This window comes from Mus musculus, chromosome 2, assembly GCF_000001635.26.
Source record: "Mus musculus strain C57BL/6J chromosome 2, GRCm38.p6 C57BL/6J".
Taxonomy (NCBI): Eukaryota; Metazoa; Chordata; class Mammalia; order Rodentia; family Muridae; genus Mus; species Mus musculus.
The window spans coordinates 121,952,691-122,076,849 of NC_000068.7; the positions used below are offsets into that span (position 1 = coordinate 121,952,691).

At 40.4% G+C, this 124,159-nt stretch overlaps 4 protein-coding genes across 16 annotated transcripts in view; 2 read left to right on the forward strand and 2 right to left on the reverse strand.

Annotated features, from left to right (window-relative positions):
* Positions 1–1,080: 1,080 nt before the first annotated feature.
* Mageb3 (melanoma antigen, family B, 3) lies at positions 1,081–3,402 on the reverse strand. Its single transcript, NM_008545.2, has one exon. It carries the CDS (start codon positions 2,527–2,529, stop codon positions 1,537–1,539), a length of 993 nt encoding a protein of 330 aa, NP_032571.2. The 5' UTR covers positions 2,530–3,402; the 3' UTR covers positions 1,081–1,536.
* Ctdspl2 (CTD (carboxy-terminal domain, RNA polymerase II, polypeptide A) small phosphatase like 2) lies at positions 2,708–62,636 on the forward strand. Of its 8 annotated transcripts, none has more exons than XR_001783138.2 (14): positions 2,708–3,927; positions 16,380–16,589; positions 24,641–24,779; positions 26,202–26,351; positions 28,462–28,674; positions 34,259–34,337; positions 36,100–36,211; positions 40,656–40,742; positions 44,742–45,166; positions 51,211–51,273; positions 51,378–51,457; positions 54,173–54,299; positions 55,031–55,126; positions 57,873–62,631. XR_001783138.2 is itself a non-coding variant. In NM_212450.4 (13 exons), the coding sequence occupies exons 2-13, from the start codon at positions 16,404–16,406 to the stop codon at positions 57,936–57,938; spliced, it is 1,398 nt and encodes a 465-aa protein (NP_997615.1). In that variant the 5' UTR covers positions 3,311–3,927; positions 16,380–16,403; the 3' UTR covers positions 57,939–62,636. The 8 variants fall into 8 exon arrangements, 5 of the variants coding, with proteins under 5 accessions (XP_017174542.1, XP_011237929.1, NP_997615.1 ...); XR_003953663.1 differs by having other exon boundaries at positions 44,757–45,166; NM_212450.4 differs by lacking the exon at positions 44,742–45,166 and having other exon boundaries at positions 3,311–3,927; positions 57,873–62,636.
* A 13,253-nt stretch (positions 62,637–75,889) lies between these two features.
* Eif3j1 (eukaryotic translation initiation factor 3, subunit J1) lies at positions 75,890–100,942 on the forward strand. The gene is made up of 8 exons (NM_144545.4): positions 75,890–76,034; positions 76,118–76,221; positions 88,466–88,520; positions 88,892–88,983; positions 94,746–94,860; positions 97,797–97,958; positions 99,052–99,125; positions 99,277–100,942. The coding sequence occupies exons 1-8, from the start codon at positions 75,983–75,985 to the stop codon at positions 99,406–99,408; spliced, it is 786 nt and encodes a 261-aa protein (NP_653128.2). The 5' UTR covers positions 75,890–75,982; the 3' UTR covers positions 99,409–100,942.
* Positions 100,836–124,159, reverse strand: part of Spg11 (SPG11, spatacsin vesicle trafficking associated) — a 65,909-nt gene continuing 42,585 nt past the window's right edge. Inside the window, exons 22-40 of one of the 6 annotated variants that reach the window (XR_374438.4) lie at positions 122,605–122,810; positions 121,814–121,922; positions 120,156–120,315; positions 119,365–119,619; positions 118,175–118,375; positions 117,179–117,286; positions 116,049–116,211; positions 113,555–113,769; positions 112,219–112,966; positions 108,232–108,371; positions 107,518–107,679; positions 107,010–107,147; positions 106,732–106,865; positions 105,653–105,760; positions 103,376–103,544; positions 103,007–103,095; positions 102,676–102,831; positions 101,690–101,841; positions 100,836–101,370 (exon numbers count right to left, since the gene is read on the reverse strand). Coding sequence is in view for 4 of the 6 variants with exons in the window: in NM_145531.2 (NP_663506.2) it covers positions 101,190–101,370; positions 101,690–101,841; positions 102,676–102,831; positions 103,007–103,095; positions 103,376–103,544; positions 105,653–105,760; positions 106,732–106,865; positions 107,010–107,147; positions 107,481–107,679; positions 108,232–108,371; positions 112,219–112,966; positions 113,555–113,769; positions 116,049–116,211; positions 117,179–117,286; positions 118,175–118,375; positions 119,365–119,619; positions 120,156–120,315; positions 121,814–121,922; positions 122,605–122,810 (3,631 nt within the window). In the remaining 2 variants the exon portion in view is untranslated. The other 5 variants (XR_003951843.1, NM_145531.2, XM_011239422.3 and 2 more) reach the window with 5 other exon arrangements.

A 124,159-nucleotide genomic window follows, 5' to 3' on the forward strand; every position in this document is an offset into this window, starting at 1 on the left:
AAGTGAAATTCATATTTAGACTTAATTCACTTTGCTAATGAGGGTGTGGAGGTAGTAGAAGTAGCCCAGAGAATAAAGAAGTGATTAGGTGAACAGCACACATTTAGTCTTCTTTGGTGGAAATGGGTTTTGAGGGTAATCCAGCACTTGGAAGGTGAGGCTGGAGGCAGTCTTGTATTTGTAGTGAGTTTGAGGCCAGTCTTGGAAACAAAACATTGCCTCAAACCAAAAAAACACCCCCTTCCAAAACCCCAAAACAGAACCAAAAAAAAAAAAAAAAAACACTGAAAAAGGAGAAAGTTCATAAATTGCAAAAACATTTTGTAATTTCTGGGTTTACTTCTATAACTTTCCATTATACGCACTAGATAACTTTTTATTTTCAGTTAGCCTTTCAGAAACCTATGATTATATGGACTCTCAATTTGTTCTGTGCTCGGTATACCATCGGCTCTCATTGTTTTATTCCAAGATTTCTTTACCCTTTCTTTTTGTCTTTTCTTTTGGAGCCAGGTTCTTGTTGCACAGCCTAGGCTGTTTGGAACGTTTCAATCCCCTGCCTCGGTAATCCTGAGCCTTATGATCACCATGCCCAGTCTGAAACCAATTTTGTGCTGGTAAGATTTAAATGGCAAAAGGACTCAGCTCTGACAGGATCTTGACAACCCACCTGCACCACATTTGAAGGAGAAACAATATTTACAAGAGCACTCTACGCTTCTACGTCTACCTTTCTGCCTCACCTGCTATTATCTGGCCATCCCCCCTCCCTCTTTTTCTACAGATAGTGGCTCAACATGATTCTGTCTTGGGATTTTCCTTTGTTTCCTTTTTGTAAGAACACTTTTACAAAATCAACTCCCCATCTATGTCTCACTTAGGGAAGTCTTATGAAAACTCCCCAGACCCCGTCGCTGGCATAATCACATGCTATCCTACTACGCGTATTACTTCACGTCTATAATGCAGTCTTACCCCTGTCTTCTTTGGTGGAGTGTCAACTGGGAACGCAGTGGCTATTTTTCCTAATTCAGTTATATCCTTTTAAAAACGGCACGTTTTCAATCAGCATTTTTTTTTGAGTAAAGTCATCAAATCCAACTTTATTTCACTTAGCATTATACAAAAAAGAAAAAAGTATACAGCAATCACACTCATAAAATTTTCAAAACTAACAATATAAACTTTCCCACTTCACTGTTGTTTCACCACTGTATGATATCACATTGCCATGACAATCCCTTCTCCAATGCAATGTTACACAATGTTTTAGTAAAAACTAATGTTTTCCAGTTTGTTGCAAATAACAAAACAAGTCCTAACCTGACAAGTGACAGTTACTTCTGTATGCAGTTAACAAAAAGCATGGCACAAAGCACTGTTTAGTTAAACAAACATTAGAAAAGTAACAAAAATAGCCTCCATTCTACTAATGTATAACAGGCCAAGAATGGATGCATGCTGGTTCTGGTAGGCTATGAACTCTCTACTGATTAGGACCCTGACTGTTTTTCAAACACAACAGAACAGACTCAACTACACATTAGAGGACTTTTGGGATGGGGCCTTGGAATGAACACCCTTGCCTTGAACTCTACTTCTTGGCACCCCTCCTGCCTGATCTCTAAGAGCCAACTGGTAGAGATTAGGGAAGGCACTAGGGACTGTGCCATTGACTTTAGCTAAAACTTTCAGGACTTTCATCTTGGTTGTTTCAGCATGGGCTCTGGGTCCCCACAGGAACTCATAGCTTGGGGGATCACTGCCAGGTACCTGGCGGTACTCCAGGTAATTTTCCTGCACTACATCTCTTATAAACTCCTCAGGCTCGCCAAAGATCAAGTGCTTCTTCCCAGCATATACCCCCACTCCATGCAGAAATTGCCAGACCTCTTGCTCAGTGGCACGGTTACCCTTCATGAAGATCACACCTAGGACAGACATTAGGAGACCTGTCCTAGGCAACCCCCAGTTACTACTCAAACTTCCCTCAGTGGAAAGACCCAGTTTGCCCACCAGCAAATAGGAATGAGTGCTGGGATCAATTTCCTTCAACTCAAGACCAAAGACCAATTCTAGGCGTGCAGAAGTTCTCCTGAGGATCTCAGGGAATTGCTCCTTATACTTCTTGTTAACTACTGCCAGCATTTCACTTCTTGTAACTGCTTCTTTCATCTTAAATTTATCTAGCAGGAATTCTATCAGCACACTAGCCTTCCTCATGATAGGATCTTTCAGTGTGTGCTGAATGGAAGTCCCTGCCTGGGTGCCATCTGAACTTTTTGTATCAGGCAGGACAGTAGCATTTCTACCACCTATACCAGAGCCTGTGCAGGATACACCTGCACCAAAAGATCCAGGGTTTTTCACACCCTGAGGAGCAGAACCACCAGGGAAGCTGGACCCAGCACTCAGGTCAACAGGAGAAGACCCTGCTTCCTCTGCAGTGGGCTGAACTACTTGAACCTCCCTGCGTGACTGCTGTCGTTTAGCACGGGAGCGGCTCTTACTCTTTTGACCCCTAGGCATGTTGACTGTGCTCAGGACTGAAGTAGAAGAGCTGACAGGCAGGAATCAGGACTTCCGAACTCGTGGATCAAGCTCTTTTCTGCAAACCCTAGGATTGTTCTCTTCAGACTGGCGTCCAAGCCTCTCCTGTCTCAATCAGCATTTCTTATAGAATAATGAGATCAGCTTGGAATTTCAGTCAAAAGTGCTATCTAGACCAGTGTTTCTCAACTTGTGGGTTGCAACCCTTAAGAGGTCAAACCACAGGTTGAATAAGATCATGGGAAAACATATTTGCATTCCGATTCATGACACTAGCAAAATTACAGCCATGAAGTAACAACAAAGATAATTTTATGGTTGGTGGGGTCATCATACATGAGGAACTCTATTAAAAGCGTTTCAGCATCAAGAAGATTAAGAATCATCCAGATTCTAGATGGAGCCCACAGTCGTGTGTGAAAACCCATTTGAAAGACTCGAGTTTTAAGCGTACAGGATCACTGCCCACATCGCGAGGAAGGGAAGGGTTAAGAGTCTCCTTCATAGGTCCAAGGGCAACAGGGGCTCCCGCTAGCAAAGTGACCTAGGAAGAGAACCTCGGGGACACTCCGCGAACCTCCGAAAGCACCGGGACCAGGCTGGGTCTGGCCATCGGGAGCGCAAGGCACTGGCTCCCGCTCCAGCGCGCCAAGCCGTTAGCACCGCCCCTTCCCGCCGGCTCCACCCACCGCCGCCTAGTCGCTAACCCTGGCCGCTGGGTGCGCGGCGCGTTCTTAAACCCCGCCTCCCAGGCCAGGGCGCGCTCTCCTTGTCGCCCGGCTCTAGGCGGTTCCGTTAGCGGCGGGAGGGAAAACCGCCCCCGGCGTCCCCGCCTCCGCTGCTAACGCTTTCCTCCCTACTCCCCCTGCGACCACCCCGCAGCCCGCTACGGAGGCCCCCGAAGTACAAACGTCCCCCACGCTCCGAGCCCCATCGGAGGCTGAGTCCAGTCTAACTCCTCGGGCCCTAAGCTCATTTTTTTTTCATTGTTTTTTGTTGTTGTTGTTTCTTGTTTTTCTTTTGGTCAGGAATTCGCTCTGGTGAGTTCCCTAAGGCGGCAGAAACTTCAGCCTCTTCACGGTAGTAAAAGTTGGTTTCCCCTCCCCCGCTGCCGCCCAGGCCTCCCGCATTCCTTCCCTCCCGCCTCTCCGGATCGGGGCGGGCGGGGGAGGAGGGAGCCAGAGCGCCTGCGCAGGGAGGCCGCTTTCCATCCGGGTCCCTGTCCGTGCGGTGCAGCAGGTCGGTAGGCGGGAAATGGCGACTGGCTGAAGGAGCTGGTTCTGTTGCTGCTGAGGGATAAGCGGGAAAGACACCACCTATTGCGCAGTCGGGACCATCGCCGGAGCCCGAAGACACTTTTCTGTCGTCACAGTGAAGGTAATTCCCTTGGTCCAGACGCTGCCGTTGCTCCGAAGCTCAGTCCTCTCTCAGGGCCGTCTGCCGGGATCTCCTCCCCTTCTCTAGCCGAGCCCTCAGCGGTTCCAGCAACGTCCGTAGGCATGCACTGTTGGCGCCTTGTACGTCCACTGTCGTGGAAGCTGCTCTGGCTTGGACTTTCCCCAGGGAACGGCCAGGGAGCTCACTTCCCGCCAGCTTCAGCTCTTAGGCTGCGGCCTGTGTTGTGATTTCTGGGGTTAGATTTCACTTTGCTACCCACCCCCAACCCCATCTCACGTTCCCAGTCTCTGACCCCGTGGACCCGATAGCTAATTAAGTTAGATTGCCTTTTCGAACCTTCTTGTGGGCCCACGTAATGTTTTTGGTATTTCATTCTTGTAGGGTGCATTAGGGGGGCGTTGCTCTCTCTACTTGAGCTCTTACAGACATCCTTTGAGAATCTGGAAAGAGGTTCTTGGAGCTTCTGTCGTTTTCTGTACTGCTAAAATGTTGAGTTGACATTACTACTTTTTAAAGTCAAGTGTGGTAGTAAAAACCAGCGTGTGTAGGAGGCCTCTGATTTCCGTAGTGGTTAGTTAAGGGTGAATCTTAATTCTATTTAGCATGTTGTTTACGTTGGGTAAGTCCGTATGAGTTTACCTTTGCGTTCTTGACCAGGATTCTGTGATAAATAATTGCATAAATAAATAGTGTTTATTTACTTCTCGCCCTAGTGGTAGCTGGATGTGTGAATGACGTTAGGCACTCTCAGAGTACCTCGGAGAAACCTACTGAGATACTGCCAGGAAACTACCCTAAGCTCCTGACATGAGTATTCTTAGATGCTACTCCAAGGCAAGGCAGGGAGTGTTATCTTTCTCATGCTACTAAGACAATACCAAGATTACGGTTACATCCATATACAAATTAGTGCCTTGAAATGATAGGCTTATCTACATGTTTTAGATTGTAGATTGCCTGTTACTTTGATTCATGAAATGCCAAGCTACACATTTGTGTTTGTGGTCCAGCAATTATCTCTATAAAAGCAGTGACATGGCATGTGGAAGCTAGTTTTTACTGGCTTTTGTTTTGATTTTTCTTTTTTTAATAGAGTTTCTCAATTTTTTTTCAATGGTTTGGTCATGTCGAGTTTGGGGCATTATAGGTGTTTTCTCCCCTGGAATAAAACGGAAGATTAAAACATGGCTTATATTACATATTAGTTAATGTTTCTCACTCAGTAGCCTTCTGCTTCATAGGTGCAGCCTAAAGTACTTCACTTGCTGTTCACATGTTAGGATTAAATTTCAGTAATAAGCAGGCACATGCAAACATTATAGTTTTTATTTGAAAGACTTAGCCCAAGGTCATAAAGAAAGTCAAGGTAAACATAGCTCTTATATGAAGTAGATTTAGGAGTGACCTGGGCCTCACTGCTCTTTCCTCACTGCTGCTTGATTTCGGGGTTTGGGGAGTGAAAGTTTAGACAGCCTGAGTCCTTGTTGAGTCATTTCATTTTAAAATGGGACCAATTATGTTACTCAGAAGAATTGGGATAAATTATGTCTGGTGCAGGCTTTCTCTGTGTTTTAACAATGTTTTAGGGGTAGGTTTTTTGATAAAATTTAGTTTATAGGTAGCAGAATCAGTATTGTACTACATTCAACTAGACCCTATATTCTTTTTTTGTTTAATTTTTGTTTTGTGAGACATGATTTTGTGTGTGTGTGTGTGTCACAGCTCTGTACTGGAACTCACTTTGTAGATCAAGGTGGCCTTGAACTCACAGAAATCCAACCTGCCTCTATCTCCAGAGGCCTGGGATTAAAGGCAAGCGCCACCACAGCCAGGCCAGTCCCTATATTCCTAATAGTCTCCTATGCATGATTTGAAAGGATGTGAAAACTGCCAAGTGCTATCTAGTCTTTTTCTCATGTGTGCTATAGTTGTATTGCAATAATAGGATTGTGTAGGAATACTAAATAGGATAGGTATATTTTAGAACATTCAGTTGTGCATAGTGCTGGTGCCTTACAGACATTTCATTTGAACTAGTGGTGCTATTTTTCCCCTGCTGTTAGAAAATTGATGATTGGGGGCTGGTGAGATGGCTCAGTGGGTAAGAGCACCCGACTGCTCTTCCGAAGGTCCAGAGTTCAAATCCCAGCAACCACATGGTGGCTCACAACCATCCGTAACAAGATCTGACTCCCTCTTCTGGTGTGTCTGAAGATAGCTACAGTGTACTTACTTTAATAATAAATAAAATCTTTAAAAAAAAAAAAGAAAATTGATGATTGATAAAGTTTTATCTTTTCCAGATTAATCTAGCCTATTCCAAGGTTGTATTTGATCAGATGGTTTCTTTGTAGGATGATTTGAGCAAAATCTGTCTGGATATGTAGTGCAGTGGTAAAGTGCTTGCCTGGCATTCAGGAAACCCTGGGTTGCTAAATCCCCATCGCCAGATGAGCTGGTTCTGGTGGTTCCTGCTGTAACTTACCTCAGGGAGGTGGAAGCAGAGAATCAGAAGTTCATCCACATCCCAGCTATAGTACACATTCGAGGCCAGCTTGGGCTACAGGAGGCCCTGCCTCTACAAGAAACTTGAACTTGCTCAGAAAGGATATACTGGACAGGCTTGTAACTAACTGCAGAATCAATTGCTGATTGATAAAGTAGTATTATGCTAACTTAATAATAATAATTCGCTATGCTTTTGATTGATAAATCAAAAATATATAAAGAATATAGTGGTTTGCCAGAATTTGAAAAGGGGCAGCATCTCATTTTTTTGTATTTGTAATTTATCAAGTTTTTATGAAAATATAAGGGAAGAAGAAAGGTACTTTAAGTCATGTATCAAGTGTGTGAAGAGGACCTCATACATGGTGCACTCGCTCTTAAGTTGTTTTTACTAGTTAGATTAAAGTTGCCAAACCATTTTACACTGGATTGGCTACAGGAAGTCATTTGTGCTACATTGAAAATGAAGTTGCTTATTTATATACTTGTTTGTTTTTTAGTGAGACAGGGTCTGGCTATATAGCCCAAGCTTACTCAAACTCCAGATCCTTCTGCCTCAGCCAGGAGTGCTGGGATAAAAGGTGAGTGCCACTACATCCCAGAATTAGGCTATTTAACAGGCATGGAACTTGCTAGAAGGAGCAATTTTGACTTCAGTTCTTGTTCACTTTTCTGACATCTTTATGCCCTAACCTAAGCTAGATGTATCCACTAATGTTTGTATGAGTATATATGCTTTTTCTTCCTTAAGAAAAAGTGCTGCTGCTATATAGCCCTTGCCAGCCTGAAACTTGCTATATACACTAAGCTGGCCTTGAACTCACAGAGATCCTCTTGTCTCTGCCTTCTAAGTCCTGGGATTAAAGGAGTAAGTACATCACGACAGCTATTCAATACATCCATTTTAAATTTAAACTGTATTAAAATTATTATTGAACCTACCCATAGGTAGACCTAGGTGGTTGAGATTTTCTTGAGAAATGTCTTGTTCGACTTCATTTATATATACCAAGTCTTGTGGAATTCTCTCTGAAATGCAGTGCTTAAAATTATAAATTCAGCTGGGCAGTGATGGCACACGCCTTTAATCTCAGCACTCGGGAGGCAGAGGCAGGTGGATTTCTGAGTTCGAGGCCAGCCTGGTCTACAGAGTGAGTTCCAGGACAGCCAGGGCTATACAGAGAAACCCTGTCTCAAAAACAAAGAGAAAGAAAAGAAAAATTTCAAATTCAGCTGGGTGTGGTGACAAGCATCTTCAGTTGCAGTTCTTGGGAGGAAGAGGCAGGTGGATTGATGTGAGTTTAAGGCCAGCCTAGACTATATAGCAGGTTCTAGGACAGCCAGGGATATATAAAGAGACCCTATGTAAAAACAAATTACAAATTCTTAGATAAAACATCGTTGTATTTTATTCATAAGTGTAGATTAGCTTGTTAAACTACACATAAGTGAGGGTGAGAGTTCAGAGACAGTGGAATTGAGGAAACGTAAATTTCCTTCTGTTTTTTTGTTTTTTGTTTTCTTTTGCTTTTGTTTTTTTTCCAGACAGGGTTTCTATGGCTGTCCTGGAACTTGCTCTGTAGACTAGGCTGGCCTCAAACTCAGAGATCCATCTGTTTCTGCTCCCCAAGTGCCGAGATTAAAGGTGTGTACTACTGCATTTTAAGGAAAGTTAAATTTTTATATGTTGGTTGTGATCAGGAGATAGATGGGATATAGGAGTGTTGGCTAGGTAAGACAAACGTGATGAAAGTAAAATTTATATAGTGAGAATCTTAGGCCTCCAGGGGCCCTTTGATAAGGAATGGTGAGATTTAAGGGTGGCTTCCAAGGTAAGACTTTATGGACAAATACTTTTTTATTTTGTTTGGTGACAGGGCAGGCAGGCTTTGAATCTTCCATGTAGCAGGGGCTGACCTTGAGGCCCCCCCCCATCCCTCTGCCTCCACCTCAAAAGTGCTTGGATCACAGGCATAAGTCACCATGTCCATCAACAAAATTTTGACATAAAATCATAGTAGAATAGTAGTCTAGGATCCCACATTTCATGATATGCATAGCTTTTCTATAATAGATTGAAAAAGAGAGAGATTGAACATTACTAACATGAGTAATAGTGCTTTGAGCTGGAGTTCCAACAAGTTAGGCTTTCATAATAGCTGCAATAATTGTAGGACAAGCACTTTTTAAAACAAACAAACATGAAACAGTATAGTAGAAAGTGGCACTTGAATACTTTAGAAATAATTAGGGTTAAACTTTAATAATAGCCATTTCTATAGGATCTCACTGTATCTCAGGCTGGCTTTAAACTATATAGATGTGCCCATTTATTTTTTTATTTTTATTAGGTAGTAGAGACGCCTTTTTATTTGAATTTCTTTAGTGACTTGGATAAGTAGGGGAGAGAAAATGGGCAAACTCAACAGTAGAGCATCCGTTTCAGTTTAGGTGTACTAGAGTGTAGATTACTTTTAGCTTTTTCTTTCATGGTTGTGTTAACGATTTTTAAGATAAGGTATGAGTTAGTTAATCATAGAATCTAGACTTAGTGGATAACAATTTTTTTTGTTTTTCCAAAATTCAGTTCATTGTTTTAAAACAGATTTTTTAAAAAATTAAAACAGTTTTACATTCATTTACTGTGTGTGTTGTGTGAACACCAAAGCTATAATTATTTTAAATACTGTGTGTGACTGAGTGTATGTATGAGTTGCTACATGCCACTGTGTACCTGTGGGGATCAGAAGACAACTTTCAGGAGCGCATTCTCTCCTTTCACCATGTTGGTTCACAGGCTCAAACTCAGGTGGTAAGTACACACCCTTACTCTCACCGACCCAAGCAATTCTTGAGGCAGACAGTTGCAATTGTAAATTGTCTTTGATTACCAGATTAATAGTCCAAGTATAGGACTGGCTTTATCTAGGGGGTTCCTTACAATACAGCAATTCACAATAATGGTACAAATATAAACTTAGTTGGAAATTTGTCACAGAGGTCTTCAGTGCACTAATTTCTACCAAACACAAGAAAGAAATGATGCCGGGAGTGGTGGTGCACACCTTTAATCCCAGCACTTGGGGGGAGGCAGAGGCAGGCGGATTTCTGAGTTTGAGGCCAGCCTGGTCTACAAAGTGAGTTCCAGGACAGCCATACAGAGAAACCTTGTCTTGAAAAACCAAAAGAAAAAGAAAAAGAAAAAAGAAAGAAATGATAAACTGCACATGAAGGTTTCTCAGAAAGTTATCAAGACTATATAATTTGTCCTCTTTCAAACAAATATGTTTGCTGAAAAAATCAGCATTACAGTGGCAAATTATACATTGAAGAAAAGAAGGGCAGCCAATAAAGCTGTAAAAAGATTTCAAATCAAGCTTTAAAGGCAAAAAAAGTCAAAGCCAGCCCAGATTGTCTATTATAAAGAATATTTGGGGAAATAAAAGGGCTAGAGGTGTAGATTCATGGCAAAGTAGTTCTTCGTGTACAGGGCCCTGTCTAGAGAGCATCCTGGAGAAAATGCTGTGCCAGTAAGATGGCTCGAACAGGTAGACCTGACAACCTCAGCGCAGTCCCCAAGTCCACATGGCACAGCATTATTGCATTTTACTACACATAAATTTTACCTTTTGGTAAAGTGCTGAGCCAGGCAAGAAGATCATGTGTAGCTCAGCACTGAAAGGGAGATCTCACCAAGTTTGAGATCAGCTTGGGCTACGCAGAGTGAGATTTTGTCTCAAAATACACATATACACATACATACTAAATTATTGTGAATTGCTGCATTGTAAGGAACCCCCTAGATAAAGTCAGTCCTATATTTGGACCCTTATTGTAATCTGGTAATCCAAGATGATTTACAATTTATAATTGCCTCAAAAATTGCTTGGGTCAGTGAGAGGGTGTGTGCTCTCCACCTGAGTTTGAGCCTATGAACCCACATGGTGGAGGGAGAGAAGGCACTCCTGAAAATTGTTTGCAGTGGCCTGAAGGCACTCATACGCACACTCAGTTACACACAAAATGATAAAGAAAATCTTAAAATAATTATAGCTTTGGTAGTAATTGGAAATGGCTGTGATAAAGAAAGGAAAGGAACTTTTTTTTTGCCCGTTTTGTAAGCAAACATTCTTACTGTACTGATGATTGTTCAGAGAGAGAATTTTCTCTTATCTGATCTGTTTGAAATAAATGAAAAACAAATTGGTTAAGTTCAGTAAAGAGCAAAGACTGAGTTGTAGAGTATCAGGTTCTTAAAGTGATGGATTAGATCACTGCCTTCAAGGGTTTTTAGTTCTTTGCAGTACTTCTGCATGCTTAGCAAGGGCTCAACTTCTGAGCTGCATCTCTTAGTCCTTGCCATGAGGACTTACTCTTGTCAAGTGTGATTGAATCTATTGAAGCAGATTATTTAGTGTTAATTTGGTAAGAGCTAAGTGAGAGAGGACCTCAGGGTTTACAAAAGTTTATGGGTGTGGAGGTGGATTTTATTGGTTATATGATACTTGGGCTGAGTTTTAAACAGTGAGGATAACTAGGTAATTAGTTGAAATAATAGTTGTGGTAAAAGCCGGGCGTGGTGGCACACGCCTTTAATCCCAGCACTTGGGAGGCAGAGGCAGGCGGATTTCTGAGTTCAAGGCCAGCCTGGTCTACAGAGTGAGTTCCAGGACAGCCAGGGCTATACAGAGAAACCCTGTCTCAAAAAAACCAAACCAAAACAAAACAAAAAAAAAGTTGTGGTAAAGAGGACAGAAACATAGGTAGAGAGCGCAGTGTGTCAGAGCTATGATTACTGCAGTACAGAGGATGACAGCAAATAACAGTGAAGAAAGACTGCACCTGGAAACCCTCTCTGGGGAATTAATGCAGGTGGATTGTTGGTGCTGACCGTGAGCTCCAGGTTCTGTAAGACCCAGTCTCAGCCAGGCAGAGAAAGACTGAGGAACATAACTGGTGTCCACCTTTGTCCTCCTCACAAGCTCATCAGCACACACGAACACCTACTCCATGTATTTGCAACACACTCTCTCTCCTTCTCTCTCCATATTATAGGGTGATGTATTTGCCAGTGATTTTTGAGTTTAGTTTTTATTGGAAAGAAGTTGATAAGAAACCTGGTAAGAGGAGTAGACAAGTGTGCAGATCAGAGGATGGTTTTAAAAGGAAAGACTGAAAAATTAATACTAGAGGTTAAAAACCGGAGTTTCATAGTTGATTATAGGGGGATAAGGCCAGTGTCACAACTAGGTGGTCGATGGAGTTTAGGGTTTTTTGGTTAGTTGATTACGTTGATGAATATAGGAGAAACAATAAAACAGGAAGAAGATATTTTGGGATGGAGTGAGAAAAATTAATTCAGTTTTGGGTAAGTTGAGTTTGAGGTGGTGAGCTTTAAGTCTGCAATTTTAGATAGTAGTCTAGAAAATCAAGCATTATTAATGTCGCAGTTTATGGTCAACCTTTGAAAGGCTCCTGCAGCAACAACACCTGTAACCTATTTACCTGTAACCTATTTACCTGGGCAGCAGGTAACTACAAAACAAATTTAAGTTGAAAAAAATAAATAAATGTTTTTTTTTTTTGTTTTTTTTTTGTTTTTTTTTTCCATTTTTTATTAGGTATTTAACTCATTTACATTTCCAATGCTATACCAAAAGTCCTCCATATCCACCCACCCCCACTCCCCTGCCCACCCACTCCCCCTTTTTGGCCCTGGTGTTCCCCTGTACTGGGGCATATAAAGTTTGCAAGTCCAATGGGCCTCTCTTTCCAGTGATGGCCGACTAGGCCATCTTTTGATATATATGCAGCTAGAGTCAAGAGCTCCGGGGTACTGGTTAGTTCATAATGTTGTTCCACCTATAGGGTTGCAGATCCCTTTAGCTCCTTGGCTACTTTCTCTAGCTCCTCCATTGGGAGCATAAATAAATGTTTTATGCTGTCTTTATGTCTCAAGTTCTTGGACTTAAAAGTACTATTTTCTTATTTTATCATTTTCGTTAGCTGGTACTAGATTTATTTTACTAAGCATGATCATTTCCCACTCTTCTGTTAAGGGGTGTGTGTGTGTGTGTTTTAAGTGTTATAAAGAGAAATTGTATAGCGGGCTGTAGAGATGGTTCAGGGTTTAGGTTGTTACTGCTCTTCTAGAATACCTCTGTTCCGTTCCAAGCACCCTCATTAGGCAGCTCACAAGGTGCCTGTAACTCAAGCCCCAGAGGCTCTGACATCATCGTTTCATACACATGAAGGCAGGCAAAATACATACACACATTTAATAAAAAGATCTTAAAAATATCTTGTGTTGATTGGTTTCTATAGTGAAGTGAACTGGGCCTTGTATTTTACATAGGGTTTTAACTACATACTCAATTTTAAATATGAGGTTAACCAGCCTATTTATCATTGTAAGGTTTTGTAATTTTTATTTCTTTTGAGACAAATTTTGCTATGTCTCAAACTGGCCCGGAAGTTCTAATCTTCCTATCTTGACCTTCTGAGGGCTGAGATTACAGGTATTTGTACACTATCCCTTGGTTGTGACTAATCTTTTGAGGAATTTGGCCATTTCATCTGAATTGGTTAATGTAAAGATGTTTGAAATTCTTCATAATTCTTTCTAAGTCTACACAGGCTCTGTTGTAATTTTCAAGTTTTCATTCCCAATATTGGTATTGTACCCCTCCCCTTATTCTTGCAGTAGCTTGTCAATTTACTGAGCTTTTCTTTAAAAAAAAAAAAAAAAAAAAGTCAGCTTCATTGATTTCCCCTCCATTTTACAGTTCTAGGACCTTATACTTGAGACAAATTTTGCTATGTCTCAGGCTGGCCTCCTACTCTTGACCTCCTGAGTGCTGGGATTACAGCTGTTTACCACACTGTCAGCTAGCTGTTTACCTGAGCTGAAACCCCACCCCCGTCTGAGTTTTTCCATCTTTGTGGAATTTCCTGACAGTTGCTTGTATTTGTTACTGGTGGTGGTGGTGGTGATGGTGGTGGTGTGTACACCTCTATATTGGGGGAGCATGACACAGTGTATGTGGAGGCCAGAGGACAACTTTATGGAGTCATTTCTTTCCTTCTACTTATATGTGGGCTCGGGCTTGAACTTAGGTTGCCAGACTTGTGTGGAAAGTGCTTTTACCCACCGAGTTTTGCTAACTCTTGGAGTATTTTACTGAATGCTGAATATTATGAACAGAAAGTAAACACTGGTATAATCTACTTGGAAAATTGGATTTTTGGAGCTGTGAATGAAGGTGTTTGGGTTAATCAGTTTTGCTGCAGAGGGTACCTTCTTCATGCATCACTGACTTAAATAAGTTTTCTTGTTGCTTTTGCTCAGAATCCTAGTTGGAATGTGGGGAAGTTTCTGCTTTCTGATCTGTTCTTGACTTTAGTTTATTCTCTCTGCCTCAGTGTAAGCACCTGGTGTGCAAAGCTGATGGCAGTTCAGAGCATCTTCTATCCTTCCCTGTTTAATGGTTTGGACTCTTGTTTCCCACAACTGAGGTTGCTCCAGCACCACAGATCTATAATGTATGCTCATGCTAGCCCATGTGCATCCAGTTTATTAATAATTTTAAGGACTGGAGAGATGGCTTAGTGGTCAAGAGCATTTGTTGCTCTTGCAAAGGACTTGGGTTTGGTTCCTTTACACCCATAGAGCGACTCATAATCACCCATAACTCCAGTTCTGGGGGACCCAGACTTCTCTTCTGACCAGGCATGCACTTGGTACATATACAGTACATAAAGGCAAAACACTTGTACACATAAAATAAATAAATCTAAAGAAAAATTAAAACCCTAAATAATTTTATATATTTCTAATTAAAAAAACAGTTTAAATTTATTTAAAAACTTGCAAATAAAAGATTAATTCTGATGTCTGAATAAAACAATTTTAGATTTTTCTCATGTTTTTGTTTTTTGTTTTTTTGTTTTTTTGTTTTTTTTCGAGACAGGGTTCTCTGTATAGCCCTGGCTGTCCTGGAACTCACTTTGTAGACCAGGCTGGCCTCAAAGTCAGAAATCCGCCTGCCTCTGCCTCCCGAGTGCTGGGATTAAAGGCGTGCGCCACCATACCCTCACTTTTTTTCTCACTTTTTTATGGCATAATTATTTCTTCATTTGTTCTAGAGAAGAACCCTTACTTGTTTCCTGTCTCTCCTAAGAAGGGCTTATCTTTTGTTGGATTTGAGATTGATTAGGTACTTCAGGTTCTTAGTGTTCTGTTGTTTTCAGGAAGGTCTTAATTCTTTGGTGATTCACCCAAGTTTTTTATTGTTGGTTTTGGGCTAGAGCAGCTTAATTATTATCAGCTTTCTGTAAGTGAGGCAGAACTCAGTAATAGCAGAATTGGCCATTTCCCTTTCTGGAACTACAGCTTTAAGTCCGACTTTTTTCCCCTTGCCTTCAAGTTGTCTTCTGATTTAGATCAAGGAAAGGGTTCAGGTTGGCCAGATTTATAGTAAAGAAAGAAAACAATGCCTCTTTTGGGCTTGCATGCATTTTCTTCTTAAGGACCTTAAAGTTGTGTGGTTCTGTAGAACAGTCTGGCCTCAGAGCTGCCTCTGTCTCCAGAGTGTTGGGGTTAAGAGATTGGCCACTTTGTCTGCTGCTGACATTTCTTTTTGAATTCAGTCAATTGTTGATCTCGGATGAGGGCCATTCTATATTCTGGATATCATTTGCTTTAGGCGAATAATTTGTACACATTTTCTTCATACGTGTGCATGACATGATATGCATATGGAGCTCAGAGGACAATTTAGGAGACTCATCTCCCACCATGTGGGTCCTGAAGATTGAACTCAGACTGTGTTTTTACTAATTGGCGCACCTTACTGGCCCTTGTACATAGGGTTCTTGGTATACAGATACTTTTAATTTTGATGTCTGATTTATTCTCTTTTGAGACAAGCTTTCATGTATCCCAGGCTGGCCTTCTGCTCACAGAGTTGTCTTCCTCTGCCTCCTGAGTAATGAGATTAAAGGTGTTAGAGTACAGTTAGGTCATTAGGCTTTGGGGGGAGGGGCAAGGGTTTGTTTGTTTGTTTTTTGTGTTTGGATTTTTCTGTGTAGTTATTTTATGGGCTAACTAGTCTCATAAGTGTGTTAATTTACAACGTTGTTTTCTTTTTTTTTCTAAAAATTTTTTTTGAATGTATGTTTTGTTTACATGTGTCTCAGCACCATGTTTGTGCTAATACTTAGGCCTGAAGAGGCCGTCACATCCCTTAGATGGAGTTCCAGATGGTTATGAGCCTCCATGTGAGTGATGGGAATTAAAACTCGGTTCTCTGGAAGAGCAATAAGTGCTTTTAGCTCTGAGCCAGCTCTCTGGCCATCCTTAAAATTTCTTTTTAAATATTTGTATTTGTGTATGTGTTACTGGAAGAAAGTGGGGCCTCTCATATGACCTAGCAGAGATCCACATCTCAGCCCATAAATCCAGTTTTATTATGTGTGGTGAGACTGAACTCTTATCAAAGTGATCAACCCTCTCTTGTTACTCTCACATGGTTATTGGTTTTTAGAATTGTGTTTGTGAAATTCATCAAGTGATGGGTTTTCCTCTTAAGGTCAAAAGGACAAAACCCTTACCCCAGGGCTTACCTAGCTTGTGGTCTCAGATGTGATTAACTGCTCAATAAATATTTGTACAGTAAATGAATGACTAAGTGTGATTTTGACATAGGTAGAGGTAGCACAGTTTTAGAAAGATCATGCACTGTGTTTGGCATTATTCAGTTTTCTAGGAGGCAATATCTCACATGTTGAAGTTATTTGGTAGATAACATATATAAAATAGAATGCCTTTCACTTACAAATATTAGTTTTTTATTTTAGTTCTCTTAGAGATCTGGACTCTTTTAAAGGAATAGATTAATAACTTGTGTTCATTTCTCCTGCAGGTTTACATGTGGCACCCGTAAAAGATGAAGCTGAGAACACGGAAGGCTTCTCAGCAGTCCAGTCCAATCCAGACACAGCGCACTGCCAGAGCAAAGAGGAAATACTCAGAGGTTGATGATAGCTTGCCTTCAGGAGGAGAAAAACCATCAAAGAATGAAACCGGCTTATTGTCTTCAATTAAAAAGTTCATTAAAGGAAGCACACCCAAGGTGATACTTTAACCTCACACCTATGTAAAACACATCATGCTTAGGTTGTTATATTAATAGAGCCCATTTTAAAGGATAATACACATTTTGGTTTTATTTTCAGGGGTATAACATGTGAGGTATTTAATGAAAGTCCAAAACAAACATAACATTGAACTAAAATCATTTAGCTTTCTGCCGTGGTTGTTGTTTTGGTTTTGTTTCTTGAGACAGGATCTCTCTGTGTGTTGTCTTGGCCGTCCTGGAACTAGCTCTGTAGACCAGCTGGCATTGAACTCTCAGAGATCCACCTGCCTCTGCTTCTAAGTGCGTTAGGGTTAAAGGTGTATGCTTCCACCTCCTGGTAGTTGTTTTGTGTTTTTGAGACAGGTTCTTGCTATATAGCCCAGGCTGGTCAAGTATTTGCTAACAAGTTAGCACAGGCTAACTTCCAGTCTTCCTGGCTTAACTTCTTGACAATTGGGGTTACAGGTGCATGCCATTGTACCAGTAGTCTTCTCTGGTTTTCAGCATGGTGTTATGGAAATCAGAAGAGGATTTTTTCATTGTTAATTTTTTTCATTGAGTTATTGAAGAAAGCATTTATTTAGTAGTGTAGTGCAGTGAGCAGTGGGTATAGTATAGCAACAATAGAATAACTACATGCAGCTGAAACAATATTAAAAGAAAGAATGTTTACATTGGTGTTATGGATTGTCATAAGTGATTTAGGAAGTCAGTTACTCTTCTGACCTTCAGGGAAATTGGAATTGGTGCCAAGTGCTTGGTCTCAAGACTTTTCAGACTACTACAAAGTGGAAAAGTAGTTTTAGAAATTTTCATGTATTCTGTAAATGTGCGTTGTTATTTCTGATGTTGACTTTTGGGTTTTTTTTTTTTTTTAAATTTATTTATTTATTATATGTAAGTACATTGTAGCTGTCTTCAGGCATTCCAGAAGAGGGTGTCAGATCTCGTTACGGATGGTTGTGAGCCACCATGTGGTTGCTGGGATTTGAACTCTGGACCTTCGGAAGAGCAGTCGGGTGCTCTAACCCACTGAGCCACCTCACCAGCCCAACTTTTGGTTTTTCAAGACAGGGTTTCTCTGCATAGCCCTGGCTGTCCTGGAACTCACTCTGTAGACCAGGCTGGCCTTGAACTCAGAAATCCGCCTGCCTCTGCCTCCCAAGTGCTGGGATTAAAGGCATGTGCCACCACTGCCAGGCAACAAATCTTTTTTAATTTAATTGTTTTTTGAGATTTGTATTTTATGTGTATGGGTGCTTTGCCTGTGTGTATGTGTGTGTGTGTATATATGTATATGTACATACATACATACACACACACACATACACACACACACACACACACACATACACACACACACACCCCACAGTATACCTATGGAGGTCAGAAGAGGCATTGGATGCCCTGGAATTGGAGTTATAGTTTTCAGCTACTATGTGGGTGCTGAAAATTGACCCAGCTCTTCTTTGGAAGAGCATTCACTGTTCTTAAACATAGCATGTCTTTGAAAGCCCCTTTCTCCAGTTATGATCTTATTTTAGAATAAAGCTTCAGCATATAAGTACTAGCTCCCTTCCTCATTTTTGTTTTTAGAGGTTTTTTTGAGTTACGGTCTCAGTATGTAGCTCTGACTGCCTGGAGCTCAGCTGTAGAGTAAGCTGCACTCTACAGAGACCCACCTGCCTCTGCATCCTGAGCTCTGGGTCTCACTATATAACCGTGGCTGGCATTCACAAGACATCTTCCAGTCTTGGGTGCTGGGACTAAAGGTTTATGCTGCCACTCTGAGCTCTCCTCCTCCATTGTTTACCTGTAACAAAGTACATGAAATTCTCAATCTGTTTCAAATCCATATTTTGGTCCAAAGATTCAATACTTCTCTGATTTCAAAATTTTAAAACTTAGCAAGAACACTCAGAAATTATTTTCATATAGCCTTTCTGCTTTTAGTTCAAAGAGATTTCTAATACTATATTAGAAGTAAAAGCTTCAGTTTTGAAATGAAATGTTGAAATATTTATATCACATTGAAAGCATATTTGTCAATCTCCTAATTATGATCTATAGAAAGAAAATTTTTTATATTATATATGCAAAATAAACCTGACTATAGATAAGACACACATTACTGAACATTGAGCCCAGGGCATCATGCAGTCTAGGTAAGCACTGTAACACAGTTATTCCCTCAGCCCCCATTTCTCCTTTTATTTTTTTAAAGACAAGTTCTCATGTCATAGCCCAAGCTCATCTGATACTCAAAGCAATCCTCCTGCTCCAACCTCCAGACTGCTGTGATTGTAAAGAACTACCATACCCAATTTTTAACTCTGAATATTGTAATGGACTGATTCTTTTCTTTTGTGTGTGTGTAATTTTTAAAAGATGATCATAAAACTTTAAATTGATTTTATGATGGATTTATGTCTCCTAATCTAGAAAAGCATTACTAGATTAATTTTGTTTGTTTTGCTTTGAAACAATCTCCAAAAGTTCTAGCTGGACTGGAACTTTATATAAACCAGGCTGACCTTAAACTCAGAGAGATCCACCTGTTTCTGCCTTCCAAGTGTTGAAATTCAAGGCATGCACTACCATGCATGGCATTGGATAGTAATACTGTAATCCTTAGAATGAAATAACCCATGATACCATAATAAATATTTTATTACACTTTATTTGTTTATTAATTGTATGCATATGTATATGTGTGGATGTATATGTGCTATAATACATGTGTGAAAGTCATAGGATAACTGTGAGAGTCAGTTCTCTTCTATCATGAGTCCCAAGGATCCAAGGCAGGTTGGCTGCAGGAACCTTTACCTGCTGAGGTATCTTACTGGTCCAGGAGTAATAAGCAGATAATCTTCTCTTTTTTTCTTTCTGTAACAGAGCCTCATGTAGCTTAGTTTCAACCCGGCCTCTGTGTATCAGAGGCTGACCATGAACTCCTGATTCTCCAGCCTCTACCTTCAGCTGCTGGGATTATCACCTGCCTTATGGGACACTGGGGATCAAAGCCAGGGCCTTGTTCATGCTAGATAAATACTGAGCCCCCAGTCACTTGTTGGTTTTTTTGAGACCATGCTTTAGCTTGGCTGAATTAGACTATACTATGTAAGCCAGGCTAGTCTTGAACTCTTAAGCAGTCTTTTTGATTCAGTCTCCAGAAGTGTGGGATTACAGGTATAGCTCACCACGCCAAGCTGAGTCAACAAATTAGTTAAGTAGAGATGGAAGAGTTCTCTCTCCTCATCTCCAACCACACATGGTTACTTCATGTTACAGAGATACCTCCCTTTGCATCAGCTTTTGTTTTGATTATGCCCTAAGTTCAGATTCATTACAAAATATTTATTTATCTTTATGCCTAAATTATGTTTTCTTTTATACTGTTCTTTTTTGTTTTTGTCTTTTTTGGTTTTTAGAGACAGGGTTTCTCTGTATAGCCCTGGCTGTCCTAGAACTCACTCTGTAGACCAGCCTGGCCTCGAACTCAGAAATCCACCTGCCTCTGCCTCCCGAGTGCTGGGATTAAAGGCGTGCGCCACCTCGCCCGGCCTTTTTTGCTTAATGTGTATATCAGGCTGACCTCAAACAGACAGTCTTCTGCTTTAGCCCCTCAAGTGCTGGTGGTTACAGGCCTGTCTACCAAGTCAGCCTTTCTGTTAACTGTGTTGTGTGAGGGATCTTGGGGGAAACAGAAGTACTGAACTTTGTTTTATTTCAAAACTTATTTTATGATTGTTTTTGAGTTTTTTTTTTTTTTTGGTAATTCAGTATATATTTTAGAATTAGTTTAGATTATTAAAAAGCTACCACTGCTATTTTAATAAATTTTGTACATCATTCACTTCATTGAATGTGTAGATTATTTACCAAGGATGGACATCTTAGTATGGAGTCTATCAATTCATAATGATGATAATTTGAGCCAGGAACAGTGTTGAGTACCTGTAGTCCCACTGCTTATAAGGCTGAGGTTGGAGGATGGCCTGGGAAATATGGTGAGACTTGTGTGTTTTCAGGAAATAAAAAAAAAAACGGAAGCATGGTGCTGCATTCTAATATTATCTAACCTGGGCTACATAGCAAGGCCTTATCTTAATAAAGAACAACACAGAAAAGACTTGGGTGATGAAGCTAGCCTCAGATACATAGCAAGCCAGCTTGGGCTACATGAGCCTGTTGTCTTCAGGAGGAAAAATAGAAGTATGTATAGTGGGTGATGTGTAAGTTTGTGTAATCCATGATACAGGAGGATTGTCACGAGTTCTAGACCCATACTTGGCTACAAAGTAAGTACCACGCTAGGTAGAGTTCAGTGGGAAAACTCACCAACTAACCAACTGCACAATTATAAGCAGAATTAAAAGTGCTCTGTTACTGAGTTACAGTCTAGCCCAGTGGAGTTAATCTTATTTTTTCTGAATAATAAGGAAGTCTTGCTCTATTTCTACCAATTCTTTTACTAGGTATTTGATGTTTCATAATGCTTTTTTTTTTTTTTTTTTTTTTTTTTTTGGGTTTTTCGAGACAGGGTTTCTCTGTATAGCCCTGGCTATCCTGGAACTCACTTTGTAGACCAGGCTGGCCTCGAACTCAGAGATTCACCTGCCTCTGCCTCCCGAGTGCTGGGATTAAAGGTGTGTGCCACCACGCCCGGTTTTTATAATGCTTTTAACTTTATTTTTAGTACTAACTTTGAGATAGGGTCTCACTGTATAGCTCTGACTGGCCAGGGACTTGCCATGTAGACTTGGGTGGTCTTGAACTCAGAGATTCACCTGCTTCTGTTTTTTTGAGTAATGTGAGTAAAGATGTACATCATGCTGCCCAGCAAATTCTTTTTATGTTTTTAAGATAGTCATGTAGTTACAGAATTCAAAATGTAGTCAGGGACGACCTTAAACTCCCGATCCTCTTGCCTCCCAGCTCCCAAGTCTGAAATTACAGGTGTGTGTTAATACTATGTCCAATGCCTTTTAGTATTCTAGAACGAATGTTTTATTCTTTATTTGTATGAATGTTTTATCTGCATGTTTTTCTGTACTACTTTCATGCAGTGCCTGCTAAATCTCATCTCCCTGGAACTGGAGTTAGTGATGGTTGTGAATCACCGTGTAGGTACTTGGAATTGGATGCTGGACCTCTGGAGAGCAACCAGTGCTCTTAACCACTGAGCCATCTGTCTAGCCACTTATAATTAATACAAATACTTTTAAAAACTCAACGGTGTAGTTGTTTGTTGCTAATACAAAATTCAGTTTATAGGGACTGGAAAGACAGCTGAATAGTTGAGAGCACATCATTTACCTTTATTGGGTACTGGGAATTGAACTCTGGTCATCAGGCTTAGCAGCAAGTATGTTTACTCTCTGAGCTACCTTGTCAGCCTGTTTTCTTTTTCTGTTTTGATGCAAAAAGGAAATTATAATTATTGCCATCTACAATACTAGGTTTTGTCTTTAAAATATAACAGGGTTGGAGATGGTTAGCAGTAAGAGCACTTGCTGGTTTTGGTTCCTACCATCCACATGGCAACTCACAACTGTCTTTAACTGTTGTTAAAGATAGTTTTTGGGTTTTTTGTTTGTTTGTTTTTTCTGCCTGCATGGATACTAGGCATACATGTCCAGACACACCTGTTATGTGCATGAAATAAAAATCAGTTTGGGGGATGGAGAGATGCTCAGTGGTTAAGAGCACTTATTGCTCTTGCAGAGAACCTCGGCTTGGTTCCTAGTATCCAAAACTCTTATCTATATATCCAAGGGATCTGACACCCTCTTGTGACCTCCTTAGGCTCCTGCATGCATATGATGCATTAAAACTCATGAAGGCCCACACACTTTTTATTTATTTATTGTTTGTTTGTTTGTTTTTATGTTTGTTTGTTTGTTTGTTTTTCCCGAGACAGGGTTTCTCTGTGTAGCCCTGGCTGTCCTGGAACTCACTTTGTAGACTAGGCTGGCCTCGAACTCAGAAATCCGCCTGCCTCTGCCTCCCGAGTGCTGGGATTAAAGGCGTGCGCCACCACGCCTGGCTCCTTTTATTTTAAAAGTTAAAATATTTATAGTCAGCCTTTAGGAAATTCATAGTGGTATATATTGTATTATATTTTGTGTATGTATGCCTATGTGGTGAGTGAGTACCACCAACCTACTCCCATACCAGTGTTCAGTGGACAGTTAGTTTTCTCTTTCCATCATATGGACTGTGGGGTTGAACTCTAGAACATCAGATTGGCTTGTTTCCGACTTTACCCGCCATGTCATCATAGTCATCATCATTACTGTTGTTTTATTTTGACTTTCTGTGTATGGGTACTTTACCTGCAAGTATGTCTGTGTGCCACTTGTGTACCTAGTGCCCGTGCAGGCCAGAAGAGGGTCTCAGATCCTCTGGAACTGGAGTTGCAGATGGTTGTGAGCTGTCATGTGGGTGCCTGGTCCTCTTTAAAAGCAGCCAGTTCTCTTAACCAATAAGCCCCTAATTACCGTAGGTTTTTAAAGAGTTACTTGTATTAATTTCCTTTATGTATATGCGTGTGAGTGTGCGTGTTTGTTATAGGTATATGGCATGCCTCCAGAGGATAGAGGAGGTGTCAGATCTTTCTCGAGTTGGATTTTTCAAGTGGTCATGAGCTGTCTGATATATGGGTGCTGGGAACCACAATCAGGTTCTTTGAAAGAGCAGCATATGCTCTTAACTGCTTAGTCATCTCTTCAGCCCCTTTGCTACTGTATTTTAAAAGTACCTCAAACTAGCTGATGAAATGGCTCAGTGTGTAGAGGTGCTTGCCACCAAGAGTCACTCCCAGTGCTGACCTTTGACCTCCAACCATACACATACTACCTACATGCACACATACACAATCATAAATTTTTTTAAAGTACCCAAAAGAAGAACAAAGTGAAGCAGTGAACCAAGGTAGATGAGAATATTGTGTATATAAATTAGGTATCACTTGTAATTTAAAAAATCTAATCTTTATCCAATGACTTTAGTTTGTCTTAACTAAACTAGAAACTATAATGTAGAGCATTATATAGTATTGCAGGAGATGACTCATGCAGTAATGACCCTGGAAATTTACAGATGAGAAAAGTAAGTCAGAGTAATGCTTGGAAGTATCTTTTATTATGTATATGAGTGTTTTACACACACACACACACACACACAGATATGTGTGTGTGTGTGTATGTGTCTGGTTCCTATGAAGGTCAGAAGGTGTTGGATCCACTGGAAATGGAGCTATATATTATATGGCTGTGAGCCAACATGTGGGTGCTGGGAATAGAAACTGGGTCCTCTCCAAGAGCAAAAACTGCTCCTCACTACTGAGTTATTCATCTTTCCAGCTCCCTTGGTAGTATATTTTCATCAGTCATACTTAAGGAGTAGTATAAACAGGCCATGTGCCCATACCTCAAGTAACACAATGAATAGAGTGCTAGGTATGGATTTGGGTGTTGCAGTTTTGGCAATCTGAATACCAGCAGATTCTGTGGGGTTTTCATTCTAGAGATCACAGAAAGGAGCTTTGTTGTTTAGAATAGTTTTTAAAATAAAGTTGGCTGAGCCGGTTGTGGTGGCACACGCCTTTAATCCTGGCACTTGGGAGGCAGAGGCAGGCAGATTTCTGAATTTGAGGCCAGCCTGGTCTACAAAGTGGGTTCCAGGACAGCCAGGGCTATACAGAGAAACCCTGTCTCGAAAAACCAAATAAATAAATAAATAAATAAATAAATAAATAAATAAATAAATAAATAAAATAAAGTTGGCTGAAAAGTCAGAGCATATTGTAAATTTCAGTTATTTCAGGAGCATGGGAAATTTAGGAGTCTTGAGAAATCTTGGATTATCATGTAGAGTAACTATATAAACACTTTAAAAACATTGTCAATCACTCTTCAATGTTAATTGCATTTTGTTTCTTCAGTATATGAAAAACAGGAGAAAGTATGTATTATTTCATTTAAAATGAGAAGCAGAACAATTATACTCAATGAATTTTTTTCCTATTATATCTTAAGGAAGAGAGAGAAAATCCTTCGAAGCGGAGTAGAATTGAACGTGATATAGATAATAATTTAATCACATCAACACCAAGAACCGGAGAAAAGCCTGACAAACAGTTGTCTCGAGTAAGACGGAAAAGTCCAGTCAATGGAGGTTTGTTTATGTTTTGATGCTATCTGTCCTTTGACTGCAAGCAGAAGGCCTCCTCACCTACTGTGGCCTTTGGGGGATACTGAGGGGGCCCCTACCACCTCAGAAGAGAAAGGAGGGGAGGATGGGGGAATGGGGCAAGGATTGTGGGAAGGAGTGACCAGAATGTAAAGTGAATAAGTAAAAAAGGTAAAAAAAAAATTTTTAAAACCTGCTTTAAGGTTGGTCATGGCAGGTCAGTGCCTGCATTCAAGAGGCAAAGGACAGAGAGTTCAAGGCCAGGCAACAAATCAAGATCCTATCTCAAAAAACTACAACAAAACATTTGGAGCTACTTTTCTCTTGTTTTTATAATCTTTGATACTTTAAATTAATATTTTTTGTGCTAAATATTAATTTAAAGTATCAAGTAAAATTAAAAATTATCTTCCTAAAATTTTTTACTTCTATGAATTAAAATGAGTCAAGGCAGAATACTAGATATACATTATTTATCATCCAGTGTAAATGGACTGGGCTAGGACTATGCCTCAGTGGTAGTGTACCTGCATAGCCTGCTCAGTTTCCTATACCAAGAAACGGGAAATGGGTCAACATTATGACAATTTATTTGAAATTATGTATACAACTTTGTGGATCAGATATATTCATTTACTTGACATTCATTAGAGATAGATATCAGGAAAAGTCTGAAATAGCCAATGTCCTAAAAATGTAGACAGCTGGAAGCTTGTATCTATGTATTGGAATTAGTAACTTGTTTGCTTACATGCATCTTCTTTTTTGGGGGGGAGGGGGTCCCAGACAGGGTTTACTGACTGTCCTGGAACTCACACTGTACACCAGGCTGGCCTCGAACTCAGAAATTCACCTGCCTTTTACCTCCTAAGTGCTGGGATCATAGGTGTGCTCCACCACTGCCCGGCTGCATTTTCTTTATTTTCTGTTGTTCTGTGCTGATTTGAAACCTCTCCAGCTTTTTAACTTTAGGTGTAAATCAATGTTGAAAAAAACTCAGTGAATGTTAGCATTTATAAACGTTGTAAATACATTAAAATCATTTGATGTATAAGAAATTGGCCTCAGGCAGGGCATGGTGGCGCACACGTTTAAGACCTTTAATCCCAGTGCGGGGGAGGCAGAGGCAGGCGGATTTCTGAGTTCAGGGCCAGCCTGGTCTACAAAGTGAGTTCCAGGACAGCAAGGGAAACACAGAGAAACCCTGTCTCGAAACTGCCCCCCGCCCCCTCCCCCCAAAACAAGAAATTGACCTCAGGATTCCTTTGCTAAGCACTCATGAATATTAATTATTGTAAGTCTACATGAAATAGTTTGAGAAGAAAGAATTTTAAAACAGATTATAGTACACACCTGAAATGCAGTGTTTTCTGGACATTACTTTTTTTTTCCCTCTTTCATTCTTAGAAGCTGGTAGTTATGAAATGACAAATCAACATATAAAGCAAAATGGAAAATTAGAAGATAACCCTTGCTCTGGTAGTCCTCCGAGGACTACATTGTTGGGGACCATATTTTCGCCTGTCTTCAACTTTTTTTCACCAGCAAATAAAAATGGTAAGTAAAACCCATTTTTTAGACAGTCAAACATTAACTACAATTACAGTTTTCTAGTTTTTAAAGATCTTTTTGAGCTGGGCATAGTGGCACATTTCTTGACTTTGAAGCCAGCCTATCTTTAAAAAAAGTAACCCTATCTTAGGAAAAGAAAAAGACCTTTTGGTTTTACTGGCATATTTTGTCAGAGAGGAGACAGAGACGAGCGTTAAAAAGACCTGACTGAGCATATAACTCTTGAATTTGGACGCTCAATACCATTGAGTTAGAAGAATAAAATGTATAGTTTGAAAGGTGACAACAAGTGTAGAGGTCTATGAAGACTTTAATGTGAAAGAAAAACCAAAGAAGTCACATAGCCTTGTATCTCTGAGACCAAGCATATTCTTATGTTTAAGAACAAGAAAGGTCTCCAGGCGTGGTGGCGCATTCCTTTAATCCCAACATTTGGGAGGCAGAGGCAGGCGGATTTCTGAGTTCCAGGACAGCCTGGTCTACAGAGTGAGTTCCAGGACAGCCAGGGCTATACAGAGAAACCCTGTCTCGAAAAAACAAAACAAACAAAACAAAAACAAAAACAAAAGAACAAGAAAGGTCTGGCAGTAAGAGATTGAAGAGAGACACGAAAACTAAGGGAGGCTATTGACTGAGCTGGAGTCAGAAGAGCAGGTGAGGTGGGGAACTCCCACAGAAGCACCATAGAGACATTTTTTACTGAGGCTGGAAGGAAGAAGCTCAAACGGAAAGTGAGTACAGATGTTGGCAAAGCATTGTATTCCACTGCATGGCAAACTAAGAGCTATGTGTTAGACTATGTAATTAAGAGGATGTTGGCAATAGTATATATTAGATGGATGCAAAGAACTACAGTCAAAAAACATTAAGCTCCAAAGAAGCTGTGTTTTTGCCTTTATTCTTTGTTTTGTCTATTAGTGAAAAATCAGTTAACTGGTGGCAGTGAATTTTAGATTGTGTATTAGAGTTGGGAGAATAAAAATGTTGGGATTGAGTTTCAGGTTAAGACATACTCTCTTAGCGGAGGGGTTAATATTAAAACACCAAGGGAAGAGGAGTGTTGTATAAGGAAATTGAGATACTGGAAGTTGATTTTGTTATTTTCGTTTAAAATTATACTTGAAGGAAGAAAGCAATAGCATTTCATAGTATGAGAAGACTTGGGTAATTCTTTATTCTCTGTTACTTAAAAGGAATCTCACTGAGAAATTAATCATGTCTTTAAAAATTAATATTATGTCTTTTAAAAATGATTTAGTAAGAGGATTCTGATGGTTAGTAAACCATTTAACCTGTTCTTGGACAACATTTCTCTGGTTGAAAATTGTGGTTGCCATCATGGCTTAATGTATTTAAACTGGAAGATGGAGAGCTAATGTTTATCAAATGACTCATACATGGTACTTGAATGGAAAGTTCTGAATTGTAGTTATTTGACATAGGAGGTGTTTGCAAACTATTTGAGAACTTAACAAAAACTTTGTTCATAACTATTATGTAGCTAGGCCTGGTGACACAGACCTGTCATCTGTAATCCCAAGCTACTGGGGAGGCGCAGGCAGGAGGATTGAATGAATTTTCAAGCCCTGACTGAACTACTTAATGATAACCTTGCTTTAAAAATTGAGTTGGAGGGGCTGGAGAGATGGCTCAGCGGTTAAGAGCACTGACTGCTCTTCCAGAGGTCCTGAGTTCAATTGCCAACAACCACATGGTGGCTCACAACCATCCGTAACAAGATCTGACGCCCTCTTCTGGTGTGTCTGAAGACAGCTACAGTGTACTTTCATATAATAATAAATAAATCTTTAAAAAAAATTGAGTGGAGACTGAGGGTACAGATCAGTGGCAGTGGGCTTGCCTAGTATATGTTAGTCTCTTTAAGTTCAATGCCTTCTATTGAAAGATAAAAAAATTCTTATTCCCCATTGATTACTGAGGTTTTTTATAGATAATTTCAAACAATGGTACCCTCAGTTTAACCTTTGTATGAGTAATCTAAAAATTAAATAAATCATAATGGTGTTTGTGTTTAGCTTTTTTTTTAATATTTGTGCTTTGAAGTGATTCATGGTTTGTTGATAAACAATTCCAGGAACGTCAGGCTCAGATTCCCCAGGACAGGCTGTGGAAGCTGAGGAGATAGTGAAACAACTTGACATGGAACAGGTGGATGAAATTACTACCAGCACCACGTCAGCTAATGGAGCGGCTTACTCAAATCAAGCAGTTCAAGTGAGGCCATCACTAAATAATGGTTTAGAAGAAGCAGAAGAAACAGTTACCCGGGATATCCCACCCCTTACAGGTGAAGAAAATACTCCCTTAACACATCTTATGAATGGTTATAAAAACACAATATTTAATATATTTTTTAATTAGGTATTTTCCTCATTTACATTTCCAATCCTATCCAAAAAGTCCCCAATACACTCCCCCCCCCCACTCCCCTACCCACCCACTCCCACTTTTTGTCCCTGGCGTTCCCCTGTACTGGGGCATATAAAGTTTGCAAGTCCAATGGGCCTCTCTTTCCAGTGATGGCTGATTAGGCCATCTTTTGATATATATGCAGCTAGAGTCAAGAGCTCCGGGGTACTGGTTAGTTCATAATGTTGTTCCACCTATAGGGTTGCAGATCCCTTTAGCTCCTTGGGTACTTTCTCTAGCTCCTCCATTGGGGGCCCTGTGCTCCATCCAATAGCTGACTGTGAGCATCCACTTCTGTGTTTGCTAGGCCCCTAATATTTTTTAAAATGGCTAGATTGATAGTTTTTCATACTTGAAGTTAAAAAGAAGACTGAATAAGATTTGTCCCTGAATCCTGTCATCATATGCAATAGCTTAGACCTTTAAGACTAAAGTGACAGAGGCAGATGGATTTCTGAGTTTGAGGCCAGCCTGGCCTACACAGTGAATTCCAGGACAGCCAGGGCTATACAGAGAAACCCTGTCTTGAAAAACAAACAAACAAACAAAATAAAAACAGGAGAAAAAAAAAAGAAAAGAAAAAAAAAAAAACGACTAACGTGACTGTAAAGAGAGGTAGTCTTATACCTTTAGAATAGTTTGATTTTTAAGTGGAGACCCCCTTGTCCAGAAGAGATTCTTCTACTATCCCAAGCTTTGCAGCTTACTTTGTTTGTTTGTTTGTTTTTTGAGACAGGGTTTCTCTGTATAGCCCTGGCTGTCCTGGAACTCACTTTGTAGACCAGGCTGGACTCAAACTCAGAAATCTGCCTGCTTCTGTCTCCTGAGTGCTGAGATTAAAGGCATGCACCACCACGCCCGCCTGCAGCTTACTCTTAGGTCTTTATGAGGTTCTAACTTAACTGTTACATTCCTGCAGTAGTTGACATTGAAATGTGGATGCAAGATCCGAATTTATTACTTTTAATTACTGTGGTACATGATCATAAAAAATATAAGATCTGATTGTGTTTGTCCTATTCATTATGTAGATCAAGCTGTTTTCAAACTCAGAAGATCCACTTACCTCTGCCTCCTGGGTGTTGGAATTAAAGGGGTGTGCTACCATGTCTTTCTGTGTTCAGATGTTTAAAAAGAAGTGTGGGACTGAGCACTTGGCTTGTTAGAGGGCCTGGTTAATTAACATGTGATGATGCCATGTGTTCCAGCCCCATTACTAAGTTTCAAATAAAATAAGTATAATTATGAAAGTTTTGTAAAGTATAACCTAGTAGTACTAGTATGAAATAAAAAAAAAACAGAAAATAGAGGAAAGATATGCTTTAAATTAATTAACTAAAAGTAACATGTCCCAAATTTTAATTAAGATTATTGAGATTATTAAGATTGTTTTTAATTATTGAGATTAACAAATGAATCACTAATATTGGGAACAGAAGCAAGATAAGGAGACAGAACCTTTGAATCTGAAGCTAGCCTGTTCTGCATAGCCAGCTTCATGCCAGCCAGGGCTACATAGAGACACCCTTTCAAAAGAGTAAAATTAAAAATTGTGGGTAGTTCTTTATGGTAATATGTGAGAATGACTTGTTTGTGGCTTTCTTTCTTTCTTTCTTTCTTTCTTTCTTTCTTTCTTTCTTTCTTTCTTTCTTTCTTTCTTTCTTAAATGCTGGTTACTTTTTTCTTTCCATTTTTTAAAAAAGAGTTATTTATTTATTTATTATATGTAAGTACACTGCAGCTGTCTTCAGACACACCAGAAGAGGGAGTCAGATATCCTTATGGATGATTGTGAGCCACCATGTGGTTGCTGGGACTTGAACTCAGGACCTCTGGAAGAGCAATCAGTGCTCTTAACTGCTGAGCCATCTCACCAGTCCTCTTTCCATTTTTTGAATTTTTTTTTTTTAATGTCATGTTTTTGAGACATGGTTTCTTTGTGTAGTCCTGGCTATTCTGGAACTGTTTCTATGGACCAGGCTGGCCTCTGACTTTGTCTCTTGAGTGCTGGGATCAAATGCATGAACCTTCATGCTTAGCCTAAGGCTAGGCTTAAAACATTAAATCCTCCTGCCTCAGCTTCCTGCTGCTTGTTACTACCCCTAGCTACAGTGATTTTTGTGATGTGAATATTTGACACAGATGATTAAAATAGGCTCCTTGACTATGAACTTTCTATGATTGAATTAAAGAGCCATTATGAGCTGTTTTTATACAGAAAAATTATGATAATGTAGCAAATGCACATTGTGGGTATTTTGGAACGATATGAAAAGACTGACAGAAGGTGACATTCATCTCTTATAGGAGGCTGAGGCAGATGGATCTCCATTGTGGGTTCAAGGTCAGTCTGATCTACATAAGTGAGTTCCAGAACCACAGAGAGACTTCATTTCAAAATCAAAATAAATAAAGTACATAAATAAGCAGATAAGTCAGTAATGTTAATAAAAAGATAATTAGGAATGATAAAAATGCTGCTTTTTATCACTTATTGTGAAGTTTTTTGGAGGTTGTGGTTTCAAGACAGGGTTTCTCTGTGTAGCCCTGATATCCTGGAACTCGCTCTGTAAACCAGGCTGGCCTCAAACTTACAGAAATCTATGTACTACTGTTTCTGAAGTGTCAGGACTTGAGCCTGAGGACTATAGAATTGCTTCTGGATTACTTTGAAGTGGCAAAGTTTGTTTAAAGCAATGATTGCTACACGCATCTTATAAATCATTTTCATTATTTTTGTTGTTTTATGTATATTTGTGTTTCACCTGCATGTGTCTTTGCACTGGTTCCTTCAAAGGCCAGAAGGGCATCAAACCCTTTGGAGCTGGTATTACAGACAGTCATAAACCACCACATGGAAGCTGCAAATTGACTCCAGGTCCTTTGCAGGAGTAGCAAGTTAACTGCTGAGCCATCTCTTAGCTTCCAAGCCTGTCAACTTTTTACAATCACTTAAAAAAAAAAAAAAAACTTGAAATTCTGGACAAATGTACATGTGTTTTCCGGGCTTGTTCTTGTGCTTAGGTTTCCTTTCCTGTGTGTTCTGTTCTATCTCATGCTTTGCTTCCTTCTCCCTCTCCAGTTACTTTTCTTCTTTCAGATTTAGGTGAGATCAGAAATATTACAAGTGTTGCCAACACTTGAAAGATCAAAAGTTTGAGGCCAACCTGATTTAATAGTGAAGACCCTTGTCTTCCCCCTCCCAACCTCCTCCCCCCAGGACTTGTCTGCCTTTATTTTATGCTTAAAATACATATATAAAGAGGGAATAGGGGGAGATCAGGTGAAAAGTAGACTATGCCAAAATGAATACTTGAAATCCTAACCCGAGCTAAGACCAACAGGAAGACACTTGTCTTACACACTAAGAGCTATTAGGGCTCAAAGAGATGACTCAGTAATTGTTATTAGGGACACTTGCTTCTCTTGTAGAGGACCCTGGGTTCAGGTTTACAACATTTATAGCTCCAGTTCTAGGGGATCAAACACCATTTGCCCCAGTCATTCACACGGTGCACATACATACATGCAGACAAAACTATCATACATATAATATAAAACATTTAAGCAAGAAAGAAAAGCCGGGAATGGTGGAGCATTCCTATAATTGGAGCACTTGGGAAGCTGAAGCAAGAAAATGAGCAATTGGAGGCCACCCCAGGCTACACACTGTCTCTAAGCTGATCTGGTCTACCTATTGAGACATCTCTAAACAAAAACAAGATAGTAACTTTCTGTCTATATACTGACAGGAATAGGGAGGGGAGGTATGTGCTATGTGATGTTTTATTGACATGTACATTTTAAAATATTTAAATTAAGCTAAAAAGAGATAGATATCTCCTTTTTTTTTTCCTGGCTCTTTGATACATAAAGTACATTTTTGTATCTACTGTCCTGGTACAAAAGCACGTGAGAACTTCTTGCTTGAAACTGCCTGGTGACCAGCCTCTCTCCTAACAGCCACAGAGTGAGCTTATGAGCTCTTTTTATCCGGCTCATTTGACTTAACGCTCAAGTTGCATCTCTGTTCAGGATTAGTGGACTACTTAAGGAATACTCATGAGTCTTAGATTTTATAACTGTATTTGGTTTGTCATCAGCATCTACTTATTGACTACATGTAAGCACTGTCAAATTAGAAATTGATTGCTCTGGCTTGCTTTTTTTTTTTTTTTTTTTTTTTTTTTTCTTGAGACAGGGTTTCTCCTGTAGCGCTGGCTGTCCTGAAACTTACTCTGTAGATCAGGCTGTCCTCGAACTCTTTGTCTCAAAGATTTACTATTATACAAAATAAACTGTAGCTGTCTTCAGAAACACCATAAGAGGGCATCAGATCTCATTACGGATGGTTGTGAGCCACCATGTGGTTGCTGGGATTTGAACTCAGGACCTTTGAAAGAGCAGTCAAGTGCTCTTACCTGCTGAGCCATCTCGTCAACCCCCCCAATTTTTTTTTTTTTAGTTTTTCTAGACAGGGTTTCTCTGTGTAGCCCTGGCTGTCCTGAAACACACTCTGTAGACCAGGCTGGCCTACAAACTCAGAAATCCGCCTACCTCTGCCTCCCAAGTGCTGGGATTAAAGGCATTCACCACCACTGCCCAGCGACCACTTTCTCAAGAGTGGCACCACCCATTGTGGGATAGACACTTGTACACTAACAGTTAATCAAGAAAGTCCCCACAGAGCTGGGCGGTGGTGGCGCGCGCCTTTAATCCCAGCACTTGGGAGGCAGAGGCAGGCAGATTTCTGAGTTCAAGGCCAGCCTGGTCTACAGAGTGAGTTCCAGGACAGCCAGGGCTACACAGAGAAACCCTGTCTCGGAAAAAAAAGAAAGTCCCCACAGACTTGCCTGTGGGCCAGTCTGATAGTCATTTTCTTGATTGAGGTTCCCTCTTCTAAAAGGACTTTAGGTCTTGTTAATAAAAAACTAACAAGTACACTATTTGGGTTTTTTTGTTTTGTTTTGTTTTTTGTTTTATTGCTGAACATTATCTTCAAATAATAATAGATTTCCTCTCAGTTCATAGACAGACATCTTAATTCTACTTTTTTTTTTTTTTTTAAAGATTTATTTATTTATTATATGTAAGTACATTGTAGCTGTCTTCAGACACTCCAGAAGAGGGAGTCAGATCTCTTTACGGATGGTTGTGAGCCACCATGTGGTTGCTGGGATTTGAACTCTGGACCTTCGGAAGAGCAGTCGGGTGCTCTAACCCACTGAGCCATCTCACCAGCCCATCTTAATTCTACTTAGCCATGTAGTTTGGCATGTTGATAGCAGTAATTTTCTTTGGATGTAGAGTTGTTTATTTTCTTAAATTTGCTTTTAAGTGATCTTTATGAATTATTTATGTGGTTAATCTAAAATACAGGAAGCTCCTTGTAGGAATAATAAAAATGTGTTTTTTGTGACAGATGAGTGAAAGTAATCTTTTCTTTTCTTCTTACTAAATAGCACCAGTAACTCCAGAGAGTGGGTACTCGTCAGCCCATGCAGAGGCCACCTATGAAGAAGACTGGGAAGTATTTGACCCGTGAGTTGTTTCCTGGTTATCAAATTTTCTTTCTTGAACAATTTTTAGTTTCATGATAAAACTGGAAATGTTATTTGTTTAGTAGAAAATCTTACTTTGGATATTGAGTTTCAACTTTTTCTCAAGTCAGCAGCACATAACAAGATACTCTCTCATGATGTTGGACATTGAACTCCACCTCTCATTCATCTGGCACTCCTAAGGCCTAACCAGTACTCTGCATTGTTTAACTTGGGCTTTATAGTTTCTTAATACTATGTTTGCTAGCCTAGGTATATTAGATGCATTTTTAATAGGATATTTCAACATAAAAGCGATAATCTCATGAATAGAGGCATCTGTTTTACAAAGAGCTTGTGATCTTGAGCTGTGGGTATCAGTACTTGGTGAGTTTTTGTAGACACTAATCTGTGTACTTTCTTACATGTTTTCTAAATTAGTTTACTGGGTTAAGTGTTGAATTATTCATGGCTTCATTGCTGTGACCAAATACCTTAGGGAGGGTAACTCAGTATGTTATAAGCAGTCAGTTAAGAATAGAAATAAATCAGAAAGGTGAAAAGACTTCGTAAGTGGGTGCCTTGTGAGCTAATGGCAAAGAAAAACAATATGTCATTTTGGACTTCCTTATTCTAAGCATCAAGGAACTTAATTGTGACATGCAAAGAAATATAAATACCAACCACGGTGTAGAGGATCAATCCGTGATCTTGAGAAGACGCTCCAGAGAATGTTTTACTCTTCTTAGAGCCAAACATGCACTGAAAAAAAAGTCACGTGGTTGGTGTTTGGTGGTCTGCTGCCAGGATGATCCACACAGATGTCTGTCTAGAGCAACGCATTATGTCTGTCTGTGTTCTGCAGTCTAGGAGATGGGTTGAAACAGTATAGTACTTCAAATGGGGGCTTTTTTTCAGACCCATGCAGAGGCCACTTTTTTTTTTTTTTTTTTAAAGATTAACTATATAAAAGTATGTAGCTGTCTTCAGACACTCCAGAAGAGGGAGTCAAATCTTGTTATGGGTGGTTGTGAGCCACCATGTGGTTGCTGGGATTTGAACTCAGGACCTCTGGAAGAGCAGTCAGTGCTCTTAACCGGTGAGCCATCTCTCCAGCCCAGGGAAAACTTTTATACTACCATCAGCATGCAAAAAAGGCTGTCTAAGAATTTGCTGAGTCCTGAGCAGTGGTTTTCAACCTTCCTAATGATGTGACCCTTAATACAGTTCCTCAAGGTGTAGTGACCCCAACTATAAATTTATCTTCATTTTACTACTTCATAACTGTAATTTTGCAATCATAACGATTCCTGTTATGAATCGTAATGTAAATATCTGACATGTAGAATATCTGATTTGTAACCCCTGTGATTTTACTCTTAAAGGGTTATGACCCACAGGTTGAGAACAGCTACACTACAGGAATAAACAAACTTTACTTCTTGTAGGTTAAAATGTGTCAGTTCTTCCTACTGGGGAGATGTATGTGTTTGAGTCTAGTTATGGCTTAAAATTCAGTCTGGCATAGCAGTTCCTTTTGTGCCAATGTAATAAATCTAGTGGGATAGACAATGAAAACTAGCCACCTCGAGTCTGCTTTTATTTTATTTTGTACTTGGAAGATTGAACCCAAGGCCTTGTACATTCTAGGAAAGTGCTTTATAGCTAATCATATGACAAGCTAATTAAAATTTAGAATTTAATACTATCTTCTATGTATAAAACATAGAAATGTTGAAATTTTCTTAAAATTTGATTTATAGCTATTATTTCATCAAACATGTTCCGCCTCTGACAGAAGAACAGCTAAATAGGAAACCTGCTCTTCCTTTGAAAACAAGAAGCACACCAGAGTTCTCCCTGGTCTTAGATCTGGTGAGTGTGATCTTTACAGGTATAAAGAATAAGAGCTAAAATCCAGAATACAAATGAACAAGCAGTCATAATATTTACTGTAAATATGTTCTGAGTATTTTGAATGGTTTTATTTAGGCACCCTAGCATTAGACCAGTTTGTTTGGGACCGGCACATTTTGAAAATATGTAAGACTTTTACTTTTGCATTTAAATAAAATTTTTTTTCTCTACATTTTTGAGACCCTGTGATTTGTTTTTGTTTATTTGATTTTGTTTTTGAGGTGTTGGGTATTATTCCAGGGTCTGGTTATGCAAGACAAGTGTTATTATTACTACATTATATCCTAAGCCTAAAGCAGTTGTATTTATTATATTTTGCCTGGATAGAAACAGCTCCCTGGAACCGGCGTTACTGAGTAGTTGTAACTAAACCCAGATCATCTGTAAGAGCACCAAATTTTCTTAGTCACTGAATCTCTCCACTTAATATATCTCCCTGTAAATTGGAATGCCTAGCATTAAGATTTCCTCTTATTTTTAGAATCTTGTTTTCCTGAAATACAATTTGACTTCAGTTAACTAGCCTGGGCTGGCCTCAAACTCTCCTTGTAGCTTAGGATGATTTTGAACTTCTGAACCTGCTACTTTGACCGAAGGTGGGCCATGTGGCACTATGCCTGTGTCTGGCGTTAGGGAGTAAACCTCGGGCTTTTACATACTGAACCCTTGCCAGCTGAGCTTTATCCCTGATCACCAAGCAACTTTCAAAATAGACTTGATTTTTTTTTCTTTGATGTGATTTAAAAATTTTTGCATACCTGGAATGGGGCTTTATATGCTTTTAGCCTGAATTGTGGAAGAGGCCGAGACACACACAGTAGCTTGTGAGGGTTTGGGCCCAGGCTAGGCAATTTAGAAAGACTTTTGTCTGAAAAAACTTACATTTATACTATTGGGTAGAAAAGAACTTTGAATTAAATATTTTATGTTTTGCTAACCCATTTTATTATTTGTGTGAATACCACATTTACTGTTTGCTTTTAGTTTTCCAATATCATCAAAAGATATATCTAATGAATTGTGCTGGAAAACATTTTATTGTTTAACACTTATCACTGATATCTCATTAATAGAAATGTGATTTAATTCTCAAAAATATCTTAAAGAAAAGCCAGTTCTTTAACTTTTTATTGTTTGTTTGTTTGTTTCTTTGGTTGGTTGGGTTTTTGAGACTGAGTTTCTCTGTGTGTCCCTGGCTGTCCTGGAACTCTCTGTGTAAACCAGGCTGGCCTCCCAAGTGCTGAGATAAAAGGCATATGTCACCACTCCCCTGCACATTTTTTAATTAGTGCACAATATTTATGTTTTTATACTTCATAATCATAGCCTTTACAATTCAGAGATGTAAAAGAAATAACAAATTCTAAAATATTTTTAGAGAATATATGTAAAGAAAAGAAAAAATTAAAAGTAAAACAGGTTGTGACTACTAGTTCAGGACAAAGAAATGGAAGAAGAAATTAAAGAGATTTTGTAGTTGGTTTAGACATAAAGAAATTTGTCCATATTTTGATTCTGAGGTGAAGGTTAAATGCAGAGGGGAAAAAAGAGAAATGTCTGAGAATGAATCATTTATTAAAGTAGGTGAAGAATTAATATAATTAAATATGACTTAGTTTAGAAAAAACCTAAGATGCTAGGTAGGAGTCTTTGAAAATGTAGTTTTATTCTCTCTCTCTCTCTCTCTCTCTCTCTCTCTCTCTCTCTCTCTCTCTCTCTCTCACACACACACACACACACACACTATATACACACACACACACACACACACACACACACACAAGTATGTGACACACACACACATAGAGACATGGATTTACACACATTTTGTCTTTGTTACAGGCCTCACTGTGTAACCTCTGTGGGCCTTGAACCATTATTCCTCTTTTAGTCTTATAAATACTGAGAGATACCTTGATCTATACCTTGACTTTCATTCTAAGGGTATGATATTTTGAGATAAGATCTTGCTGTGTAGCACAAGTTAGCCTAACATTTGCTTTATAGACAAGGCTTACCTCAGACCTTGACTTATTGCAGTCCTCCTACCTCAGCCTTCCAAGTGCTTGAGATTGTATGCTCCACACCTGACCTCTTTTTTTTTTTTCCTTTTTTGTTTCTTAAATATTTTATTTACATTTCAAATGCTATCCCGAAAGTTCCCTATACCCTCCTTCCACCCTGCTCCCCTACCCACCCACTTCCACTTCTTGGCCCTGGCATTCCCCTGTACTGGGGCATATAAAGTTAGCAAGACCAAGGGGCTTCTATTCCCAATGATGGCTGACTAGGCCATCCTCTGCTACATATGCAGCTAGAGACACGAGCTCCAGGGGGTACTGGTTAGTTCATATTGTTGTTCCTCCTATAGGGTTGCAGATCCCTTCAGCTCCTTGGGTACTTTCTCTAGCTCCTCCATTGGGGGCCCTGTGATCCATCCAACAGATGACTGTGAGCATCAACTTCTATATTTGCCAGGCACTGGCATAGCCTCACAAGAGACATATCAGTGTCCTTTCAACAAAATCTTGCTGGCATGTGCAATAGTGTCTGGGTGCACACCTGGCTTCTTGTTTTGGTTTAGTAGTGTAAGCAGGGAGCCAAGTGTATTAGCACTTACTCGGCAGTTGGAAGGCTCAGGCAAGGAGAGTTCAATCTAACTATAGGGAGAAAAAAGAAGTTGAGGAATATAGCTCAGTGGTGGCAGGGAAGTTACTTATTAGCATGGGCAAGGCTTTGGATTTGATTCCTGTGATCGCCCCAGATAAATACTTCACACATAGCCACATATCCACATGTTTATTTAGAGACGTAAAAAAAAAAAAAAAATCCAAGGGTGGTGGTACACACCTTTAATCCTGGTGTTCAGGAGGCAGATGTAAGCAGATGTCTTGAGGTCAGTCTGTCCTACAGAGTGAGTTCTAGGACAGCCAGGGTATACCAAGAAATTCTGTCTCAACAAAACAAAACAAAACATCCCCAAATAGTAGTGTGGAATTATAAGATATGGCCAATCTTTTTTTTTTTTTAATTTTTCGAGACAGGGTTTCTCTGTTCCCCTGGCTGTCCTGGAACTCACTCTGTAGACCAGGCTGGCCTCAAACTTAGAAATCCGCCTGCCTCTGCCCACCCCCACCCCCCTGCCTCCCAGTGCTGGGATTAATGGGATTAAATGTGTGCGCCACCACTGCCCGGCATCATTTTTCATTTTAGTTGATCTTTGTTGCTGTTTTGTAGCCTGCTGAGTGCCAGGATTAAGGGCGTGTACCAACATAACCCAACAATTTTAGTAGATCTTAACTAAGCCCTTTGAAAAATTTGAGGGTAGTTACTGGCAGCACATTTTACTTTTGAGATAGCCTAAGCTATCCTTGGGCTCATTATGTAGCCAAGGATGACCTTTTGGTTTTCCTGCCTCTCCCTTCTTAATTGCTGAGAATAATGGGCATGTGCCGCCTTCCCTGGTTATATGGTACTAGGAGTCAGTTTGAGAGCTTGATTCTTCCAACTCACCTGTATCCCCTGTCCTTTCTAACATTTAGGTTTTGAGAAATGTATTGATTTAACATTTTTCTTGCACTGCATTCCTATTTTTCTTGTTCTTGGTAAGAAATCAGGATCTGATATTCAGATATGATAAGTTTTTATTGGGTTTTTAGTTGATGAAATACACTCAGGTATAAGTAACATCTAATCCTAAATTAAGATTCTTTTTCATAAAAAATTTGAAGATGCGTTATATGAGAAAACAAAGTCAGCTTTCATGAACTAATTGCAAAGAAATGTAATTAGTATATGCAGATTGCAGTTGCATGTGGTTCTGTAACCTTAGCACTCAGGTGATACAAGAAGACTGAATCATGAATTTGAAGATCGCCTGGACCATAGAGTGAGACTGTCTTTAGAAAACTAAGAAGTAGCGGGGTGGTGGTGGTGCACACCTTTAATTCCAGCACTTGGGAGGCAGAGGCAGGTGGATTTCTGAGTTCGAGGCCAGCCTAGTCTACAGAGTGAGTTCTAGGACAGCCAGGGATACATAGAGAAACCCTGTCTTGAAAAACCAAAAAAAAAAAAAAGAAAACTAAGAAGTTAAATTAACAGGGAGTTACAAATGTTCTTTAACAAGAAGCAGTAGTTTTCAGACTTGAATCTGCTTTAGAGGTAACTGAGAAGTGTATCACAGCCCATGGAATGGGAATCATCAGAGAGAGAGCTGTACTTCTGAAGGGCTCTGATGCTGTTTATTCCCCAAAAAAGTATATTTGAGAGCCACTGACTTTAGGAGAAATCCTGGCCTAATCTGCTATGTCACATACAACATAAATTCTACAAAGAGTAATGAATACTTCATCAAACTGTTGTTTGAAGTTTCTGTTAATGTTTTGTTTTTCTCTGTTTTAAGGATGAGACACTAGTGCACTGCAGTCTGAATGAGCTAGAAGATGCAGCGCTCACTTTTCCAGTCCTTTTCCAAGATGTCATTTATCAGGTAATTTTAAGCCTAATTTTTAAACCATTAGGTAACATTCTGAGTGAAGAAAATTTTTTTTGTGATGTTCAGTGTGTCTTTCTGTAGATTTACTAGTAGTTTTATCAGTATTTTAATGGTTTATTAACACAAAGTAGTAGCATTATGCTAGATAGTTAATGTGAAACATTAATTTATAATTAAAAAACACTAACTTTTCTGATTTGTGATCTCTACTAGTTTCATAATCTTTGCCAGCAGGTGGAGGCAAGGAACACTGATACAGATCCCCAAGAACAACTTGCCACGTTAAGACTGGGATTTTGTCTTTATTTTTCCCCATAAATCCAATTAATAATAATAATGAAATATTCATTCCTTGTTGGTCATTTTTACTTACTACAGTAATGTTATCTGTAAAATTACAGTTCAATATATCTAATTTATATTAATAAGAGAATTCAAGGAATCCTGTAGTTGCTGCTTTATTATTAGGTACAAGCATTTTTCTCATCTTTGGTGGACAGGTTACAGTGCAAAATATAAATATTGTTAAGATTTTACTGTGGATTATCTGTTGGCCATACTTTTATTAGAATTTTTATTAGAGGATTGGCTTAATTAAGAAATGACTATACAGCCAGGCGTGGTGGCGCACGCCTTTAATCCCAGCACTTGGGAGGCGGAGGCAGATGAATTTGAGTTTAAGGCCAGCCTGGTCTACAGAGTAAGTTGCAGGACAGCTAGGGCTACACAGAGAAACACTGTCTTGAAAAAACAACAACAACAAAAAAAAAAAAAAAAAGAAAAGAAAGAAATGACTGTACTTTTAAGAACTGCAGAATCCAGTTGGGCGTGGTGGGGCACGCCTTTAATCCCAGCACTCGGGAAGCAGAGGCAGGCGGATTTCTATGTTCGAGGCCAGCCTGGTCTACAGAGTGAGTTCCAGGACAGCCAGGGCTATACAGAGAAACCCTGTCTCAAAAAACCAAAACAAAACAAAAACAAGCAAACAAAAAAGAACTGCAGAATCCTTTTGTGTGTTTGCATTTGTTAACATACGCATAACATTTACATACACAAGCTGCTTAAAGATTGGGAAAAGTCAGTAATTTCTTGTCATGAGGAAGCCACCTCAGGCTTAATAAAGCTGCAGCATTTGCTATGTGAGTAATGACCAGGTCCCTGGTTTGTATGTGCTCTTGGTGGGCAAGTACAAAGTGGTTATGATTTTTTTTTTTAGCATTTTTGGTTTTTTGGTTTTTGGAGGATTTTTGGGGTAGATTTCAGTTGTTGTCTTGTAGGAATTATAAGATTTTAGAGTTAAATAGATGTTTCAGGGCTACTTTGCCAAATGCTTTAAGTAGTCATAAATCATGAGGATTTAATTTACCTGGATCTTCATTCTAATTTAATCTAGACGGGCATTATAATATCTGAATAGTATATTCCTCTCCTTTTAAAGTGATACTAGTCCTGATACATTATTAGGGGAAGAGATACATAAAATAATGGATTTTAAGATTTTCTTATTTTGAATTGTTGTTTGGTTTAAGGCTTTTTCTGAATGAGCTGTTCCCTGCCAGATAGAGTGCTCATCTTTAATCCACTTAAGGGACAGGAGTCTTAAGGCCAATATAAGTAATGCAGCAATAACTTAGTGCTCTGTTTTCCATGCAGTAGCATTGTTGTTTATTCTTTGTAGTTTGGTTTTTATTCATTTATTTTGAATGACTTTGAAAACTTGTTTAAGGCCTTTGTATTTCAAAGGGAAAGCTTATTTGAGAATTCTTAAGTTTCTCAATTTGAAATTTATCTCTTACAAATGGCTTCTAGGTTGTTCTGTGTGTGGTTTTGTTGGTGGTGGTAGTGGTTTTAGTTTTGGGTTTTTTTTTTGTTTTTTGTTTTTTTTTGTTATTTTTGTTTTTTTTGCTTTTTTATGTGTTTTTTTTTTTTTTTTTTGAGTAGTGAAATAAATATGGGAAATGGATTCATTTGGCTCCTTTCAGTATGGATATGCTATATTGAAATTTTTCTTATTGCTTCCAACATTTCTGCATTTTCTTTTTAAAAGTTGGTATTACGTGTGGACCTGGATAATTGTATTTGTTTGGAAAAAAAAACAGTACATATTAACTAAAGGCTTAGAAAGCTATACAGTATATTATACCTACTTTTATAGAATTCCAAAAACTACTTTTTCACATATTTGAGTTGCACTTTCTGAAAGTGAACAGAAAGTAACACAACTATCTAAATAGCAATGAGCTTGATGTTGAGTTTTAGAAGCTATAGAGATGATTGCAGTTTTATTTACTTTATGAAGGACATAATTCCCTCAACTAAATTTTTAAAGATTGTCCATATTAATATCGAGTAACTTCCTTGGATTTGTGGTTTTGCCATAGCTTTTTAAAAATGGAGAGTCCTTTGGTTTAGGACTTCCCCCCAGTTTTTTCAGACCAGCAAGCTCCCTTTAAACAGGGAATGATGTTTTTTAAACTTTCAGTGGTGTTGTCTCCATCTACTGGCAAAGAAGAATATACACAAGGGTCTGGGATGAGCTAAGAGATTTTGGAGAAACCACATTATTAGGTAAGATGTAACTTACATATCTAACCACTGTAATGTAACATGGCTCACTTAAAGGTAGAAACCCATAAAATACTGCATATACTCTTATTTTAAAATAATTTGTTGAGGTGAAATTTACATAGCACATTCATGGTACCTGCCTATATGTTCTTAAATATATCTGTTCTATAGCATCCCATTCTTGTGTGTATCTGTGTGTGCATGTGTGTGTCTGTATGAGTCTCTGATGCATGTGCGTGTCTATGTGTGTTTGTTTAAAAATTAGCTTCTTGTTGTGAATCAGGCAAGATAAATATCTTTTTTTAGGATTTACTTTTAGTTTGTGTTCAGCTTGTAAAGGTTCATCTATATCTAATTTCAGTTCTACCTTTTATTTTTCTTCCACTTCAAACCAGTTTCAAGTTATAAATTATCTAAATCAGGAGTTTTAGATTTTATGGCTATTGTTGCAACCACTTTTTCTGCTGTTCCAAACCCGAAATGAACCATGCAAGAAAAGGAGATGAGCAGAAGTGGTGGCCTACACCTGTAATCCAGTACTGCAATCCCAGTACAGGGGAGGCTGTGGTAGGAAAATCATTGGTTTGAGGCCAGCCTGGGCTATATATATTACAAGTTCCAGGCCAGAGTGGGCTACATAGTGAGACCCTGTCTCAAAAAGTATTCAAAAATATGGTTGTGTTCCAATAATACTTAATATTCTAAAAAGTACGTGGTAGTCTATAATTGGCTAACAGGCCCTAATTTGCTGACCTATGATCTAATAATTATGAGAATATATACTGTAAATTTATAAAATTGCATTCTTAGGGGTAGTAATCCAATACTCATTGGAATTCTTATTTTTATAATGAAAATTTGATAAAGATCTGATAATAGACTTTCTTAAGATTAAGGGAATTTTCAGGTAGCTACTATACTTATAGATCACCATACTTTGTAATATGTGCTCTTCTTATTTTGGTGAATAGAAATAAGTTTAGGTAATACCACCCTTAGAATTTTCAGACAGATAAATTGTTCAAGTCTAAATTTAGTATTTACATGTCCACTTCTTATGGAGAAAGAATAAAAGACCCTTCTCAAAGGTGACTAGTTACTCTGATGCTAGATGAGATAGACAGACTTGCTTGTGTATATAAGAAATATGAAAGAACTGACTTGAAAGTGAGTATTACACTCACAAAAGGTACAGATTATTTGAACTGCTGTACTATTTAATAAATACACACTTTTCCTAAAAATTGTTTCATAGTGATTGAGAAAAGATTTGTTCATAAAATTGTACAGATGCATTTTATTTGGAAAAACAGGTGCATGATCACTCCAATGCACGTTTAAACTTGTAGTTAGTTTAATATTGACACATTGTCAGGAAATCCATCTCATGGTGTTACTCAGTTAAGAGGTCTCCACTGTATTTAGTTTCTGTTCCTGCAGATCCACCAATTCAAGACTCTAGGTCATCTCACTCCCTCTTCCATCCAGAAGATGACTGCTATCCACAAGCAGAACTGAATCAAAAGACATTTTTCACTTAGCTCTTGAGCTGAAACACCTCCTCAATGACCTTCCTCTGTCTCCATCAAGAACTGGAGCTCAGTTTTTTGAAGATGTAATAGAGCTACTCAGCCCAAATGTGGCTGATTGAAGACAAAGAAGATACCTCATATGTCTCACCACAGTGCATCAAACGCAACTGTGTTGTCCATCTCCTCATTCTGTACAGTAAGGCAGGGGCATCTGATTTTTTGACCGTATTCACCATTAAGACTTTAGCCAGTGAGTGGCTTTCTGAGGATCAGTAAAATCAACAAACTTTGGGTCAGCTGTCCAGAAATCAGACTATGGTAAGCACTCAAGGAGCTAGGATGCTGTAGGGAGCTTGTAAAGGATGCTTTCTTTTATTGGTAGAGGTTGCTTTTATGGGGAAAGCTGGGGGGAAGAGGCCAGTGGAGAGCCCAATGATTAGCAAAGTTTAGCTTCTTCTTTGTTTTCTTGGAAATCATATAGCTCAGGATATTTTTCACACCACAAAAAGAGAATTAGAAGTATTATGGCTTCTAACTCTTCCTAGAAAAACCAGCTTTACTTTTGCTACATGAAGAGAAAAATATATATAAGTGAAAAATTCTTTTGTAAATACCAGACTACATTTTCTCTTTTATAAATTCTGACTTTATAATTATTTTGTTGCTGAGTTTTATAAACTTAATTTTATTGTCTATATATATGTTTGTACATAATTATGCCTTGTATATAGTATTTGGGATTATAACTTTAATACTGATGTCACTTTTAATTAGAGAACAGTATTTGAATAGTAACTTACTGTACAAAGTATTAAAAACAATACCTCAGGGGGTTGGGGATTTAGCTCAGTGGTAAAGTGCTTGCCTAGCAAGCCCAAGGCCCTGGGTTCGGTCCTCAGCTCCGGAAAAAAGAAGAAAAAAAAAAAAAAAAGAAAAAAGAAAAAAAAAAAAAAAGAAAAAAAAAACAATACCTCAGAATAATTTTAAACTTTCCCATCCTTTGCAGTAAGTAATCATTGGCACTATGTTTTCATTATAATTATTAGTAATATTTAGATTTTAAAATGATATAAATTAAACATATAATTCTCTCCTTATCAAAAATTAGAAAATATATTTCATTTGGGAATTCTTGAAATATCTCTTTCAAATTAGGAATAGTTCAATGAAAAAAACAGATTATACAGCCAGACAGGAGATACATGCCTATTCTTGAAGTTCAGAAGGCTGGACCAGGGAGAGTGAGTTTGAGGCTTGTTTGGGCTATATAATAGTGGAGGGATAGATGGACTGTGCACAGAAAGTTCTTATTTAACAGCTGACAGCTGATAGTTATTTCAATGTTCACTAAATTGAAGGGTCCACTATCTTTAGCTTTTTTTCTAAGTGATTTTATTTAACTTTATGTATTTTTGACAAAAGGTCTCACTGTGTAGCCCAAGCTGGCCTAGAACTCATAATCCTTCAACTTCTTGATTGCTTGCTAGAATGATTTGTTATTGTTGATGTTACTACTACTACTGCTGCTGCTGCTGCTGCTACTGCTACTGGAGACAGTTACTGTTACTGGAGACACTGTGTAGCCCTGACTGGTCTAGAATGTGCTCTTGTAGATTCAGGTGTTAATAGCACAGATATCCACCTGCCTCTGCCTCCAGAATGCTGGGATTAAAGGCTTGAACCACAATTCTGGTATATGCTAGTGGTTTTTAAAGGCAGCATTTTTTAACATGGCTACTTTCTTTTTGCTCTTAAAATAATTGCAGTTTCTCTTAATATGTTGTTAAAGTTTTATTTATGCATTTATATACTTAAATGTGTGTACAAATAAATGGCCATTTTTCCATAATGAACATTATTATGTTCATTATTATTATTGACAGCTTGATCATGCACAGTCAAATACATTAAACTTCACTTCATCCTATTTGAACTCTAAATCCCTTTTCAGATTGAATTCTATTTCCATAGGTAAGGAAAAACTGATTCTGATGTATTAGTCCAGAATTCTCTGTTCATCCCTAGATTTATTCCTCCTACAAATACTTTGTCTGCATCTAACTGGAACTAGGTGAAGCAAATGCTGATGTAGGTTATGAAGTTGAGGCCTCCGTGGCTCCTACTAGAGTAGTCTTCTGTCCTTCGAGAAGATGTGGCCTTTGTTTCTGTGTTTGATACTAATGCTAAGAAAATATTAGTGGAACCAGTAATATTTCTCTTTTAAGAGACTGGATTCTCTTAAAAGAACTGTAAGTTATCTTTAGAATTGTGGGTGCTCAGTTCTGCCCGGTATGATAATACTGGCTACTGGTTACTTTTAAATAAAGAGGTAGGTATTAATAGTTAACAGTTTTTATCACTTCAAATGTGGTAGCAACAATACCAAATGATTTATATGTATTATCTAACCTTTATAACTTTAGGATCCATTTATAGGTGAGGAAACTAAGGTGTGCCCAAAGATTGGAAATGGGCAGGGCCACTTTGCATGCCCGTGTATCTGTTAATTGGAAGATATTTCCCCAGATGATGACAGCATTTAATTCCTCAGAAACTTGAGCATCATTTGTTTTCTGCTTTCAGCTACTCAAGTGCTGAGATTACATGTACTGACATGACATGCGCCACTGCACTTGTCTCGAGTTATTTAATAGTGTTCACTAATTATCTTTTATTTTTAATACAATCCCATTATGTAGCTCAGACTGGTATTAAACTCAATGAAATCCTCTGCTTCTGCCTCTGGAGTAGTGGGGTTAAAAACCTGTATTTCTAATGAGTTCTACTAAAACTGTGTTCCTTTTAGTGTTATAGACAGAACCCAGGGCCCTATCTAGGCTGAGCACACATGTAAACCTTATTCTACCTTATAAATTTACTATTTATAAAAAAATTATAAATAGTATATCAACAAGTTCAAAGGATGTTCTAAAAAAAAAATGTACTGAAGATCTTTTTTGAGACAAATAGTTTATCTGTGTGGCCCTGGATGTCCTGGAACTTGCTCTGTAAACCAGGTTGACCTCAAATTCAGAGATCAGCCTGCCTCTGTCTCCTGAGTGCTGTAATTAAAGGTGTGCGCTATCATGGCCAGTGGGGGGAGGGGGGGTTTTTTTTTTTTAATGTTAGTATTATGCTGTCTGGGCTTAAAAATCATGTAAAATATTTCTTTTAATATGACTGACTAGTAGAAACTATGAAGGCTTGATCAAATTCATCAAATAAGTTTGACCAATTTGTTAAATAAGTTCAAATTTAACTTATTTGCTTAAATAAGTTAAATTTGAACTTAGCCAGAGTTAACAATCAATTTATAAGTAGTTTTCTATGTAATTGACTTTTACTAAGTATGATTCTGTTTGCATTTTTTAGTACTATGTACATACAGTTAGGGAGTTTTAATTGACATGATACCAAAGAGGATGCAGAAAATAAGCTATTCCTTGTCAAGTACTGTTAATGTAGTACACTATTTTCTTATGTAATTTTTCTATATAAAATTTAAATTTTAGTAAAACAAGTTTCTAATAGAGTCTAATGATTTGTTGTTGTTGTTTTGTTGTTGTTTTCTAGGTTTTCTTTGTGTAGCCTTGGCTGTCCTGGAACTCACTGCTAGACCATGCTATGCCTTGAACTCACTAGATCTGCCTGCCTCTGCCTCCAGAGTGCTGGGACTAAAAGCATACTCTCCCATCACTACCACTCAGCAGATTCTAATGTTTCTAATTTTTAAAACTTTGGCTTAATGAGGTATTCACAAATGCTTGCTTTTGAGTGGTTGTCAGTCTTACAGATAATAATCACTTATTACTATCAGTAGGCATTATTTTTAAACTTTGTTTTTGTTTTCAAAATACATTTGGTTTGTTGAGAAGATTTAGATTGAGTAGCATTGCTACAGGTTTGCAAGAATATAGGTAAAGTAGAGTGAGCTCACTCTTTTGGTCTTTGGGAATTTATACAGTTAAGTTTGGTTGGGTGGGCATGGTTGCTCACTCTTGTGTCTGCATTGAGAAGGCTGAAGCAGGAAGGATCACCCTAGTATCCAACCCATCTTGGCTACATAGTAAGTTCTAGAGAAGTCTGGGCTGCACAGTAAGACCCTGTCTCAACAAAATAAAACGTTTTAGGTTTGAGTCTGAAGAAGGATAGTTGGTAGAAAATGAGGAGGGGGGTACTTTAGAATAGATCTCTTTATGAGACTTAAGTTTGGAGATGGAAAACAGCAAATGGTTACTTGAGGAATTAGGGTTTGAAGCATTTAAAATGATACATGTCGGTGCTGGAGAGATAGGCTCAGTGATTAAGAGCACTGACTGATCTTCCAGAGGTCCTGAGTTCCATTCCTAGCAACTACATGATGGCCTTTTCTGATGTGTCTGAAGAGAGGGACAGTGTACTCACATGCATAAAATAAATAAATCTTTAAAATGATGCACGTTTACCTTTGTGACCTAATGCAATTAAATAATAAGAATTAAACTTTTAAATGTCAAGAACTAAATTTTTGAGGCCAACAAGATGACTCAGCCGGGAAAGACTTGCCATGAACCCTGACAATCTGGGTTCCATCCCTGGGTCCAAAAAACAAAAAAGGATTTTTGAAAGTTGTCTTTTGACCAGTGGCATGTACACACCACAAACACACCCTGCCTCCAGCAAATAGATTTAATAAACAAAAAAGACTATATCGTACACTGACTCTCATATTCCTGTTTACATCTAATGACACAGACCATTTTGGGCTTATACCTCATCTCTTCTGGTCTTGCTTTTGATTGTGCCTTTGTATCACATGGTACAGCTCCCTATGGAGCTGACCTTTGTATCACATGGTACAGCTCCCTATGGAGCTGACCTTTGTATCACATGGTACAGCTCCCTATGGAGCTGACCTTTTAGACCTGACCTTTTTTTTCTTCCTAATTCCCCACCCTCACCCCCCACTATGTTATCTGTGTCTTACAACCTTTCTGTGACACATTTCTGATAAAGTGGTGAATCTGTTCTGCAGAGTGGAACTGTGATAGACATCTCTTGTTACTCTTTGTAGTCTGCAGTTAAGGAAACACTAGCAGTGCACTCAGTTCTATCTTGAGTGCTACTTTTCATTCTGAAAGAGTATCAGCTTATTAGATGTATGTTACAGTTAAAGATAGTAATAGCATAGTAACAAACATAGTAGGGTGTATAATGCAATTACAGGTTCAGTCTAATCTGGAAGTCATTGGAAAATACTACTTTTCTTTGTTTTCTTTGTTGCATGCTTTCTCTGTTTTACCATAAAACATTCCCAGAACTGGCATTTTTGTCACAGGAACATTTTCATGTAGATGACAGAATTGAAATTGAAAACTAAGCCTGCATTAAATGTATACTCAACACAGGCTTGTTACAACATCACAATCTTTAACTCAACTCGCTTGCTTGCTTGTTTGTTTATGGTATCTGAAATCAATACCCACTTTTCAGTGGAGTATAAAACTTTTATAAAATTTAGTGACCAAGTGAATGTAAATGGAGGACTAGAAAGTCTTTAAGTAGTTTCAGTGATTATTTATGGCTTCCATTTGTGTGCTTTTTCTGAATATTGCAGTGTATTACAAGATTAATAGTGTTAAGAAATTAGGTGGAAAATTTATATCTGGGTGGTGGCACATACCTTTAATCCCAGGACTCACATCTCTGAGTTTGAGGTCAGCCTGATCTACCAAGCAAGTTCCAGGATAGCCAAGACAACACAGAGAAACCTTGTCTCAACCCATATGTTTATATATCCTGAACAGTGGGCTTTGAGAGCTGTTGTCTTTGTGTACTTACAATCTCAGTTATCAAACCTACCCTTCTACACTAAAGGGGGGAGGGCTGTATTTAAGCTCACCAATCCAGATACCACATTCTTGACTATTCCTTATCTTAATATAAAAATTAAATAGTAGTGTTTTTAAGAGTGTTTGTTTAAAAGAAATTCTGAGGAAGGTCATTGAGACAGGTCAGCTTAGAACTCGACACACAGTCTGCAAATGATTGGATGGATGCTACCTGGTTGGAAGATGGAGATGATTTGGTGGATCAAAATCTAATGAGGGAAATCTTCTATTTTTAGTTGAAATGCTTTTTGAAATTACATTTCAGTGAAGTACTGTTGTATTTTAAAAATAAAACAATAATTACTATTTCTCTAAAAGACCTCCTTAAGTGCTTTTGGTACATGAAGTATATTTGTTTTGAGTGGCACCCAGTAAATATTTCTATTTCTGTGGAACTTTTAAATTATAATATGTCCAAAGTTAGAGCACAGTATCTTAAGATGGTTTCTATTTTATGTTTATTTGCTGAAAAATGTCTTTGCATTTCTTCAGGTTTATGTGAGATTAAGACCATTCTTCAGGGAATTCCTGGAACGAATGTCTCAGATGTATGAGGTAAATTTGCTTAAACTATTTTTCCCATGTTTTTTATTTTATTCAATATAGTACCCATATTTAGATCATGTATAATTGATTACTTCTTTTCCCTGAATTTGTAGATCATTCTTTTTACTGCTTCTAAGAAGGTGTATGCAGACAAGTTACTGAACATACTAGACCCTAAAAAGCAACTGGTCAGGTAAATTTAATTAAGAAATAGTAGAAATGTCTGTTACCCATCTATGTAATTACCATGATTCTATTTCATTTTAATGGCCATTTGCTGTTGGCTACTATCTAGAGATTTATTGTGTTGAACAGTAAATGAATTTTTTAAGTCCCACAACTCTTTTAAGAGTTCCTAATTGGGGGCTGAAGAGATGGCTCAGTGGTTAAGAGCACCGACTGCTCTTCCAAAGGTCCTGAGTTCAAATCCCAGCAACCACATGGTGGCTCACTACCATCTGTAATGAGATCTGACTCCCTCTTCTGGTGCATCTGAAGACAGCTACAGTGTACTTACATATAATAATAAATAAATCTTTTAAAAAATGAGTGGACAAAAAAAAGAGTTCCTAATTATTTAACTTAAGACAGACATTCCTTAAAGGGTTGCAAAGTCAAATTATATTTATTCACTGTTACATCTATATCTTCATTTCTTTGGGAATTTCAGGGAGGGAATGGGAGCAGGGAGGTGGTGGAGGTTTTCACTGTAGCCTTGTTTTACTTCCATGTCTCTGAGATAATGCTTGTTATACTGACTTTGTAATGGCTTAGAGAAGTAGAAGCAGAATAGAAAAGATTTAAGAGCAGATTTACCTCCTCCCATGTAAAGAAAATGTTACATGCATTTACCTAGAGATTAAAATTGGCTTAATCATTGATGTTATTCTAATCTGGACTCGGTTCCTTGAATATGCCATTACCCAGCAGATAGAGTGTGTTTCTGGTTAGCAGGGATGCCTTGGGAGATTTTGAAAATCAATTCCATTATTTCTGTCACCTGAAGAGAGAGTATCTTGCTCTAAGGTTTAGGAGTGAGGCTAAGTGAGTGATCAAGAGTAGAGAAAGGAGGGCTGGTGAGATGGCTCAGTGGGTAAGAGCACCCGACTGCTCTTCCGAAGGTCAGGAGTTAAATCCCAGCAACCACATGGTGGCTCACAACCATCCGTAATGAGATCTGACTCCCTCTTCTGGAGTGTTTGAAGACAGCTACAGTGTACTTACATATAAATAAATTAATCTTAAAAAAAAAAAGAGTAGAGAAAGGAGATGTAGGAAGCTTGCATAGAGAAACCCTATCTTGAAAAATAAAAAGTAGAAAAGAGGGAAAGAGAGAAAAAGGGGGTGACAGGTGGCTAAGACTTTCTCTTTGTCATTGCCACTAAGGCTAGATTTTTTTAAAATGAGTTGTGTATGCCTCTTAAATGTTGAACTTGGACAGAATGGTATGTAGAAAAATACCTTTTTGTTTGTTTGTTTGTTTGTTTGTTTGTTTTGGTTTTTCGAGACAGGGTTTCTCTGTGTATCCCTGGCTGTCCTGGAACTCACTCTGTAGACCAGGCTGGCCTCGAACTCAGAAATCTGCCTGCCTCTGCCTCCCTAGTGCTGGGATTAAAGGCGTGTGCCACCACGCCTGGCTGAAAATGCTCCTTTCTTGAAATTATAAAACTAAAAGAACAGACCGAGTAGTATATTGCTCATAAAAATTTGTTTAGGATTAGTAAGCAAGACGAACTCAACCATTAAGGCAAAGGGCATGAAGGTGAAAGACCCACAAGTCAGTTATCAGTAATACTTAAAGGATGATAATATATTGCTTATAAATGTGGATTGCATAATTTATATATGACTTTAAAGCTTTTAATAGCTTTTAAATTGACAGAATTTTCTATTTAGTTTGTAAAGATTGGTTATTAGTTTACATTTGTAATACTTAAACCTGTTTTTTTGTTGTTGTTTTGGTTTGGTTTTTCGAGCCAAGGTTTCTCTGTGTGGTTCTGGCTATTCTAGAACTCATGTAGACCAGGCTGGCCTCAAACTAAAGAAATCTACCTGCCTCTGCCTTCTGAGTGCTGAGATTAAAGGAGTGTGCTACCACTACCACTGCCTGACACCAGTCTGCCTGACATCAGTCACCATTCTTTTAGCTCACCCTTCTCTTCTTCCCTCTCCCCTCTCTCTGTCTCTGTCTCTGTCTCTCTCTCTGTCTCTGTCTCTGTCTCTCCCTCTCTCTCTCTCTCTCTCTCTCTCACACACACACACACACACACACACGTTTTTAAAAAATTGGTGTTTGGGAAATGTTGAAATGATGGAATGCTTTGGCCTCAGCAGCAAGCATCTTTTCTCAAAAACTGTAAGGAAAACTAAAAAATTATTTTAATTCCAATACAGAAACATACCTTCTTATATTTTCTATTCTGGCATGTACAGGGATAGGGAGGCTGTGTGGTCTACTGGTTAGAGCAAAGGACTGGGAGCCAGGAGGATTCTGGGTTCCAATACGGGGCTAACCAAAGACTTACTGTGATCTTGGGCAAGTCACTTGTGCCTCAGTCAACCATCTGGAAAATTGGTTAAAAAGCAGGACCTCGCTGACAACCAAATGCTGCATCTGAGCTGAGCTTTCCTGGGTAATTAAATTACAAAAACAACTTAAGAGTTTTAATTCCCTTTTGTAACATTATAATTTATGACATGGTATAAACCAACATTTTTCTAAATCATTGTAATTTTTTTTAAGGTTTCAATAATTGCTATGAATTTTTATGTTGAAACTAGCCCACAGCTTAGCCCCAGTATTTATTTCTATTTCAGTTTGCTTCCTGAGAGGAAAGAATATTTAGAAAGTTTATTGTATATGGATGCTTCTGTGTATGTTTTAAGATTTGTCTTCATTTTTGTTTAGGCACCGGCTTTTCCGTGAACATTGTGTTTGTGTACAAGGAAACTATATAAAGGACTTGAATATCCTTGGGAGAGATCTTTCCAAAACTATAATAATTGACAACTCACCACAAGCCTTTGCCTATCAGGTGGGAAGAAGATTCCTATAAAAATTCAGTTGGATAAAATATAAAGAAGACAACCTCTGCCAAGAATAATATGATAGAAAAAAAATGGGATTTTTCAGTGTCCTTAGTTATTTTTTAAGATTAGAAATGCCAAATAGATAAGTACTTATGAAAAATGTCTTCTACATGAAGTCTACAACATAAATTAAGAAAATTTTATGTAGTAAATCTGAAGATAGACTTAGAGGGTTGTAAGTAATTTAATAGCATTTTGATATTTTATGAAATTATAGTTATAATCATGTTTAAAAACTAAAATAATCAATATTCTGATCTATTGATTTAAATAATTTGAAGTGTTTTCTTAGATGGTTTTAGCAAGGGCTTGGTCTTTGTATAAGCATTTGCACACATAGGCTTTCTGATAGTGTTTAGATTGAAGATATGTCTTTAGTCCACGGTGACTAGCATTGTTCTAGTAACTTGCTTGAATGAATATTGCAGAAATGCTTTAGTGGCCCTTCTTTGTTGATTAACTTTGTATTCACCAAGGAAGTGAGCCACCCTGAACAATGAGTTAGCTGCATTTTACTCATTTCGCTCTCTTACATTATTGAGCTGTCAGTGAAGCCTTAGTAGCATTTCTTTCCAGTGGAACTTTTACATCCATAGTTACTTAAGTGTCTTTCTTTAGTATTCCGAAGCAGGCTAGTGTAGTTAAAGAGAACTTAATTATATATTTATTGTTTTAGCTTTCTAATGGAATCCCTATAGAAAGCTGGTTTATGGATAAAAATGACAATGAACTCCTAAAATTGATTCCATTTCTGGAGAAGCTTGTAGAACTGGTAAGTATATGGTCTATTTGATCTTTGTTGTTGTTAATTGAACTATATTGAACAAATCTGTATGTGTATTGGCTTTTAAAGTTAACTGTAAACAAACTCAGAAGACAGAGGCAGCAAACTCATCAGATTGAGGCCAGCCTAGGTTATAAATGTCACCAGACCCTCCCTAAAAAAGAACAACAGCAACAACAAATAATTAACCAGTAGAAGATTGTGGCAGAGTAAAAGAAATTAGGTTGTGTTTGTTTGTTTTTTCATTTTAAATAATTTTTTATTTTATGTATGTGAGAACACTTTAGATGTCTTCAGACACACCAGAAGAGGGCATCAGATCCCATTACAGATGGTTGTGAGCCACCACGTGGTTGCTGGAATTTGAACTCAGAACCTCTGGAAGAGCAGTCAGTGCTCTTAACCCCTGAGCCATCTCTCCAGCCCGTTATTTTTATTTCATGTCCATTGGCTATTGGTCTGCATTTCTCTGTGAGGATGCTGGATCTCCTAGAATTAGAGTTTCAGACAGTTGTGACATGCCATGTGCTAGGAATTAAACCCAGGTACTCTGGAAGAAGTAGCCAGTACTCTTAACCACTGAGCCTAGGTTAATAATATGCAGTAGAAATCGAACTAGTCTTATTCTTATATTGAAATAAAAGTTGTGAGTGTTGTGGTACACATGGGTCAGTTGATCCCAGCTCTAAGGTGGTGGAGGCAAGAATATGAGGTCATTCTAACCTTTATGGTGAGCTTGAGGTTAGCCTGGGACTAAATGAAACTTGTGTCTCAAAAAAGTGTTTTATACAATTTATTTCTGTTTGTTCGTTGAAAAGATAAAGTATCTACAAGGCACTTGATGTCAATCCTCTGTCATTAAATGTACAAAAATAAACAGAAGGAGTACCCTGCAGAGATCTTGTTGGTAGAGTAATAGTGAGCTTGGCCTTGCACTGTGAACCCAGACTCCAGAGGTGCAGACAGTTCTTTGGATCAGTTAGCAAAAGGAAGTCCAAAGCATTTCTTAAAATGTTTTCCTTGCCAGGCAGTGGGAACACCTTTAATTCCAGCACTTTGAGGGAGAGAGGGAGACAGACAGAGAGTCAGATTGTCTGGTGGGGTGAGACAGACAACTACCTGGGAGGCTAGTAACTTGCGAGTTCCTGGTGAACATATGATTTTGATTAGAAGCAGAGAAATTTATTATCACCTGTAATTGCCAAGGTTCTGCCCCGGGGCACTGAGCCTCCAATGAATGATGCAGCTGGTATTCAGAGGAAGTTTATTAGTGGCCTGAAAAATTGATCAAAGAAATGGTCAAGATGGGGTTTTGTTTTTCTTGTTGTTTGAGGCCGGGTCTTGCTCTATAATTTTGATTGGTCTGGAACTTAAGTGTATTAGACTGGCCTGCAATTCAAAGAGATCTGCCTTCCTCTGCCTCTTGAATGGTATAATGCCGTGAAGGTCAAGATGCTTAAACAACTTCCTTCTTTTTTTTTTTTTTTAAAGATTTATTTATTTATTTTTATGTATATGAGTACACGTACAGCTGGTTGTGAGCCTTCATATGGTTGTTGGGAATTGAATTTTTAGGACCTCTGCTTGCTCCAGTTGCTCTGGTCGCCCCACTTACTCAGTCCCTGCTCGCTCAGGCCCAAAGTTTTATTAAGTACACTGTAGCTGTCTTCAGACGCATCAGAAGAGGGCCTCAGATCTCATTACGGGTGGTTGTGAGCCACCATGTGGTTGCTGGGATTTGAACTCAGGACCTTCGGAAGAGCAGTCTGTGCTCTTACCCGCTGAGCCATCTCACCAGCCCAACTACTTCCTTCTTTAAGTGATACGTGGGGAAAATAGTAAAGAAGCCAGGAAGATTGGATAGAGCAAGGACTCAGAAAAGGTTCCCGTTCTTCACAGATTTTATAAGAAAAATTCTTCCCTTGGAGGCAAAAGCAGAATAAATAATATTCTCTCCTGGAGGAAGGTAGCAGATTTCGTAATTTGTAGCCTCACTCAAGGTCCTAAAACTCACTGGCCTCTGTTGTTTTCCTTGAACAGTTTTGAATTATGTTAGAAATTAAAATGAGGCCTGTCAGACTTCACTGTTTCATAGGTTTCGTTTCTTTTCTTTCTTTCTTTTTTTTTTTTTTTGTTTGTTTACAGGAATTTCGTTCTTCTAGAAAATAGAATTTAATGGCACAACTCTTAACTGTTTTTTGTTTTGGTTTTGTTGGTTTTTGTTTTTTTTTGGGGGGGGGGGGTTGAGACAGGGTTTCTCTGTGTATCCCTGGCTGTCCTGGAGCTCACTCTGTAGACCAGGCTGGCCTCGAACTCAGAAATCTGCCTGCCTCTGCCTCCCTAGTGCTGGGATTAAAGGCGTGCGCCACCACGCCAGCTTTAACTGTTTTTACAAAAAGAAATTAAAATTAAAACAAAAACAAAATCTTGAGTCTAAATTTTGGGTTTATTTTATTTTTATATTGTACTTAATACATAGTCACCCCTTCATAGCCCTTTTAGAGTGGACCAGTATCCCCCATGATACCAATACTTACACGTGCTCAAGTCCTTTAGAAAGTTTAAGTCGGGTGTTTGCATATAACTTTTAAATAACCTCCCACATGCTCGAAATCACCTCTAAAGTACTCACTAATATAGAACAGCTAAGTAAATGCACTATGCTGTTTAGAGATTATAAGACAATCTCATAGAAATTATATGGCTTTTTAAAAGTAATCTTTTCTTCACACAGAATGAAGATGTCCGGCCTCACATCAGAGACAGATTTCGATTGCATGATTTGCTGCCCCCAGATTAAGTTCAGAGACTTGTCATATCACTGAAGGGGGGGAGAGAATGCAGGACCCTTTTGGACTAAGACAAAAACATTGCCATTACTGTTGAAATTTTGCATTTTTGTACCCCGTCTTGCTTTCTTATCTTTGGTGCCCAATAATAATCAAGGGTTACAGAAAGAGACTCTCGGATTGAACACATACAGTGGGTAGGCTAAAACAGAAGCGTCTGTAGAGTAGACAGCTCCAGTGAGACTCTATGTATAGGACATCTGCAGCTCATAACGAATTCTGTTTCTGCCACCAGCAGTTTGACCTGTAGTTACACAGGATTTTATGATAATAACAGAGATGAAAGTGGACTTTCATTCTCTCTCTGTTTGGTGCTCTCAGTGGGTTTGTAGCCACTCTTCTGTTACTTCACTATTCTCATTTCAACAGGAATGGCCAGTAAAAGTTGTTTTATTTTTCCTGTTAAGGTTTATAACCTTTTTACATTTCTGACCTGTATTAGATTAGAATCTCATGATGCATTCCTTTTAGTTAAGGCGCTTCATAGTTTTCTGGAAATAGTCAATTTTTAGTTTTTTTTTTAATTATACATTTGAATGGCCGTTTTCCTGCTTTGTCTGCCTGCATATTGTATATTTGTTTAAAAATATTCTCTACTTTTAGTCCATGTTAAGTTTCATTTAAAAGATGCATTTATATTTTGTTCTGTAATATTCTACTGTAGGTGAAATCTTCAAAAATCAAGAGACTGGGTAGTTAAGAATATATGAATGACTAATATTCAAATGATTTGAATGAACCATTGTGATGACATGTATTCCAGATGGTAATATCTTGCAATGGCACACGTTTAATGGATAAAGGTATACCTCAGACTTCACTGTGCTCACTAGCCTTTGAGGAGAACGAGTTCAGGCACCTGTTGGGCTTGATTCGGTTACTGCTGCCTTTGGGTTTTCTCCAGGAAGGAAGTATTCAGCACAGTGACTCAGTATTTTTACTTTGCATGGGCTGGTAGTACCTCTGTTATGCTCCCAGTTACAATCAGTTTAAAGCTCTGTGTAACAGCTGTGGTACCTAACGGTGGCTATGCATAATCCTGTGGCACAGTACACTCCCGGGCCACCAGTGCAGTCAATGTGCTCATAGTGGTTTTCTATGCTATATGAAAATAAGTCGTCACGCCTTGGTTCTCTAATGCAGCTACCACAAGAGGTTGATATTTTTATAGTGGCGTGTAATCTCCTTTTCAGGAGGCTTTTTATGGAAGGTAGAATTTGTAAAAGTCAGTATGCTTTGCCTCTCAACTGCATTAACATGCCGCAGGCTCAGACTGTTTTTGTGTAAAGGATGTCAAAGAACGGCACTTTTTCTAAAGAGAAGTTTGATATTTTGTATGCTTGTTAAGAAAGTACAGTATTGGAAATTAAAGGTGGACAATTGATAATTGAGGAGTATGTCAGTTAATTTTTTATGTATATTACCTGTTTACTTGTACAACTTATTGTACAAATTACATGCAGCTTCATTTTCAAATGAATCCTTAAAATAAGGAAATCTTTTTAGGAAAACATTTAATTTTTGTATTTTTGATTTTAAAGGCATGAGTTGTCAGTTTTCAGTGTATTAATGAAGATTTTAACTTTTCATCAGGTTGAGTGTTTTCTTACTATATTATCTGTTGTGTATGTAGTTAGCATATTGTGTCACTGAACTGTTTAAAAATCTAGCATGTAGAGCAAGCCTGTTTTGTGGAAAATCCTTATTCATTAAAAAAAATAATCATGGCAGATTTTCTGCAAAAAAAAAAAAAGCAAAAGCATTTGCAATTCAGATTTTTTTTATTTAAAAAAAAAAGGTATTTTGCTTGCAGGAACAATACTACAGATTCATTTTAATGAGAATCTTCGAAATGTATTTATCTTTAGGGCACCTGGGCATCTTTATGCTGTTTGTCTTATGTCTTTCTTGAAATAAAATGTAAATATGTTACCTTTACATATGCTCTTTCTCAAAATTGTGAACCTAGTTAATATCTTCTTGCCCCCATCATTTTTATGCTTATACAGCAAACCCCAAAACCTGTACAAGATTGAATTTTTGACAAACATAATTGTTGACAATGTACTTGATCAGGAATTAAGTAAATACAGTCTCAAAGCCCTTCCCACATCTTAAAAGGGGAAACACTTATACCATAGTGCCTGTGGGCACTTTAATAATAAAAAAGCAGGCCTGTGCCAGGGGAATGAGCTCCTACTCAGCCAGTAGGTGAGTCAACAATACACTTTTGTAGAGAAATGTAACGTGGGAAAGTTTACATGGCCTGAGAGTTGAGACCAAATTAATAGATTATTTTTTTCTATTACTTTGAGTAATTCTAAAGTTGTTGATAACAAAGTTTAAAGAAGATTATAAAGAAGTTTGCTGGCTTCTTTTCATTTTAATAGGTTTATCTTTCAATCATATCTTTTCTTTGTTGGTAACTGTAGAACGCTTCCTTTTAGTTAATCAGAGGTGTGTACTTTTTTAATTGCAATGTGCCCAGCCTGTCAGTGCACACAGCACACATGACTATAGTAAATGCAGGGGCCATGGGTCCATGAAGCACACAGCAAGCTACCTGTGTACACATTACAACTCTTAAGGACCTATTAAAATTGTGCTATTTCCAGTTATGAATGTTTGACTTTTAAGACATTCTTTTAAATATTTGTATCATTGTTAGAGAATATTTGCTTGGTTGTATTTTTTAGACCCATGTAATATATGTAGTCCTGACCAGATTTATTACCATTTTTCTCTGGGTCCTAAAAGAGATCGATGACAATTCGTAACCAGAAATTGTTTTATATTTGCTAGTATGTATATTTATTTATCCAATGGCTTTATTTGTTTCCCAAAATTGTTTTGGGACTTGTTGAAAGCATTGTGTAACTTCTATAAATGGCTATTTTCTTGTAACTGTCAGTGATATGGATGTGTACATTGTTTTTATATATATATACATATATATATCTATATATTTCTGGGTTTTTTGTTTTTTTGGTTTTTTAGGGTTTGACTTTTTTGTTTTTAAGTTACCTTTGCCAATGACTTTCTGTTAGCTTTTCCTTTCATTCAGCCTTCTAACAGAGCTCATTTTTATTATGTTGTCAACTTTCCTGTAAGAGAGACTTCATCTCATCAGTGACGAAGGCATTCCATTATTCCTACAAGTCGTACAGCAAGCACAGACTCTTCACAAGGATCACAGCTCTTCCGTGTGTCAGTCACTTAAAGGACACTGAAGCCTTCACTCCTGTACTGATACGATGGTGTTATACACTACGTCACTAGCTAGTTAAGGTTTTCTGACCTGACTTCTCTTTGTCTTCCTAGGTATTTATTTGTTACCTCTTTAAATCTTGTATGTCTAAATTAACTTAGAATAGTTTCCCACCGAATAACTATGCCAAGAACTAGGAAAGAATGTTTATTTTATTTCCCCTTATAGGGGAAGAGTGGACTGGGAACAAAAGTGTAAGGCCAAAAGGCCTTCGGTTATCAATCATTCACTTTCTTATTCCTCTCATGGGCTGTATTTGCCTAAAGGTTTGGGGGGAGGGGGCTGCTTTTTTTTCAGTGCTGATGTATTTGACTATGCCATTGCTTCTCATGTCTTCCCTTGAGTTGAAAGCCTGCTAGGACTTTGCATAAAATACCTAAAAGTTCTCAGAGTAAGAACCACAAAACTCAGTACCTTATATTCAAACGTTGCTTAAATTATTGAAATCTAAGTCACATTAGAATACATTTTCATATTCATATTTCTGTTATCTTGAATTGAAATTCCATTGTAAATCAATTTAGTCTTTTAGAAAGTTTATTCTAGCATATGGTTTTAATATTAGTATTTTAAGATAATATAGTTGACTACCAAACCTACCTGCTAATCAGAATTTCACTGAGGAGCTTTTAAACTGCACAGCATCCTGAAGCCTGGGAAGCCACCTCGTCTATACAGCAGGCTTGGAGAGTTCTGTGTTTTTAAAGCTTTCCCAGTGATTTAAATAGATAACTTTGGTATATCCTGTTTTAAATAATGTGGTTTGAGAATAGGTTGCAAAATTTGACCAGCCATATTTCCCTGTCTCTCTGTCTCTGTCTCTCTTTCTCTCTCTGGTAGTTTTTTTTTTTTTTTTTTTTTAAGTGCTGGGATCATATTTCACAGAACGTATTCAAATTCGTGGAGGAATAATGAAGATTGAGGCTACTGCTCATTGCCAGTTTTGTCATTCATACTTTTAAATTAAGAGTTTGCATTTATAGAACTCTGAATAGCTGATCATTTACATAGCTGAAGGACATGTCCCTGAATGAGACCATTATATATATTAACTAAAATATTTCACTATTTTTTTATTTTATAAATCTTTGTAGAAATAAGCAATGAAATGCTACTTTCATCTTTTGAACTGGGATTTTTCAAGGTTGTGTCCTTTTGGCATTAAGGTAGGGGGGAGTTAATATTCTCTCTACTTATTTCCACATGAATCAATATGAAGTCGTGGACATTTAAAAATCTCAATTTAATTTCTACTTATTTACTATGCAGTATAGCCGTGAACAAGTAATGTAGATTTAGTTTTCTCATCTTCAAATGCCCTGATTACCCTACCTCACAGGGTTGTTGTGGGGATAAATAAAACTTTTATGGAAGTACTTTCTTTGATGACATTTTTTCAGCCTTTCAAAACAATGGAATTTTGAGCATTCTTCCCTTCTGTTTTACAAGTATATGGGTTTTCACATTCTTCACTTTTAGACCTTAGAACATGCCTGTAAGGACCATAGAGTGAGTCAAATATCAGGAAGAGCCAATAGAGAAACAGGGTCGGAGCTATGAACCAAGATCAGACTCAGTGCAGTGGAGTGTGCTGGCACTATGTATAACCTACATAAGTCAGGCCAATCTACAAAATACTGTTATCAAAGGAATATGAAGCCACATCTGTCGGGCTAAAGGTAGCATCTAGTTTTGAAACTACAAGGAAACTGCACCTTCCAGATTAATTCATATCCAGATGAAAGGTCACAGCTGGGAGTAGAATACAGGTTTCTTAATTATTATCATCCAGTGTAATCGTACTGTTCAATTACTGTGAACCAAGATAAAAGAAAATATCTGAGGTTAATCCAGACAAAGAAGCTTGGTGAGAACTCTTTACATACAAGCTGACTTGGTTCATGATTTGAATTCACTTTCCGGAGTCTTGGATGTTATTTATAAAATGGGTAACACTAATATCTACCTTTGAGGAATCTAAAGATAAACCACAAAGCAGTCAATAGCAGGAGAGGGTGCCCATAGTTGCTGAGAACTTGATATATGAGTGTGTTAGGAAATGGGTGGCCATGGTCGGAAATACTATCAGGAAAGCTGAGGATGTAGTTCATTGGGTATCTTGCATGCACAAAGGCCTGGTTTGGTCTCTGGCTTGGAATGAAACCATCCTGGTGGCAAATACTTGAAATCCCAGTGGAGGCAGGGTCAAACATCCAAACTCATTCTTCACTACATAACAGGCTTGAGGCCACTCAGATTCTTGTCAAGATACTAATGCTGAAGGTGTAGATTACTATCAAGTAGTCGGCTTGTTTGGTGTGTAGAGTCATGAGTTCTAGCCCTAGAACCTAAAACTAAAGTCCTTACTATTGTTAGTCAACTACTAAACCAAAGATTTCTGTTTATAAAATTGACATCTGCCATAAGCACTGCCTAGCACTGGAGGTTACCATTGGTTACTGTTGGAGAAAGGGTCACGGAAAAGAGCTGCAGAGTGCTAGTAGTCATTCAAGTCAAGTCCCTGTTAAGAGTTTTTGGAGGGAAGGATTGGTTATGGGGGGAGAAGGCCAGCTAGGAGTTCTATGGGTCTGCACAAGCTTCGCTTGGTGGACCCACCTGGAGTGCCAGCACTTCAGGAGATGGAGGCAGACAGACAGTTGAGGACCATTCAGAGCATTGACTACAAGAAACCTCAAGAGCAATAGTGTATAACTTGAGTGTTCTCTTTCTTCAACTTCTGAAGGCATTCATTGGCTGCTAGTGAAAGTTGAGACTGATTAAATTTGGGAACAGCCTGGCTTACTGTCTGAATCTAGAGAACTTCTTGAAGAAAGGTATGTTTGTTACTCTAGAGCATTCTGATAACCCCAAAAGGTGTGAGAGCTTGAGGCATGTTTGCTTGCTCTCTAGTGAGCTTTGGCCCCTACTCCAGAGCTTAATGGTTAGGTCATGTTTCTTGAGTGGATGTGGTTTGGGGTTAAAGTGTAAAAAGTCAATTAGCTGTTTCTGTATCAAATCAGAAATAAAACGGTTTCAAATGACTTGGTAATTTTGGAATTTTGTAGGAGACTGTTACTCAATGTCTTAGGTTTTTACTTCTGTGAACAGACACCATGATCAATGCAAGTCTTATAAAAGACAACATTTAATTGGGGCTAGCTTATAGGTTGAGTTTCAGTCCATTATCAAGGCAGGAGTGTGGCAACTAGGAGAATACTAGATTCCAGGCAACTAGGAGGCTGGTCTTAAAGCCCAGGCCCACAATGACACACTTCCTCCAATCAAGGCCACATCTCCTAATAGTCGACAACTTCCTGGGCCAAGCATATTCAATCCACCACATTCCACTCCTTTGCCCCAATAGGCTTGTTCATAGGCATGAGTCTATAGGGGCCATACCTAGCTCTAGCCTAATGCAAGATACATTTAATCCAACTTCAAAAGTCCCCATAGTAAATAGCAGTCTCAACAATGTTAAAAATCCACAAAATCTCATCTGAAATTCCTGCAGTCACTTAACTGTAATCCTATATAAAGTCAAAAAATACTGGACAAACTCCATGTCCCATGTCAAAGCGCTCTTCACATCATCTCCAACTCCTTTCATCCTTGTTGACTGCTGTTGGCAGATATGGCATTCAGCTGCAACAAAACAAACTTCATTCTCTTGGGCTGGTTCCACTTTCTGTTAGCAGCTTTACTTGGCATCTGTATCCCACAGCTCTGACATCTTGGGATATCCAAGGGAACTTCAACTTTATAGTTCCAATGTCTGGGCTCCTCAAAGGGCTTGGTCATTCTCCAGCTCTGTCTTTTGTAGAACTCTTGGGCTCTGGTTGACCCCACTTAACTGCTGCTGCTGCTCTTGGTGGTCATTCCATGGCACTGGCATCTCTTCAATATGCTGGGGTCTTCCACTGCAACTAGGCTTTCCCAACAGCCTCTCATAGTAGTGCCCCTTTCGTAGTGCCAGACCTCAATTTCTTTGCATGACTCCTTCATTCCTGGATTATCAACTGCAACTGAGGCTGCACCTTCACCAATGGCCTTCCATGGCCTCTCACAGTACCAAGCCTTAGCTGTTCTTCATGACCCCTTCATGCCTTCAAAACCAGTACCACCTAGGTGACTTAACATCACCAAGTCCAGCTACAGTTTAAGGTACAACCTTGGTATCACAGCAATATCCCAGTTCCTGGTACCAACTTCTGTCTTAGGTATTTACTGCTGTGAACAGACACCATGACCAAGATAACTCTTATAAGGACATTTAACTGTGGCTGGCATACAGTTTCAGAGGGTCAGTCCTTTATGATCAAGGTGGGAGTATGGCAACGTCTAGGCGGGCATGGTGCAGGAGGAGTTGAGTTTTCTACATCTTCATTTGAAGGACACTAGAAGGCTGGCTTGCAGGCAGCTAGAAGGAGGGTCTTAAAGCCCATACCTACAATGACACTTCCTCCAACAAGGCCTAGACACATCCTAATAGTGCTATTCCCTAAGCCAAGCATATTCAAACCATCACACAGGTAAGTTCCAAACTCCTGGTGATCCTCCTGCCTCAGCTTGCAAGTAGCTGGAACTACAGACATGCACCACTACACCCAGCAAACAAGAATCACAACTCTGAAGGGAATTCTTTTGTTTGAATCTGCCTGTACTTGGAATTTAAAAAAAAAAAAAAAATCTGTCCTTTAACCCTTTCCTATCCCATATAAGGTTGAGTCTGGTGCTTAAGGTACCTAAAAATCAGCTTGGATTAATTTTTTGTTGGGGTGCCAGCCCTGGGGTCAGGTTCTCTCTGAAGCAGCTAAGGGAGAAGAGAGCATGCAGGGAGGGGGGGGGAAGGCAAAACTTGGTCTTGCGAAGGTGTAGGGTTGCTTTGTATAATAATTTATTCCTATCTTGACTTTGAGTTACTCTGAGGTCAGAGGCTGCAGGCCTCTGGATCTATTGACAGCAGGTGATTAGGTAATGGATGTACTGCTAGCTCTCCTTTCTCTGGCCAGGCCTCCAGAAGCCCTTCACTAGGCTGGCTGGTTAACTCTTTGTGAACCAGAGAGGAAGGAAAAGAAAAGAATTAAGATGCTTTACACAGACAAATATGTACAGAAACATACATATTCATACATACATTTACATTTTCATTTGATTTCTCATTTACATGTTAACAGTCACATTTGTATTGGGCTCAACCACCTGTCTCAAATGCTCTGTAAGCAAAAGCCTTTTACATGGCCTTGCCTTATAGTACACACTTGTGGCTTTATCCTTGAACCTAAATTTGTCCCAAGCCTATTTCTCTTTAATAATTGTGAAAGCTCATTGTATTTCTTATTATGTGGCCTTTACTATTATGAGTGAGCACATTCTAGTCTTGATTCTAACTTTGTTCCATCTTTCTACCAAAACAACTAAGTCCATCTCTTAAAACTTTCTTCCTAAGATTGAATCAAATCTGGGATTCTATAGAGTCACTAATTCATCAAAACAGAATGAGTTCATGAAACTTCATCTTTATGTTGCTCTGAAGAAAATCTGGTGAATAGGGTGGACTAATGCCAAGAGATTATCATATTTATTTAATAATGATAGAAAAAGCATATCAAGCTGGGTGGTGGTGGCGGCGGTGCACGCCTTTAATCCCAGCGCTTGGGAAGCAGAGGCAGGCGGATTTCTGAGTTCGAGGCCAGCCTGGTCTACAAAGTGAGTTCCAGGACAGCCAGGGCTACACAGAGAAACCCTGTCTCGAAAAACCAAAAAAAAAGAAAGAAAGAAAGAAAGAAAGAAAGAAAGAAAGAAAGAAAGAAAGAAAGAAAGAAAGAAAGAAAGAAAGGAAGGAAGGAAGAAAGAAAAAGCATATCATCAGCTTCAAGAAGCAATCCTGAGATGAAGTCTCTTTGGAACCCTGCCATGGAGCTCACCATGCAAAAATGACATCTAACCTTAGTCTATGCTACATGGCTGCTGACAATATTTGATGTCATTTATTCTGCTATAGCTTTAATAACACACTCCTTGAGCCAGGAGTATTGACACATACTTGTAATCCTAGCTCTAGTGGGGGTTAGGCTGTGGTAAAAAAGATTATCCCAAATTTAAAGACAGATTAGGTTATATAGCCATCTCAAAACAACAAAGAAAATAGCTCAAGGGAAGAGTTCTGTAATGTTAGAGATCAAATTCATTGGCTGAGCTGGGGTGGCGCACACCTTTAGTCCCTGTGCTTTGGAGGCAGAGGCAGGCGGATTTCTGAGTTTGAGGCCAGCCTGGTCTACAGAGTGAGTTCCAGGACAGCCAGGGCTACACAGAGAAACCCTATCCCGAAAAAACAAAAACAACAACAAAAAAAAAAAAACCAAAAAAAAATCATATAAAATTGATTTTTATAAATCTGTAGAATAGGAACACAGCCAGTGTTTTATACCCATCAGTTACACATCCAGTTTTCCCAACTACTGATTGAAAATATTATACCAGAGTTGTAGACTTTATCTCTTAATGATTAAGTATAATCACATGACAGGTGATTGTGGAGTAAGGGGATAATATATTCTCATGCTATTCTATTCAATTTCATATAAAGGACTTGAAAATCCATACATTTTGCTACCAGTGGGCTGGAGAGCCAAACCAATTTTCCAGATAGAGATGACTGTGCTGTTACCCTTTAAGGGGTCCCCCAGAGCAGTGGTTCTTAACCTTTCTGATGCTGTGGCCCTTTGATATAGTTTCTCATGTTGTGGTGACCCACCAACCATACAGTTCTTTTGTTGCTACTTCATAACTAATTTTGCTTAGGTTATGAGTCATAATGTAACCATCTGATATGCTACCTCTCTGAAAGGTCATTCAACCCCCGAAGGGGTTTCGAGCCACAGGTTGAGAACCGCTGTCCTACAGGGTACACTGAACAGGATAGCCTTTAAGGACTAAATACAGCCCACAGCAGTTTTAGACACTTGTTTCCATTTGTTTGAAAAAGCAGCATGCCCAGTTTTGCAGAAGTTCTCAACCTGTGGGTTGAAACCCATTGGGTGTGGGGGGAGGTGTCAAATGACCCTTTCACAGAAGGTTGCCTAAGACCATACCTTAACATGTTTATATTACAACTTACAACAGTAGCAAAGTTACAGTTACGGAATAACAATGAAAATAATTTTCTGTTGGGTATCACAACATGAGCTGTATTAAATAAAGGATTGTAGCATTAAAAAAGTTGAACCACTGCTCTATCATGTCTGGTTTAATGTGGTGTTGAGGATTGAACCTGGGGCTTTGAACATACTAGCCAAGTACTCTAAACAACTAAGTCACATTCCTAGCCTTCAAAACCAATTTTTAGTTTCAGAGAGTATCTCAGGTATCCCAGGCTGGTCCTGAACTTGCTGTACAGCTGATCATGACCTTGAACTTCTGATCCTCTTGCTGGACAAAACAAAAGAAAGAAAAGAAAAAACAAAACAAAACAAAAAAAGCAAAAAGGGCTGGAGAGATGGCCTCTTCCAGAGGTCCTGAGCTTAATTCCTGGCAACCACATGGTGGCTCACAACCATCTGCAATGGGATCTGGTACCCTCTTCTGGTGTATACTCGTATAAATAATAATAAATAAATAATATTTTTCAAAAAAAAAAAAGCCAGACAGTGGTGGTGCATGCCTTTAATCCAGCACTTGGGAGGCAGAGGCAGGCAGATTTCTGAGTTCCAGGCCAGCCTGGTCTACAAAGTGAGTTCCAGGACAGCCAGGGATACACAGAGAAACCCTGTCTCAAAAAAACCAATAAATAAATAAATAAATAAATAAATAAATAGACAAACAAATTAAAAAAAATAAAAAACAAAAAAACTTCAAAACCTATGATCCCTTATTCATTTCCCAGGTCTTGGAATTATAGGTGTGCACTACCATGCCTGCTTTAGGCAGTCCTAAAGATCCAAATGGAACTCAAGGCTTTGTGAATAGTAAGCAAGTGCTCTACCACGGGAGCCACATCCCCAGCCCTCGGAATCTCCAACCCCCATGCATGTGTGTCTGTGCATCATATTGTGCCTGGTGGTCAGATCCTGTGGAGCTGGAGCTACAGTTAGTTGTTAGCTCCAACGTGAACACAGCAATTGAACCCAGGTTTTCTTCATGGCCAAGTCACCTATGTAGCTCTTATACCTATTTTAAATTGCATGTGATTTAAGCCTTGAAGTTAGTAACTTCAGAACCAAGTATAGTAGTTGTGTACCACATAATTATTTGATAAAGGAATGAATGAGCCCATATTTCAAAATTTGGATTTATAATCCCAGAAAATTGATTTTGTGCTTCTGGAATTGATGATGCTCAGGGAAACAGATTCATACTACACAGAGTCACTAAGTGTTAAGTCTAAACTTCACTTTTATTCATTTTCAGTAAGAAATCACAACTAGGGCTAGTGAGATGGCTCAGTGGTTAAGAGCACTGGCTGCTCTTCCGAAGGTCTTGAGTTCAATTCCAGAAAACCACATGGTGGCTCACAGTCATCTATAGAGGATCTGATGCCCTCTTCAGGCAGGTGGATGTATATGCAGCACAGCACTCAGACATTAAATAAAATAAATAAAAAATCACAACTAGATTCTACTTACTGAATAGTACTAGAGAATCAGTCTAATGAAAACATTTTTTCTTTTGTGGTGGGAGTAAGTCGATAGATAGCCCTGACTGGCCTCAAACTATGTAGCTGAGGTTGACTTTGAACTCCTGATCCTTCAATATTCTGTTACCAAACCCAGCTACTTAAAGAGTGTTATAGCTAATATCTAGTTAGTTAACAGGATGTTATCACTTCTGTTATATAAATATCTGTTGGGCTGGTGAGATGGCTCAGTGGGTAAGAGCACCCGACTGCTTTTCCAAAGGTCCAGAGTTCAAATCCCAGCAACCACATGGTGGCTCACAACCATCTGTAACAAGATCTGATGCCCTCTTCTGGAGTGTCTGAAGACAGCTACAGTGTACTTACATATAATAATAAATAAAAATCTTAAAAAAAAATATCTGTTAAAGTATGCTGGCCAGGGGTATAGGGTGGGTGTGGCTCAATATTAGAACACTAGCAAGCACTCATGAGTCCTACCTAAATCCCATGTCAAACAAGTTCATATATTAGCTTAATTTCTCTGGTGAAGAAATACTAGTTTTGTTACTTGGTCTTGCCTTCCTTTTTAGTTAACTTTTTTTGTTTGTTTGTTTTTGTTTTTTGTTTTTTGTTGAGACAAGGTTTCTCTGTATTGCCCTGGCTGTCCTGGAACTCACTCTGTAAAACAGGCTGGCCATGAACTCAGAAATCTGCCTTCCTCTTCCTGCGAAGCGCTGGGATTAAAGGCATGTGCCACCACGCCCAGCTTTAGTTAACTTTTAAAGAACATACACTGTCATCAATTCCAGACAAATGAGACTGGGATACTTAGAGTATTTTTTGTAGCAGACATGAAGCCCTGGGTTTGATTTGTACATATAGCAGCTATATTGACTCATTGTTTGGCTAATTATTTGGACTCAGCATCCTCTTAGCCACGCGTTTACAAGTTTAAAATACAGAATGAGTGCCTCCGGCTTATATAATAAAAACACTTGCTGCTTTAGTCGTCAGCTCTATTAATTTTTATTTCAGGTTACCTTTCATGAAATGCAGGTTTTTCCTGAACACAGAACAAACTCAGTTCTTTTTTTTCCCCCTTTGTTTTTTTGAGATGGGATCTGACCACAGCTCAGGGTTGGGCTGGAGTTCCCTGTGTAACTCCACTTGTCTCAGCCACAATGCCCAGTGAAAAGGCCCCAGTTCTGCAAGGATATCTATACATGAAGTCACTTAAATGCTTGCAATGTACAGCAAAGCACTGGCCTGTAAAGATGTCATTACTGCCTTACTGTGTATGAAGATTTTTAGCTGAGATCAAGAAATCCCTGGAAAGGCACTGGTGTTTAAAGGAGAGCAGATATCTTCACCACCACAGAGAAGGTTTGTGGCCCTACCCTCAGCCAACTCCTAAGTTCTAGGAACTCAAGGTTCAAATTTTGACATTTTGGGGGAAACAATTTTAGTTACGTCACAATAATTCCACAGAGGTGTTTAAAATAACTTGATTTTCACAGATTTGAAGACTGGTGAGGTTAGCTGTGCCGTTCTTGCTTAATTCCAAAATTGTGTTCAAAATGTGACTACAGAAGAAATAATCTAAGGCTTAACTTAGTTGGATATACAAGATGGTTTCTTCAAACCCGTGTGTGTCAGTGGAGCTGGGAACAGTCATGATCTGGCTGAATGTTTCTCCTTGTATAGCTTCTCCATGTAGTCAAGTCGGAACTTCTTCAGAGCATGGTGATCTCTTATAGCCCTTACCTTTAATCCTAGCACTCGGTAGGCAGAGAAAGGCAAGTGGATCTCTGTGAGTTTGAAACCAGCCCAGCCTACAAAGCGAGTCTGGGGCAGCCAGGGATTGTAACACAGAGAAACCTTGTCTTGAAAAACCAGGAAAAAAAAAAGGAATCTTTATGTGAGTTAGGTATGGTGATGCATGACTGTAATCCAAATACTTAGGCAACAGAGGGAAGAAGAAGAGTATAGTTCAAGATTCTTCTCCAGTTAGTGAGTTTGGGGCCAACCTGGTCTGCAAGAAACCCAGTCTCAAAAAAGCCAAAAGTGCTGGGCGTGATGGCGCACGCCTTTAATCCCAGCACTTGGGAGGCAGGGGCAGGTAGATTTCTGAGTTCGAGGCCAGCCTGGTCTACAGAGTGAGTTCCAGGACAGCCAGGCCTACACAGAGAAACCCTGTCTCGAAAAACCAAAACAAACAAACAAACAAACAAACAAACAAACAAAAAAAACAAAAGCAAATTTTTTTTTTTTACTTTTTTTTTGGTTTTTCAAGACAGGGTTTCTCTGTATAGCCCTGGCTATCCTGGAACTCACTTTGTAGACCAAATTTCTTAAATAGCAGATGGCATCTACAAGAGCACTCTAAGAAATAATAGGTAGGTTCCAGGTCACCTTATGGCTTAGGATTTGATGCTTCTGTAAATTCAATAGTAACAAAAAGAAACCGTAAGGGTTCAGAGTCTAGTGAAGACTATGACTGAAGGCTGAAATACTGTTCCCTAGGCAGTCAACACTGGAACGATTTACTACACATTTGGCATTGGTATTGGGGACCCTACTTGGGGACAGGTCCCAACTATATGATCTATCTTGAAGCACATAGTATTTGGAAGGCTTGTTGGAAAATATAAGAGGTGCATAAAACAAGGGACTGTGTGCTACAGATCCAGTGGATTTAGACTCTCCTAAGTCTCTACGTCTGCTGGGTAAACAGCTGTGTAAACCAGCAGGCATGGCTCTCTGTTGTGTACACTCCAGCACTCTCTAGAGAAGGAGAAAGTGACTGCATGTTCTCTCATACACACAGCCAAGTAACCAGGTCGCTAAAAGCAGAGCCTCTGAGTGACTAGAAGAACGTGCCACATTCCAGAGTATATTTACATGTATTGGATATATACAGAATTGGAATGTAAAAACAATCCAGGGGCTGGAGAGATGGCTCAGTGGTTAAGAGCACTGACTGCTCTTCCGAAGGTCCAGAATTCAAATCCCAGCAGCCACATGGTGGCACAACCATCCGTAATGAGATCTGATGCCCTCTTCTGGGGTGTCTGAAGATAGTGACAGTGCACTTATATATAATAATAAATCTTAAAAAAAAAATCCAAAGAATAGTAAACATCTCTTCAAGATCTATGTGGTCAAACAATTTTTCCTGTATTCTTTATTGTAAGAAGGATTCATTATTGAGTCATTTTTAAGGCGAATTACTGAGCATTTATTATGTACCAGGTACTGGGAATACAGCAGCAAAGAAAAGAGAGAGCTACATGTTTGCACACAGGTCTGCCACCCCATCTCACCTAATTGGGAAGCAGAGGCAGGAGGATGAATCTAGAGTGAAGGTCAACAATTAACTAGCAAGTTCCAGATCTAAGACCTTGTTTTATCCCCCCCCCCATCTCACAATAACGGGGAACAAGCAAGAGACCCATGCTTCAGATAGAAAACAGGATCATCACAGAAGGAATGTGATGACAAACCTGGAAAACAGATAACCAAGCGTGCTATCACAGTTTATATGATGCTAGGGACTGAACTCGGGGCCTTCTGCATGCTAGGCAAGCACTCTGCCCACTGAGCTACATGTCAAGCCCACAGAAGGGACTCCTGCAAAGGGGACATTTGGCTTTAATGTGAAAGAGGAGAAGCGATCCATGGGGAGTGTGGGAAGAGCACCACAGTCAGAAATATTGACTCTAAAGCTCCTAGAAGTAGCCTCAGCAATGAAGGGAATAAGGGAGGTGGGGGTGGGGCAATCAGAGGGTAGGAGAAATGGCAGAGGGAGAAAAAGATGAAGAAAAAGAGACCAGCATATGTCTGAAGTAGGACAGCCTATGCAAGGTCTTATTGACCAGGAAAAGACGCTGAACTTTCATTTGGGGACAGGGTCACATATAACCCAGGCTGCCCTCAGACTTCCTATGGAGTTGAGTATGGCTTTCCTTTTCCATCCTCCTGCCTCCACCTCCTGAGTGTGTGGGGTTACATTGTGTGCATGTATCATTTATATGGTGCTAAGGATTGAATTTATGGCCTTGTGCATGTTGGGCAAACAGTCTGCCAACTATGTTACATCCCCAGGCTAAAAAGTTGAGGTTTTTCTAAAAACAAAGTCATTAAAGATATTTTATCTGGAAGGAAGCAATGTTATTTACTATTTATTCAGACAGGTTGGGACAGATCCTGGATGCATAAGTCTTCCTTCCTAGGGTCTTGTCTTAATTTGGATTCACGACTGGATCAACATGTATTACAATGCTTTACTCAATTTATTGATTTAAACATTAGTCACATCTAACATTCACAGCGATTAGACTGGTATTTGACTAAAAGCTAGGGGACATAGGTACCACAGTCTAGTCAAGCTGATAAATAGAATTAGCCATTCTGTTGCCTTTGACCTTAAAATAGTTTTCAGACTGGTTCCTTCCTCTCCATTGTCACTGGCTTAATTTGGGCTTGAGTTATCCTTGCAGAATTAATTCATTCGAGTTGGAAATCGCATAGCTCAGTGGTAATGCAAGGAAGGCAGAGGCTCTTGGTTTTATCCTATACTTATGTACTAGGTACTTTGTAAAATCATAAATGGATTTTTTTTTTTTTTTTTTTTGGTTTTTTGAGACAGGACTTCTCTGTGTAGCCCTGGCTGTCCTGGCACTCTGTAGACCAGGCTGGCCACCACGTGTGCCACCACGCTGGGCGGATGCTTTCTTTTATAGAGCGTCATCTCTCATTTTAATAATGCTGTCGAACAGCTGAGCGTGGTGGCGCACGCCTTTAATCCCAGCTCTCGGGAGGCAGAGGCAGGCTGATTTCTGAGTTTGAGGCCAGCTTGGTCTACTGAGTGAGTTCCAGGACAGCCAGGGCTACACAGAGAAATCCTGTCTCGAAAACAAACAAACAAACAAACAAACACAAAAAAATTGCGGTAGAACATTTCTTGAAAGACCACCTTATAAAATGTTTACTTGTAGACGAAAAATACACAAGAAACGGAAAGTACTAAGAATGGCTGATGTGTGTCTGTTTTTTTTAAAGACTTAAAACCTAAGCTCATGCCTTTAATCCCAGCACCTGGGAGCCAGCCTGGTTCACAGAGCGAGTTCCAGGACAGCCCAGGCTACAGAGAGAAACTTGTCTTAAAAACAAAGCAAAACAAAACAAAAAACTTTAAAAACAATGAATATATTGGAAAATCAGACAATATCTAAACTAGCTCCTTCCTTCTTAATGTCCTTACTGGGAAGCCCTGTGCCAAGGGGGAGAGAATTTTGCTCCTTTTAGGTTCTTTTTATCAGTTTACCTGTTAGAATGCACTCAGATGAGCACCACAAGCCTTCTCTCTACCAGAAATGCACCGGAGCACAAGTCACTTGGTTTCTCAAACTCCAGCTTCACCAGTGCCTACCGCGGGCAGAAAACTGAAACTTCCGTCGTCGTTAATGCTACCTTTTTAACATCTAACCTCATAATGCTTCTTTTTGTTGCAGCCACTGCACTGTGTCGAAATCTGTTTACATAACTATTTTGCTACTGTGTTGAGGACAAACTAGAATAAGCCTGGGACGGACCACGGAACTCCGAAATGTTTTCGCCAAAACAATCACCGTGCAGGACTTCGGGTGATCACCGGAAGGGAGAACCAGGGAGACTTGGAGTATACTTCCATCTCCGTGCCCGAATGCTAGGAGGCCACGGGATATCTGCCCTGTCCACTTCCTCCTCGCTGCTCGCCTGCTGCCGGCTCACGATCAGCCAGCACTAGAAGACCCACTCGCTAGCCGAGCACCGCCCGACTCACGCGTGCGCACTTCCTTTCTCTTCTCGCGGGGGGTGGGGGATGAGGGGGTGAGGGGTGTGGCTTGGGGGGACCAGGCTGGTCCGCGTCTCCCAGCCCAGCGTCGCCCCACCCCGCCCGCCCCGCCCCTGCCGCGCGCGTCGCCCGTGGGGCGGAGCCTCTGCCGGGCGCCCAGTCAGCCACTGTCCCAGCCTGCCCTGCGCGGGCCAACGAGAGCCAGCCCAGTGACTCACCTCTGCCGCGCTAACTCTTCGCAGCTCTTCCCATCGCACACGCTCACCCCCGGTTCGAGATGGCGGCGGCGGCGGCGGCGGCAGCGGCGGCGGGGGACTCAGACTCTTGGGGTGAGCAGAAGTTCCGGCCCAAATGCGGGCTGTGGCGGCCCCGCTCCCACGCGGGTACTAACGCGACTCGCTCTCTTCCGTAGACGCGGACACGTTCTCTATGGAGGACCCGGTGCGGAAGGTCGCGGGCGGCGGCACGGCCGGCGGGGACCGCTGGGAAGGCGAGGACGAGGACGAGGACGTGAAGGTAGGTTCGGGCCCGGGAGCCAGGCTACGCCCGTGGGCGCCGGCTGCGGGCGGGGAGATCGGGCCCCCGGGGCGCCGCCCGGGCCTGCGGGCCGTGGGTCCCGCGTGAGCTTCGGCCCGGAGGTTCCCTCGGCTGGACGGCCATGTGGGCAGCAAGGCGGCAGCTTGTCCGGCCGGACTCTGCGGAGGGTGGTGACCGCCTGGGCCCCAGCCCTTCACCGAGGGTCGGCTCTCTGGCCTGGAACCTAACTGGAGACGAGAAGTGACAGCAGCAGTCCGGTCGGCCCACGTGCTATCTTCGCAGTCCAGAACCTCTCACCGAAACTAGGCGAACAGATCGGGAACTCGGTTTCAGTGTTTGTCCCATATGGAAAGTCGTGGATCCGCTTTTCCTAGTTCGGCTCTCCCATGTGTCAGTAACTTAGGTATGATTGTGAAGGCCGGTAGCTCGTTTGAGCGATTAGATGGAGAAAATACATTGAATTTTCTAAACTAGAATTGGAGTAGTAAAACAACTTTTAGCTCTCCCTTCCCCCACCCTGTGGTAAGAAGGATGAACTGAGAGCACTGAGATAACCATCGGGTTAGTGGACAGAACTGTGAACTCTGAAAAACAGAGCTAACAGTTATTCATCTACACAGGGACAGACAGGCTTAGAAAAAAACCCCAAAGAGTTGGTGGTTGTGGTAGACCAGGGGCCAGTGGTTTGTTTGTTTTTTTTTTTTTTTGTATTGTAAATTCGAGTCCTATTCACCTTTATTGTTCTTAAAAACTCTCACGGGCTCATCTTACAGCTTTAGATATACTGTTTGGATTTTTCATTTTTACTCTGAACTTTGCTGAAGTGTATGTCTACTTTACCAGACAGCCTGAATTTGAGGAATGAAGTGATCTTTGTGTACATTGAAGTTAATAATGAAGTTAATAATAGTGCTGTTGACTGGCTACTTACGTGCTTTCTTTATCTATTGTATGTATACACTTGGGCATGGTTTGTTACCGACCTTATATTATCCTATCACGGCAGATTTTCAGTTTTGACTTTTCACTTTTCCTAGGAAGTAGAAGTTAGGACATCTTATAAAGTTAAAGAAGTTAAAGTTGGGCTGGAGAGATGGCTCAGCGATTAAGAGCACTGACTGCTCTTCTGAAGGTCCTGAGTTCAAATCCCAGTAACCACTAGCCACCCATCTGTAATGAAATCTGATGCCCTCCTACAGTGTACTTATATGTAATAATAAATAAGTCTTGGGAAAAAAAAAAAGTCAAGAGATGGGAGTAAGTTTAAAACAAAACAGGGGACAGTGGGGGGAAAGTAAAGGAGGCGGGAATAAATGCCAAAAGGTTGTTTAAAGCTTTCAGTAATGATGCCATGTAGTATCTACCTGGGGTTATGGAATGTAAATGGTGTCATTCCTGATGTTTATAATTCGTATCACTTAACAGTGGTTGTGGACCTTCCTGGTGCTGTGAACTTTTAGCTTGTATTTAACATGTTGTGGTGACCTCTCCCAAGCATAAAGTTATTTTTTGCTACTTTATAACTAATTTTGCTGCTATTATGAATTGTAAATATCTGATGCAGGATATCTGAGCTCTGAAAGGGTTGTTGGAGACCCACAGTGAGAACCACTGTAAGTTGATAAGTGTAAGAGCTAACTTTGGGGAGACTTAGAGGTGAGTTACTTGTAAAATCCACGTATCCACTCACTCTTTCAGTGCAGACTTACTTTCGTATACATAACCAGTCTTTTTTTTTGGTATTTTTCAAGACAGGGTTTTTCTGTGTAGCCCTGGCTGTCCTGGAACTCACTCTGTAGACCAGGCTGGCCTCAAACTCAGAAATCCGCCTGCCTCTGCCTCCCGAGTGCTGGGATTAAGGGAGTGCACCGGCTGACATAACCAGTCTCATACATAATGTTTGAAGTTGATGTTGCAGATTGGAAGCTGATTTTGTCCATCCTGTTGTAGTGTTAAAATTTTGCTTTATTTCTGTCTCATGATACAGTATATAAAAATAGTTTTTGACTCCTGGGTTTTAGAAACAAACTGGATTATGTTACCTTGGCATTTTCTAGTTACTCTTTCTCAATATGTAAGTAATTGTAATGAGACTTGCATTACATACTTTTTTTGTTGTTTTTTGCATGTTTTGTTTAGAGACTGGGTCTCACTGTGTCAACCAGGCTGGCTTTGAACTTCACAGAAGTCTGCCTGGCTCTGCCTCGTGAGTGCTGGGATTAAAAGAGTACACCAACATCAGAATCACTTTTTTTTTTAAGATTTGTTTATTTATTTTATGTACATAAGCACACTGTAGCTGTGCAGATGGTTGTGAGCCTTCATGTGGTTATTGGGGATTGAATTTTTTGTAGGACCTTACTCGCCTCAGAGTAAGAGTGAGAGTCCCTGCTTGCTCTGGCCCAAAGATTTATTATTATAAATAAGTACACTGTAGCTGTCTTCTGATACACTAGAAGAGGGCGTTAGATCTCATTACAGGTAGTTGTGAGCCACCATGTGGTTGCTGGGATTTGAACTCAGAACCTTTGGAAGAGTAGTCAGTGATTGATCTCACCCACTGAGCTATCCTGCCAGCCCTACTTTGTGGTTTTTTTTTTTTTTGAGACAGGGTTTCTCTGTGTAGCCCTGGCTGTCCTGGAACTCACTTTGTAGACTAGGCTGGCCTCGAACTCAGAAATCCACCTGCCTCTGCCTCTCAGGTGCTGGGATTAAAGGCATGCCACCACCGCCCAGCTCCTACTTTGTGTTTTAAATGAGCATTAGCAGGGCTTCCTAGCACTTGGTAGATATTCAGGAAATACTAATTTTCATTGATGTCTTCCTTCTTTTATCCTAATGGAAATATTTTGACTGCTAAAATCTAATATCTGAGGTTTATTTTATGCCACACTTTATCATTTCCTAAGGCCAGAAGGATCATATTTCTTCTAGTGTCTATTTACTATGAATTTTGTGTTTTTATTGGAAGATCATGGTTATCAAACAAATTTGCCCATTCAGAAGTTTGTTAGAATTGAAATTTGTCACCTTGCATAGCAGTGAGTTATATTACAAACTATTGAATTTTGGTGTTTTAGCATTTAATCATTTTGTGGTAGTATGCAAGACTTATTTGTTTTCATGAAGTCAAATAATCGTAGTTCTTAAACAATTCAGTATGTGAATTAAAAAAACAAGATTGGTGAATGGCAAGTGTAGTTCAGGAAGTGAGGAAGTCGGAAGAGTCCCCTGAGTTCAAGAGGTTAAGACCAACTTGGCCGGTAGAGCAAGAGTTCTATGGCAAAACTGTAGGAAGTGTTTTTTTTTTTTTTTTTTTTTTTTTTTTTCGAGACAAGAGTTTCTCTGTATAGCCCTGGCTGTCCTGGAACTCACTTTGTAGACCAGGCTGGCCTCGAACTCAGAAATCTGCCTGCCTCTGCCTCCCGAGTGCTGGGATTAAAGGCGTGCGCCACCACGCCCGGCGGAAGTGTTCTTTTAATGTGGGGTCAAGTGCTTGATCTTTATAAATTACCAGTTTAATGCCACTTACAGTGTCTATCTTAGTTACTCACTCTAGTTGACGGTCCTTTTTAGTATTTTACCTTTCTGGTTGTTCAGTAGCTGTCTTGCAGTGACAAAAATGGACATAAGCTATAGACCTCTTAATATTCATGGAGGAGGACAGACTTTTTCCCAGTATAAAGGTAAAACCTAGTGGCTAGAGAGATGGCCTAAGAGCAGTGTTCTCTTCAAGAGGACCAGAGTCAGATTCCTAGCATTTACATCACAGCTGTCTGTGGCTTTAGCTCCAGGCATCTGGTATCTCTGTCCTTGTAGACCTGCTGTCACACGCACATGCATATCCACAGGTAGGCAGACATACTTTTTTTTTTTGGGGGAAGTAAGGAGTGTACATCTTATTTTTACTTAGTATTTACTTAGACTTTTTCTTACTATCCTGATATGCAGAGGTAGCAGGAAGAAATGTTTGCTTTGTGTGTGTGTGTGTATATGAATATATATATATATATGAATATATATATGTGTGTATGTATGTGTGTATATATATATGACTAGAGTAATGTGCAGGATGTAGATGCAGTACCTACTGAAAGGATGAGTACCTACTGAAAGCACGGGCAATGCAGCTTTAAAGTCATTTTACTAGATTCCCTACGTCCATTTCAGTTGAACAGGTTACAGATTGGGTTTATTATTCGAAAGATGTACAGAGGAAACTTCTGACTGTGTTCAGCTGTCTCTGGCATTTTTTATTTTGTTTTTGTTTGTTTTTTTTATGTTTAGTTATTTCAGGCAGGATCTCATGTGGCCCAAGGCTGGCCTCACTCTCAGCCAGCTGAATTCTGGGACCTTGCCTACAGACATTTGAGTACTAGGATTGAAGGCATGTACAACTACTCCTAGTTTATGCCTCCTTCAGGATAGAACTCAGGGCAAGCCACCAACTAAACTACATCTCCAGCCCTCAGCTGTGTGTTTCTCTAGTTGCCTTGTAGAATTTATTACACAAGGTCTCAGAGAACTGTCCCAGGTAAAAGCTATGCACTGAGCAGTCAAGTCTTACTCATTTACTTTAAGGATCTGTCCAAATTAATAATACAAATCCTCCAGAATAAGGACATCTTTTTTCAAGTATTAGCACTTCTGAGGAATAGGATCTATATTTAATTTGATTTTTGTTTGTCTTTTTGTGTGTATGTGTGTGTTTGTCTTTTTATATTCTACTTTTGGGGTAGGATTTCCTTCCAATTTGGATCTTCTGGCTTCAGCCTTCCAATTTTTAAAAATTTTTATTTTTTGGCTTTTTCGAGACAGGGTTTCTCTCTATAGCCCTGGCTTTCCCGGAACTCACTTTGTAGACCAGGCTGGCCTCAAACTCAGAAATCCACCTGTCTCTGCCTCTGGAGTGCTGCCACCACACCCGGCTCAAGTATGCTTTTTATTGAAAAACATTTACTTATTCTATTTGTTGCACTGGGCCATTGCAAATAAATTAGTTACTTGTTTAGTGTTTGGTTGGGGCTTTTAAATATTAATTTTATATTTTGTCTGCATGTGCGTACGTGCACCATGTGTGTGCCTGGTGTTCATGGAAGTTAGAAGAAGGCATCAGATGCTATGGAACTGGAGTTAGACTTGTGAGCCAGGTTTTCTACAAGAGCAATAAGTGCTTTAAACCACTGAGCCATCTTTCCAGCCCTAGTGTAGAATTTACTGAAATAATTATTTTGACTTAAGATGGTAAAACATTTAGCTTTCTTTTAAAAACTGAATTTTAATGAGAAGGCTAGCCTTATCAGTTCTGAAGCTGCTTAGAGCAGAAACTACAGCATTTACAGAGTACTAAAAAGTTGTTTTTCCAGTAAGAAATTATGTGGTATCCTGTGGGCTAGGGATATAGCTCAGTTGGTAGAGTGCTTGCCTAAGATACATGAAACTTTGGGTTCCATTTCCAGCATTATGTAAGCTTGGTATGATAGTGGTACCTCCCCTCTAATTTCAGCACTCAGGATAAGAAGTTTAAGGTCATCTACTCATAGGGAGTGTCTTAGGTTTTTATTGCTGTGAAGAGATACCATGACCACCACAACTCTTATAAAGAAATATATTTCTTACAGTTTCAGAGGTTCAGTCCATTATCATGGTGGGAAGCATGGCAGCATGCAGGCAGACCTGGTACTGGAGGAGCCAAGAATTTTACATACTAGTAGCGAGAATCAGAGACTGTCAGCCAGAGACAGGCAGCCAGGAGGAGACTCTTTTCAACTTTGGGCAGAGCTTGAGCATAGGTGGAGCCCTCAAAGCCCCAACCCACAGCGATACTTCCTTCAACAAGGCCACATCTCCTAATAGTGCCACTCCCCATGGGCCAACCATTCAAAATCTGTGGAGGTCAAACCTATTCAAATCACCATAGGGAGTTTGAGGTAGCTCTGGGCTACTCTGCCTTTAAAAAGAAAAAAATCAAAAAGGTTTGCTGGACTAAATTGAGGAAAAAAGGAGAGAAATATATGTTAACTCTCAGGCTATTGCTATGGGGCAAAACAGTTTTAACTGTTCTTTTTTGAAGCCATTCCCATTTGACAGTCTATAATTATGTATTGCTTCAGTTGGAAAACATTTTCAGCCTTAAATACATTTCTCCTAATGTATATGACACTCCACATTTTTGTATTATGAAAATGGCAGGACCAGCCAACTGTTAGGTACATTATTAGAAAACTTTTAAAAAGTAATATTAGAATTTTTTGTTTTCCTTTAATAGTTGGTTGTGTTTGGTTAAGAAATAGATTTTGAACTTGAAAGCATCTCAAAGAGATTTTTGAGAGATCTTTGAGAGAAATGATTCAAATGACACTGGGTGAATAACTGCAGGGCATAAGTATTATTTACATGAGTAAAGTATAAACAGCTTCTCTCTAAGGAAGCTGGCCTGTTTATGAAGGCAACCTGAATGTTTTTTGTTATAATATTATAGTCCAGGCTGGCTTAGAACTCCATAGGTAACAAGTTGACCATGAACTCCTGATCTTCTTGTCTCCACCCGCTGTGCTGGGATTACAGGCATATACTACTAGCATGCCCAAATCAGATTCCTGCAAGTGTTTGGTGTTTGTTTCAGTAATGGAGATTGAATCCAAAACTTCATGCATCCTGTGCAAATGCTACATCAATTGAGCTATATTCCAGCTTCTGGGAACGGTATTTTTAATAGGATATTAATAGGTTGTATCTTGAACCAAATAACACTTAGGTCTTTTTTGAAGTGATAGGTAAGCTTACTGCCTCTATTTTAAGTGTCTTGCAACACTTTTGTCATTTTATCTGGAAAGCTTGCCAGCATTTACAAGGTCCTCGTGTTTACAGAGTAGTCGGCTCAGTTTCCCTACAGCAGTTGTGGGAGGCATTCTGTGCCTACATTTACTTTTCATAACTTAAGGACCAGAGTCTTTAAAAATTCCTGTGGAAAGCTACCTAGCCTTCTTGGATAGTGCCAGCTATATTTGACCTCTTCTTAAGAGAATTAATATGATAGTTTAGTAGTAATGTCAGGGTAGGCTTGTTGCACGTGTTTGAGGGTAGTGGTAATAGACATGGCTTGCTTTTCATGGTCCTTTGTATACTGAGGCAGGTGTCATGACTCTGCCTAGAATTTATTTACAGGAACTGCCTTTTTTACTATCAAAACCTATTCTGGCCTGGCGTGATGGCACATGCCACAAATCCCAGCATTCCAGAGTTAAAGAGGATCATGGCTCAAGGCCCCTCTAATCTACACAGCAAGACCCCACTACAAAACAGACAATATTTCAAGAAATGGAATCTCTGATAAGATGGAGACTTTCTAAGTAGCCTCCTGTTTTCATGGATAAGAGCTGGGTTTATCTTTTGTTGTGGGAAACCAGAGAGTGATAAGGATAGAGGGTACAGAGTCGGTGAAATTTTCTCATGACTTCTTGGTACCAGACAGAAGCTTGAAGATCAGTTTCTTTAAATTTCCAAACAAAATAAAACCTACCAATGGCCGGGCAGTGGTGGCGCACACCTTTAATCCCAGCGCTTGGGAGGCAGAGGCAGGCGGATTTCTGAGTTGGAGGCCAGCCTGGTCTACAAAGTGAGTTCCAGGACTGCCAGGGCTACACAGAGAAACCCAGTCTCGAAAAGAAAAACAAACAAACAAACAAACAAACCTACCAATGACAACTTGAGATTTGAGGTTGTGTAACTAATACAGTTGCGTGTAACTGGGCATGTTTTACCTTAGGTAGTATGTATCTTAACTCTACTTTTTTATAAGATTCCCTATGATCTAGGGGAGCTCACTCTAGAACTAATGGGAAGAACAAATCTTGGAAGGAGGGACTTACTTAGTTTTCAGTTACTTTATATTCCAAAATTCAGAAGGAGTTTTGTTCTGTGTCACTTTGGTCCAGAGCAAGTCCCAGTATCACTTCTTACTGAGATAGCATGCTGGCTACTTCTGGGCCACAGTTTTCTGTGAAATGAGATGCTGTTGCCTTACTTTTAGGAGTGTTGTAAGGATCGACCTTAATGTTACAACATGAAAAGGCTCCTAGCATAATTATAGGTGCAAAGTAAATGTTCAGTATGCGCTATATACTGTTATTATCTCAGCTTTAACTCGGCACTTCCTAGACATTCGTTGACCCTCCTATCTGAAGCATATTGCAGACCCCAGAATACTTGATAGTTAACTTGTTTTTATCTCTTTGATTCACAAATAGTAAGGTAATACAAACTTTTAATTTTTAACTCTAGAATTTTAGTTATTCAAATAATGATTAATAGTCTATCAAAAGTCTAAATCATGGTTTAAATTGACAAGTGGTTATAAAAACATTTACTTGGGGGCTGGAGAGGTAGCTCATGGGGTAGGAGCACTGACTCGTCCAAAGAATCCAGGTTAGATTCCTAGCACTTATGTAGTGGCTTACAACTATAGCTGCAGTTCCAAGGAGTCTGAATCCTCTTCTGGCCTCTCAGGGCAATAGGCACACAAGTGGTACATAGACATACATGAAGAAAGACTATCCAAACACAGAAAGTAGAATGTTTTTTAAAAATTATACACACACATACAGATGTTTTCTTGCATATATAATTATTCCTGTTCTGCTTGTTTCCATCATTGCAGCTTTAAATGGGGGGTGGGGTGGAGGAGTGGAGGAGAGATATTTTTATTTATTTTTTAAAGATTTATTTATTTATTTATTTATTATATGTAAGTAGACTGTGACACTCCAGAAGAGGGAGTCAGATCTCGTTACGGATGGTTGTGAGCCACCATGTGGTTGCTGGGATTTGAACTCCAGACCTTCGGAAGAGCAGTCGGGTGCTCTTACCCACTGAGCCATCTCACCAGCCCGATATTTTTATTTCTTTGCTGGATATGCAAAGCTTCTCTTAATTGAGGTTTAGTGTACATACCTCTGTTGATTTAGATCTGTGATCTGTAATGCTATAAAGCTAGAAGCTTGTTTGTGTCTTGTTGTGGCATCTCAGTCAGTCTTTCCTCATCTAGTAGCCAGTGCTTCCTGCTTTGCCCCTTCCCTCTGATGTCATCTTCCAGTGACAGGCATGCTGTGCCTGGTGGTTGTTGAGCCTGTTCTACCTATATATTGAAGCTCAATTTAAATTGAGGACTGTCTACATCCCTATTAAATTGGAATCTTCTAAATTCAATAGAAAATAATGTTTAACAATAGGTTATATGTAGCTCAGTGGTTGTTAGACATAGAAAAATCAGAGTATAGGTCTACCTCAAAGTGCCTTGCCCAGCATAGGGAGCCAGAGCTATAAAGGTTTAATTAATTAGTTCCTGACTCACCTTTTTTTTTCTCTCTCTCTCTCTGAGACAGGGTTTCTCTGTGTAGCCCTGGCTGTCATGGAACTCACTTTGTAGACCAGGCTGGCCTCGAACTCAGAAATCCACCTGCCTCTGCCTTCCAAGTGCTGGGATTAAAGGCGTGCGCCATCACTGCCTGGCTTGACTCATCTTTAGTACTTTAAAGTATTATGTAATTTGATTCATTGACTATGATTGTGTTGTAAGCAACACTGCTTGAAACAAACGACCCATTGGCTAGAGAGTAGAATACTTGGTCCATTTGATAAATGAAAAAAATGCTAAACTATGTGGAGGTACGCACATGCCTGTGATCCCAGAATTCAATAATGGGAGACAAGAGGATCATGAATGAGTTCAAGGCCATTCTGGGCCACACAGGTAGACAATTTCCAAAATAAAAATAAGATAGCAACTGATTTTAAGGCTTAGAATTTTTACCTTGGCTATCTTGTATTTTAATTGATAAGCTTTTTTTTTTTTTTTTTTCCCCCAAGACAGGGTTTCTCTGTGTAGCCCTGGCTGTCCTGGAACTAACTCACTTTGTAGACCAGGTTGGCCTCAAACTCAGAAATCCGCCTGCCTCTGCCTCCCGAGTGCCAGGATTAAAGGCATGCGCCACCACGCCCCGGCTGATAAGCTTTTTATGGCATTAGCTAAATGTTTATGGAGAAACAAACATGCTAGAAAACATTAAAAATCTGAAAGGGGGAATGATCCCTAGCAGACATTAAACATACCAAAAACTTCTGCAATGAAAGCAGTGTGGTACTAAGTTGGGTGTTAGTTACATCTACAATCTCTGCACTTAGGAGTAGAGGCAGGAGGATCACTACAAATTCTAGGCTAGCCTTGTTTATATGGCAAGTTCTGGGAGGGCCAGGGTTATATAGTGAGACCCTGTCTCAAAATATACATTAAAAAAACCCTCGAAGTATTACTGATAGTGTGAAGACACAGTCTTAATGGTAGGATAAGATAGAAAGCCAGAAATTTAATATTCAAAATTTTAGTATTTGATAACAGTAGGCCAGACTTTTAATAACTGATGTTTGGCAGCTTACTAACCATTTGGAAAATTATGAAATTAGATCTGTGGTGTTTTGATCTAGATGGATCAGGGATATAAATTAGAAAAACAATGAAACCATAGATTCAGGAATAAACCATGGCAAACTCTTTTGTGTGAGATTTTGTAACTTAATGCAAATCCAGAGGTAGCAATGGTCAGTGACTCATAGATTTTATTATGTTCAAGGGACAATTTCATGAAGAGAGAAAAAAGACAGGAGTGCCTATTATTTTTGTACCTGCTCACTAGTGTACTAGAAATTGAGATAGTATAGCTAGAAGGATTAGTCAAGCTGGGGGTGGGGACCTTCTTGTCTTTGATCCCATCACTTGGAGTCAAAGACAGGTGGATCAGTGTTGGAGGCCAGCCTAATATATATAGTGAAACTCTGTCTCAAAAGCCAAGAAGTAGTGCACCCTTTCTGTTGTTTTCAGGTAATGTGGTACAGATTCTATAGTATATCCCTTATCCAGAATGCTTGGGGCCAGATGTATTTCTGTTTTGCGATTTTCTTTTTTTTCCCCCTTTAGGTTATAAAGTGTGTATGTGTAATGATATAGCTTAGGGATGGGACTGAGGTAAATATGAAATTCTTTTGTTTTCGATATATGTTTTTTTATGAGTACATTGTATAGGTGGTTGTGAGCCTTCATGTGGTTGTTGGGAATTGAATTTAGAACTTTTGCTCGCTCCAGCCTGAAGATTTATTATTATATGTAAGTATACTGTTGCTGTCTTCAGACACCAGAAGAGGGCATCGGATCTCATTACAGGTGGTTGTGGGCCACCATGTGGTTGCTGGGATTTGAACTCAGGACCTTTGGAAGGGCAGACAGTGCTTTTACGCGCTAAGCCATATCGCCAGCCCTGTTTTAGATATATTTTATACACATAACTGGAAGGAAATCTTATACACTATTTTTAAAGTTTGGTCTATTTTGACTAAAGACCTATCAATGGATCAGGTTGGAATTTTCTGTTAGTAAGTATGTATGTATGTATTTTTGGTAGTACTGAGGATTGAACCTAGGTCTTGTGCATACCAGGCAGGCATTTTACCATTGAGCCATATTCCCTAGCCTTCATTTGTTTTTGTTTTTTGTTTTCCACTTAATTTTGAAACAGGATTTTACTAAGTTGCCCAGACTGGTCTTAAACTCACTTTGTAGAGGCAGGCCTTGAATTTGAACTGTCTCCCAAGTAGTTGGGATATATTCAGGCTTGTGGCACTAGGCCAACTGTTGTAGGAATGGAATATTCTTGTAGCAACATGTTGGTACTTAAGAATGTTTTGCATTTTGGATTAGAAAATGTTAACGAATTGATAAATCTAACTTAAATGTTAAAATTACTGTTCAGAGACTGGGTTTGGTGGCCTGAAATCCTACCAATTGAGAAGTGGAGGCAGAAAGATCTGGAGTTCAAGGAGAGCCTGGGCCATGCTGGACTCTGCCTTCTTCCTAAATACTAATTTTTAAAGCCTAGTAGACGTTGCTATATACAAATAACTAGTTATAGGGCAAGGGAACAACAACATTGGAATTTGCAGAATACTAGGAACAAACCCAAAGAGAAACATGTGGAGCTTCTTACACTGCTGAGATAGAGAAGTAGACTGGAAATGGAAAGATAAACCTTGGCTAAGGGTCTGACTACTGTTATAAAAGTTTGTAACACCAAAAATACCAACAAACTTGTTTCTGTAGAATTAGGTTAACCCTATAGCTCACATGGAAAAGAGAGCGTGTAAGAATCACTAATGGAGGGTCTTGTGCCTTCAGGATAACTGGGATGATGATGATGATGAAAATAAAGAGGAAGCAGAAGTCAAACCAGGTAAGCCACGTTGTTTATTCTCTTTCTTTTTCCTGCTCTTCCTCTGGCTTCTCAACAATCAGATTATAGACCTGCTGGTTTTCTGTTTGACTGCTGGGTCTCATGAGGAGAAAAAAGAGTAGAGGAAATGGTGTTATTTGAATAACTTACCTTGTCTAAAGGAAGTATGAAGAGAGAGATTTGGATCTTTGGTGATATGATTTGAAAGGAAAAGGAAAAGTACCCGAACTCTTCCTCCTTTCCAGAATATCACCATATGACTCTGGGGACTTAGGAAAGGGTTGGTTTCTTCAAGTAGTCAAGCATCATGTCTGTCTTGGTCATAAACTAGAAAGTATTCAATATCATTGTAAATAAAATATTTCTTTTAGAAGTAAAAATTTCAGAGAAGAAAAAAATAGCAGAAAAGATAAAAGAGAAAGAACGGCAGCAGAAGAAAAGGCAAGAAGAAATTAAAAAGAGGGTAAGTTCCGTCAGTTTCCTTCTAATGCATACAGAATTCATATCGTGTCAACTGTGGCATAGTATCTGGACTGGCTGCAAATAACTACCTAGTAACTTGAAGGGCTCTGTAACGACTAAATGGATATATCATAAGTGTATCCCAGCTGGGTGTTGTGCACTCCAGAGGCATTAAAGAAGTAGGTGAATCTCCATGACTTTATAGTCAGCCTGGTCTACAAAGCAAGTCCAGGACAGCCAGGGCTATTACACAGAGAAACCCTGTCTCTAGATAGACCAAATAAACAAACAAACAAAAATACAAATCCCAGAAACAGATTGGTGATTTTTGCAAAAACCAGAACCTAGAAGTCTTATGTGAAAATATTTTGTTTCTCATTCAGAACAGATGTTTTTTGCCTGCACCTACAGTTTTCTTCCTCCTCCTCCTTCTTCCTCCTATTTCTTAATTATTCCTCCTCTTCTTTCTCCTTCTCTTCCTCCTTCTCCCCTCCCTCCTTCCCTTCCTTCCTTTCTTCCTTCTCTTAGTGCTGGGATTGAATTCAGGGTCTTGCGCATATAAGTGACCCCTCTACCACTAATCTGTATCCTCAACCTATCTGCAGCTATTTCTAGTCACAGTTACTGAGCAAAACATAAAAAACTTCTGTTTCTGTGTTATTTGTGCTTTTATTCTTCATTATTTGTAGCAGGATCCAGAAATAGTATTAATTAACCGTTTTAAATAGGAAACATTTTCATAATTCAAACATAAAACAATTACTATAAGACATTCCTAGCCCCTTTCTCACTTATTCCCTGTCTCAAATGTAAACATTTCAAGATACCTTTATGTTTCTGTATATATTATCTGTGTAAACAAGGCTGACCTTGAATTTGATTTCCTCCTGTCTCTTCCCAAGTGCTGAGATTACAGGCATTCATTATTAAGTGGCTTTCTTTTCTTGTATGGTTTCCACTTTGTTTTTATTGTAGAGATATTTCGTACATGACATGGAAATGCCTGCCTGCCTGCCTGCCTGCCTTCCCTCCTTCCTTCCTTCCCTCCTTCCCTCCTTCCTTCCTTCCTTCCTTCCTTCCTTCCTTCCTTCCTTCCTTCCTTCCTTCCTTCCTTCCTTCCTTCCTTCCTTCCTTCCTTCCTTCCTTCCTTCCTTCCTTCCTTCCTTCCTTTATTGGGTTTCTCTGGCTATCTGACAGGTAGTCCTGGCTGTCCTAGGATTCACTCTGTAGACCAGGCTGGCCTCAAACATCTAAGATGCTTTCTGCCTCTGCCTCCTAAATGTTGTGATTAAAGGCATATACTAACACTGCCTTGCCTTCTTTGATTTTTGTTAAAAAAAAAAAAAAATTGGGGCTGGTGAGATGGCTCCGCAGTTAAGAGCACTGACTTCTCTTCCAGAGCTCATGAGTTCAAATCCCAGCAACCACATGGTGGCTCACAACCATCCTTAATGAGAAACAAATAAAAAACCTATGGGCTGGAGGAGTGAGTGGGGCCTGAGCAGGGGGGAGGGGGATTTTTTTTTTTTAAGATTTATTTATTTATTTATTATGTATACAGCGTTCTGCCTGCATGTATCCTGCAGGGCAGAAGAGGGCACCAGATCTCATTACCACCATGTGGTTGCTGGGAATTTAACTCAGGACCTCAGGAACAGCAGACCTCTGAGCCATCTCTCCAGCCTGAAAAAAAAAATCTTTAAATATGATAATAGAGAAAATAATGTAGCATGGTAGTACATTCCTGTAATTCTAGTACTTTGTAAGTCTGAATTAGAGGACTCTAAAATTCAAGACTAGCCTGGGCTATACAGTGAGACCCAGTCTCATAAAGCAAAAGTGATAGTATTCATTCCTGTAATATTGGTACTTGGAGGCAGAAGCAGGAGGATTATTAAAATGTGAATGCTACCTGGTCTATGTAGCAATTCTAGGCTAGTCAGAACTACATGTTAATATAACTAATGAGCCTCTGAACAGGGGTCTTTTTCATGATTGCATAAATATAACCTGATACTCTAAAAATCTATATATCTAGATTTCAAGCTTATATATATATATATATATTTGTGTTTAATGTATACACATACATTACATACACACAGAAATGTATATTTCCAGTTATTCCAAGCAGTCTTGTAGATTTGCTCTATTCAAGCAGGGCCTGTGTATGTATCACATGATGGTTATTGTGTTGACTCCGAGTCTTCGGTTTTCTCTGCTTTACCCCTCTTACTACCTTGGTGCCCTTTCTCTAGCCCCTTGTTCTACTGATATGTAAAAGAGACTGAGTTACCCTTTATCTGTATCTGATTACTTTATAGCTTAACTCTAAATTACTAGTAAACTTTTGGTTAGGTTCATGTTAGCCATTTTAAGCTTGGTACACATATGAATGAGTAAATGTGTGACTACATTGGCTACAAGCAGGGTGTGGTTCTACATGTGTAAGCCCAGTGGGAAAGATACAAGTTGGAGGATAGCCTAGGGTACAGATAAAGACCATGTCTTAATAAAGAAGCAAACAAATAAATATGTGAGTACCATATATGGTAGTATATACCTATAATCTTAGCCATCCTTGACAATATGAAACCATTATAAAGTCAAAAAAAATCTCAAAGAAGAATTGTATAGAATAAAGTTTAAAGCTGGTAAGTGGAGTTTAGTATTTTATTATAGTTCTTTTTTTTTTTTTTTTAAAGTTTTTTCGAGGGTTTCTCTGTGTAGCCCTGGCTGTCCTGGAACTCACTCTGTAGATCAGGCTGGCCTTGAACTCAAAAATCCGCCTGCCTCTGCCTCCTGAGTGCTGGGATTAAAGGCGTGTGCCACCACCGCCTGGCAGTTCTTTTCAACTTTAGGGTATATCCTAACTTTTTGAGACACGGTCTTATTATATAGCCTTGGCTGGCCTGGTTGTCCTCGAGCTCAGAATTCTACCTGCCTCTGATTCAATTAAACATGTGCTACAATCCTCCTTATTTATTTTTTAAAAAGGGATTTTAAAGAATGTATCTTGCTAAGTGTTTATAGTAAAGTACTAGGTTCTAATGTTATTTCATTATTTCTCGTGTTATTTTATCTATTTTTATTTTGCTTAATTTTGTTTCTGTTTTGTTGACTGGTTTTTGTTTCTCTCTTGTGGTTGAGACTGGCCTCAGACTTGCTGTGTGGCTGAGGATGACATAGACTTGGTGATCCTTGTCTCTTCCCTACTGAGTAGAAGGATTTCAGGCATGCTACCACGCCTGACTATTTTGTCTTAGTCTATTTCCAGCTTAAGATTTTCTGTTTTTAAGACAGGGTTGTAATATGGAGTCCAGGCTAATGTGGAACTTACTGACCCTACTGCTTCAACATCCTGATCATGTTTTGTTTTGTTTTTTTTAGACAGAGTTTCTCTATGTAACCCTGGCTGTCCTTGACCTTACCGCCTGGCTTTGAGCATTTGTCACAAGCTTAAGTTTTGAATTCTTTTTCTGTTTTTTCTTTTACTTTTCAAGTCAGGGATTCACTGTGCAGACTAGACTATTTTGAATTTACAGAGTTAGATTAAAGGTGTGCTTTATTTTTGAACATAAAAGTGTTTAGAAATGAAATCTTAAAAATGATACGCTCAGAAAAGCCTGATTGGTAAGAGAGATCTTAATAGTTTATTTGTATGATTTAGTCATTTCACAGTGTATACATACATATTTAACGTGTACAGTGTAAATACTTCCTTCTGTCTGTCTGTCCGTCCGTCCTTTCTGCTTTTTGGAGAAAGGGTTTTTCTGTAGCCCTGGCTGTCCTAAAACTTGCTCTGTAGACCAGGCTGGCTTTGTACTTCCACATATCTGCTTGCCTCTGCCTCCCAAATGCTGGGACTAAAGGTATATGCAACCACCACTGGGCTATTTTTATCTTTTTAAATCAACTATACCTTAGTAAAGCTAGGGAGAGAGGTCCTAAGCATCTATCTATCTATCTATCTATCTATCTATCTATCTATCTATCTATCTATCTATCTATCAATAAAAAAGTATTTTCACTAATTTCCACTGTCCCCACCCCACCCCTTTGGTTTTTTTTTTTTTTAAAGATTTATTTACTGATTATATGTAAGTACACTGTAGCTGTCTTCAGACACTCCAGAAGAGGGAGTCAGATCTCATTACGGATGGTTGTGAGCCACCATGTGGTTGCTGGGATTTGAATTCTGGACCTTCGGAAGAGCAGTCGGGTGCTCTTACCCACTGAGCCATCTCACCAGCCCCCCCTTTGGTTTTTTAAGACAGGGTTTCTTGGTTTCTTTCTCTGTTGTAGCCCTGGCTGTACTGGAGCTCACTCTGTAGACCAGGCTGGCCTTGAATTCAGAAATCCTCCTGCCTCTGCCTCCTGAGTGCTGGGCTTAAAAGTGCACTACCGCCAGGCAGTGGTGGTGCACACCTTTAATCCCAGCACTTGGGAGACAGAGGCAGGAGGATTTGTGAGTTCGAGGATAGCCAGGGCTACACAGAAAAACCCTTGTCTCGAAAAACCAAAACCAAAAAAAAAAAAAGTGCACTACTTCCACCTGGCTTAAATTCTACTCTTTTTGTACTGGGGAACGGAACCAAGTACTTTTCCCTGAGCTACATCCCCATCCCTTTAACTCTGTTTGGTAGATATATACTCATAATCATTATTTCATCATTTACTTCCTTGATGAGCAGTTGGGTCTTTCATTAGTCTTTTTTTTTTTTTCTGGTTTTTCCAGACAGGGTTTCTCTGTGTATCCTTGGCTGTCCTGGAACTCACTCTGTAGACCAGGTTGGCCTCAAATTCACAAATCTGCCTGCCTCTGCCTCCCTAAGTGCTGGGATCAAAGGCGTGTGCTGCCACCAACCAGCATCTCAGGTTGGTTGGTTGGTTTCTTTTTTCTCCACTAGCCAGCATTTCAGATTTGTTTGTTTAGTTAGGTGGTTTGTCTTTTTTTTTTTTTAATAGCCAATCTTTCTATACTTTTAAAAAAATTTATTTATATTGGTGTTCTGCCTCCATATATGTCTGTGTGAGAATATCAGATGCCCTAGAACTGGAATTACAGTTGTGAGCTGCTATGGGTATGCTGGGATTTGAACCTAGGTCTTTTGGAAGACAACTCAGTGCTCTTAACCACTGAGCCATCATCTCTCCAGCCCTTGGGTTTCTTAATATAAATACTTTAGAATGACTTAATGAAAGAATGTAGAAATATTTTAAGATGCCTAAAACATGTTTCTGTATTGCCCTAGAAAGGTGGTTTAGAGTCTGTTGTGGCAGTATATGAGAATGCCATTTCATCTTGCCTATAATTTCATCTACTCATTAGATGGAAAAATAAATAACCTAAAATCTCACCCATTAGATGTTGCTTCCTGTTGCCTTGGGCAAGCTGTCAAACCTCTCTATGTCTCCATAGTTGGCAAGGGGTGGGGGTAGGGGTGCTGTGACTAGGTTTTTCTGTGTAGTTGTAGCCTTGGCTATTCTGGAATTCACTCTTTAGACCAAGCTGGTCCCAGATCCACCTGCCTCCTGGTGCTGGGATTAAAGGTGTGTACCACGACTGCCCAGCTTTTGTGTTTTAGCTGTACAGTTGATGTAAAGTTCCTGAAGTGTTTAGATGAATGGTGAAATCCAGTAATCACTTTGCATGTGCTTGCTTCTTTATATACGCACTGACATAAAATCCATTCAATATGAAAATATACTGTGTCCATCATAAGCTTGGCATTTGTAAGTGAAATTTCTGTTTCTTTCTAGTTAGAAGAACCTGAAGAATCTAAAGTACTAACACCTGAAGAGCAATTAGCAGATAAACTCCGGCTAAAGAAATTACAGGAAGAGTCAGACCTTGAATTAGCAAAAGAAACTTTTGGTAAGATGGTGGATGCAGTGTTGAGTTACTGCAGATGAAAAATTTTGCCTGTCTTACTACCTGTAAAAGATTGAAAACCATGTTTTTAAAGGACACATACATTCTCATTGCAGTTAGAAAACATTTTTAAGCTCTTGTTTATATATTTGAGATTACTTGACAAGGTATAGACAGATTTTTGGTAAAGATATAGTTAAAGGTTATTAAATTTAAGACATCATTGTAACACATAACTATAATCCTAACACTTGACGCTGAGACAGGAGGGTCAGAAGTGGAAACCAGCTAGGTCTATATACCAAGGCTGAGCCTCCCAATCCTGTCCCTAAACCAAGTATACATTGCCTAAAATTTATAACCTGGATAGATTCTGTAGTCTGTAGCTTGGGAATTAAATGCCAAAATGTCTTTGACGTCATCCTGCTGCAGTAAGTCTAGATAGAACTTGGGTTTAGCATGTTGGTCCATGTAGAATATCCAGTTCTAGTTAGCTTTGCCTCATGTTCAGGTTTGTTTCTTGTGTATGTGTGTTTGTTTGTTTTGGCCTTTTTGATACACTCAGAGACATCATTTTTGTGTGGCATGTCTACAGCTATAGTTAGTGAACAAGATAATTGGGTATATTCTTAGTGCTCTAAGAGTTACACAACATAGTGTCTTAGTTATATTTCTGTGATTAAAATATCAGACCAAAAACAGTTGGGAAGGAAATTAGTTTTTTTTTTTCTTCTTCTTCTTTTTAAATTCTTCAAACACACCAGAAAAGGGCATCAGATTCTATTACAGATGGTTGTCAGCCATCATGTGGTTGCTGGGACTTGAACTCATGAGGTCTCCTGGAAGAGCAGCCCGTGGTTTTTAGGTTTTTTGTTTTTTTTCTGAGACAGGGTTTCTCTGTGTAGCCCTGGCTGTCCTGGAACTCACTTTGTAGACCAGGCTGGCCTCGAACTCAGAAATCTGCCTGCTTCTGCCTCCTAAGTGCTGGGATTAAAGGCGTTCGCCACCACCGCCAGGCTGCGGCCCATGTTCTTAACCGCTGAGCCATCTCTCCAACCCGAAAGAGTTTATTTTTATCTTACAGCTTATAGTCCATCATCCAGAGAAATCCGGGCAGGAATTGAAGAAGCAAGCCATGAAGGATTGCTGCTTACTAGCTTGCTCTCTTGGCCTGCTAATTCTGCTCTCTTACAATACCCACGACTCAGAAGAATCACTGCCCACAGTGAGCTGTGCTGTGTCACATAAATCAAAAATCATGAAAATGCACCGCAGGCCAGGCTGGTGAGGGCATTTTCTCAGTTGAAGTTCCCTATTCTCAGAGGACTGTATAGTTTCAATAGTTGACTTAAAACTAGCCAGTACACCTAAGGAAGAGTTAAAGGTATAGAGAAATCAAGACTCTACTTCATTTGTCATTACCAGGTGTGAAAAAAAGTTGTGATTTCCCCAATCCCTTCTCTAAAACACAAGGGGCTTGCTGTAGTTGTTTCCCCCTCTTTAGCAAAGAATAACCATATTCCTCAGGTGTGACTGGGTATTCCTGTATTCATGACAGCCCATGTGTATATACTCAGTGTAGAAAACCTCTTATGAGGAGGCTGGAGAGATGGCTTAGCGGTTAATAGCACTGACTGCTCTTTCAGAGGTCCTGAGTTCAATTCCCAGCAACCACATGGTGGCTCACAACCATCTGTAATGGACTGGATAACCTCTGTATCCAGTGTGTCTGAAGACAGTGACTGTGTGTGTGTGTGTGTGTGTGTGTGTGTGTGTGTGTGTGTGTGTAAAATCTTTAAGAAAAAGAAAAAAGAAAACCTCATATGAGATACCAGTTGTAGATTAATAGTAAAAATACACTAGCATAGTAATTGTTTGGTTAATAAGAATGAGCTGACATCTCCTTTACTGCAGTGCTGAGTCTGTGGTATTTATTGTTAGATCATTTACTTGACGCATGCATACATACATAACACAGAGTTCTTCTAGTCTTCTCAGGTTTTAACACTGAGAGAAAACTGCTCTTGGAGTTAGGTGATTAGTTCTATACTATCCATCTTTTTTTAAAATAAGATTTGTTTATTTTATATATGAATATACTGTTGCTGTCTTCAGACACACTGGAAGAGGGCATTGGATCTCATTGTACATGGTTGTGAGCCACCATGTGGTTGCTGGGAATTGAACTCAAGGACCTCTAGAAGAACAGTTAGTGCTCTTAACCACTGAGCCATTTTTCTAGCCCCCGTTTTGCTGTTTTTTTAACTATATCTTTAAAATGCATAAGGTCTTTTATTGTTAATTTTTTTAAACAAAGGTAATCTGTTAATTGAAACAATCAAATCACAAAATAAATATCATGTCACAAAATTATATTCTTAATTTTCAATGCAGGGGATTAAACTCAGGGCTTAATACATGTTAAGCAAGCACTACCTGCGCTATATTCCTAGCCCATATGATTTTATTAATTTATTTGTTGGTTGTTTTAGTGTCTGTCTGTGTGCCAGGCCTTGAACTCTAATTTGATTTAGAAGGCGCCTTCTGAATTCTGTCCCAAGAACTCCAATAGGCCCAGGTTAAAAAGTTTCAGAGGCCTGGAGTGGTGGCTCAGAGTATAATAATAACCCTGATGACAACATGAGTTCGATCCCCAGGACCCTTATGCTCTTATTTCCACATGCAGGTCAAGTGTGTGCGTGTGTGCAGACACACAAACACACACTCACTATGGCAAATCAGCTTGGCTTATGAACTTTAAAATTTAGGAGTAAGTGTGTTGGTCAGAAGACAGTTTTGAGGAGTCAGTTCTCTCTCCCCATCTCTACATGGGCTCTGGGTAAGCTCTTGTAACCCACTGAGCCATTTCATTAGCCCCTCATTGATAAATTTAAAATGTTTCATTTTTCCTAATGTTCCAGGACTTCTGTCTCTTACAGGTGTTAATAATACCGTTTATGGAATAGATGCTATGAACCCATCTTCAAGAGATGACTTCACAGAGTTTGGAAAGTTACTAAAAGATAAAATTACACAATATGAAAAATCACTATATTATGCCAGTTTTTTGGAAGCCTTAGTTCGGGATGTCTGTATTTCATGTAAGTGATTCTGATTTCTAGCCTTTTTTGTCTGTATTATCTGTATTATCTGTATTACCATACCTGTAATCCTACTACTTGGGAATTATCTATATCTGTATAATCTGTATTACCATACCTGTAATCCTACTACTTGGGAAGCAGAGGCAGGCAGATCTCTGTGACTTCCAGGACAGCCAGGGCTAGACAGAGAAACCCTGCCTCAAAATACTAAGGGGGCAGGGGGGAGACTGTATATGAACACCATACTTTGGAAAATAGTTCTTTAAAAGAGCTTTAATGCTATGTAATGATAGAGTTGGGATTTCCTTTTTAGCAAATATTTTTGGGATGTTCTCCAATGCATGGTGGCTTTGCATTCTTTAGTAGCTTCCCAAAAGACAGCTGGTTTATCCCAAACAAAGCAGGCCACAAAACACTGGGTAATCCTTTTATGGAGTTTTCTCCTAAATGGTCCACAAATGCTAGGGGTTTAGAACTCACTCAGTAAGATCCTTAAAAACTGCAGATTTTACAAATGGAAGCCTAAGGTGCTGTCCAAGTTGTCCAACAGAACTGGGTTCATGTGCTGACATGCCACACCAAGGATATCTGGGGATAGGATTGGCTGAAGATTGAGAAAAAGGTCATTGTGAATTAGGAGTTGATTTTCTTTGGTTTTCATTTTATACGCAGTGGTTTTTACTGTTATTTGGGGGTGGGGGTGAGGGTGGGGGAAGGTACTTAAAGCAAACCTCCTAACATTTTCTCTGAACTGATTGTTTTCAGTAAGTACAGGAAATACTGTCCACTAAATGTGTTGTAGTTCGCCATGGTTATTCTCTTCTCTTTTAGACTGAGGAGAGGACATAAGAAGCAGTGTGAATACTAAAAGAGTCCATAATTACAGTTCTTAGCCATGGAGCCTAGCCATAGACTCAACAGTTATTTACCTGATTACTTATGAAGGAGAAATTCATAGTTGTTTTAAAGTTACCTGAGTTTATCGACATACAAATTAATTTTTATGTGTTAAAAGGATGGCTGTGATTTTATTTTTCAAAATGCTGAAAAGTTGAAGTTTAGTAGTATGATCTCTCTCCCTCTTTTAAAGTGGAAATTGATGACTTGAAAAAGATTACCAACTCATTGACTGTGCTCTGCAGTGAAAAACAGAAGCAAGAAAAGGTAAGGAAAGCACGCTCTGAGACAGGACTGTGTGTTCTTTTCTGAGACAGTCAAAATGCTGTAGGTCATGCCTTTGACCTCTGAGTGCTTGCTATGACAGTGAAATGCCCATTGCAGATAAAGATTCATGAATTTAACTCTTCATTTTTAGCAAAGCAAAGCCAAAAAGAAGAAGAAAGGCGTGGTTCCTGGAGGGGGATTAAAGGCCACCATGAAAGACGACCTGGCAGATTATGGTGGATATGAAGGAGGCTATGTACAAGACTATGAAGACTTCATGTGACACTTTACCTTCTGCTGTCTTCTTTCTTTGCCCACAATCCCTTCAACATGTAGCACAACCTCCTTTCCTTTCAGTTCTGCCAAATGCTACAATCAGAAGTGCAGTATCTTTGTGCTGGTTACTTAACCCCTTGACACTCAGGTGCTAATGTGCAAATGAGGGAACTTGGATCTTGTTGCCAAGGGGTTAAAATTGGGAACCTCAGTTGCTACTAAATCATAGTTTAAAAACAAAACAAACCTAATAATGTTGTCATTGTTGCTATCCGATTCCATAGCAGCAGTCACTAAATTGGAAACAAAGGTTGCAACATGACAAAAAAAGTGTAGTATTTACCAGCACCATTCAGTAATACAGCCTTAACCGTACCTCCTTGAACTACTTCATAACTTGTCGAGAAAAGCAGTTTGCAGCAAGGGCATGTGGGATGCACCTAGTATTAAAATTGCTTTGTCTTAAAATTGAGGTGAGGATATTAAAAACGTGTGAAGAAGACTGCTTATCTCAGAGTGAAGATAACTGTGGCTGAAAAGTACTAGTTTGATACTTAAGATTTTAATGACCAAAACCCTCCGACTTGGAAGCTGAAGAAGGTAAACTTCTCCATTATTACAGTGCAAGTGGTGGACTCTCCAGTGCATTGCCTGTCTAGTTATTTATCAGCCTGTTTCTATTGATGGAGGACTTCATATGTGGGAGGGAACACTGTTTCTGTTTGCCTGATTCAAGTGTCTGAGAAACAAATGTTCTAGGCTGCAGTGGGAAAACTTTGAACAGGGTTTTGGCGTTTCCTTTTCTTTATAAAACGTGCTCAGCAAACTGCACCAGTTACCTACAGTTTGGTAAATTGTTATGTTAACAATTATGACATCTGCAGTGTTTTATAAAGCAACTAATTTAATAAAATCACTATTGTGAGGACTTAAATTTTGTGTTATATCCCAAGAGATAGTTGAGAGTACAGAATGCCACTCATGGGTGGGGGTCTCTACTCACTAAAGCTAATCAATGCTTGATGTAGTCACAGCTTTGAATGTTTGTGTCTTCAACAGTTACAGAGCCTTCCTACTCTTAATTATTTTGTTGTTTAGATGCTAAGGCTCAATTAAGTACCTAGGACTATTTATTTGTAGTAATGGAGCCTGTTACTAAGTTTATTGCTGTAAGCATAAATTGGATTACATCTTAAATAATTTACCCAAACTTGTGTACCCCTCACCCCAGGTTTTCACAATCAGAACAAAAAATGTTTTTGATTTCTCTTCCATAGGCAATAGGAATCTCAAAGCTCTGTAGACTACTAAGTGGAGAACAGGACCATCTAAATGACATGAATTAGTAGGAGGTGTGACTACACAGCAATAACTCCAGTAAATACTGTTGAAGGCAGACAAGGGCTAAGATTTCCTCAGCAGTAATAATGACACTGAAATAAAAACTATTTTATTATAGAAAGTTCAGTTTCTAACTCATGAAAATGTATCACGTGTTCCTTAACTGTGTAAATAAGATTAAATTGCTTTGAAACTGGAACCTGCAGGTACAGGCGTTCTTTAACCACTATTGTTTCTCTGATGTAGAAGCCACTCTAACAAAACACTTCTGATCTCAATACTAATTTTTCCTCCGTTCCCTACAGCCACAAACGACTAGTGCAGTATGGTATATTTCTGGGCTTTTCAACTCAAATGGGGGTAAAGATCTCCAAATACTTTATTAGGATTGAACATCCCTTAGAGCTGTATAGGTACAAACAAGCAATCAGGCGCCTTTCCAATCTTCTAACCTGCGAGCATATCTTTAAGGCAGCATCCCGTCTGAGGGTCCTTCAGAAGCATATTTACAATTTCAAAAAATTTGTGTTCATATGCCAACTTGTAATACAGGTAGATATCTTCACAATATGAAAGTAACTTCTTCAGGTTTTCTGTGACCCTGTCGGTAGGCTGGTGTTGTTTATATCTACACAAAAGATGTATAAGTACAGGTTAAATACTGTATTGTCAATGAGAGGGATCAACTCCACCACCACTATCTGCAGAGGTTGGGATTTTGTAGCTTAGGAAATTGTCAAACTAGTATTGGGTCTTGATGAATTAATTTCATTAAAGATAAATACGTGTACCCACATACTAAATGTAGTACTACTGTAAAAGGCACTTTTGCTAGGGTTTTTGGCTCATAAGCAACATTTTTTTTTTTAAACCACCCTGACTGTCCTGGGATACACTAGCACTGACTGAGGCAACTGCTGGGATTGCCGTCAAGTTTAAATACTTACTTTTTGGAAATGTCTTCAAATATATTGGGTCTTAGTAACTTCTGCTGCTTAAATTCTTCCAAATAACTAAAGTCTCCTTTAAGAATCACTTGTTGGTAGAGTACTTCAGCCCAGTCAGGAACAAAGTCATAGGCCTCAGCTACAATAGAAGCCTGCAAAGGATGGGCATGGTGGGAGGGGCCGTTAGAGCCTGGGCTGTGGTGACTGTCAGAGACAGTTCTACACACAGTGAGTTATGATGAACATAGTGCTAAATGCTCTGTCTTGGGTCGTTTAAAGTCTTATTGATTGGCATTTCCCTCCCATAAAACTCATGCAGTAACTTGTTTTTAGTCTTCCTTACAATGGACAGCAAAACTGCTGAGATGTGAATTATTTCCATAACTCAACTGTGTGAGGAGCAGGGAGAAAAGCTGGTGCTGGGACATTAGTACTTTTTATTTTTTGTTCTTCAAGATGGGGTTTCTCTGTGTAAGAGCCTTGCTTCTTTGGAACTTACATTGTGGACCAGGCTGGCTTTAAACTCAGAGAGCTCTGTCTGCCACTGCTTCTGCCTCCTTAGTACTGGGAACTGAAGAAGTGTGCCACTATGCCTGGCCAGTCCCTTTTATTTTAAAGGCTAGAACTGATCTCTGGGAAGACCATTCCAAGAACACAATCTGGAAAGACTTAAGAGGATAGGCAAAGGATACCTGACCCATAACTGACAAACATCAAAATTCTCCATCCTTTGCCCAAATCATGTGTTAGAGATGTATAACAATCAGTAGTGGCTGGGAGTGTGCCTTAAGTAGTGCATTTGTGAAGACCTCAGTTTGGCCTGAATCACTAAAAGCACACACATCCATCTCACATTGCCTCCGCATGGTACTAATAGCTAAATTGGGAGAACTAGCCCTGAAAGGTCAGACTCAGCCCCTGGGGCCAAGAGTGAAACACCACAGGATGAGCAGGCATGCTGGCAGTACTTGCCCGAGTATTCTTACCTGGTAGAACCGAGGTAGGGTCATGATACAGTCCATTAGCTTCTGATGGCCCAAGTTGATAAGCATTGTATTCTGGCCACTGTTGAGAAAGTGAATCTGTAGTGTTATCAACTTGGTGAGCCGGTTACAGTGCAGGGCCTGTCGAACACAGGAGTCCTGAGGGACAAGGGTGGAGGAGACACAGGAAGGGAGAACTTTATTGTGACCGTCCCTTCTGTTCTCTGACCTTTGCTTAATTCATTATACACTCCCTCTTCGCTGGAAGAGCCCAAGCCAAAGTAATTCCTAGTACTGCCAAGGCTGGAGGCCAGGTTAGAATAACACTGGTTACCTTGGCGTAACTCTCTGCTGCATCCAACATCAGAGTCAGGGCTTTAAGCAGGAGCTGTTTTAGTTGGGCTCCATCCTTGAGGCTTTCCTCTGTAGAATAAAGGACAGTTGTTAGAAAGCTCAGTGGCTCAGATCCACTCAGTGATGGCAGGCTAGATGGGAAAAACATCCTAGGTATATTCACAAGCAGGTGTGTTCACTCGGGTGAAGGCTGGTGAGAAATATATGCCCTAATAGAATGTAACTCCTAGGTTTGGTGGATGACACCTTAGCATGTTCAGTCCTAAGGTTCAAATGTTTCTGTGAACTGTCATCTTCTGCCACCTGGACTGCTCCCCAGAGCTCCTAAGACTCCTAAGACTGCACTTACCCCAGGGCTGAGACTCAATCAGCTTCAGTTGGATGCAGGCTGCTGCCTCGTGATTCTCTCCTATCTCCCGGCACATACTGAAGCACAGGGCAATCATATTGTGCTTTTCGCTGTCTCCAGGGCGGCAACGTTTGATGTAGTCTAGTAGGGCTGTCTTCAGGGTGCCGGTCTGCCCAGAAAAAAGGGTATATCTAAGGTCTCAGCCAGGGACCACAGGAGAGAATCAACTGAGTCCATTGGTTTTATAAAGTGTTTAAAATACCCAATGAAAGGTAAATGAATAGAATGGAAATGACAATAAAATCTTAAGCTGTCTTGAAAACAAGGAAACAGGCGTGTCCTCATTGTTGGGGAGCATACACAGTCACCTGACCAAGAAAGAATCCTGTAAGAGCACATACTTATCTAAAGGCTGTTTGCTAGGACTGTCCTAAAGATGTGCAGTGTGAAGCTGAATGTAACACACTCAATAGCATTAATTAAAAGCAGCCTGGATGCCCCAAATAAAGGCTAAGAACATCTTGTAGCCGTTAGACTGCTGTCTTTCTCTTTTTTCTCTATTATGGAACTGGACCCAGGGCTAAGCACATGCTTTATATCACTTAACTATGGCCTCTGAAGCACGATTGTCTCGACTTGGGAAACAGCCATAGTAAACATTGTATAAAAGGAGAACCTCAATTATCTCTTATTCTCAAAGCGTATCATTTTACTAAAAGGTAAATTTTGGGGTACATATGCAAAGAAAGGGGTATATTATATTAGTAGTGGGTGTCTCCAGGTGATGAACACTGAGGAGTTCTGTGTTGATTTTTTTTTTATAACAATCTTTCTCTTTTAATACTTATTTGTTCATTTATTATTTGTAAGTACACTGTAGCTGTCTTCAGACACTCTAGAAGAGGGCATCAGATCCCATTACAGATGGTTGTGAGCCACCATGTGGTTGCTGGGATTTGAACTCAGGACCTTTGGAAGAGCAGTCGGTGCTCTTAACCGCTGAGCCATCTCACCAGCCCCCTGTGTTGATTTCTAAGTGGCATATGTATTACTTTTGTAATCAGGAAAAAGCTATTAAGACAATTTTAAATGAGAAAGTGCCTCAAAATAATTAAAATCTGCAAGATCCTGAAGATTGGCCTTCTGTCAGATCTTGCTGCTTTGCAATCAGCAGGATTCTCCTGAAAGGCCTAACAGTAGTTTTCTTTTTTTTTTTTTCTCAAGGTGGGGTTTCTCTGTGTAGCCCTGTCTGTCCTGGAACTCACTCTGTAGACCAGGCTGGCCTCAAACTCAGAAATTCGCCTGCTTCTGCATCCCAAGTGCTGGGATTAAAGGTGTGCGCCACCACACCCGGCAGATTTTTTAAAAAGATTTATTTATTTATCTATTTATCCATCCATCCATCCATCCATCCATCCATCCATCCATCCATCCATCCATCCATCCATCCATCTATCTATCTATCTATCTATCTATCTATCTATCTATCATATATAAGTACACTGTAGCTGTCTTCAGACACACCAGAAGAGGGCATCAGATCTCATTACGGATGGTTGTGAGCCACCATGTGGTTGCTGGGATTTGAACTCAGGATCTTTGGAAGAGCAGTCAGTGCTCTTAACCGCTGAGCCATCTCACCAGCCCCAATCTTTTTTTTTTTTTTTAAAAAAACTACTTTTTGACAGGAGAAATGAACAAAGACAGACAGTAAGTCATGCACCTACCACCAATGCTTTGGAAACAAAGACTATGTGAGTGACATGCCTCATGTCACTGCACAGAATGAGGACAGAGAAGCTGCAGAGCCCAAATACCAAGCAAGCCAGGCCGCTTGCCAAAGCTTCTTCCTAGACATCAGCAATAGCTCCTTGTCTTCTCCTAGTCTGTGCAGTGCTTCCAGCCTTGGTGTGTGTGTGATGGGGGCTGGCGGGGGGGGGGTGTGAGTTTTTTCATATATTTTAATCCTATTCTTTTTCCTCCTTAACTCGTAGAAATTCCCTATCCACCTATTTTCAGCAAGTTTTCCAAGGAGATATGTCCTTCTCAGAAGAGGCACTTCTAAACAAATTAGGGGTAAAAGGCTGAAGTGAAGGAGGACAAATATTTTATATTTAGCATAAATCATGACTCAGTCTGAACTCTAATGTAAGTCACTGGTGATAGTGTGCACCCAGGGAAGTCTCTGCTCTCTCTGAGCATTGTGGAGCCCACACAGATGTATTCCCAAGAGCAGGGGAGACTCACAGATCCTGGAGCTCACTATTAAACACCTACTGGGTCTAGCTTCTTTCTCATCAGAACTTCGAAATAATGCTTTTGATGCAGCAAGTCAAATATGTACGTCATCTCATTGTAGCGCCCGATGCCAGTGAGGAGGCGGACCTGAGGAGAAAGCATGTGAGGCTGTTGAAGTCAAACCACTACCATCACTAAATATCTCAAAGGGACAGGTTAGTGCCAGGCTGCCATGCTTCACTCCTTCCCACTCACCCAGCTGGGGCTTCCCTGGATTTGGACTGAGCCTTTGGGATGTCGCTGGTTGTCACCCCTGTCTTTAATGGACTGCCTATCTACTGCTACCATGCCTTTCTGAGTGGTGCTCTCAGCACTCATTGCAGTGGGCTACAGTTTTTTTTTTTTTTTTTTTTTTTGGTTTTTCGAGACAGGGTTTCTCTGTATAGCCCTGGCTGTCCTGGAACTCACTTTGTAGACCAGGCTGGCCTTGAACTCAGAAATCTGCCTGCCTCTGCCTCCCGAGTGCTGGGATTAAAGGCGTGCTCCACCATGCCCGGCTAGTGGGCTACATTTTTTTTTTTTAAAGATTTATTTATTTATTATATGTAAGTACACTGTAGCTGTCTTCAGACACTCCAGAAGAGGGCGTCAGATCTTGTTACAGATGGTTGTGAGCCACCATGTGGTTGCTGGGATTTGAACTCCGGACCTTTGGAAGAGCAGTCGGGTGCTCTTGCCCGCTGAGCCATCTCACCAGCCCAAGTGGGCTACATTTTACTTAGATGACCTGGGTCAGCATTTGGGGAAGCATAAAGAACTTGAGTGCTTCATTTACAGATCATGCCTGAAACTTGTTTAGGGGAGAAAGAGTTCTTTCCCTAAAAAAGTAGACTTCCCTTTGTACCAAGAAGGTACATCAGCCGTGGTACATGGCAGGGAACATCTTGTTTTCTGCTCTTTTGAGACACTGATTTTGACAAATCAACGAGGAACAGAGGGCTTGGCTCCCTGGCCAGTAATCAAGTAGATAAAGGATCCAGAGACCCTATCAGCTGCAAGCTGGGGCCCTTGTCTCTTTAAAGCTGCCTCAGAACGATGGTAGGTTCAAGGGGACTCACCACTAATCCGTACTCCTCATTGGGAGCCAAGTGGTTATCTGTGAGCATGCGGGCGGCTTGCAGGACTCTGGTGATGCCTTCCATGTGGCACGTGAAGGTAAAGCAGTGGTGGGCCAGGATCAGGAGCTCTGTGGCTGGGAGGCAGAACATGGGTGAGGTGGGCCTGGGCCTCCCACTGACTTCTTGGCTGGGGAAGTCCTGTCTAGAGAGCTCTTATGCTCCGATGGGCTTGAACTTAAAACTACAACAGTACAAGCGTTTTAATTATAAGGACTTACTGCAAGACAGCTCCCCGTGGGGGACAGAGGGAATCTTGTCCAACAACTTCATGCCTACCAATGTACGGTCTTGACACAAAGCAGTTAGCTGAAGAAATGTCTGGCTTTCCTCTGCTGGGTTGAAAGGTTGCTTTTCTCCTGCACAAAAGATGTGGAGTCAGGTACTGAGTTTTCCATGAGGGCTGGCAGAAGAACCAGAACACGGTGCCAGGAGGCCAACTGTGCCCAGGAGGTAATCCCGATAGCTCTTTCTAGCTGGCTTTATGGGACAAGGGCATTATTTCAGAAGCAGAATTACTATAACCAAGATTATAGAACAATAAGATGATTGTAAAGGGTTCTTTTTCTAATAATATGCAGTATTGAAAGGGCAATAATACAAGTAGTGTATGACTGTAACATTCAGATTTTTCACACTGGGAAACTAAGAATACTGTCTGAGAGGTTGGTGAGGTCTGGAGAGGGGGGCACCTGTTCCCTCTGATGGAGTCAGTAGCTCCCGTGTCACCTCTTCAGCCACTAGTTCAGCCACAGTGTCTGCTTCAAGGCCCTGGGTGTTGATGAAGACCTGGGCTTGTCTACATCGGTCAGGCCGCTGAGAAGCCAAGATTGCTCGGAGCATGGCTTCACTGTCCCTAGCAGCAACATCTCCATAGGAACAGCCCAAATCCTAAGAGGAAGATAACAGGAGCAGAGTCATTTTTAGAAGCAAATAGTAGGAAATGTGTGGACAGGCCACTACTGCCTGACCTCAGCAATCCCAATACCCCAGAAGAGTAAGTGATGCCTCTCAGTCCTGCCCTTCACCACGTCAGGCTCGTCACTTGTGGAACGCTCATCTTTTCAATTACACAGAGTAAAGGAATAGAATAAAAGGCTTATCCTGGAGCCAGGGCTGCAGCCTGTGCTTCCAGACACCCTAGTCTTTAGGACAAACTTCTTGTACTTTCTGTTTCTCAACCAGCACAGAGCCACACACATCCTGTCTACTGTGGGAGTGAGAGGGTGAAGAAGTCTGTCTTTGTATGCATCACATTATGTGTAATGTTCAAGTTAGAAAGTAAAATCAGAAGGAACTCATGTTCAAGCCATTATTTATAGAGAGGAGCCAGGAACCCATGGAAGTTAAATATCTTGCTCTACCTTCCTGGGAAGACTCCACTGGCACGTCCCGCCTCCCTTTCAGACAGTGCTCCTTTGGGGATCCCCGTCTGGTGCATACCTTGGCAAGTTCATACAGACAGAGGACCTGCCGGCAGTAGTTCTTCCCATGGAGGCACTTGCTTATGAGAGTGTGGAGGTTCTGGGCTACCTCATCAGTGGGTGGTACCATCACAAATGACTGACTGTCCAAACTTGAAGCTGAAAGCAAACACAAGTCTGAGGAGAGCTCTAGGGTGTCCTCTCCCCATGACTTCAGCACTCTGAAAAGCTCCCTGAATTCAATTCCCATGATGCATCTGGGCCTGCAGCCACTTCTGACAGAACCCCACTTAAAACTTTCATCACCACCCTTCGGGAAATCCATCCATGATTTCAATAATCTCAGACCACCTCAGGCTTGAAGCTTTCTTCATGCTCTAGAGATCAGTATCAAGATGTCTGCTTCTAAATTCCTCACGTTGTATATATACTCCAGCAGGTCTGCTTATCTCCAAACATCTCTCAGGCACCTTGGTTCCTACTCTGAGAAGACAGAGCTCCTGCTCCCACCCCCACTCCCCTTTCTCCTTCAGATCGCTCCCCCAGTCTCACTCTTAGTCTCACAGCTCAGTGTGGAGTGCTTGCCCAGCATTTCTAAGGCCTTAGGTTCAGCCCCAGCACTGTCTGAAATGGGACACATGCTTCTTTACTTCTTGGTACCAGGAGAAAGTAAAAGTGAGTATGGAACACTTGCTGTCCTTCCCCTTTTGTCTCTGAGCATCTCATTTTTAGCTTTAAGTTCAACGTGATTCTCCTGCTTTAGCTTCCCTAGTGCTTAGATTACAGTTGTGAGCCACCATCCCTGTCTGTCGTAAAGCTTCGTTAAACTATGGTACAACCACTCAGTAGAATAATCTTAGCCTGTTGGTGCATCCTGACAGGAACATGCACGTGCTTGCTGGGCATGCGAAAATAACAAAAAGGCATTCTGAGAGCTTTGAGAAGACAGCATTGAATGTACTTTGGCAGCCTATATGAGTGGACTCTGTCATTTGGTACACTGAGCAGATCTAGTTCATGCAGTTGAGTGCTTACTTGGTATGCATGAAGCCCTGGGCTCCATTTCTAACTTCACATAGCTAGGCGTGGTGGCACACGCCTCTAACCCCAGCACTCTGTAAATTCAAGAGCACTGTCATTCATACAGTGAATTCCAGGCCAGCCCAGGATACAAATAAACAGAAAAAAAAAACCAGCTTAAGTCTAAAAACATAGTTTAAAAGCAAAGCATGGTGTGGGAGGGCAATCCTGGAATTCTAGCACTTAGAAGTAGGAAGATCTGGAGTTCAAGGTCAACCTTGGTTACTTAGGGCTAAGGGCTGTGTCTCAAAATACACACAACAAACCAACCCCAAATTAGACGGTGGTGAAGAAGGGGAAGGAAGGGCACAGCTCAGGCCACGTTGCTCCATCCGTCCTCCGCATGAGCACAGTTCTAGGGAGATGGAATAGGCTTGCTCCACTCTGTTCCTCTGCTGAGTTTCTGCCATATACAACCTAGACATGCAGCAGCTGCGTGAGGAGCTGAGAAGTAGAACTGCGAGCAAACTTAAGATGACCAGAACTGGTATCTCCCTAGCTAGGAATCTCTAGAAACCCAGAGCCGGGCCCTGAGGTGGAGGAGAGATACTGCAAGTGTGTGTACACAAGAGCACACAAGCTCTAGTGTCAGCCTAAGGCTGGAAGTGAACTCCTGTGCCCACTCTCCCCTGTCCTGGCACCCAAGCATCTATTGGCAGTGATGGTAGAGGCTTGGGTCAGCGGTTGGGAGGAGGTAAATCCTTTGTAGAGAGGACCCAGGTTTAATTCCCAGTACCCACATGGCAGCTCAGAACCGACCCTAACTCCTATTCCAGGGGCTCAACACCCTCTTCTGGCCAATAAGCGCACTGGATACACACATGGTACACAGTTAGACATGTGCTCTACAGTGAGTGCCAGGGCAGGCAGGGCTACATAGACCCGCTGTCAAAATGGAAGTGAAGGGCTGAAGAAATGGCTCAGCAGTTCAGAACACTCAGACTCCAGTTTGATTCCCAGAAGCCACACCGTGTTTCACAACTAACTATACTTCCACTGGATCCAATACTCTGTTCGGGCACCCTCTGCATGCACCAGGCACATGTGTGATGCACAGATATGTACACAGCGAAAACACGCATGCACTTTTTTTCCTTAAAAAAAAAAACCAAAACCAAACCAAAACAAAAAAAACCCAACAACCCACAATAAAGGAACCCAAATAAGTAACCCAAAAAGCAGGAAATTCAACATTTCTTCTACCGAACTACTGCAACTCATCCCAAAAGATAACCTCTATAGTTAAAGAAAAGGAATTCATAATTTTAAATATTCTAAAGTAAGTATCCAGATTCAGATGAGTCTACTGGTAAATTCTACTAAACATTTAAGTTAATAACATTAAGCCAGCATGGTGGCTCATGCCTCAATCCAAGCGCTTGGACTGAGGCAGGGAGACCACGGCTCCAGCATCCTCCTCAGATACACAGGGAGTCAAAGGTCAGCCTAGGCTACATGAGATCTTGGGAGGGACTGGGGAGTAGGGAGGTGTATGAGAAAGATCTTGTACAGAAAATAAAAGACAGTAATAATTTCCAATTTATGAAACCAGTATTATCCTAATTTTTAAAAGGGAAAAACAGACAAAACATTTTTTTTTCTGAGACAGGGTTTCTCTGTGTAGCCCTGACTGTCCTGGAACTCACTCCTTAGACCAGGCTGGCCACGAACTCAGAAATCCACCTGCCTCTGCCTCCCAAGTGCTGGGGTTAAAGGCGTGCACCACTGCCCGGCGACAAAAACTTATTTTTAAGAAGTAAATTACAGCTGAGTGTGGTGGTACATGTCTTTAATTCTATTACTTAGGGAGGCAGAGGCAAGAGGATCTCAGAGTTTGAGGCCAACCTGGTCTACAGAGTGAGTTCCAAGACAGCTAGGGCTACACAGAGAAACCCTGTTAAAAAAAAATCAATAAATATTCAAGAACATAAATATAAACAAAAGAGCTAATCAATTTACATATTAATCAAAAAGGATAGTATGTCAAGGAGAGTTTACTCTGGGAATGCAATGTTTTTTAAAAAATCATTAAACATATCTAATCATATTAATAGTTTAAAGAAGGACAGCACAGAAGATCAACAGATGCAAAAACACACGATGTAAAACTGCACAATGATAAAATCTATCCCTAACCTAAGAGTGGGATGAGCCGCTTCCCACGGTGACTCTCAGATGGCAGTAAAGGCCGAGTGTGCTCCTCCCAGGACCAGCCAGCATCAGAAAGCAAAGGCAACAGTTCTCTATACTGTGTCTGTGTAGAAAACCCACCTCAAGGAGGCCAGATGCTATCCTGAGCTACCAGTATATGATTATAAACCTTTCAACAAGATTCCACTTTAGCTCTGTGTGGCATGGGGAGGGACATCCCCTGGAGCTACAGGTACAGGTGGTTGTCAACTACCTGACTGGATGGATGCTGGGAACCAAACTATGGTTCCCTGCAAGGTGCATGTGTTTTATATCAACGTTTTCTTTTCTTCCTAGACCTGGCTGTGCTGGAAATTGCTTTGTAGACGAAATAGGCCTTCAATTCACAGAAATCCGCCTGCCTCTGCCTCCCGAGTGCTGGGATTAAAGGCGTGTGCCACTGCCTGGGCATTTATGGTTTATGTGCTCACACGCCTGGGCATTTATGGCTTGGTTTGGTTCTGAGATAGCTTGACTAGGTAGCATTTGCTTCCCAGTGCTGGCTTGTATTTATATCATTTCACCAAACTAACTATCAGCCAGGAGTCCCTCTACCTCATCTCTAAGCCAGTTAAAAAGCAAGTGTTACTTTGTAGACTACTTATGGATTGATTATTTGGGGAAAGTCACTATCTCTTTAATTCAATGTAAGTATGACATCCCGAGTGGTCTCTCCTTTTTGGAAACAGGACCAGCACTGTGTGGCAAAGAGGACAGTGTGGCCGCCTTTACTTACAGCTATGGGCTTTCCGAAGAGGGACACTCGGGCTCTCCAGGTCCTCAGGCTGTGCGGCACTTGAGAGGAGGGCACGGATCTCTGAGTGCAAGTCTTCCATGGTGGCTTCTGCGGAGGCCAAGGCTCTGCAGTGCAACACCAGCACTAGATCCTGGCTATAGAAACGGAAATACTGGCACACTCTGCTTGCTTCATGCACACAGCCACCATCCAGCAGCTGCCCGATCAAAGTGTTCAGTGACTCCTGCTCTTTGTGTTTCAGTCTGTTCTCACACGTCGTCTTGGATGGAAGATCATTAAGGCCTAAGTATTTGGATGTGTTCAAAGCAGCGAGCTTGGAGAAGGACAGCTCACTGGCTAAGCTATCAAAAGAAAGTTCAGCAGCAGCCAACTTGTGTTGAGAGAGGCTGGGCTTGGCTTCCTCTTCAGCCCCTCCACATGTGTGCTGGGCGACGCGGCAGATCCAAATCTGTTTCTCCAGCCCCTCCAGTTCCTCCACGGGAACCGGCTCTTCTTGGGCAAGCCAGTGGCCAGCCAGAGTGAGCAGCAGATGGCGCTCCTCAAGGCTGCCCTGTTCAGCAGGGTGCTCACTCACCTCGGGGGCTTGGCTAGAGAAGAAGGAAGAGGCTGCTCTCTTTGAAATAGAGTTTTTCTTAAAAATTTCATGGCATTTTTTCCAGAAGCCAAGTCTTTCTTGTTTCAGGGACCACTGCGGAGTGTGTGTTAGTGTTTGCATTTCCTGAGTTAACTGAAATTGAACAAAGCAGACATCAGCCTTGCCTGGGTCAAGAAGCATCATCACAGACATTAACACTTCCTAAGGACACGCTGGCTGCAAGCAAATCTAGTGAGTGCAGACCAGCCTGGGCTGCAGAGGGCGCTGGATGCAATTATGTGGAAAGTTAGTATGAAAACGGTTCTCAGTCCATCTGAGAGCCAAGGGAAAGCCACCGTATAGTTATCCTCTTCAAAAGCAAACAGCTGGAGTGCACCTCACAGCAGTGGTTCTCAACCTTCCTAATCTGTGGCCCTTTATACAGTTCCTCATGTTGTGACGCCACCCCACTAACCACAAAATTATTTTCATTGCTACTTCATAATTGTAACTTTGCTACTGTTATGAACCACAATGTAAATATCTGGTCTGAGACCCCCCCAACAGGGTCATGACCCATGGTTGAGAACCACTGTTCTATAGGCCATGCTTACATCAAAACATACGTCAGTTACTATATCAAAAGTGTACTCACTTCTGAAGCAGTCTGGGAAAGGGCTGCATTGCCTATGGACTGCATCCCACTGGTTCTGTTGGGAGTTTGAGTAACTTAAGATATACCTGTTCAATCAGCAAGCTGTCCACAGGCAGGGCTGCTAACTCGGCCACTCTCCTAGCCACAGCAAACTGCCCATCTGCTTTTAGCTTCTCCAAAATAGATCTACATTCCCGCTGAAAGTTCTCAGTGCTGTAGCTGGAAATGACTGCAGGGCTAATGGCGATAGGTGTGTCCTTCAGCACTTGGCTGAGGAGACACAGCTTCTGCACGTCTGGCCCTGTGCAGGAGAGAGGGCGCGGTTACACGGCAGTGCTGCTGAGGTGACAGAGTGGCAGGGGACAGCAGGGTGCCTAAAGGGGAAACGGGGGCCTTTCTTTTTCCTTCCTTCCTTCCTTCCTTCCTTCCTTCCTTCCTTCCTTCCTTCCTTCCTTCCTTCCTTCCTTCCTTTCTTCTTTGTTGTTTGTTTATTCTTTTGAGACAGGGTAGCACAGAGTCTGGGCTGGTCTTGCACTCATTATATAGCTAAGGAAACCCCTGAATTCTGACTCTTCTGTTTCTACCTTCCAAGTGCTAAGATTACAGGTGCATGCCATGTATCCTGTAAAAACAAGCCTTCTCTTCTGACTGACTGCAGAAGCCACTAAGGGCAAGTCCTTACATACTCAAAATGCTAAGTGCCATTAGGACACACATATATGTATACATGAGTATGTATATAAATATACCTGTGTATGTATGAATATATTCGCATGTATGCCAAGGGCACTCCGGTGGAGTCAGCTTGTGAGGCAGAAATGCCAAAAAGCTGCTCATGAGAAATGAATTTCTAGGACTCTCCTCCTGGATGTCTGGTGAAAGTCAGCTCTCTAGTTTGGGTCAGTTTGACAGGCGAAAAGCCTGGAAGCTGTTCACGAGGATAAGAGTTCCATGGAAATTTTCCTCCCAGAGTTATGGCATTTCTTTCCCTAACCCATAATATTCAAATTTCCACCACGTTAGTCTAATGTATAGATTCACGTGCACTCTATTAAGAATTACCTTATAGTAAATGCCTTTTAAGATTGTATTCTAACATAGCTAAAGCCTTTTCCCAGTGTTCTTAGATTCCAGATAGCAGCAAGGAGTTTAACCTATTCAGTAACTAATTAAGCACTACCATAAAACAATTAAGCACTAGCCATTAATTCAGTTGTCTGCAGAAAGAGTCTGGAATTCTCACTGAGATAGAAATTCATATTACAGACTACATTCCATGCCAAGAGCAAATTAATATACTATACTGATAAATGAGGATCCTTCAGACAAGATAATTTAACAAGGCCTAGAGAATTTTGGGGTCACTACATTATTCTTGAGGCGTGTCAAGAGTTAACAACCCTGGTGCTATTAACACTAAGTGTAAAACTCTTGCCTGGCAGAAGGTGCTATTCTCTAGTGTAAACATTTATCTGGTCCCTACAAATTCCCTTTGAAGTCACTCCCCTTGCATCTGTGCTAATCTCTAGTGTTAAACATTTATCTGGTTCCTTTTGAAGTCACTCCTTTTGCACCTGGAAAAATTCAATGTGCCTTATTCTGTTATGATTTGCAATTTACTCTGTATTATAAAAAGTCTGAGGCTCGACTGGAAAATTACATTCAGATCCAACACCACTCTTGCGTGTTTGTCTGTCTGTCACTCCATCCGACTCTTTGCTCATCTGCTTAAGAGATCCCATTCCACACAGACCAGGGGCCCAGAGGGTCTGTAGCACATGTATATATGGCATTTAGCACTTTCAGTGTGTATATATATATATATATATATATATATATATATATATATATGAGTGTATGTGGTATGTGTGTGAGGGAGTATGTGTGTATACCTTGCAATATCCTTAGTCAAAGTCTGGCTGAACTTGCCCACCTTGCTCTAAGAACTGGTAGCGATAAGATTAGCACATGAAATCAGCCTCTACTATACACATGTGGCTTTTATTAGACAGGATCTTACTGTGAAGTCCAGACTGGCCTTGATCTCATGACAATCTTCCTACCTCAGCTTTCTGGGCACTGGGCCTATAGGTGTGAACCACCATGCTGTCAAGTGTCTCAGATTGGTGCTCTTCAATATCATAGTAATCCGCTAACCTTGGAGACAATGACTCAGGTTAGCTTGCTCATTCCCCCCCCCCACCTCTCTGTGTGTGTGTGTGTGAGAGAGAGAGAGAGAGAGAGAGGGAGAGGGAGGGAAAGAAGGAGGGAGGGAGAGGGAGAGAGAGGAGACGGAGGGAGGGAAGAAGGGAGGGAGGGAGGGAGGGAGAGAGAGAGAGGAAGAGAGAGAGAGAGAGCAAGCACACTTGCAAGAGCGAGCATGTATCAGCTGCTTAGAAGGACTGGTTGCACTACAGTAGATGCTGCTGTTACAGATGACCTCTTCATGCTCAGTTATGGATGGACGTCAGTGTGCTGCTATCTATCCAATATATCTAATATTCTGACCGCCTTCCAAAAATAATTCCAACATACAAGAGCTAACAACTTGGCAGCAGCTTCAGAATAAAACTGTCTTACCGTCAGAGAAGAGCTGCTCAGTGCCAACAAACAGTTGGAGGAGTTTCCCCAGCTCATACTGCGTCTCACACTGCTGCGGCATAAGTTTCAAAAGGAAACAAACCTGGTCTTTCATCCACGAGGCAGGTATGATAGGAAGGACCCTTGCGGCCACTGTGTCAAGCTAGGAAAGACAACAGAGGCTCAGAAGAGTTTGTGGGAATGAACAGGCAGAACCCCATGAGGCCGGAGAGGTGGCTCAGTGGTTAAAGGCACTGACTGCTCTTCCAAAGGTCCTGAGTTCAATTCTCAGCAACCACATGGTGGCTCACAACCATCTTTAACGGAATCTGATGCCCTCTTATGGTGTCTGAAGAGAGTGACAGCGTACTCACAGATATAAAATAAATAAATCTAAAAAAGGAAAGAAAAAGCAGAACCCCCAAATCTGGGATCAAGAAAGCCCCGAACATTCCCAAGGCTTCTTACTACTCTCATGGGCCTATCACAAAAGGAGGGTCTGTGCACCCGACAGATGGCAGGAAGCAGTGATGGGGACAAAGGCAGCTCTGCCACTCTGCAGGAAGTGCTGGTGAGGGGGCTATGTGTGTGACAGTCCAGAGTGCCAAACTCTAGGAACCACCGAAGTCCCAGGCTTAAATGCCTCCTACTATCAAATCAGTCCCCCTGTGCTATTCCTAACCAACCATGCTTCACTTGGCAGCTCCCTAGAAGGGGTCTGGGCTTGTATTTGAGCCCAGAAGATTTTTTAAAAAGATTTCTTTATTATTATGTCTAAGTACACTGTAGCTGTCTTCAGATGCACCAGAAGAGGGTGTCAAGAGCCAGCCTGCATTTGACAAAGAACCATCCCTCTCTTCTTGGTGTCCACAGCAGGGACCACTGATCTCAGCCCCACTAAGTTTGGCTACTCCACCAGGACACAGATAACAGTAGCACATGACGTGACACTTCTGTTTACGGTAACTACAAGTCACAACGCCACCTGTCTGGCTTCTCTGAAATGACAGTGACTCATTGTCAATCACATGGCACAACCAGTTGTCTACTGCTTCCCCATACCACCCACCAGCATGAAGACCTGCCAACCAACTTTAGACCTGAGAGGAGGACACTCCAATTCCACCTACTGTTTCAAGGCTTTTCTGGAACTCCAAAAGTTTAACTTTGGCTTTCTCGTAATTCTTGAAGAACATACACAGTTCATACATCTCCATAATCAATAGAAGTGGGGAATCCTTTGAAGAAGAGTTAAAATTAGAAAATCCAGATCATCAAAGATATTAATAATGGAAGAATCAAATTAAGTTTCCCATGTTATTTCCTTTTGGGGGAAAAAATTAACCATCCACTAGGCGGCGCTATGGCCCCAACAAACATTCCCGGAGGCAAAAGAGCACCAGCCACTTACCCTCCTACTGGTTGGTCTCTGTGGTATCAACTAGCCTATTTTTGGTGGGGTTGTCAGGCCAGAAAAGAGGAATTTAGGATTAGAAGTGATGAATCTGAATTGTAAGCGTGCCTACTTGAGTATGTGCGGTTTGAGTTATGTATTAGTTATCAGTCTGTAAAAGAAAGGTAATGCCACTTCCTAACACACAAAATATTTTTATAAAGTATTGTGAGAACTTACTAAACCAATACATATAAAGTACTCTGCTAAATAAATACAGTATATCTCAAAGGTCCTAGGGCTGGATACCCAATACTAAACTAAACACACACACACACACACACACACACACACACACACACACACACACACACACACACACACACACAAGTTCTATTACCATTAATATTTCTTGTGTAATTCTTTTTTGGTTTTTTGAGACAGGGTTTCTCTGTATAGCCCTGGCTGTCCTGGAACTCACTTTGTAGACCAGGCTGGCCTCGAACTCAGAAATCCGCCTGCCTCTGCCTCCCAAGTGCTGGGATTAAAGGCGTGCGCCACCACGCCCAGCTACCATTAATATTTCTTGTTGACTTTAAAAAAAAAAATCCAGGTCTGATAATAAGAAAAAGCCAAGGAATGCTATGTTGACACCCTGAGGTTCTGGAATGTCTGAAGTGTGTGTGTGCACTCATGAGTGTGAGTGCATATGTGTGTATGTGTATAACAATACCTTAATAAAGAGCTGGAAACCTCGGATGAGAGTGTGGCTCTTGCGTCTTGTCAATACAGTTCTCCAGATGATGGACAGGTCCTTCAGGCTCCAGTGATGGTCCTCTACAGAGATCTGAATGTGTCCCATTGCTTCAGCTGCAACCTTGTCCTCCACGGAGGTGACAATCCAAACACAGAGACAGGAGACAACACTGGCACCCTACCATTGGATAAGAATGTTTCAAAATGAAGGAACTGGGCCTCGATCACACAGATGGACAAAACTCCACTAACTAGCTGGAATCAGCTTGTGAGAAAACCTTCCCCAACAAGGTGCTAAGGAAGAGGAGGAGGGTGCCTGCCTAGCAGAGCACCTTCCTGAGGGCAGCCAGAAACTGAGTCCCCACCGTAGGCTTCACTGGTGCCAGGAGACAGCTTAATGGACAGACAGCCTGAGGTCTGACCTTGGAAGCAGGTGTAAGAGCCTCACAATTGTCCCCTGTAGCTACTTCAGGCCCCTCCCACCTTACTGCTTGCTTCCTTCCTTTCCCTTCTTCCTTCTTCCTTCTTGTTCTCTGTTTTGTCTCTGCGTACATGAGCCCATGTGTGTTAATGCTCACAGAGGCCTGAAGAGGACAACGGATTCCCTAGAGCCAGAATAACAGGCAGCTCTGAGCACTGAACTCCAGTTCTCTGCAAGAGCAACAAGCACCCCTAACTCCTGAGCTAGCTCTCCAGCCCCAGCTCATTACTTCCTCATGTGTGCATGTACACACCTGTCATGGACCTATGGCTGTCAGCTATTTCCTTTCACCTCGTGAGTCTCAGGATTCAAACTCGTGGTCAAATTTGGTGTCAAGGGGCTTTGCTGGTCTGTGTTTTGTTCTGTTTTGTAGTTCTGACATTTTGAAAGACTTCCTTGATTTCTAATTGTGTGTGTGAGTATCTGAGTGTTAAGTGTGAGTGCTGGTGTTCATGAAGCCCAGAAGCCTTGAAACCACAGAAGTCTGCGTTAAAAGTGGCTATGAGCCACCAAATATGGGTGCAGGGAAGTCAGTCAGGTCCTCTGTGAGAGCAGTGTGTGCTCCTAACTACCAAGCCATATGAGACCGGGTCTTAGTTTATGGCCAGCATCCACCCCTAGCCTGCCACTGTCCTGACAAAGCCACCAAGCAGGTAGAGTTTTAGCACCCACTGTGGCCAGCTCACCTGCACACACGAGGCCAGGACACTGAGGATGGGAGCCCGATGTCTCACTGCCTCAGCCAGGAGCCAGCTCCAAGAGGTGGACTCATCTGAGCACCGGTGGAGAATTTCAAAGAAATTACTCGTTTCTCCTTTGTTTTTCTGGAGTTCCTGGAGGCAGCTGTCATCCCTAGAGATGGACCCTGATGACAGTTTCTCAGAAGCCAGCTTCAAGTGGCTCTGAAGGACAGGACTGAAATACTGAAGAAGAGATTCCACCTAGAGAGACGATTAAAACACACTCAGTGTTCTTTTTCACAGAGTGAGTTTTTACAAAAAGCCAGGTGGTAGTGGCACTTTAGTCCCAGCACTTGGAAGGCAGAGGCAGATGGATCTCTATGTTAAAGGCAACTCACATTACAGCCAGGGCTATACAGAGAAACCCTATTTCAAAAAAACAAAAAACAACAACAATAAAAACAGGGCTCAGGATGATTCTTTATAATGCTGAGCTGTGGGAGAGAAGACCATGTGATGTTTGTTACAACATCCAGCTATCTGGCCCAGGGTGGCTGGGCTAGAACTTGCAATCCTGCCTCCCAAGTTTCCATAGTACTGAGACTGCAGACCCGAGCACACAGTTGGTTGCTTTTAAGGGAATTTGAGTGAATGTCTATGTTAAACCTAGAATCCTAGAAACTTGTCCACATCTGTCCAATGATTTGGCCCTTGCCTGACACCAGGTTATAGACTCAGCCAATGTGGGTCTCGAGCAGACAGTCCTGGAGAACACAGTGCCAGGGAGTGTGGTTTACCTCTGCTGGGTGGTAGTTATGCAGCTGGCTGTGGACCAGGAACTGCAGCCAGTCATTGGCTTTGGCACATTCTCTAAGGTAGGACACGCTCAGCTTCCTGTCATGGAGCATGCAGAACTGAAGCACTAATGCCCACTGGCTGCTGGACTCACTGGACAACCTATAATAAAATTGGGGATGGACAGCAGAGGGAAAAAAAAAAGTCATTAAAATAGAGCTCTCAGGGATAGGCAGAGGCAGGGGATATCTAGGAGTTCCAGGCCAGCAGGGCTCCATAGTGAGACTGTCTCAAAAAATGGAAATAAATAAGTAAATAAAGTATAGCTTTAGGGGGGCAGAGAGATGACTCAGTGGCTAAGAGAGTTTACTGCTCCTCCAGGTAACCCAAATTAGGCAGCTCACACCACCCTGTAATTCTAATTCCAGGGGATTAACATCTTTGGCTTCTATGGGCACCTGGACACATATGTGCACACGTGTGTGTGCTTGCACACACATACCCTTTATATAATATAGATCTAGTTTAAAATTTGGAAATTAGTACAAATTAAATAAATTAACCAAAACATACTCTCAAAGAAAGGAAGGAAGGAAGGAGGGATGGAGGGGAGGGAAGGGGAAGGGAGGGGAGGGGAGGGAGAGAGCGTCAGCCAGCTTGCCCAGCCTGCCCAGCGGTAGCACATACTTTCAATCCCAGCACTCAAGCAGAGACAAGATCTTTCTGAGTTCGAGGCCAGCCTGGTCTACAGAGTGAGTTCCAGGACAGCCAGGGCTACACAGAGAAACCCTGTCTTGAAAAACCAAAACATCATCATCAACAACAACAACAACAAAACCCCAAAACAACAAAAAAACCAAAAACCCTTTCACCAAGGGCAGGCAGGGTCACCCGGCAGTAGAGCACATGCTTAGCGTGTATGAGGCTGTTGGTTTGATCTCCATGTGGTAAAAATAAATATAATAAAAATTTCATAAAATATGTAAAAATAATGAACATATGCTTTTAAATATATATCAAATAATTATTGCACTACTTAAAAAAAAACTAGCCAAATGTGATGGCACAGGTCTTTGAATTTCAGCACTCAGGAGGCAGGGGCAGGTAGATCTGAGTTTGAGGCCAGCCTGGTCTACAGAGCGAGTTTCAGGACAGCCAGGGCTACACAGGGAGACCCTGTCTCGAAAACAAAACCACCCTTCCACCTCTCTTGGGCTGGAGAGACACTTAGTCGTTAAGAGCACTCGCTGTTCCTGCAGAGAACCCATGTTCAGTCCCTAGCACCCACATGCAGTTCCGAGCACCCACACAGCTCACAACCTTTTGTAACTTTAGTTCAAGGGATCTGGCCTCTAAGGACACTGCACTTCTGTGGTACATAGATATACCTTCAGACAAAACACTCGTATACATAAAATAAAAATGATCTTAAAAACCCACCACGTCTCTTGCCTACAAAGCAGAACAGATTTCCCTCTCATCTGAAGAGAGGGAGTCCCATGGGTAGCTACTTTCTGTCTGCCCTATGCTGGCTGAGTAAGGCCACGGGTTGGGGGTGGGGAGCTGATGAAAGTGCAGCAAGCTATTTGAAGGAAGAGCAGTCCAACACAGGTTGGCACAGCCAGGCTTACTAAAGAGGCTGGGGTTGCAACTCACAAACCTGCTAAAGCCCTGCTGCTCAATGCTGTCCCACACGCCTTCCTCCAAGAGAACAAGCAGCTCTTCTGTGGCTGCTCTGTCACCGTCAGCAAGCTTAGACAGCTTCTCAGCTGTAAGAAACAGGCAACAAGACCTCGGTGGCCACAGCTGCATAGCTCTGTAGCTCCAGCTGAGCGAGATGGACTGCGCAGGCTCAGGTCAGGGTCAGCCTACGCAGGACAGAACACGTTGGGACCATATCTCTAAATAACCAAGAACCGAAGGAAAAGCCGCGTAAGATCAAAGCCATCAAGAGGGAGCATGGGCTGTAAAGCCCCTGGGTAACTCATGCTGGCCTTGAGTTCTTAGTGATTATCCTGCCTCAGCACCTCCAGGACCAACTGTAATAGACTGTGTGTAATCTATATATGGGACCATGCAGTGTGTATGTGTGACATGTAATGTGTGATGTGTATATGGGGTGCGTGTAGTAGTATATATGTGTGACATACACTGTATGTGTATGGAGTATATGTGTATGTGGTAGGTGTGTGTGTGTGTGTGTGTGTGTGTGTGTGTGTGTGTGTGTGTGTGTTCAATAGAAAAAGTCAGACCTGGGTATTTTTGTTAAATTAATGAGGCTCAGGGTCATTCAAACCCAATTAAAATGACTTCTAAGAAAGTGAGATTAATAACATAAACTTTCATTTCCACTTCAGGACTTTTGACCTGTCCCTCATTTCCCGTGGACAACATTTGACCTGTCCCTCATTTCCCATGGACAACACGTGGCAGGGTGCAAAGGTGCTGTACCCAGAGACTCTCTGATGAAGCTGGAACGAGCATCTTCATCTCTACGCTTGGAGCCCAAAATTACATTTGCCATTTTCAGGTCAACTCTGAGCTTGAGGCTGCTGAGGCCAAGCAATTCTAAGAAGCAGACACAGGCAGCCCCTACCGAAGGGTTGGTGAAGGAAGAGAGCCCTAAGGTATAGGCCTCCTTGCCTACTTGCTGGATCCTAGAAAATAAAGAAATCAAAATTATATAAGATATAAGCATTACTTCTCGCACTGGCTGGGGACATGGCTCAGTGGGTAAAGATACTTGGTACCAAGCCTGACAACTTGGTTTGCTCTCCCAGACTCACACGGTGGAGCGATTCAGCACACACACACTTTCCTGTAGGCCAGAGAGACGATGGCTAAGCACCCAACAATGCTTACTAATCTTGTCGAAGACCCAAGTGTGGTTCCCAGCACCCACACCAGGCAGCCCTCAACTACCTCTAACTCCACCCCAGAGGCCCTGACTTTCTCTCCTGGATTCCCACAGCCCCCCTCACCAGACATAAAAATACAATAAAATCTTTTTAAAAAAGCTGTCCTCTGACTTCCATAGGTAACTTGATGTACACACACCCTGACATCACACAGACTCAAACCATTTACACCATACATTACACACACCACACAGACACACAAATCACATATACCATCACACACAGACACATACACAAACCATGTACACACATACACCATACACACCAAATGCAAAGCACATTATACACACACAAGAACAAACCATTTACATCATACATCCCAAACATACACAAGCACACGCGCGTGTACACAAACACACACACACACAAACACACACACACACACACACACACACACACAATTTTAAAAGCTGCTTCTCACCAGGACAAGGAACTGGAGCTGTGCTAACAACAGAGAACTTTCTATTTGGTCTTTTGCTACCTCCTCTCCCTTTGTGTTCATTTGGGTTCCAGTGAAAGCTTTATGTTGGGGCACTTATAGTATAACCCCATTTCCTTAGACTTACATGTTCTTTAATTTTTTTTTAATTGGGAAAATTTAATAAGCATGAAATGCACTACACATTAGGAATGGCAATACCACAGTTGTAGACATTTTTATTTTTCTTAAGACAAGTTAGTGATAAGCTCTCATGAAATAGCTCAGCAGTTAAGAGCACTGGCTCCTCTTTTAGAGGCCTGAGTTCAATTCCCAGCAACCACAACCATCTCTAAAGGGATCTGAGGTCCTCTTCTGGTATGCAGGTGTACACGCAGACAGAACACTCACACATTTAAAAAAAGAGAAAGAAAAGTGAGTTTTTCCCTGGGGAGATATGGAAGTCCAAACAGCAGCACTTCCAGTTGACATCATAGACATTCAAAGCCAGAACAGTGTGGGCGACCCAGAGTGTCAAGGTCCTTTTTGCCAATCTGGCCACTGTGATCCACATTCCAGATAAATCAAATTCTATTCACAGAAATTAGGACAAAGATGCCATAGAAGGCACAAGAATAGGTTGCCCACAGCCTTCCAAGGCTGAAGAAGA

Excerpts from the sequence above, each read along its gene's own strand:
- Mageb3 (NM_008545.2), bottom strand. The coding sequence starts at position 2,529 with ATGCCTAGGGGTCAAAAGAGTAAGAGCCGCTCCCGTGCTAAACGACAG.
- Ctdspl2 (NM_212450.4), top strand. The coding sequence starts at position 16,404 with ATGAAGCTGAGAACACGGAAGGCTTCTCAGCAGTCCAGTCCAATCCAG. Across the intron at positions 26,352-28,461 it reads TTCACCAGCAAATAAAAATG|GAACGTCAGGCTCAGATTCC; the intron begins GTAAGTAAAACC and ends AAACAATTCCAG. Across the intron at positions 51,274-51,377 it reads GAATGTCTCAGATGTATGAG|ATCATTCTTTTTACTGCTTC; the intron begins GTAAATTTGCTT and ends CTGAATTTGTAG.
- Eif3j1 (NM_144545.4), top strand. The coding sequence starts at position 75,983 with ATGGCGGCGGCGGCGGCGGCGGCAGCGGCGGCGGGGGACTCAGACTCT. Across the intron at positions 76,222-88,465 it reads ACGAGGACGAGGACGTGAAG|GATAACTGGGATGATGATGA; the intron begins GTAGGTTCGGGC and ends TTGTGCCTTCAG. Across the intron at positions 97,959-99,051 it reads TCGGGATGTCTGTATTTCAT|TGGAAATTGATGACTTGAAA; the intron begins GTAAGTGATTCT and ends CCTCTTTTAAAG.